Here is a 141512-nt window from a genome sequence, read left to right as displayed (position 1 = left end):
CATGGTCATGAAATGTTAGTAAAGACGGGAGAAAAAGTGGGTTAAAAATGTGAAGTTAGATGGGAAGATTATGAATGATTGCTGGTCCGTAGAAGGAAAATGATTATAGTATATATGAACTGTATGAAAGGTGTGTGTGTTAATAATGTCAGTGCACGACGTGATTTGCACCTCCCAATAATAGTACAACAATACAACAAAACATGGGGGGCACAATGTGATTATGACAAGTCAATTCAACTTGGGAGAAAATTTATTGGAAAAAGTGCATATAATTCCCTTAAACTATCGTTCAATTGTCAATGTACCCTCTAAATTACTAATTGTATCAATATTCTCCCTAAACTATCAAAAAATGTCAATGTTCTCCCTAAAACTAACAAAAAGACAAAAATGACCCTAATTTTTTTTAATGAGACAAAAATGTCCTCATAAATTCAAAAAATTAAAATTAAAACTAAAAAACTAAAAAAACTAAAAAAAAACGAAAAAAAAATTAAAAAAAGAACAAAATTTTTAATTTTTTTTTAAAAAAGCAAACAAAAAATAACTGTAATTTATTAATATTTTTTTTTAAAAAAATAAAACAAATGAAAAAAAAAAACTGAAAATTATTTTTAAAAAATAAAAAATAAAAAACAGTTTTAATTTTTTATTTTTTTTGGGAATAAATTTTTGTTATTTTATATTTTTTTTAGTTATTATTTTATTTTAATAATTTTATGAAGGGCATTTTTGTTATTAGGGGGACATTGACATTTTTTGGTAATTTAAAGGGGGACATTGACACAATTGGTAGTTTGGGGGGTACATTGACAGTGAGGTGGTAGTTTGAGAGAATTATGTGTACTTTTCCCAAATTTATTTCTCTAAATTGATTTTTCTAAGGAAAAAAAAATGAATAAAACCCATGTTATTTGAAGTTACGGGATAATTTTCATGAAGTGATTTAATTAAAAAATCGAGATAATTAGCTTCATGTGAGAGATTGTTTGGGCCAGCTTGTTCAATCGGTTGTTCAAATAGTTTGAATAGGTAGGACTCGAAAAGTTCAAACAATTAGCGAGAGCAAGTGAGGTCTGAACAACATCTCACATATACAATGGACAACCTTATTGCACTTAATTCTAATCCAAAAGACTGCATATTTCACGACCTAATAAGATTTGTCATAACAACATTATTCTATTTTATTTTATTATTTTGATTTGTAACTATCAATCTTAACTGAATTCAGATGGAGGATTTAATAATCTCCTGCTGTCTTCAACGAGATGGCAGTTTGGGTTAATAAAATGAGCAACCCCAGCGAAAAGCACTTGAAAAAAAGGTCGTGTCGTGTGAGCGTCCTCTTGGGAGCTGTCCAAATTTGAAAAGAAAAGTGCGGCCAGTGGTCCATCTCATTCCCAACATCAGGTTCCACAGGAGGGAACACTCACCCAACTATTTATTTCCTTCGTTTTATTTGTCCTTTTTTTTTTTTTTTATTCATTTTTTAATTAATTAAACCCCTTTCTACGTCTATAATTTTTCCACCACCTATGGAAGTCTAACCAAAGTAACCTAATCTTAACTATTTTGTATGAGGTTCCTGAAAAGGCATAATCCCGTAACAATAGTGAAAAAGGTTATTATTATTATTATTATTATTATTCGGTTGGAAAAATGACAAAATTAGCTGCCCAACTCTTAACCCCATTTCTAAATGTTGCATTAAGTAAGGTTAATAAACATTAGCACATTTTGGTTTGATCTCTCGTTCATATTTTGAATTTTCAAATAAAAAATTTTTGTTCCGTCTCGAGTACGTTTAGACATCATGATTTGATTTTTATTATTATTATTTTTTTTGTCAAGTTTCTAAAAAGCAAACCATTATTAATGGCATATTGGGGAAAATGAAAAATATGGGTATATTTTGAGTTATTTGTTAATATTTTTATTTTAAAAATAACAAAATAAATTAAAATTTTAATATGAGATAAGATTATAGGAGAGTAGAAGGGAGGGATCAGTGTAGTTTGAGTGGTTTATAATGGTGAAAGAAGAAGCGGCAAATTGACACATGGACGATTGATGGGGACGGCAAAGCTCTTATTATTATTATTGTCCTTTGTCTTTCTCTTCGGAGGATGAGGATGGACGCAGCTTAAGTGCACTTACTTGACATTCGGACCTACACTTGTGACGTGTGAATGACAGTATGGTCACCGTCACAACTCTTCAATTTTTCTACATAGTCATAATTGAAATGTAATCCGGTATAAAGGGTCAATTATAACGACTCATTTCTTTTTGGACTTGTTGTTTGAATAAATTTTCTTGCTAAATTTGATTGGAAGAATTTATTTTAGTCCAGTATATTGAATTTACGTGTATATATATATATATATATATATATATATGTGGGAATTTCATGTTCGGTTAAAAATGTACGTGATGATTAGTTTTATGCATTTCCTTCGACCTAATTTTTTTTTTTTTTTTTAAAAAAAGTTATGATTTTTTTTTTTAATACCTATACCTTTTGTTATTTTATTCCTATAATGTACAAAGTACCTTTTTGTTTTTCTAGAATATTGCTACATGCTTAATTTTTACAATATTCTTATTTTATTGGGTTGATGTGATAGTACAAATCAAACTTTAAATAAGCTTTTATTTAAAGAATAATTATAAATACTTTACTCTTATATAACTCTCATTCAGTCATTGGATTTCTTCATTTTTTTAATAAAGGTTAGTCAATGAGTGATAAACACTCTCATATCAGTTCAATAGTATGTGCAAAGTGGGATGATAGCTAATTATGTAGTATTACTCTTATTTTAAAAGGAAACAAATTCAAGAGCTGATGGGATATTGTCACATCAATACAATAGAATAAAAGTAAGATGAGAATTGAGTATTTAGAATGACTCGGAGTTTATATATGCAAACATTTTAAGTGCATATATTGGCTATCAATCATGGATCTGACGTCTAATTGTATTTCAAAATTTTCCCAAATATTGGTTTGTACAATGGAGATGATCCTTTTCCTGCCTTTAAGCCCTTTGATCAGGTGAATACGAAAAAAAAAAATAAAAAATAAAATTAGGTTTTTTTTTTTTTTTGAATATTAGGTAAACTACTTAGCACCTTCTAGTTGCATTTCACTGGAATTTTTATCTTTATTTTTTATTTTTTATCTTTTTATTTATTATCAGAGTTAAGTTCATGATAGATTTATTTATTTTTAAAAAAAATGACTGGGCTACGTCCTCAAAAAAGTAGTAGTGCATTAGCATAGACGTTACCCAATTGGGCTGAGCTGGGCCAATAAGGGGGAAAAGGAAAGGAACCTCCGTCCAGCCCGTTGGGTTGGCCTTCCAACGAAATACATTTCATATTTTCAATTATACAGACCCGTCTGTATTTTTATCAAATTTGGTTACAATTTACAATATTTGAGTGACTGTAAGCCAAATTCTAGAACATACTCCAACCCATATATGTTTGAATGAGCCAAACCATATATAGTCCGAGTTCTAGTTTGGTTGCAACAATCAAAATCCGACAAGAACTGGTTTTTTTTTTCTTACTAGCTTGCTTAAATCACGTCAAACATTTCAAGCCAAGCAAACCTTGAGAGACTGAAACCAAACAGAAATTTTCCACGTTTGTTTGGGGTCTCCCAGGTCGAATGCAGACAACCCCCACCTAACAAATTGAAAGGACGGTGGCGATTTCAGGCACATATTTGACAACTCCTTTGCTCGTGGGATCGCCGGTGGTTGGAACAAATATTGTGGGGTCTGAAAATCAATGGGTGCTCTTAAAATCACATGTGGCACGAGGTGTTGCTGCCAGGTCTTGCTGAAACATCTTGGGGACATGAGATAACAACCATTGAGGGAGGAGGCAGTGGGCATTGACTTGTTGGCATCCCATGAGAATGTTACAAAAATGAGATATCCTTTCGTGTCTGTGAGTACCCTATAGCACAAGCAAAATCCTGTGAAAAAAACATTGGATGTACTGAGAGTGCCCTGTAGCAGAAGTAACCTGCCGTGAAGAATCACCAACTTTTGGGGGACCTTTGTACTTTGGAGGAGGTGCGATGGGTATCTATCTATTTATCTAACCAATCAACTCTTCCTCATGTCTACCCCTGCTGTAGTTACTCTTAACTTTGTAACCTAATACAAAATTAATCGGTTAGGGTTGATCAGATTTGATCTGTTTAATTAAATGGACCAAATTACGGTTGACCTAGATAGTCTTTATATTTACGCATCGACACAACCTGCAAAAATTATACACAAACTCAGTGCGAAATCAGTAGATTAGGATTGAATGATATGACTTGTTAATTTAGATGGGTTGGATTAGAGTCTATCATATAATCATATACCCATGTCTCGACACGATCTAAACCTGACACAAAACGTCACCCCTACTTTTTTCAGGTTTTTTTTGTAGTCAATGTAATGAACATTATACAATTTATATTTACACAATTAAATGGATATTGTGTGTTAGAATATATTAATTAAATGATTAAATTTACCATTTTTTATAGTCTTAAACTTTTGGGATAAGTGGTGATTTAACATGGTGTTAGACAAAAATCTTCAGTTCAAAGTTTGTCTCGGTCATTTACCTCTCATTTCAATTAAATAATTTTTAAAAAAATGTAAATAATTGATGCACAAGATGTCTCTAAATCATCTCATTTTGGCCAATTCAACTACTCTGTTTTTCCCAATCTCCTTTCCTTTATTTTGTTTTTCCATGTAAAAAGTTTGGTTAATACTTTCTCTCCATGTGCCTTTATTTTAATTGCTTCTCATCTCTAGTGAAAACATTGATAAATTTACAATAGACCACTTTTTTTTTTGAATGGGGAGGTGTTCTTGGTATTAGAATAAAGCAATTCTCCCAAGCTCAATTAAATTGGGCTTTTAGATGCGAGCTGGTACGGCAATCTATCCGGACCCAACTTAGCAAGACTGAATGCCAATATGGATCAACCCAATTGATCTCTGTATGGGCCTAAGCTAGGGCCTAGGCCCAATACCTAATGGGTCTACTAGTATTTGGAAGAGAGCGCACGTTTAGATGTGGAATAATAATTGTTTTTAGTTCGTTTGGTATTTCCTCAAATTCTTATTATTGTTTTCAAATTAAATGGTTGGAATTTTGGCATTGAAACATTTATCACTTATAAAATATTGGAAAAATATGATAAATGATAATATTGTAAATGTTGAGTTGGTAAAAACGATAAAATGCTGACAATTTAATTTAAAAACAATGACTAAAATTTGAAGAAATGTATATAATAAAATACATATTATGGCACTTAATAAAGGTTGTATAGGTTTGTCCTTTGCTTCAATAATTAAAGCTACGCGTTTAAGGTGCAGGTTTACTAATTAGTAATTACTAGCCTCGTAATTATAAAGGCATGAGTTTATCAATAGTCTTATAAATAAAAATTATATGCCTTAAAAAGAGTTAACAGCCCACCATTCGGCCCATTGGCCTAATGTCTTGGGTTTGTTCACAGTGTGGGCTCCTCAATATATAGAAAAAAGGGGCCTTGTCGGCCAAAAAGTAACAAAAAATAACACCCCCAATTACACCATTTACACACTCAATCAAACGGTTACCACTCACCAACATAAATGAAACTTGATTCATGCACTACACCATCACAACAAGTGTACAACAACCTCTTACATGAAGGTAGGTCCTAGTGTGTAGGACCCACTCTCATGTGAGAAGTTATTATGCACTTGTTGTGTTGAAGTTGTAAATTTAATATTTTCCTAACATAAATATAGAAACGCAATCTATCCTTTAACAACAAAGATTAAACCTTTCACAGGTTTTGCCTATAAACAGTGTTAAGTGAGATTTTTTTTTTTTTTTTTTTTTTTTTTTTTTATTTTTTTATGGCTACGTGTGTTTTTATGTAAAACCCTTTTTTTAAAAAAAAAAAAAAAAAAAAAGTTTTCTCTATTTTCGGTGTTTAGTACGACTCAAAATCTTAGTCAAACCAAAAAATGTTTTTGATTGACTACAAAAACCTCTTTCTAGGTTGTGTAAAATGGTTTTTTTTTTTTTTTTTTTTTTTTTTACTTCCGCAAGCAAATTTTTTCGAGTTTAAACTTTTCCTTTTCAGAATACAGTACTACTCGACCTCCTTCTCGCAATACATTCTCCACTGCTGCTAGATCCCGACGCTGATGCTGGAGGTCCCCGAACATCGAGGTTCACTTTCGTTGTTGATTTTCCAACAACGGCCAACCCTAGTTGAAAAATAAAAACAACCAAATATAATTGTTAGGATCAAAAATATTCTTGCATGCTCATTTGCAGCCAATTTGAGTAGGCAATTGCAAGAAAGTTACGATAACACTCATGTGTGTGTCCAAGCAAGTTTCCAATTGTCTAACACCTGTCCAGATGAGTAGACTCCGTCAGATCTCTTTCACCATGATTTTCGGTGCATATATAGAATGAAAAGTGATCAAACTATGTATATATGTTCATACGAAACTTAAAACCGTCTTTAATTAAGAGCTTAATTAAGAACTTAAAGAACTATGGGCTACAAAAATACCCCCAGCCAGCTGTTAAGGTGCCGGGCACACGACCCAATGACAAGATGATGTCACCTCTTCGGCTCTTCCCCACAGGATGTTCTGTGTTGTAGAGGAACAAAGTCCCAGTGAGCCTGTGTCGTGCCTTCGTTGAAATTTCCGCATTTCATTCTATTGGTAAGCAAGGTGGCAGTTAAAGCAGGCCGCCTCAAATCGCAGTATGCAAATTCGGGTGTAACATCTTCGATCAGAGACGCAGCTGCGATGGCAATATATTAGCATGACAGTCTTTCTCTGCATATACCTAAGCAATAGCAGCACATAGCCCAGCCCATATGCATCGAAAGTAGCGACATGATGATGATGATGATCAGGGTATTTGAGCTTGTGCAGCCTGAGCCGTGAGATCTCTATGAAATATTGCCACCAGATCCGGGCACAATGATCTTTTCCATCACATTCACTATCAACTATCAGTCTATATCATCCAAGTCTAGCTTGCCCATCAATATAATGAGTGATGACATTGATAGTGAGTTACAAGTTCTGTTTAAAAAACTATATGGTGTATATATATATTTTTAGGAGTGATCAAGACATTTTGTTAGTCGGTTAGACTTTTAGATTTTTCTAATTAAATGCACATTTTTATCATCCAACAAGTAAGAAGAAAGAGAGCAATCATCTCCTCGCAAGATACCAATGTTTTGTTGAGAATTATTTCATAAAAATCTAAATTTATTTCTAATTTGAATGTATAAAAATTTAAGTTTGTCTTAAATTTGAATATTTAAATTTTTCTCTATTTCTTTTTATTACTCTTTGTCCCACATTAAAAAGCTATGAGTATTTTTTTGTGCTTTATAAGCATTTATCAAGCTCTTATACTAAATAAGATTTTAAGTATACATGTGTTAGTTGTGCTAGTTGTGTCATCCAGTGCGAAGCACTGATCGTCGCACGCACGTGTGTCGCTTAATTAGTTGCTTTAGACGCACTTAACATATTAATTACGTGTGTATTTTTCTTGATGTGTACAACTCATTTTCTAACAGTAATATTTTTAAATACGCAAACTGTTTCCTAAATTGTCAGAAACTATATTTTCTAACTGTGTTTTCAACAGTTAGAAATTGTATTAAAACTGCTGTAAACTGATTCTGAGTTTTTTAAATAAAAACTATATTTTTCCAGCAGATTTCGTACTTCTTTTTTCTTCTCTTCTTTTTCATTTTTTCTGCTGTTACAGAATTTCTTAATTCATAGTAGTGTTCAAAATTTGAGATCTGCACACTATATTTGGGTAGTATTGTATCCAAATGACAGAATTGTTGTATTCTCTTTTGCAAAACTTATTGTTTAAGTGGAAGACAATATTTGTCTAAGAGACAGATTTACATTTGCCTTACTATCAAGTGTTCTTTCTATACAGTTTTTATTTTTCTTCTTTCTTCAAATTTATGTAGTTCCACACATGCATCTTTATATTTTTCTAACATGTTTGTCATCCATGAAAAGGTGACATTTTTCTTTTGTTAACAATGATTAATTTAAGGGTGCGTTAGATGTTAGAATTGATACATCACCATTATTGAATAATTGTGAGAATTGGGATAAAAATATAGTTTTTAACACTATTCATAGCATATATTTGTAGTTTGCTTATAGATAAGAATCTTAAAAAAAAAAATTCTTGTTGGGCCAACCTAGCTAGCTGATCGACCACCCAAATCAAACAAAAAGAGAACTGAGAACACGTAGAAGATGAAAATGCATTTCTATTTTAACAATGCTACACTTCACACGAAAACTATACCACAAACATGTATATTACGTTGACGTGACATTTCTTCAAATAATCCATGCCAAATCATCTTGGTATGATTATAGAGTAATGGAGGTGTGAAAAAATAGCATTGTATGATTATGCATGGTTTTAGATCATCATCATCATCATCATCATGAGGGTTGATAACTTGATCCAAGAGATACAACTACAACTCTCTCATGCCACAGGAGTATAGTTTGATTCTGGTGTAACTGTCGTTTGAAAAAATAGCATCTCTCTCTTTTTTTCATTAGTAAAAGATGAAGAAGATGCATTTTTGCTTTCTTTTAATTAGGCAGTAAAAGATGAAGCATTCAGACTTTTTATTTATATATATATTTTTTTAAGAATAAAAAGATCAATTTCATTCAAATTAAACTAAAATACAACTTAGTCCAGAGAAAGGGACATAAGAAAATTCTGTTCAAAAACACAAAACCCCAAATATTACATCAGTATATTAATATTGAGTTCCAGATTTGACAAATATTGAAATTCTTCTAAGACTTTTTGAATTTTCTTTTTCCTGAAATTTTGTAATGAACTTTTTAAATAACCACCTTTAAAACTTGTTCTTCTATTTTTTTATCGACCTTTATGTCTAAGCTTATTTCTAACATGCCACAAATTATAGGCAATAGAACTGACTAATCTTGCACACCACATCAACCATGACTTCGACTTCGACTTCGACTTCGACTTCGAACTTGTACACCCCATCCCAATCACATCCCAAGCATTCAGACTTGAGGGGAAAAAAAAAATTCAAAGGTAACTCTTTAGTCAAAAATTATTGCTGAGTTTTAACGCCAAATTAGAGAGTAATAAGTAGTTAAAGTGAAAATACGCGTAGATATTTATTATTATTATTTTTTCTCCTGTTTTGACACTTGCACCTAGGATGAATAGGTAGACGTACTGGTAGAGCGAAAGACAAGTAGCATCTCGGGGCAATAATTTTCATATATATCCACGTCATTTCATGTTGGTCTCATAGGAAGACAGTCACTTAAACGGCCGTACGAAGCTCCACTAGGCATGAGCCATAAGATCTACTCGAGTGGCCATCGTTCCATGCATATACACCCCAGAAATGATTTGTCATTATCTTCCAACTTTTTAACATGACCTTGAAGAAAATTCAAAAAAATATATAATAAATAAATCGAAATTAAGCAAGACAATTATGGAACCAAACCCTAGCCAGGATTGGACCAATTTTTCCAAAAGCCTGCTTGATAACTGTCAGTCGGAGATTGGTCTTCTTTTTCTTTTCTTTTTTCCTATTTGAAAGTTGAAAAGACATTGCAGTCCATACAAACCAAACCCTAGCCTGCGTTCTTTATTTATTATTTTCTCTGAAATATTTTTACTTGCTTTGCTTAAAGCTTTTCAGTAGCTGTAGCATGAGAGAGGACATGGCCGGTTACCCGTCGCAGCAAAAATATGGCAAAATGACAGATCGAAGAACCTAAGCCAAAAGAGGAATATTGGTCAACTCCCCAATACCAAACCCTAAATTCGAGAAAACCCAGTACCCCTTCTTGTATGAATTTAGCCAAAGAGACACATGAGATGGTAGAGCCCAGGAAAAGACAGAGAGATCGATGGCTTTCTGAAAGACTCAAGACTGGCTTTGCATGGATCGATCAAAGAAACCTCACGCATGTTCTCAAAGACTGAAGACTGGTTTTTTTGCATGGATCAAGGAAACCTTTAGCATGGAAACATGCAGGCTGTGCTCTTGAGGCAGAGACCATTTGCACGTCAAAAATCGGAAAAAATCAGTGAGGAAGTCGCACCTCTCTCGCTCTTGCTTGATTTTGATAGCGACGAACGGACATGTTCATTTATGAAACATCTATTGTCTAGTACAGTTCCATTAAATGCTATGGCTTTTCTTCTGCCGCGGCCGACTCTCTCTTTTCAGTACCGGAGAAGTGTTCCAGCAACTTGGGGTTTCACATGTGTTTGATAAGCCCCACGCCGAACTAGTGACACGTATAGTAAAAAAAGAGAGATTTTGAATATAAATTCACAGCCTTCTGATTATTATTATTATTATTATTTTCTTTTTCGATAAGTATAGCTTTTGAAATTTGGCAGTTTCTGGATACGATGCAACTTTTTTGTCTCATACCATACTTTGTCTAAAAATCCATTTTTCTTCCCGGAACTTCTACTTTACACGAATGTCATTTAAACTCCAAGTCAATTAGGGTTGGCAATTTTTGATACGACCCGCAAACCCGACACGAAAAAAAACCAAGTTTAAGTTTGTTATAATCGGGTTCGGGTCATAATCAAGTTGACCCTATTATGACTCGATTATAATCGTGTTTGGCGGGTCAACCCGCGGGTTGCCCCGCCAACACGATTATAACCCGATTAAAAAAAAAATTGAAGGTAAAAAAAAAAAATAAATAAAAAAATGAAGGTTGAAACATGTGAAAAACAGTGAAATTGATGCCGTGTCGGGTCGGGTGTCGAGTAAACGGGTGACACGTTTTTTAGTCGGGTTTGTCAGGTCGTGCTCGGGGTTGCCCGATTATTAATCGGGTCGGGTTCGGGATGACACGATTATATAATCGGGTCAGTCGGGTTGACCCGAACCCGACCCGTGAACCCGAATTGCCAACCCTAAAGTCAATTGACTATATTTGATAATGTGTTTTGGAGAATAATTTTTGTTTTGCTTCTTTTTTTTTTTTTTTTTTCTTTTTTTTTTTTTTTTTTTATATATAAACCTTGTGATGTGATATAGGTTCGTTTATTTTAGTGTAAAATATGTTTTTTTTTTTTTTTTATATTAGGTCCAATAAAAAATAATAGTCAAATTAAAAATATTTTCAATTTAATAAAAAAAAGCTTTATTACTTTCGAAAAATGTTTTTTTTTTTTAAACTTCGTAAATTATTTTTCAAGTTTAAACTTTATCTTTTAAACAGCCGAACTATATATCGCTAAAACTTCACTGAGCCTCTATTGGATCACTGTTGAACCTCTGTCGAACCTCTACCGTCGCTTGTTTAAAATAATTTTTTTGACTGAAAACATTATACTTCAAAATAAACATAGCAATAAAATGTGAACAATATTTTGTGTTCTTACGAGTGTTTTATGTGTGGATTGTTAGATAGTGTTTTTGTTTTGAGAAAATAAAACAAAAAATTAAAATGCATTAACAAACAACTCAAATATATAAAATACTCAAAATCGTTTTCACTTTTATTTCAAATCATTCATATTGTGTTATAATATAAATTTAATTCTTCATATTAGCTAAAATTTTTAAGATAAGTAATGATTTAACATGGTAGTCAAAATAACCAAATAGTCAAAATGTTATTATTGCTCTTTAGCAAAACAAAAAAGAAAAAAAAAACTTTCCCTTCTGGCTAGCTACATTGGCTAAGGAATTCGCTAGTTGATACAGTGCTTACTGCTTAACAAATTTGTTAAGTACTATAGCTCAACAATGCATTAAAAAGAAAAAAAAAAAAAACTAATAAACAAATAAATATAATCTAATCCTTTCTCCTTTTTGGCAATAGTGAAAATAAATAAATAAATAATATTTTAAATGAAATAGTAAAAGTGAATAGTCAAAATGTTAAACCAAATGTGTAGACAAAATAAAAAAAATGTAAAATCCCGGTCCCATATTAGGAAGATGATTAGTAGCTCACATAAAGTGAGTGATTTATAAAGATAATCATGAGTATTAAGTCCCACATTGTTTAGTTTTTAGGTGAAATTGTGCTTTATAAGAAATTCTAAAAAAAACTCTAAATTAACTAGTTCTTTTGGGGTAATAGCGCAGATATGACTATCGTTTTTTTCTGGGTCGTTATAAAAAATGTTTTTATGTTTTAGGAGGGCTTTAATTTGTGTGTAGATTGTTTGATAGTGTTTTTGTTGTGAGAAAAAAAAAATGAACTTACAAACCAAAAATTAAAACAAAAAAAAAAAAAAAAAAAAAACTCAAAATCGTTTTCACAAAAATAGAACTTTAAAAACTATATTTTTAAACTTTTATTGACAATCTATTTGGACATAGTAAAAATTGGAGTTGAATTTTTTTATTTTTTTATTTTTTTTTGTAAAATACAAAATTGCAACACTTTGAATAAGTTTTCCAAATCCACTTCATTTTCCTTCATGTGATATAAAAATTACAAAATATGGCCGTTTTACTCGGAATGAATATGCTTGTAAACTGGTTTGCATCATACAACAATTATATATGTTATTTGTAACGTAGTTAATTGACATTAATGTTTTTTTTTTTTTTTTTTATATAATAAGTAACATATATTGTTTTATCCTTAATTACTTTATAAAAAAGATCTTTAATTAGTATAATGTTTTGGGATGATTTAAATATTTCACCCAGTTAGTGAATTTTTTACTGCTTCTTGAATCAGCCAACGATCGATTAACTACTTCATTTGCATGATCCCCAAACAAATACATAATTATAAACGTAAGTGATATCAAGAAAAATCCCCTTTTCCCTTTTCCCATATTTGAATAAAAGAAAAAAGAAAAAAAAAGGTGATATCAACAAAACAGGTTGTGTTGTGCGAGTCATGTGTTATTACGCTACAACTTCAAAGCCTACAATTCAATATTCATATCCGAAAAGTGACCGCCTTCTCTTTCCGAAAGAAGAAATAGCAATAAAATAAAAATAGGTTCTTTTAAGGCAAAACAGAAAAACACTAGCAATTTGGATAAGGTTTGAAGTTTGAACACATCCTATCAGCTTCAACGTCGTTGTCCACTGTGCATAAGAATAGATCAATTCAGCCACAGATATGAGTGTATCAATACATGAGTAATGTTTTTTTTTCTTTTTTTTGTCACAATTTTCGTATAATTTTTTTGTATAAATTTAACAATTGTTTTTAAGATCAATTCTTCGGTTCTCTTTCTTATAATGCTGATTGTTGAGTAATGACTTCATGAAAAACTTGAATATATTTTTTAATATTACGGTTTTTGAGGTATTGGGTCCTTTTACTTAATTGGGTGGCTTTTTCCTATGTTTTCTTAGCATCCAAATAGAAATGTTATGAAATTCTAATTTGAGAGTACATTTTCGTATTCATAAATATGACAATTAGAAAAAAAAATTTAAAAATATTACCATTAGAAAAAGATAAACATTCAAAAAAAGAATAAAGAAATTTGAAAAAAAAAATTATTTAGTGGATAGTTAAAATGATGATGCTGTTGGATATGCTATAAAAAATTTGATGGTTAAAATAGAAAAAATTAATTTTTAACTATTTTGACTAATAAAATTTGATGAGATTACTAAAAATGTTTTTAAAAACTACTGAAAAATATGATAGAAAGGCAAATTTGTCTTCGAAACAAACTCAAGAGTTTAGTTATCAAAATTAAAACCTCATGTCCTAATTTGTAACATATCCAAACTCCTATCATTTACGATCCTCTGCTGTTTATTTTCCATGTTTCTGAATGCCATGTTAATCATGCATGAGCGGGATTGTTTTCCCCCCCTTCAAAACGTAGCTTGGCTTCTGTCAAAAAAAAAAAAAAAAAACTTAGCTTGGCTAGAATATAGGCAAAACAAACAAGGAATTGTCGTAGCTCAACTTTAGCCATCTCCAATCCCCTGAAACACTCAAATGAATGGGTCAAAAAAATTCTTCTCTAAAAGCACGGGAAACAAGCAATAATTTTAACCTTAAAATCACGGTTATCTAAACCCTATATCCCATACCAAATGAAATATATATATATATCTTTGTTTTATTTGGACATCTCTGGAGCAGTGTAGCAGATATATCAGTCCCACCCCCCTGTCCCTGTGCATGAAGCCAGGAAAATCGCTCTCCCTTCTCTTGCTCTCCAAAATGTAACGCCGCCAAAGCAACACGGATTTGTCTGGTAACGAGGACAGGCATTAAATGAATAGCTATAATGAATATCTCTTGTTCCAACTTTCAGTACTTCAGAGATTTTTTTCCCCAGAAAAGTGTAAAACAATTCTGCAAAGCTTCCCCGGCCATTTACATACACCAGTCACGGCCCTGCCCCTCCATCCCCACCGTCCGATCCATGTACTAAAAATCACCCCCACTGCTATAACAGTACTCCTTGGCCTCTCTACTTCTCATCGTTCCACTTAAGCTACTTCTCTACTTCTCCCTCCTTCCACAACCCACCAAACATGGCAACGCCTTTGAACCCGAACGCCCAGGCCTTCCGGCCTGAAAAGAATACATTAGCCATAACGACCTTCGGCCTCTTTCACCCACACCCACAGCCGCAACCACTACCGCTTCTGCCTTTGCCGCCTCTATCACAGGCGTGGCCAGCGGTGCCAGCTGCCTTCCGCGACGTCCCAAATTACAGGTATCCCCCGGCCGGATCTTATGGGGAATATTTCTACGATTCTCGCTCACAGCCTGAGCCGGTCTTTTACGGGTTGTCGAATTCTGAACAGGCAGAAATGGGGTTTCAGAAGTTGAAGGGTGTTGAGGTGTATGAAACTTTTGGCTGTGGGGAAAGGGTGGAGAGGGGACCGAGGTGCCAGGTGCGGAGACCGAGGATCTCATATAGAAAGCCTACTACTGTGAATTGCCGGGAAAAAGTATGGATCCCAAAGAAAGATGGGAAGAGTGGTGGTGTTCGTCATACTGTTCATGAAATCACGCTCTCTGGATCCAATATTGTCGTGAACAAGAATATTCCCAACGAGTTTCAGAGGGGAAAGTCGTGGAAGAAGAATAGTGATCGTGCTCGTATCATTCCCTTCCCTGCTACTGTTGATGAATTCATTCGCTCTAAAAAAACTACTGTCATGATCAAGAACATCCCCAACCAGTTTAAGTGGGCTCTCTCTCTCTCTCTCTCTCTCTCTCTCTCTCTCTCTCTCTCTCATATATATATATATATATTGTCCATCTGTCTATATCCTTTTATCTTTAAGCTTGAGGCAAACGCTTTTCCCTTTGATATTTTGGCTACATTTTTTGTTTGTCCGGCGATAGATTCTTGACTCTAGGGGTATATGGCCGTCTGATCCTCTTATGGCTTCACGGCTCACGCACCTCAACTTCTGTCTCCATGATGATGTTTGTATAACCAGTCTTTCCCAAGAGAAAGAAGTAGAGGCATTTCTGCCCGAGTATTCTGCAACTTTTTGTCTCAAGCAACTGAAAAAGCATGAAACAGGGAAGTCATTGTTTGGTCGTACTTTTGTCTGGTTTTTCTGTCCTTAATCCCATTCGGTAACAATACCCGTCGGAAATATTCGTGTCTCCGAAAAGTGTCGATGTAGCCTCACCTTTCCATTTGTGACCCCTTTCAAGGGCATGAACATACATGGATGTATGGGTTCCCTTTTGCACTAATGTGTTGTGTATATGCATATCTTGCTCTTCTTTTATGGCTAGCTTGATTAATATTTTTATCGTGTAACATTTTTTCAGAAGAGATGATCTGCTGGCTATACTCGACAAGCATTGTCGGGTCGAGAACACGAAGGCAGGAGCGCATTCGTACAAGTCTGCATACGACTTTGTGTACTTGCCTATGGATTTCAGGTTTCATTTGCCTTACATCTTTCCTATATATTCGCCACAATCTGCGTTTTGGTTTTAATTTTATTTTTGGGGTAAACTTTTTTGCAGGAAGTTTTGGTATCAAGGGAAGATGACAAATCTTGGGTACGCGTTCGTGAATTTTACAAATTCTATGGCTGCATTCAGGTTTTTCAGTTCATTCCAAAAACATGTTTGGGCGGTTATTGAGAACAAGAAAACGTGTGAAGTCACTCTCGCAGAGCTTCAGGTTAATTTGCTATTAAACCCTTTTGAACATCGTTCATTGTCCATTGGTTGTATGTTTTGCTGATCCTTTTTTTCCTTCTATTTGTTGGGCTTTGAGATATGCAGGGGAAAGAAGCGTTGATTGAGAGTTTCAAAAACAGGCTCTTCTGGTGTCAATCATATTCTTTCCTTCCTGCGGTTTTTGAAGCTCCGAGGGACGGTTTGAACTTCTCCAGGTTCACAACGGTTGGCATACGTATGCCTCGCGCACCTCCGAAGCGATCCAGAAAATCTTCTTGAAACAACCAAACGGCACCTTACTCTCTCTCTCTCTCTCTCTCTCTCACTCTGTGGCCTTGCTTTTCATTGAAGTTGGATCTGGGAAGTTGTACATAATGATTAGCTTTTGGTTTCTCTAGGAATTGGTGTTCGGAAACCCCTTGTTGGCTAGGGGACTGTGTGGGTTTAGGTAAGGGCTAATGTAGCTTAGAACTACAGCGTAGTTGGTGAAGTCGATCTGTAACCTGTGTTTTCATTCTCTCCCCGGTGGCCTTATTGGGTGGTCCGTTCTACAATCTGGGGTGAATTGAAAACATTGGTTTTTTTTTTTTCCTATCTTTTCTTGTTATTTTTCTATATCGGAGATATTGAAATAGCTTCGGCTTCCTCTTCCTGGGTTTGCATTCTCTCCCTCGAGTGGAGCAGGGCTTGTTAATGACGGCATGGAGCTGTAATAGAGCGGGATTTAAGATTTTAAGACTGGTTTATTTGAGTCCAAACTTTATTAGTTGAATTCGAATGTGTGTTCAATCTCTACTAGTTTAAAATTTGGGCGAACTAGCTTGAGTTTCTTGAGAATTTCATTATAGCTGAGCGGGGTATTTGACAAGCTCGGTATGGTTCACTAAAGTTCGACTATTAAATTTTGTAATCTTTGTTTAAAGCGGAGTTTATTAACAATTTTTATACATTTACAAAATAATTACATAATTATAGTTTATAAGTAACAAATTGATTATATGATGTTATATCCAACTAGAGAGTAAGAAATATGGTATATGTATAATGTGAATAAATAGTTAGTCTAATATATTCTATATAACTAACTATAGTATAAATATAATATATGACTCTTGTCAAACATGTGGGATGTGTTATATGCATGTTTATAGACTTTAGGATGAAGTAATATACTTTATATAGAAGTATGAAGTAATATACAGTTAATTATATTTATTTGGTATATGAACTAACTAGTTACTGGGCTGACCAAATAGGACCAAGAAAAATGGGTAGACATAACCATTTAAAAAGAAAAGCAAAACAAACGGAATTTGATTCTTGCACAACAGGTTGTGCACAACTTACTTACATGGGTGTGACTCATCCACTTAAATGGGTTTCACTCATGTGAGTGGTTGTGGCACCAAGCTTTTTTCAAAACAAAATTCATTAGGGCGGGTCACACCAGCTATCGTCGTGGACAATAGTCAGGGTAAGAGGTCCATGGGTCAAACTGGGCGGTCATATTTGCAATTTTGCTTTGACCGTAACTTAACGGTGTAGAATGTTGAAGATATTTATAAAGTTTGATTTAGTCTCTCATTAATTGGATGAGATTGCTTTGAGATGGCTAGTGCTGCGACAAGCAAATATATTTCAAGGATTTTCTTATCTAAGTATTGAGCGCTCTGACAAAAAGCTTTTCAATTTTTATTTATTTATTTATTTATTTATTTATTTTTTTTTTTTTAAGTTTTCTTCAATTTAGGAAACAAAATTATTTATTTACTTTCTTATTCGAAAACATTGCATAATAATTTTTCTTATCTTTTTATATTATTAAAATATTGTTTCTTTACAAAATAAATTTTTTCATCTACCTTTTAATTTTTACAAAATTTCAGCACATTTCAAATGAAAGGCAACGAGAAGAGAAATAGTTTGTGTTAAAATAATAGATATCAAAGCTAAAATTGTTACCCAATATATTTTGTAGCTTTGTATTATACACTATGTTTACGAAAGGCATAGGTAATATAATGCATGTAATTTTTTTTTTTTGTGATTTTTTTTTTTTTTTTTAGACTTTTCCTATATTTAAGTCAGTTTTAAGAAAGTTGTTGAGAGTAATCTAAAGAGTTTATTGCATCCATTAGGGTTGTCTCATTGCGCTTATTGTTGGGTTGACTGGGGCTTGTTGAGGAGATTATGGGTTGGAGAATCTTTTAGTGAGACCATAGGCTTATTGTTGGGTAGTCTCGATCTATGGCTGCCATTGGGGAATATTATTGACTTAATTGCAGATTTTATGGCCTTAATTGCGAGTTTGAAGATGATGCTCTTAATTAATTCTGTTAGTATTGTTTGGCACAAAATTTCAACCCAGTTTGGCGATGAAGGTTCTGCTAGTATCATATGATCTTCAAAGACCCAGTCCATTTATCTCTCTTCAGAATTTAAATCAAATGAAAGCCCATGTTTTGGGAGTGTAATTCTTGCGATAATAACAATCTTTAAAGCCACTGCAGCTTTATTGGGGGTTCGATCATCCCTCTCATTAAAGCTATCTTCATTTATCTTGAAAGGAGATTCACCTATATTGTTACTCTAACTCTACAAAATCCTGCAATTACACAAAATTGGAGAATTTCGTCCACCATCTCCCAAATCCTTTCCATCATCCAATTCATCCCGCCAACAACTAGCTGGTCAGCTACTCATGTCAACCGAAGTGCAAACCTCTGTACTTATCATGTGGCAAACTGGATCGCAACTAAATTTTCTTCTAGCTGCATTCCCAATCAATCTCTTTTCTCTGGTTTCTTTCCTACCTGTTTTGGAAAAGAATCATCTTCTTCTTTTTTTAGTTCCTTAATGTCTTTTGGTTTGTTTTCTTATGTTTAAAAAAAAAAAAAAAAAAAAAAAAAAAAAAAAAAAAAAAAAAAAAAAAAAAACCTTTAAAGCCCCATACAAATTGAGCAAGCATCATGGAATACAAATATTACGAATATATATATATATATACACACACACACACATATATTTTCCGGGTCACATGTATATACTTAACAAGCTTTTTATCACATGTGAGTTCGTCACCACGTTGATTAATGATTACATTTCCCATACAACTCCCACATCTGTGCATGAAAGTCATGCGCATTTTTAGTCCGCTCTACCATGGATAACAAAAGATGAAGAACTCAACATTTTATGTCCTCAAAGGCTTGTTTCCTAGAGTGGTCAAAGAACAGACCATAGGGTTTTCCCCGGGCATAAGATGGAGCTCACTTGGCCCATGGCTTGGCCATTGATGTTGTTATTATAGAATGGTGGTTTATTGTTTCTCATTAGAGGTGGACTACTTTGTAAAAAACAAAGGATCTACCTGCTAATAACAATAATAGAACTCTGTTCAAAAGTAAAGACAAGTCCCGCAAATATAGACTTTGCTTTAGTCAAAAGTAGCGTTTCGTTCCAAAAAGTAAATTAGAGATTTCTTTTTTGTTTCTCTCTCTTCCAGTCCTGTATAAAAGAGCAACCAACTCTTTTGTAAGGAGCTTTGTGTATAGTGGGCACTTTGGTCTCTATTGTTGCATGGTCATGGGGTGACCCTTTGAGTTGGTTGATATGGAGTGAGAGACGAGAGCTGAAATATTCCATTGGGTTGGCACCAGTGGCTGTGGCTGGGCTACTTAACATGGCTTGAGCTCTTTGCTTCTTATAGATATTATTATTAACCACGTCAAAAAGTAGATATTTCAGATGTGTTCTGAAAATGCTGATCGCCGGAAAAAATGAAAATGTCGAAATTCATCGTCAACTGTTCTGATGATATGACCACTCTAAAGTTCATCATTGTGACCAAAATCAAAACCAATTAGGCAGAAACAGATCCTCTCCATTTCATTTTAAATGGAGCGGAGCTAGTTAGCTCATTTTAGAGGGATAAAATTGTCATTTTATTTTTTGGACCATTTTACCCTCTTGAAATCACTAACCGGATCCTTCTCCCGATTTGGCCTTCAGCACATCCATGGAAAGCATCACAATAATAAAGTTAAATGGATTGAGATGCTGTGCAATACCTAAAGTTGTGCACATTGTACAATAGCTCTAATTAAGGTCGTTCATTTAAAATGAACGGACTAGATTCCATCACGTCATTAAAAAAAAATAATTTTTAAAACTCTTTCCAGCACCCACAGCCACCTTCACCAATGGCCAGACTCACTGTCACCCTCACCACCGCACCACCACTACAGTCTCCCACCACCACCAGCACTGGGGTGGCAGACTACTCCCAGTGACAGTGAGGGTTGCAGCAGCAGTTGAAAGGAACAGATTTTAGCTTTTCAATGAAATGGTAAAATCTAGGTTAAATAATCTTATATGGTAGAAACTGAAGACAATAATCCGTTGGAAACTCATTTAATATAGAAGATGCTTTCAACTACCAAACAGCAAAAGTAAAATGAATGATGAATAGGAAATACTGGCACCTACTTAATTTGCACATATGTGGCAAAGACCAAGATTCTGGGAATGAATTGACAGCGACGGTGGAAAATTTCACTTGGAGTGTAATAAATAATACAAGGAGGAACCTTTCTAGTAACTCCGGTGCAGAATTAGGTGGTTCATATTAAAGAAAGTGAAGGATGGACTAAACTGCACATCATTGATGATATCATTGAGGCTCTGACAAAAACAATTCAAAAGTTGGCATAAAACTTTCCCTAATCCATAACAGTAACTCATGCGAAGCAAATCAGCAACAAAAGTATTCTAGTTAACTCAACTGATAAAAGGGTTATACAGGATAAGAATCAGCTCAAGCTCTTCATGGGCATGAGCATAGCATAGCCTAGAATCAGCTGAAGTATAACGTTGGTGGCATTCAGGAAAGACAGAAAGGAAGAGATATATTCACACAAAAACGCACCAGAGAGTGACAACTGACAAAAGAACAGTTGCAGAGAAAGAGGCAAATTCCCAGTCAAATGACAAACCACAGCATCTCTCTTACACGTTACTCACAAACAACTTGACTGAGCGGGAAAAAAAAATGTTTCACCCACTAACAAAACTAGCCTATTGTATGCGAAAATGCACTTCTCAAAGCAATGACTATGGAACAATTTCAGATCCAAAAGTTTCAAGACAAACAAAACTTTACGGTCTGTCTCCATTTTCATGAAACTATTCCTCAAGCAAGGAAGCATAAGTAATTGAAGGGTTTTGTGTGAAGGAAAAGTGCTATACCCAACCACAGAAGAAGCGAGGATGGGAATCTTGTACTGATTAGCCAGAAGACCGATCTATTTCATTGAAGGAAGAAGGGGAGTCACAGGCAGGAAAAGATTAAAAAGCAGAAGGCCAAAGAGCAAAAGCTACTCATCAATTGCTTGTGAAATGTGGATGAGCACAGGCAGGTTATACACTTCCCATATCTTCACAACAAGTTTTCTGATAAGTATATCTTAACCACAAGTTAAGATATCATATCGGCCAGAAAGCAATTTCATTAAATTCAAAAAAAGGAAATGTATCCAAGGAGCAAATATTTCTATTTTGTAGGTGTGACAAGAATGGAGATGTTGAAGAGTGAGACAAACAGAATGAATCAAATGGATTAAAAAGGCTTCCGTAAGGGTATTGTGATTGACGTATGCATTTCAAACAAAACTAAGTGATTCACGAGATTGCATCAATCCTACTCATGGACTCGCGCATTAAACATTAGCACTTTAAGAACATACATACATACATAATAAGCATGATTGAAGTCAAAGAACTGTGTTGAACAGGAAAAACAACAACATCAAAGGGGTGGAACTATAATTGACTGCACTTGCCGGAACCAACATATTCCCCCGATTAGTGATAATACCAAGAATTCAGAATTTGACACAAATTAAAAAAGTCATCATCTGCATTTCAAATTTATAGCATTCCAAATAGTTCAAAAATATCAAGCCTGACCAGGATTCATACAACTTTGGCCAGTATCTCGACCAGAATCTTACAAATGTCCGGATTTTCATAGTTCGACTCCCACTAAGACAACTTTAACTTTTCATGGTGAACTAACATTAAGCAGCCAAAATTGATGCACAAAACTAAATTACTTGTCAACAAGACATGAAGATAATGCATGGTATGCACTGCCAAGAATCTCAATTCCAGGAAGAAACAATATGATACGAAAATAGGGGGTGGGGGGCGCAGAAAATGCACATCAAAAGATCAGTTCATCAACTACAGAAACTGAATCTGATCAACTTGAAGCAATTAAGTTTGTACTGCAAGTTGATTCATATACAAAACCCAGACAACAGTTCATCAATAACAAAAAGGAGAAGCAAAACTTATTTACTTAACGGGGGGCTTTCTTCTTTCCAGCAATAGCAACTCTCTTACCCTTCAAGGTCCTGCAATTGTTCTTCGTTTGCTGTCCTCTACAAGGCAACCCTTGAATGTGCCGTATCCCTCTATAGCACTGAATCTCTTTCAATCTCCTTATAGCCAGCGCATTGAATCGCCTCTGAAACATCCGCAATCATATCTGTTAAAGGGAAATCTGTTTACTCGTCTATATATAGGGAGAACAAGGGTAAGTTACCAGGTCGCCTTCAATCATGTATTTGGTGACTTCTTCACGGAGTGTGATGAGCTCTTCCTCAGATAAGTCCTTGGTAATTTTGTTCTCCATGTTGAGGTCACAAAGGATTTTTCGGGCTCTGGTACGGCCAATCCCATGAACGTACTGGAGAGAGTACTCAACCCTCTTGTTGTTTGGGACCTCCACTCCTCCAACACGAACAGATTTGATGCTTAGACCACGAACCTACAGAGAATAGATGAGACTAAATTCACACCAACACGCAAAACCATAACTCCAATCTTAATCACTCAAAACTATAATTGGAAACCAATACAAAAATTTAACAAATTTAAATGATATATTTTTCACCTTTCAGATCCAAAAATTGCATAGACAGATGAGAGGCATACAAAACCAAAACATCAACCACAATCCTCTTTGCGCCCCCCCCCCCCCCACACCTTCCCAAAAAAAAAAAAAAAAAAAAAATCCATTTTTAGAAATTCGAATATTTGGGACCTAAGGAAACCAAAACCACCAGTAGGTAAGCCCTGAAATTGCATATTCATAACCTTACACCGGAAACAATAGAAAGCAAGGAATTCAATGCCGCATTTTCTTCTTATTCCTCAAATTTTTCTTGACAAAGAAACCAAAAAGTCTAAATAAAGCAACATGGCAGACCCTAAAAAGCTCCATATAATACCGAAGAACGTGCTAATTTGAAAACTTAAGTGGAAAAAACAATGAAAATCTAAACAGAAAATGAGGTTCATATTCACAGTAGCAGTGTAATATTCAAATTTCGAGATTTTCATTTCACTTCCAACAAATTCTCCACAAGGCAAGCGCAAAAGTAAACCCAAAGCCCCAAAGAACAGAATACAGTAGCGAAGGTGAACTCTACCCACCTTAGGAGGGCTTGCAATTGGGAAGGAGAGGCTGTTAAAGAGAGAATTTGGGTTTCTTCCGTTGCAGATTACGGAGAGCGAGGGCGCCAGAGGCATTGCCAGCGTTTGTGCCATTTTCTTCGTCTCTCAACGACTAGACTACACACCACTGCGTCAGTGCGAGTGTGGATGAAGAAGAAGAAGAAGACCAGTGGGTGCTTATCCTTTCTGCAATAATGGATTACCGGAGTTGAATTCGGCCAAGGGCCCAAGGCTTTCACAACCCAACCTAAACTAAAGTTGGAAAATTTTATGGGCCAGGCCTACCTTTGAATCAATCTAGATCATCTAGATTTTTTAAGATAATTTCATAACAGAATTCTTAAAAAGTATTAATTATTATTTTTTAGATAATTTGATGATAAAATTATTAATTATACATTAAATAAATTTGTAAAAGTAATAAATGTTGAAATAATAGAATTTGACTGAATCTCCCTAAGACGAAGGACATCGGATTTTGCTTAAGGAAAAATCAAATTGATTGACTTCAACCACAATCGGTTTTAAAGCAATCAACTCATGAAGAACAAGTTTAGAATGAACTTACTTAGACTTCGCAAAATGAAAAAGAAAGTATGATTAAGGTCATCTAGAGTAAGGGGACCATTAATTCATAGTGATTATGTTGTATACTTCTAAGAGTTTGATTATGACATCGGATCTAAAGATAATTCAAAATCGTTTTCACAAGCTATGAGTAAAGATAATTCCGCATTCAGGTTCAATGCCATAAGAGATGAAATTCATGGCTAAAAATTAAGTCTGTCATCCCGTTAACTTACCAAAAAGAAATTGTAGTCATAGGTTGTAAATGGGTTTACAAAACCAAAATGACTGCTTTTAGTAATGTTGAACGATATAAACTTAGACTTGTAGCCAAGGCGACTCAAAGGTTTTACTAAAAAAGATTGTATTGGTTATCATGAAACCTTATTCCCGATGGCTAGGCTTGCTGGACGCGTTGCAAATAAATATTCCTCTGTTTCACATAAAGAAGTATTTATTTTCCAAAGTTTTGGAATCTATTTGCATCTTTGTTTTGAGTTTTCAATGCCTGGTGTATTTAGAATACAAACCCAAATTGAATGCCACAAACGTGTTCAGTTTCATTGCCATTGTTGAGTTATCCTATTAGGTAGAATGTACTACTGATCGAGTACAGATTGAATGCCAAGATTATGTGTTTTCGTGGCATATTTGTTTTGTTTTTACTAATTCTATAGAATGGAACAAATGTGTCTCGATTTCACCGGCACCTTCATTTTGAGCTTTCCAACTATGTAGAATGTCTACAGCATAAGACTGCAATCGATGTGAGTATTCAATATTATTTGAAAATTATGGTTACTATAATAGTTATGGTTGTACATGTTATTTTGATTAAATATAGTGAAATAATGACTCTTGTTTTGCGTTAATGCTGGTGCAGGTTGGAAGCTCGCAGAAAGTAGAACACATTAACATTGAATCAAAACAAAGTCGGAAATCTGCCGCTCCGGATGAATGTGGCAGTAGTAACAAAATATATTTGTTGTGTTTTTTGTGGTAGAATAGGTGTGACAACTTTTGGGACATTTTTATGTAACATCCATGTGGGGCTATGAAACAATTTTTTTTTGTGACATCTTTTTGTCAAGGGTTACCATTTGAACAATAACTTATCTTGTAAAGGTTTTATATGAGTTAAAGTGTTGACCATTTGAACACTATATTGAATGTATCAACGGTATAAACGTTTGTTGAATCTTTTAATGAACATGCCCTATTGCCCTAAACAAGTTGTTGTCTTCAACATTTCATTACATATTTCAACTGAAAATATTACAACATTCAAAGTATGTCATTACACAAAAAGTTTAAGTTATGCACCAAGTGCAATAAAAAGAACCAACAATGACAACATCAAAGTTAAGATTAACCATTTCTCTCTTGCCCAATATTTGTCTGATTCCTTTTCTAGGTACTCGACCCTTTTCGTGTATATGTCACCTTCCTTCTCCAGCTGCATCTCCAGTTGCTTAATTCTTTCCATATATTTGGCATTTTCGTTCTTTATGATCTCAACTCTTTCTATGAGTGTCTCATTTACATTGTCGAGGTTGTTAAGTTTTAACATAGGTAAGACCCCTACAACCCTATTAGAAGTTGAAGGGTCGATCGACCGGAAAAAAGGGCAAGCTGAAATTCTCTGCATCAAGGGAAAAAATTTAGAAATTTATTATATCAGTAACAGTTCTTACAATTCCAACAATATGAACGTTTTCCCTTACGGGAAAAAAACTTATTGTTTGTGGATTGAATGGGGTTGCACCCGATACGATCTTTACCGCACGTACCAAAAAAGGCATTTAATCCTCTGTTATTTATGCATACCTCAAGGATTTCTCAGTATATGTTAATACCATATGAAACTTATTGTAAATCAAGTAAACAATATGGACTGATTTTTTTACCTTTTTTTTGTACTTAATATTTATAATTAATATAGGAGGATAATTGGGTAGTACAATTACAAGAAAGTCATATGGGCGACATGTGTGGCATTTTCTATCCATTTGAACGTCAGTTGCTAATGGAGGATTAACTTATAACATATGATAATTAGAGAGATTTAAGTGTCACTTTCTAAAGTTTCGTGGTTTTGAGCCAAAGGGGTGGCAGTTTGGGGTTAAGTCTATTTTTCCCTAAACATAAAAAGTTCAAAACTTTAACGTTCGCAACATGTACCTGTCATCCCCTTACCCCCCTCTCTACAGGAAAAAAGAGTTGAAAAGAAATGGAAATTAACCTCTTCATGTCTAGGGACCCAGTTGTTGGCCCTCAAATCAAGAACATCACGAACCATGGACCTTAATCGTGGTAGAAGTTGGGGGTCTGCTGCCAGCTCCTTCAACCTGCAGAAATACACATCATTGATTCGCCGAGATTTTGGGCTCTCATCCAACGTCTCGCCAACGGTGTTAAAAAATTGACATACTGCCTCCACATTCTCCTCTAGTACTTGGCATGTTCTGGGTCCTAAGAGCTCCTATAAATTGCACGAGAATGCTTTTAGGCAGATTCTAATTGTAGAAAGAAACAGGCAGTAACAAGTGGATGAATGCAAAAAAAAAAAAAAAAAACCTGAACAATATGGTGGACAATCTTTTCAGGCACCATCCTCTGCTTCAAAAGCTCCCCAATAAGACGTATGTTTCCTAGAGTTCGAAGCTTAACCATCTGTTCTTTATCCCTGCGTTCCATTTCTTGCTCAGGGGCAGTCATCTGCCTGATTTCTGCCCTCAAGATGTCAGCACCTTCAAACGCCTCCTGGCAAATATTCAAGAGCACTCGCTTAAAAGTTAAACCTTTCCCATCATGCTCCTCTGATGGGAATGGAGGAAGCTCCTCACTAAGGTCAGAGCATAAAACAGCGTACAAAGGACAAAATATGGGCTCCAGCACAGCCTTATCATATATAAGCGAGACTACACCCTGCAATGTAAATGAGACCTTCAAAATTCACTACAACCAAGAAAATGACATTTGAGAATGAGAGCAATTTAGACACATAAGAAATTCAAACCTTTAAAATATGTGGGGTTGTGATTCCAGAGTTAATCAGCTGACCCTTGAGAAGATCAAAGTTGTTCCCGGTCAATTTGTTCAGGATACTGCAAAACGAACAAACAAATCAATTATATATATAAATCAGGTTTAATTCCTTGTCATAGTTTTAGGATTATGTATCAGAAGTTGTAAAAGCATATGACTTCTGCTATGGTGATCGAGGAGCAATTACCCCAACACTGTCTTTAAGACACGTCGTTCCTCTCTAGAGAGGCTCTGTCTTCGAGCACGCCATGGCACTTCAGCCTTGAACAGGGCAGGAGCAGGTCCCATCTGATTAGCGCAAGAGATCATATATAATGATGCCAAGAGAAAAGCCTTCATTTCAACAACTCCAAAAAACAATATTACAATATTTGAGCAAAGATCAGACCAAATAATAGACCTCAATTCAATGCTACCAATAGACCATGCTCCCTGAAATATGTATAAAAATAAATAAAAATAAAAAATACGATCTGGTGAATGCAGAAGTGACCGTACGAATAATCTCCGACGTTACTATTGGTAAAGTTCCTATGCATCTTATTTCATCAAAAGATAGTACCATAAATCTAAAGCATTAAAGCAGTTATTAAGCAAAGTAAGACAAGACGATATCTTGAACATGATCATAGATTCATAATAGATGTTGATCATACCGTCTGATCCGCCTGCATCACTCGAAGCTCCAAAAACCTTCCCTATAGAGTATAGAGTGAGAGAGTGGAAGAGAGAAAATTGTCGCCGTCGGACTGACAGAAAATGCAGACACAGAGAGAGAGAGAGAGCTTTTGCGTTTGCTTTTCAAATCACAAGTCACAAGGCAATACTCGATACTCCCTTTCAGATGTAATGTAAAAGTAACACAAAAAGAGCTTTTGGCTTTTTGGTTTCCAAACGTTAAGAAAAAAAAATAAAACAAGGAAAAAAAAACTATTGTGTTCAAATACAGAATACGCTGGAATCCCTTTTATCTTAAAAGAATACGTTGGAGTAAACGCGCGGTTTCAATTTCTTGGTATAATAATGAGAAATGTTTGGTTCTACATTCTCATCTCACTCATATTCCATCCTTGTATACTTAGACCAATAATATAAGAGATAGTAGAGAGAGTATAGTGGGACCCTATTTTTTTAACAATATTATTGGTCCACGTAGACAAAAGTGAGATAAGAGTGGGATGAGAGTGTACAATCAAACATTTCTCTTTCTAAATCTAACGATTTAATCTGTGTTCAATTTTTCATTTTAGTCATTCCAACCAAAACCATTTTAAAATTGCTAACGTGGCATTAATGCCCTTTAATGCCACATAAGCATTTTTGCTGCATTAATTTTTTTTTAAAAAAAAAAAAACTCATTTTTATTTTAGTAAAAAAAGATAATTTTCTTTTTTTAGAGACAAAACCTCACCAGTATGGCGCACAATCACTCTCAACACCACTGCCACCTCCCAACGAATGAGGTGGCCACCCCCTCCCTTGCTTGAAAAATTAATGTAAAATAAATATTGACATGACATTAACAGTCACTAATGCCACATCATTAGTTTTAAATGATTTTGGACCAAATGACTTAAATGAAAAATTTGAAAAATGTTGACACCCTTCTTTGGTTGGTTACCAATTTGTTTTTGTTTTTAGCACAAATTCATATGTAAATTTAGAATTTAGTCACATGAAAAAAAATTTAAAGTTTTTTTTTTCCTATAAAATTCACACTTGGTATGAATCCTAAGAACTCAAAACATCCATAACTATATTGATTTTTAAAATTTAATATCATGATCCAAGTTTGAGTTCGGTTCCAAATATCCATAACACAAAACATCTCACTTCTTCTCACTATTTAAAGAGACCCAATATATATACATTTTTTGTACATCTCATTTTTTAATTAACTATTTGATATGTAGGACTCATATGTAGGTTCTGCAGATTCAACGATTGAAAATGAAATGTACATAAGATGTAAAAAGATCAATTTTCTACATCTATTGTATATATAATGTACATCTCTTTTTTAAATTAACTATTTGATATGTAGGATCCACATATATGTCCTACAAATTTAATGGTTGATTTACAAGAAATGAATAAGAAATGTAAAAAGATCATTATATAATAAATATTCATTAAACATCACTAAAGAATGCTACAATTGGTTTTTTTAATATAAAAAACTACTGTAGCATTTTATTCAAAATGAAGAATGGTATAACCGCTTGAAAAAAAAAAAAAAAAAAAAGGGCAAAGAACTGGATGCATAAGCATTTTAGGGTGTTGTTAGTTATAATTTAAAGAAAAGAACAGTTTAAATAACTAGATGGTAATGCTATAAGGATCTGGCTTGTGTAAGTACAACACATCTACAGTAAGAAATAGGTTGTATGGGTCATTCACTGTTTACTATCAAGGCGTTATTAATGGCATGCACCCTCTCTTTTTTCTTTTTTCTTTATTCTTTTTGTAAAATAAGATTGCCTTGCATGTTAAGAAGTGAGCACTTGAGAGTATGTGTAACACCCCTCTCTAAACAGTAAACAGGGTACAAGAAAGTTATAAGTTGAACCTTATTTAAGCTACTTAATCATTGGCCGGACAAACTAGCCTTTCCCCAATAGACAAAAATTAGAGACAAACTAATTTGTAACTAATTCTTGTAAACTAGTATAATAAAGTGACATGTGTCTTAAAACATGTGTTTCTTACATGCTTTCTTATTAATACTATTAAAAAAACATGTGAGAATAACAAAATATTAAAAAAAATATGTAATTCTCACATAAGGAACACCATGACAAATTATTAGATTAATTTGTAAGAATTAATTGCAAATTAGTTTGTAACTAATTTATGTTCTCCATGTGCAGCCTCATCCAAGAAGTAGCATTGTCCAGAAAGAAAAGTGAAATCAGTCACCTTTTCGTCAAGATTACACCTTATTTGCGGAATACTGCACCCCATGTCCAATTGAAGAACATAGTTGCCCTACCGATTTCAATCCCACCGCTATTAAAGTTTATGCGGAAAAAAAATCCATACTGCCAATGCGTACACATTTTGGAAAAACCGAAAACTTAATTCACTTGAGAAAATCATCAAGGACATGAAAAATCGTATAGCATTAAACTGAAAGAACTAAAGTTGCGAAAGAGCAACAAATAAAACACCCTTCAAACTGAGGTATATGCCAAAACCTAAGGAATGTAGAAGAGAAGGATCCCAATAGTTAAGCCTTCTTCTTTCCTGGAATTGCAACTGCCTTACCCTTCCAGGTCCGGGCATTGGTGTGAGTGCGCTGTCCTCTGCATGGTAGCCCCTGACTATGCCTTATCCCTCTATAGCTCTGAATCTCCATCAATCTTGCTATGTCCTTTGTAACTTGATTGTGCTGAAAAAACAAGATCAAATTTTTGTGAATAACGTAATAATTTTAACGTTTATTGTTTGACATCATTGCATTCAAAACTAGAGCAACACTAAACCAAATCCTTGGTTTCTCATAAACCTAAACTTATTCACTATCAAACCTAAACAAACTGCATATAAGTCTCAACTATTTCAAAATTGAGTCCATTTGAGAGAGAGAGAGAGAGAGAGAGTTACCAAGTCATGCCCAGTCATATACCTAGAGAGCTCCTCACGGAGAGAGTAGACCTCTCTTCCTGTTAAGTCCCTGGCGAGTTTGTTCGCAATGCTGAGCTCAGCGAGAATTTGGCGCGCTCTGGAGCGGCCAATTCCATGAATGTGCTGAAGAGCGATATTCAGGCGCTTGCTGTCTGGAATCTCCCCTACTCCTCCTCCAATATTAATGCACTGGACACGTACACCACGAAGCTGCATAAAACAGAAGACGCCAACACAACACTCAAAACCGTAATCTTCAACTTGAATGGGAAGCAAATGTATGAAAAGAAAACCTTTACAATTTCTGAATCTTAAAATTTTAAGTTGATTGGAACCCTGGAAATCTAAAGCCTTAAGCTGCCTAAGCTTAAACTACATAGACCATAAAATAGACAGAAACCATATGGCAATAACATGAAAACCAAATCTTATCATGGTGAATCTATTAGTCTGTTAGATATCAGATTGAACTCTATTGTTTGGAATAAAATTAACAAAGAAGTGATACGATCCTATCTTATTGTTTGGAATATGAAAGAAATGACTTCAATTTGCTTATTTTCCAAAAATATCCTTAGGTAACTGATTAAAGATTTTTATACAATGATATGATAATTACTACTTGTTGAGACAACTTCCATCCAACTTGAAAAATTCTTCCACTTTATTGGCCATCATCTTCTATTTTTTATGGAATGAATTCACTAGCAAATTGCTGCCTCTAAAAACAAAAATAAAACTCGTGTGGTGCAGCTGAGTTTTTGTCCTCCACACATTTCATTCCAATAAAAGAAGACATATATGGTTTACCTTAAGAAAATCATTTGTGCTTGTGGTTAAAGTACTTAAACACACAGAGAGAAAAGGAAAACAAACTCCTATGTAATTGTCACCCCAGCTGAACTAACCCAACCTAAGCTTTGGTCATCTCCAAGACCTCGAATTGGCCTGCTTGGCTGCCTCCATCACTTTCCTCTCATCCAACCTCATGGATTTCTTTTCCAAATTGGCCACTCCAATGGCCTCCAATTCGAAGCCCTTCTCTCAAACCTAACCATCCCCAAACTTCAATGGACTTGGCAGACCCATATAAGACAGGGACATTAAACTATGTAAATTATATATATATATATGAGATTACTCCGGAATCAACAACAAACAAGGGAAAAAAAAAAAAGACCCTTAAACCCTGTTTGGTAGCCGAGAAAATGTCGGAGAAAGAAATGACTACGCGAGTCCGATAACTATGTTAGACACCTATTTCTCATGGTGAAATTCCTCGGCAAGCTAACAAAGAATAAGAATTTTTTTTTTGTAAGTAAAGAATAAGAATTTGAATATAACAAACAAAGCGAACCAAATAGCGCCACAGACAAGTAGAAACCAGACGCACAAAAACCCTAGCGACCCATTCTGTTTGCAAGCATTTCAGATTAACAAGACTTAAGAGAAGAGAGAACATAGTCCAAAAATGCATAAACCCAAAACCCTAACTCTTTTTTTTTCAATCACAAATGCGATGCAGACAATAACAAGACAAAATCAAGTGACAATGGCGCAAATTTAAGGCGGATTATGGAAACTTACTGATAAATTTTGGAGTAGTCGAAGACCAATCTCCGAAACAGTTCCTACTGATCCACGTAAACCAAGCATGATCCTTGGCTCAGCAACAGAGGGAACTCAATCGGCAAACCCCTTTGCTATGCCTACTGGTGTTTAAAGAATCCCGTGAGGTGACCTCTATGCTAAATGAGCCACCTTGGGCCTGGACTGGGTTTAACTCCGAAGTATTGAAATTGTGGACGAATATAAAAGCCAATATATATATATAATAATAATAAAATTAAAATTTTTTTTAAAAAAAAAAAAAAAAAAAAAAAGAAGAAGAAGAAGAACAAGAAGAAGAAGAAGAGGAGGAGGAGAGAAAGAAAGAAAAAAAAGGAGTTAGAGTCTGTTTAAGTTTACGATTTTAAAATGGGTAGTGATTGGCATGGGACGTTTTACCGTCCCTTGCCTGCCCTCTACTTTTAATTAAAAAGCAATTTTTTTTTTTATCAAAAAGTGATGTCTGATGTCATTAGACATCACTTTTTGATTAAAAAAAATTACTTTTTTATTCAAAAAGCCGGTTGGGGGATGGTAAAACGTCCCCTGCCAATCACTACCCTTTTAAAATATGTGAATTAAAAACATGATTTTTAAAAATGTAGTTATACTTTTGAAAAAATATAAGATTAGTCTTTAAGATTGTACGTTTTTAAAAAAGTAAATACTTTCCTGTAACTTACAAAGGTATATTTTTTGCGTTTTCAAATCATAATTTTTTAAAAATATAATTATAAATGATTTTTTTTTTTGCAATTTAATTTAAAATTATACCTTTTGTCTACGGAAATAAAATGTCAAACCCACCATTAGCTCGATTTTTTTGAGTAATACAAACAAACTACCGTAATGCAAACAATAGGAACAATATCTCTAAAGCGGTGGGCAGGCTATATGGTCGAGTAAAACATATGATAGAGTTGAATAAAGTTTTCCCAGAGAAAGTCATGAGAAAGCTTAGATTTGACAACATGTTGAACCAATTGATCATGAAGTGTATTAGCCTAGTGTCATATTCTATCATTGTTAATGGACAACCAGATGGGCACATTATTCCTACTAGAGGAATTAGACAATATTGGGATCATTTATTCCTTTATCTCTTTATTCTATGTGCGGAGGCCCTCACCGGTCTGCTTCACATGGTAGAAAATAAGGGAGAGCTCATAAATGTTTCTATTACTAGCTATGAAAGTCCAAGATAATTATCCATTTGTTTTTTTGCTAACGATAGCATTTTGCTTTGCAAGACAAGTTATGTGGATTTAATGGTGCAGGTTGCAGCGGAGATAATTAACCATTTGTTTTTTGCTAACGATAGCCTTATGCTTTGCAAGACAAATTATGTGGAATGGTGCAGGTTGCAGCAGATATCAAACGCTTACGAGAAAGCTTCATGCCATATACTTAATTAACAAAGCGAAAAGTATGCATGCATCTTTTTTAGCAAGAACACTAGTCAGGAGGTAAGACAACAAATCCTAGCTCTTACTAGAGTGCAATCTACCCAAAGCTATGAGAAATATTTGGGTCTATCAGTGGTGATTGGGAGATCAAGAGTCCAGACTTTTTGAGCCATTAAAGATGCGATTTGGAACATGCCAAATCACTGGACTGGCGTTGTTGGCAAAACGATATATAAGGACACCAGGTGGTGGAGTATCCCTTTGATCCATGAAATTTTTCACCTGGATTAAGTCATATCTGTATGTCAGATGACAATTAGCTCATGATACAATCAAAAAGACAGGCTGATATGGAGAGGTACTTCTAATGGTGAATTTCTTGGTATTTACTCTTTCGGGTTTTGTTCATTTATTAATTTATTGTGAAATTCATGATAGTTAAAATCTCTTGAAATTTATTGAATATTAGGACGTAGATTTGTTTTACACAACATGGTTATATATCACTTGATTTATTTTAAGAATATACATGCAGAAGATCGATCACTAGCTAGGATTAATCTAGAGGAGGGAATTTATTATAAGTTTGAAATCCAGAAAGCTGACAGCTCCATCCCCATCTCCATCCATGGAAGCAACAAGATTCTGGCAATCCTCCAGAGTCAACCCACAACCCAGATTCCACATCACCTCAAACAGCTCCTCCCCGTTCAGAGCATCATCCCCATCAACAGTACTGAGAGTTTCGGTTGCCGCTTTAAGGAAAACGGCGCGCGGAGGAACCAAGTTCCATATCCTTGGTGTTCATCTCCAAGAACTCCTCTATGCTCAGCAACCCATCTTTGTTAGTGTCTCCCTCAAGCATCATAGACCTTACCTCCTCTTCGCTCGGGTTGTACCCGAGCGAAGCCATGATGCCGCCGAGCTCAGCCGCCGTTATTGCCCCATCATTGTCAGCATCGAAAGCTTTAAACGCTTTCGCTAGTCTGGAAACATGGCTCAGCGTCTCTGTTTCCGCAGATATAGACCCGGCTTGAGCCATGGATCGAAGCTTAGAGATTTTGCAGAACTTGTCTTGCTATAAATACTGCATAAAAGATCGATGGAGGCCCGGCCATCATTCTGTTGTGTCGACATATATAAAGTTGAAAAAAGTAAAGATTCTTATGCAGTATGATAAGTTGATTGTTCGTTGTTATCCTCGATCATATTTTATTGGTACACAGATTATATATGCTGATTGCAACCGTTGATGTTACGTGATATTTGATTCCCGAGCTCGGATCAACCGCTGATGCATGTATATATCAAGCAGGCATGCGACACAGTACCTCGTGGATGCATGAACCGTAGTAGAATATGAGCCATAATCCATATGGGTGTGTCCAAGTTCTCCTGCTATCACATTATAGGTCTTGCTTCACATCTCTCCACCCCCCCCCCCCCCCCTCCCCCCCCCCCCCCCCTCTTTTCTCTTATTATTATTATTATTATTGTTATCAGATAATGACTAAAATAAAATTAAGGATATATATATTTCCTTCCGATTTCAATTTTGACAATTAGCTTCTTCAGTTTTACTTATGTTTTTAATCGATTTTTCTGTTTACCTTTTGTTCATTAACAATCTGTTTGTCATGTGGACAATTTACCACGTCACACTTACCAACATGACACCATGTGGCAAAAACTGCCACATCATGCACAAAAGGAGTTGTGGTGGAACTAGGATGGACTGGTGAGGGTGGTTTAACCACCACTCCCCGTGTGAGAGGGTGGCTGATCATAAGTGATGGTGGATTTTTAGGATAGATATTTTTGGAGGTGGTCCACCACCTCTACCACTTTTCTTAGTTTTTATTTTATTTTATTTATTTATTTATTTTGTAGTGACCCTTTTTGTCATGTGGTGTAACATGATAAGTTCCCATGTAGAGATGAATTGGGGGGGGGGCTGGTATAAGCCATGGCCCAATAGCTTGCTAGCCTTTAGTAACAAAATTTTTTAGCCCTCGACAAATAGTTTTTGACTTCGTTTTTGTTCCTATGTGACAAACTAACCGTTAATTATTTAAATGGAATGTTGATGGAAAGATGGCAAGAAAACCCAAAAATTATTTTTATTTTTCATGAAAATAATCCATTATTTTCCATATTTCATCTAATGAGTTGACCACAAAATATCCCTTTCAAAAAAAGAAAGAAAAGAAAAGAGTTGGTAAATTGTCTTAAGAGGCATTTAATATATAGAAGAGAAAATATCAATCTGGGTTGGGCTAGTGCATGAAATGCCCATTAAGACCAGCCTGCTAAGATGAGGCCCATCAATCAAATACATATTTTAGCAGGCTGGTCTTAATGGGGACAATTTTCAAGTTTCAAGGCCTGAAGTTGATGTGGGATGCAGAAACATCAATTCCAATCCTGCATGAGCTCAAGAAGCTTGATTTCTTTTCTTTTTTTTCAGCTCGATTTTTGGGTAAGTAGGATCGAAAGCAAATTCTTGTGTATTGTTGTTGAATTTGGATTTGGATCCTCTAGCAATTTTTGCTTCTTTATATCTATAAAAGTAACAAAAAAAAATTGTAGATGGTTGTCAAAGAGAGCCTAATCCTCGAAGGTTCTGTTCGGGTGAACTTCTATTCGGATAGATTTTCCTACGCAGGCAAGATAATACCCTTTCAAAAACCTCTGTCAAAAGAAAACAAATATCTCTAATTATAGTGATCTCGATCGTTGAATTTTTTTCCCTAAGTTTCTTTTAGCAAGAAACGGGGACGTAATAGTGAAAGATAACACTTTTCTAACATGAAGTAAAAAAAAAATTATATATATATATATATATATATATATATATATATATATATATATATATATATATATATATATTATCAAAATTAAGCAAGAAAAAAGATTAAAGAACAAAATCCCAAAATGAAATGCACCTCATACTTCGGTGTAGTGAAAAAAATTTACGGGCATCATCATCGTTTAGTCATTCCTGGCCTATATTACTAAATTCTTTTTGGGACAAGTTTGGATTGATGCTTCCAGTTGCAGTGCCCAAATGATCAATAAATCCTCTTATTTTCGGTTATAATTTAATCCAAGCCTCAATATAAAACAAAGAAAGTAAAGCATGAGAATATTAATTAAATAATTAAATTAATAATTAGATGTAATCAAATAAGGCCTTGTTTATTTCTTTCTTTTCTTTTCTTTTTTTCCTCTTTCTACTTTCTAGCAGCATTTTAATTTCTTAGGAATTTATAACCCATCTAATTGGAAGACTCAAATATAATCTGTAGCAGATCTTGAACAGATTTACTACCATTTGAGTAGATTTCATTCAATAGTGAGTCCAAGCTTTTCTTTAGAAAGAGTACGCGCGTATATTTAGAGACACATGATCGACTATGAGATAATTGTTAGTCCCAAATAAAGCTGTAATTAAACAAATCATGATCGACTAGCTATAGGTTATATATAGTACGATCGAAATTTGTCAATTATTTATGCTCATTTGTTTACTACATCTATTTAATTATGTTAATTTGTTTATAGTTTATTTTTGTCAATTATATATGCTCATGTCATAAGATAATTAAATGTGTATGTCTCTAAATGATACAAGCTTATCTTCCCCTAAAATCGACCCGCGTCTTATATTGGGATTGAATTTTCATCCAGCTAGCTAGCCAAAATAAACTAGTGAAGATCCTAAAACGGGACCAAAATGAATTACATTTCAAAACATTTTGTGAGCTGCTTGATCAATGCTTTGGTGAGTACTGTTACTCACCGAATGTGAAAGCAAAAAAAAAATAAAAAAAAAAATCTCTAGTATCCCTGCCATCTGAAAAAAAAATAAAGAAATTATTGAAAATGAATATTTTAAATATTTTAATAAAATAGTGAAAGTAAATATAACTAAAATAGAGGGCCGAATATAAATGTTATGAAAAAGTCAATAGCTAGAAGGAAAAAAAAAAAAAAAAACTAAAATAGAGAGTAGATTTGTTTAGCCGCAGGATGTTAGTCGAATCGATCTGTTTGGGTCCAATATATTCCAGCCCTATGTGACGTCCCAGTGCTCTTAAAATAATTACATATCCAAATAAAATAAATTTAAAAGGGGGGGGGGGGTAAAGAAATATAATAAAGATTAGGTAAAAAAAAATTAATAGTATATGGGTTAGGAAAATGAAAACAGCAAAACAGTCCGTCCTTGTCGTTTGCGCCGTGAACCGGGAAGGTGGGAAACAACGTAATATGATTAATTCGCTTGGTTGGCAGCTAAATTCACAAGGAATCATAGATATTCCAAACTTTATGGTTCCTGTGAAATGGGAATTAATTAATTAATTAATTAATTAATTAAGAATGGGATAAAAAAGGGGATCAAGATAAGGGCCACGTTGCTGCGCGCGGGGAAACTGAAGCTCCATGCCTATAATCCTATATGACCTTTCCAGGCACCAGAGAACAAGGGCCAAGGGGCCAAGGGGTCAAGGGGACAAGGATTTATTGTTGCTCTTTGGCTCACCGTGAAAGCACGGGACGCGGCGGTGGGTAAAGAATTAAAAGAGCCTTTCGGTCTATCTGGTCCCTATCAAGCATATATAAAAGTCTCTCTCTCTCTCTCTCTCTCTCTCTCTCTCTCTCTCTCTTGAACGTGACCATGTGAGCATCGTATATATGCGAGCGGATGGCAATTGATCGAGATCAGGACTTTTGGGTTACCCATCATAATTAAATCCATCGATTTCTTTCGGAATTATCTAACAATATTGTACGTGCATAGATGAATTGTCTATTTGTGCAAGATATTTATTGGTTTAATTAGATCGATAAGGTTGAATATCAATTCATGTCGTCGGTAAACTGTACGTTCTCAACTTCTCATCATCACGTCTTGACTCTGAAAATTAACTTCAATTTTTTTATTTATTTTTTTAACAAATAGTATGTACTATCATATATTATTCAAAAAAACTCTAGGACAAGGACAAAAATAAGAGGTTGAAGACCCCCAACACCCTAAACCACCAGATAATTCTGGCTTGAACAGCAACTTAAACAATACATAATCATTACAGGGACAACAATGAGCAACTCTTTACATTTAAGCACAATCAACAAATAAAATATGACAGATCTAACACCTAAGCCAACAAATAGTCCAGTAACTTTTAAGCATCACAGAGGCAAACTATGAACAGACAACATAAAACACCCTAAAACAAAAGCCAAAACCGGGCTAGCGTCAGGTGGCGCCGCTACTGGAGACCTCCTCTACAGCAGAAATCCGTCGGAAGACATCAAATCCATAGAAAAACCCCTAACCGCGCCCTGGAAGACAAGTCGTGACCCACGCGTGCCGGTCCAGGGAGTGACCTCCTTGGCGCGTGTAGGCCACACGTCGAGCATATGAAGAACCGGCATGGCCGTGGCTGGAGACTGCTGGATCGGAAGAAGCCGACAACCACCGTGGAGAGGCGCGTGTTTTGAAAAAACCAGCCAAAGTGAGCAGATCTGACTCCAAATAAAGAAACCCAAACAAAAAAAAATTAGATCAAAAACTCCGCCAAAAAACACACCAAAAAGTCACTCCCCAACCCAAATCCCGTGAAGTCTTCTGCCAGGGAACATCAACCATTATCGGATCTAACCCAGAGGAACAAAAACTCCAAAACTCTAATGGTTGGAGGACACAAAAACTCCACTGACTCTAGCCAAGGAGGAGCAAAAAATCTCCCCTACCCTAGAAGGACGAGAGGGGAAACACCACTGGGGAGGTAAGCGTGGAACCTCCCCCCCCCCACACCCCCCCGGCGCGAACACCCAGCAAAACTGCTTTTGCTCTCTAGGTCCGGCTCTTCAACTTTTATTTGATTGTACAAGAGAAACATGAAATTAAGAACAAACTTGACAAAGAAAATTAAGGGTACATTTTGACAGTTTTCTACACTGATACGATGATTATTTGGGAATAAGAATTATCAAATTTCTTAACATATTCTTACTTATAAAAATAACACAGAAATAGTATAACTTTCCTCTTAATCAGCGCGGCCCCAACTATATCTCCGGTCGTGACCACATTTGGCACGTCGAGAGTGGTTGCACCATCTCTAAAACCCTTTAGATTTTTGGTTAGAGGTTGTCTGCCACCCATGAAAATATCAACTAGAATAAAAATGACATAATTTTTCAAAATATTATTTTTAAAGCTATTTCATTCCTGGGTGTTTTCTTGCGTGTATAACCTTCCCTAGTTAATTAAAAAGATGATTTGATCGGGGGCATCATTTTCAAACCTTTATATAAAACCCACCCAAGTTTATACTGAAGTTAGCCGTCTCCATATACTATATATATGATAAATAAATTTGTCTTACACACCAGGAGTGGTTGCACCGTCTCCAAAGCCCCTTAGAGTTTTGGTTGGAGGTTGTCTACCGCCCATGAAAAAATCAACTAAAATAAAAATGACAAATGATTTTTCAAAAATATAAATCTTTTTTTTTTTTTTTTTAAAGCTATTTCATTCCCGTGTGTTTTATTGCGTATATAACTTTCCCTAGCCTAATTAAATAGATTATTTGATGGGGGCATCATTTTCAAACTTTTATTATAAAACTCAGGTTTATACTGAAGTTAGCCGTATCCATATACTAGATATATGATAAGCAAATTTGTCTTATAATTTTTCACATATTATCTTTTTCTTTTATAGATAAATTTTTGTATAATCTTCTAAAAATCATAGGTTAATTTTGTTAAGAATCACATCTTAATATGAGTTGACCTTGAGCATATATGCAGTTTTAAATCTCATGTCGACTTGATTCATTTTCAGTCATGGGATAATTAGGAATTAGGAGTTTCTTCTTGTCTTTGGGAAACTTCTAACTATGATTTGCAATAGCTTACGAAAACCATTAGAAAAAGAATAATAATTTACTAATTAATGATTATATAGAGTCCATGGAGTTGAGTCAGTTTACAAGCATTAATTATTTTCTCAAGAATATCCAATTCCGATACCTTCTTGTATTGCATGCCGCCATGCGCACAGAATTTTATGTTGTCTTGACTCACTGATCGAATTAATTAGGAAACCTGTATGTGTCATAACTGTAAGCTTTCAGCAATAAGGGATGACGACTCATGAAATTAAGTTAATTTGATTTTTAATATTTGCACACATTCTCCAGTTAAATCCTTCTTAATTACAGTGATGTATCGATCTTTATCTTTGTTTTATTTTTTCTTATCTTCCATCTAATCAATTAGATTCCCATCATCCCATGTATGTGGCTTCACATAGACAAAAAAGATACTCAAAAGTATTGATGCCAAACCCACGTACGGAATAGTCTATAGATATATTCTCAACGTACATGAGACACCAAATGATAAATTCTACATAGATAGGGTATAACAACCCTATATACTTAAGCTTAATTCCCTGGGTTAAAAGGAAAATTAGAGGCCTAAAAATCTATTCAAGCAATTCAATTTGCTCATTTTTTTCCTGGCCTTATCAAGAAAACTTCAAAAGAAAAAGAAGAAGAAAATGCAAGGGAATTGCAGTACGTGTATGTACGCAAGCTAGCTAGCTCACCTCAAGTCCTCAGTACTTCTGAACATCTAAAATACTAGCAATGAATTCTTGACATCATAATTCATCTTCTCCAAATTCGGCAGCGCTGCGAACTGAATCATTGGCGGGGGTCCACATGCCAACGCCAGAGCATCGTCCGATCCTTCTGGGATGTGCTCCCGTAGAATATTCTCAGTGATGACTCCCACACTGTATTGCCACCCTTCCCTTACAGATTCTTGCACCACATACCACACCTTCAACTTGTCATGCTTCTTAGCCCAATCATCGAGCTCTTCTCTAAGCAAAATATCGTTTTCGGTGCGATTTGCGTACACCACAAACATCTCTGTCTCATCCTCCGGGTCCTTCAAAATGGCTTGAACCACTTGATATATGGGCGTGATCCCAGTCCCACCGGCCAGCATGGCTAACCTTTTGGCAAACTTGGGTTTGCCATGAACTAAAAAGTTGCCACGTCCAGTATATTCTACGTGACCTAATGGACCCTTCACGTCTAGAACCGAACCTATTGGAAGTGAGTCTAAGTGCTGTGACATAAGCCCGCCGTTAGGAAACCTCGGATGCAAATTTTTGAAGTAAATCTTAATCACTAGATCCATGTACCCAACTTCGTCAATGGAGCTCGTTGGAGTGTAAGCCCGCATGCACAACTTGCCGTCTATGGTAACGCACAAAAATATATGCTTCCCTACTGGCAAACCCAAGATCTGATCATCGGACGGCAATGCGAATCGGAATAGCCGCACGTCATGGGATATTGATTTTTTTTCTACGAGCTTGGCCGGGATTTTCGCCCCTGGGATGAGAGCGACACTTCTTAGTGGCGCGATTTCTTTGATGGGATCAAGTAATTGGGATGTGTTCGACGCGCCATGCACTGTGCTGTTGGGTGAAGAGGTGGTCGAGTCGGAAGCATAACCTACCGTGATCAGCTCGCCGATTCGATAGTCCTCGAGCATTTTCTTGGCCTTGTCGGAGTGTATGGCGTCGAACTCTTCGGTGCAGTCAGTGCCTGCGTTAATGAGAATGCTGTCGGCGCCACCTGGATGGTCATTGAGGAACCGTGTGCAATCGTAGATGTGGCCGTGGACGATGATCCAAGCTGAGTCGGCCGAGTTGTGCTTTTTGACCTCGGACATTGAGAACATCTTTGAAGACGTGTTCATGAAAGGGGATGAGATACTCTTCTTGATGGATTGGTTTGCGTCGGATGATGTCTCGAGGTTCTTTTCCCTTGCCATCCATCCGCCAGATTGGTTTCCTGGTACCGTTGGGTGCTCAAACACGATTCCAATCTCCCCCTTGTGCGCCTTGCACACATTTGTTTTCACCCGGAACCAGCAGTTGTTCATCATTCCCTGCACACAATTTTAACAAGCTTAAATTAGTGTACCATGCACAACAAATTTCAAAAAAATTGAGATAATTGTATCATTGGTCATTAGGGTTGGCTTAAATTACAAATCACTCTTTGTGATACAAAAAGTTTATGGAGGATCCCCGTAATAAACTATAATTACGAATCACTCTCTAAACCAATTTTTCTCTATCAAATTAACAAATTCCGTTAGTTTGTCACGTCATACCTCATGGGAAATCGGCACGTGGCCATCTCAGGCTCTGGGGTGGCCACGTGTCACCCCCCAGACATGGCCGACCACTCCCGGCAACCACTCATTTGCTATTTTCCTTTTTTTTTTAAAAAAATTAAGTTTTATTTATATTTTTTTTATTGTAATGGACACGTGTCGTTCTTATTGAGTATGACGTAACAAACTAGCGGAATCTATTAATTTGGTGGTCGAAGATGAATTTAGGGAGTAATTCGTAATTATAGTTTACCACAAAAACTATTCATAAACTTTTTGTATCATATAGAATTATTTATAATTTAAACTAATTTCAAAGATCAGTGATGCAATTATTTTTTATAAATTGTCTACGTACTCAAATGATTAGTTGTAGCTGTAATTAATCAGGAAATTTTGTATTTTATGATGTCGACCATGATTACACCAGCATTTAGGTTGATTTGATAGCATGTTCACCCGAGGGACATAAAGGAATCATGTCGTATTGAAATCAACAAAAATGAACGAACCCAACAAATAGCATATGTACGGAAGTCTGAAATTTTTTAGGCCCCGCGTGCTTTCAATATTAATGCGGTGAGAGTGAGAGATGCAATGGGAAGGAACCAATGGTAACAACGGGACAAACACTTACCAAACCCGGTGGACCTCAGGCCAAGCAAAAACAAGTGGACAGCAAATTAACAAGTATAAGAAACTGATTGGCTGAAAAGCATATATACCATGACATTCCAAATGAGCTTCTCGGGCTGGGTGCTGAGGGACTCATCCCAGGCTCGAACAGCAATCTCCCTGGCTACAAGCAGGTCCAGAACCTCCACCTCCAGTGACCAGAAGCACCAGCACCAGTATTTGCCGTACTTGTTGGGCTTCTCCGGGTGGTCTAACTCGCACACACGCCAGTTCTCTCCACCGTCCACGGTTACCTCAACACGTGTCACTTTCCTCCCACCTCCTACATATACAACAAGAGAGAATTATTTCCGCTCTACTTTTTTTAGGGAAGAGTTTTGGATAGGTGGCTGCTGGAAAGGACATCAGAACACGAAGTTCCAATCAAATTAGAGTTACCCACGTGATTTTAAAAATCCGAAATTATTGCAAATGAGAACAAACTGATAATATATACACTGGCCATGCATGTCATTGTCTTCATCCCATTTTTCAGTCATTTAAGAAACTTGCAAGTTCCAATGAACTTGATGTAAGCCAAGCCTCCAAACAAAAACGTACAGCTTTCTTCTCGAACACAAAAAGAGAACAATATTTTGTGAATTTGTCGATAACACTCTAGATCGATGGAACCCACGTGAACAAAATCAAGATGCACACACGCCGATCAAGCCCAGCTTTGAGTTCCACCCTCGTATATATTTATTATATAACTCCAATTTTAGGAATGAACAAAGAGTACGTTAAAAATATTAATGTAACTCACCGGAATATGCATAGCCCCTCAAAGTGTATGGCCTCTGCGTTGTCCACGAGTTTATCGGCAAGATCTCCTCGTGTAATGGCGTCGTTATCACAGAGTTTACGTTCAGGTCATTGATGATATACTCAGGCTTGTACCACCAAGCTGCACAACACCCCCCAAATTTATTTCAACTCAATATATATATGTAGTGCATAATTTTATTTTATTTTATTTTTTTAAAAAAAAAAGTTAGATGGTTAATTATGAACATAAACTCGTGCAAATAAAAGTAACTTCAAGCAAAAAGAAAGAAAAAAGCATATATTTTTTTCTGGGTGCAAGAGTAAAGAAAACAGTGTGATTTTTCGAACAGAAGTTGAAAAGGCACGGCATGATCACATGCCAAAAGTAGGTACCTTCGGCGTTTGCTAGCTCGGCGTCAACGTGCGAGGGAAGTACTCTATTGTCGTTATAGTGGTAGTAATTATTGGATTCCTGGGTTGTCACTATGATCCGCTTCAGCCATTTCACCATTCGCCCGCCGATGAACCCCGGTATGATCATCCGCACCGGGAACCCATGGTCCGGCGACAGACGTTCACCGTTTTGCATGTACCCCAAGATGATGTCACGCGACGGGTCCATCGCGATCTCGTACTTGATACTGGTCCCGTACTTAGACCCACCGCCACCTGGCAAATCCTCAGCGCCCTCAAAACACACGTTGAGGGCCCCACGTTTACGGCTGAAGATCCCGCACCGCTTGAGCACATCGCGCAGCAGTACGCCGCGCCACACCGAGGTGGAGACCCCTGCGGCCCCCCAGTTGAACCCGATGGTTTGCTTCACCATGTTCTGCTCTTTGCGTCTGTTACCGGCGCAGACCAGCGTGACTGGGAACTCGCGGCTCCGGAACTCGGTCACGAGCCGGTCCATGGTGAACCTGGCGGGTCCGTTGACGAGCCCGCAGACTTCAACGGTCCAGTCCTCCCACCTGCCTTTGGGAACCGGACCGTGGTTACGCACGTAATGGAGCGGGACCGGCGTGATGAACCCGTGGTGCATGAGCCGGGTTAGGGGCGCCTCCGAGTTGAAGGGGTGCTTCCCTGTGAGGCGGACCATGGTAGCGTTGCGCTCGATCCATTTATCGGCGGTGGCTTCATCTCGCGAGTCCAGGATCGACGGCTCCAATTCGCCGTTCCCTTCCTGTATGAGCTCTCTATAATCGTTCTCATTTTCGTCCTCACTCGACGAATCTTCCACCGTCTCGGCCCGTTTCTTTGGACTCGACGGTATTTGACGGCAACGCTCCGGCGAGTCGGACCGGTGACTGCTGGGAACGGGTTTGAAGTTGCGACCGAGGCCATTCGCGGCGAGTTCTGGATGAGTGAACCGACGGTTCTCCACTGAGGCCGCCATTGAAGTCAAACAGGGAGAAAACTAGTGTACTACTTTTCAATTAAACACTTTACGGGCGCTATCACTTTCTGAGTGAATTGCACTGAAAAAGCGAGGCGTTACTTAACGGAGATATATATCGGCCTCGTGAGGGAGGAGAAGTGTCAAAGAGAATACAAGGGCCCACCCAATGAGACGATTACGTCATAGGCCCAGCTAAGAGATCTACCACTCATTTCATCCATTTTTGTGCTTTTAACTTACAAAAAAAAAGAATTAAAATATATATATATATATTGTGCTTCAAATTTATTATATAAACAAATTTTGTTACCGCCAATTCGTCAAGCTTTTACTTTACGTGACATGTCTGAACCTATTTCCAATTGTTAGAGTTAAAATAGTTACCTAAAAAGCATAAATTTATACTTTAATCACTAATTTTCTTAAAATCACTCCAACAATAATCTCTATTCCACACTTCATTTTCTTTAAATAATATTTCTTAATATTTTTTTATTGTTTTATTTTCTTTATCTCCCTCCTCCCTCTCTCTCTCTCCGGTCACTCCTCCTCACCGGTGGGTTCACCAGAATTCCACACCCAATCAACTTCCGTCCAAAACACTCTCCGGTTACTCCTCCTCACAGGTGGGTTCACTAGAATTCCACACCCAATTAACTTCCGGCCAAAACAACAACAAACACCGATTATCTCCAGAATTTATCAAACCCAAATTCACAAATCCAACAAGAGATTCACACACACACACACACGGCCAGAAGTTCACAACACAGCCAACACACACACAACCGAAATTAATAACGTCACCACAGAGAACACACCAAATCGGCCAACTAAGGAAGAATCCACAGAAAATTTCCTTTCGCCGGAAATCACCCTTCAACTGTTGGACGACGACCCACGACCCGCAAGGAAATCAGCGCCTCTGCTCGACGGAAATCGATGCCTCTGCTTTCCAGAAAAAATCGACGCCTCTCCTCGATCGACCCACCTTTCTCAAATCTCCTTCTCTCTGATTCTTCTCCTTCCTTCTTCGTCGAACCCTAAGCGGGGAAGTGGGGGACATGCAGGATTGAAAGAGAGGGATTGCAGATGAGAAGTGAGCGAGCAAGAGAGAGGTTGAAGTAGGGAGATGGAGAGAGAAATACAAAATATATTATAAAATAAAATAACCGATAAACAGTGAATAGCCAGTAGTGGCTATTCACTGTTGATGAAGTTAAGAAAAAAAGTCAAGATGACTACTCTGTTGGATGAAGAGAAAGAGGCAAAAATAGTCAAATTTGACTTTTTGGTTAAAAAGAGCTTCTGCTGGAGATGGCCTAAGTAAGCAAAATCTGCTAAACCGGAAAATAGCAGAGAGACAAGACAGTGTTTTTTTTTTTTTTTTTTTTTTTTTTTGACTTTTGAGGTAAAATTTTTTTAGCGTTTTTCGAGTGTTTGAATGTTCCTTAAAAAAACATGCATGATAGGATAACATGTAAATGTAAAATGTGTTTTGGAGGTGTACGTCTTTTTTGTTTTTAGTTTGAAAATATTTTGATGTGACCTGGTAAAAGTTATTTTTGCATTTTGTTGAGCGTTTTATATATGTTTTTGATTGTTAGCCGCTACTATTTCTCTTTAAGAACAAAAAATACAACAATTTTATCAAACGTAACCTTAATTTTGTTTTGATACATTTGGATCTTTGATATTTGATATTTTATACTTACCATCAAACAAAGTTAATTCTAGTTGTTTATTTTGACCATGTTGCATGTTGATCATGATTTTTGTACATAACTAACTAAATCTTAGTTACAATTAACTATCTTACCAGAAAGATAAAATAGATTAGCCGCATTATCTATTGAGAATAATATATTAACAAAACTTGAATATAAAAATATTCTAATAATTATTTTTAAAATAAAATTTAATATATAAAGTAATTTTTTATGATATTAATATTTTAAATTTAAAAATACCTCATTTTAACAAGAAGTTTAAACCTTTGCTTTGGTGGTTGAAGGTAGTCGTCGTTTCTCTTAAATGGGTTACTCCATTCGATAGAGAAAGAGAGTTTCTCTTGAATGGGATTGCTTTAATTTGATTGTGTGTAGATGGGTTGTTGGTTATTTGTGAGAAATATATATAAACACGGTAGTCCAACCAAAAATGCTGGCAGATGACACTTTGATGCCTAAATTAAGACTTAGTAGGGTGATCTATGAGATGGTAGGAAGCAAGAGAATGAGAGGAAAAGAGAATTAACACATACCTCAAACTAGGGTTTGTCACATTTTTTTATAGGACTGTTGTAGATAAGGAAAGTAAGTTTGATATGACAAGCGCCAAAGGTCAAGAGTGTAGCATGGAATGAGGTAGATTTTTGTAACACTCAGCATAAAAGAATTGCGAATATAAGTAATTAATGAAAATGTAATAATTAAGAGGAATACTAGAGCTTCTTCTAGTGTTCTTCTGGTATCCATCTGAAAGAATATAAATGTAATAAAAAGATTACATATATGTCCTTCTGGATGACATTGATGCAATTTTTAAATTTTTTTATTACATTTAAAGGACATAAATGTAATAAAGAAAATTATATATATGTCCTTCTAGATGACATAGATGCAATTTTTTAATTTTTTTTATTACATTTATATCCTTCCAGATGGACACCACAAAAACACTAGAAGGAATTCTAGCATTCCTCAATAATTAAATTTAAGTAATATTTACTCTGGTAATATTTTAATTAATTATTTTAATTAATAAAAGTGTTAGTTATTTAATTTAAGGTTAGTGGCTAGTAGTTAGAACTAGTAATAAATAATGTTTTGAAGTGATTTAAAAAATAATACAATAATTTGTTTTTTTTAAAAAAAAAAATATATAAAAAAATAAATAAATAAAATATAGAAGAAGAAGAAGAGGAGAGGTTATCACCTGGGTTCCTGTTGAAAAAATAGGTATTGACTTTGTTTAAAATGCAACTCTCTCCATTGAAGATAAGTGGTAGAATTTTTATTTTTATTTTTTAAAAAAAATTATAGATAGGAGACTTTCATAGCATTCATAATTACAAGAAACTATATTATAACTCTACTTTCAAAGAGAGAGTTGGCTTCTTTGAATATTTTCACCAGGGGAGGGAGGTTTTACGCCTCCCTCCTCCCGATGGTGGTTACCTCCTAGCCTTTTTAGGATTATGAAATTTTTTTGTCCCTTCCTGGTGTGAACCAGTGGAGGTTAGGCCTCTCTCAACTATTAGGGCTGTGGAGTTTTGTTCCCTCAGGTAGATCCGGTGGTGATTGATCTTCCCCAAGCCCTCTTAGGGCTATGGTGGTTTATGTTTATTGCTTTTCCTTTTCTTTTATTTTGTTCAGGCAAGAAGTTTCAAGACGACTAGTAGGGGAGAGGCTTATCTAATCTGTATCGCCGGCGAAATGCATGCCGGACTTTCACCTTCATTTTTATTTTTGATGCCAAATCTACGCATGTTCGTTGAATTCTGAGAGACGCGCCAATTTTCGGCGAAGACAGTTCCTGCTGCCAACTGGAGTAGAGTTTTTCTGTTTGTTTGTGTTTTTTACTTTGTTTCTCCGGTCACAGTATGCTTTTGTATTGTTCAAATTTTACTGGAATATCTGTTGGCTTGTAGCTAGATCAACCATCTTTTCATTTTAGAGTGTGCGTTATTGTAAGGAGAGGCTTAAATGTTGTTTCTTATAGGGTTTGTGTTTCTGTCTAGGCAGCTGTTTTTTAAGTCAGATCCTTCTACTTAAAGTGTAGGGGGTTTTGTCCCCCTGATCTCAAAATGTATGCTTTCGGGCCTTTTCAACATTAATGATAACGCATGCTATTTGTTCAACAAAAAAAAAATAACTCTACTTTCAAAGCTATCTTTTAGCTTTACTGTGTAACTTTCAAAGCTACATAAATGTTTACTTCATGTATAAAAAATAAAAAATGTTAGTAGCAAAGCTTTAACAAAAGAAGATGGTGTGTCTTGCATTTATTATAGATAAACTTTATGTCAATAGAAAAATGAAAGATAAAGCACGTGCCTCTCTTCATTTAATTCATCCCCATGTTTTGTATGTAAAATGCACCTCATTTGTCTATGTTATGCCGTTTTAAGATAGGGGTACTGAACTAGCAAACATCTCAAACTGAGGTATCCACGCTTCCAAACATCTCACTTAAGGGTACTCCGTTAGGATTTGCTGTTAAATCATGAGTATCCAAAATGCCCCTTTTTTTTTAGGAAAAAAAAATGCTAGGATTTAGGTCTTGGTCAAAATTTAACGGAATTTGCAAAAATACCCATGCCTGAATCTTTGAAAAAATTTATATTCCTTTTTAAAAAAAAATGGGGATATTTTGAAAATCTTGGTAGGGTTTAACAGCAAATCCTAACGGAATATCATTAAGTGAGACATTTGAAAACGTGAATACCCTAGTTTGAGACGTTTGTTAGTTTAATACCCTTATCTCAAAACGGCGTATAATTCATTACTAAAAGAAGGATTGAGAATGTAGAATCTTATTCAGTAATTTGCAATACACGAGTACATCAATTTATATTGGTTTACATGAGTGTAGAAAAGGAAAAATAATATCCTAATTAACATGAGTCAAATATAGACAAATGATCTCCTCCAATGATCTTTCCTTATAGAGTGTATCTGTCTAAGATGGAAATTCTTCTATTATGCTGCAGCATGCTTGGAGAATCCTTAAGGCCGGGTGCTAGCTGTCCATGATCAATGGACTGATTGCATGGAGCTTTACTATTCTGTCTTCCTTTGGTAGCACATATATTAGCATGATCTGCTGCATGATTGGGGGCTGCACAGTTAATGGTATTCGGCAGATTATTTCCATTGTTGGAGACTGTAGAATTTTCACATTGTGATCTTGTGACAGTTTTGTCCTTAGTGGAATCTGCTGTCATTGCCTTCTTGGGAGCTAGTGATTTGGGAGCCAGTGATGGTGCCACGCATGCTGCCCTTGGCATGCATGCTGCCACATTGACAGCTGCTTGGGTGGCTTCATGTATAGTTGATTGTGTTGCCATATGGGCTGCTTGCACAGTAGGTTTAACAATTACCTTTTGTTAAGTTACCCCTTTATATTTTGTATCATTAATATATAATAAAACAAAATCAATATACCTATCTACCTTGAACTTTGCTAAACGAAATATTGAAGTCGTATTCTTAATGAGAATAGTATTCTCTGAATCTGAAATCAAACTTCTTTCTTTTTTGTCAAATTAAAATTACGTACGTAGTATATACATAAAGTTGAAGGAAGAACATTGGCTTATTTACATTAGTGTTATTGAATAATGTTTTCAATTTGTTGTACTAATGGAAATTAGTTTGATACCAGTTCTCATGCAACCCACAAGAAAAATAATTAAAAATCAAATTTAAGACACAAGATTTAACGTGATTCAACCAAAATGCCTATATTTATATTTAATTTCACTATCAATATATAGATTATAAACTCTTTAACTCTTCTTGCACCAACAAAAGATTCTATTGTGCTAGAAATTAGGCCTATTAATTATTCTAATCACATATATAACTCCCTATATGTGAGGACCCCTTTTACTTACGTTTCAAGCCAGCCAAAAATTTTTAAAACTATATATACTTATTTATAGGGCCCTATATGCTTCTTAAACAAGCTAGAGAAATAATAAAATTGATACTTTCCCTTACAATAAATCATTTACAAAGTATTCATTATTCAACATTTCCTAACAGCAATATTGAAGAACCCTAGATGCCATGATATGAAAAATATTTTTTTTTTGAAATAGGATTAAGATCTTTAAGGTATCATCAACCACTTAATATATATTAGAATTCTTAAAATATTAAATTTTATTTTTAAATTAGATTGTTCAAGTTTTGTTATCTCAATATTTGTCACTTTTGAGATACAATTATAAATTAAGAAAAAAAATCAATGATTTTCTAATAATTAATGGCAAACACTTAAATAAAAAAACCTAAATCAGTGTTAGAATATTTGTGTTTCATGTTTGTTGCAATATTCCTACGGATAGTCTTCTTAAGATACAATAATAAAAAAAAAAAATTATCCCATAAATATGTTGTGTAAGTGAGTGAAAAGTTAATTTTGGAGTTAAAAAGTCTCACTAAATTAACTTACGTAAATATCATATTAATGTAAATTTTATTGAAAAATATATTTTTAGACATCTTTACTAGAATATGTGAAAATTTCTTGACAACTGATTATTTTTATCCATCGATCAACCGAACAATTTTATTTTATTATTTTTTTTTTTTTTAAAAAAAAAAAAAGAGTTTTTGGTCTATTCATATGCACAAAAAGGCACTTAACACACATGGATTGCATAAGACATTTAAGCGGTGGTAATTATATTCATTGCCTATATAAAGCCTTGAGAAATGAGAGGCTTTTGAAGCTAGTATAGGAAGTCCAATAAAGGATAGCCAAATTTATTTAAAGTTAAAGAGAAAAGGTGTGACGAAGGGGAAGAGTTCAGAGATTAAAGGAAGGAAGAACATCTTCGGTAAAAAAATTTCTACAAGAAATATTCTATCTCTATTTCCTCTTTTAATTTATGAGTTATCAATTTGGTTATCATTAATATTATTCTAGATAATGAATATGGGGACATGCTCCTATCCTATCATAAGAAATAATTGATATTCAGTAATATATATGTATTTTCAAAATACTAGGAAGAAATTTATTATTAATTTTTTTTTTGGTATGAATTCTTATGAAATTTCCTTCTGCATTAGTAAAACATAAAGAATATGACTGATCATCTCAACCCATATTTATAAAGGTTATAGAACTAGCTACTTGTAGATCTTCATATATATATATATATATATATATATGAAGAAAAAAGATGGAAATAGATGAGAAGAATTCATATGCCTATATTCTTGCATTGGTAAGTGACATTTGTTAGTTTTTGCTGATCTTCTTCATTCATTTTATGGAAAACTTCACTTATAATCTCTAAACTTTTACCCATTTTGAGAGAATTACCTAAATTTTTAAACGTCTCAATTTAGGTATTCATTTTTTAAAAAGTTTCAATATCAGTTATTCGTTAGAATTTTTTGTTAAATCCTATCAAAATTCACAAACCGTACTCGGTCTGAACACCACTAATGTCTATCATTAGATTGCCAATTAATAACATGTTAATCCCTCCGTCCCAAATTGCTTGTCCATCTTAGAAAATTCAACTTTTCAAAAGTGACATCATTTCATATATATATTGTCTTTGAAATACTCTAAGAAATTAAGAATATAACAATTTAAACTCAAATAGCTAGAACAAATATATAGAATATTAAAGAATATTGATTTTTCAAATAAAATAAATTAAGGTGACGAGTTCATGCGTAGTGTGTTCCGGCCCGAACAAGCAAATTAAAAAAATAGTAATTAACCTAGCTAGGTTTGCTTAAATGGGTTTGGAAAGTTTTAGTTAAAATTTTAAACTTGATATATATATATATATATATATATATATATATATATATATATAATTCAATCAGCAACATATCTTTAGAATAGTAGTTTCATGTAAATTCTAGGTTTTAATTCTATAACGACTCTTATCCATCATTTTCCCTTATAATTAATTTCTCTTATCCCTTGTCATTTTAAAATTCATTTGTTACAAAATTATTTAAATAATGTCATGTGTTTTTAGTATTTTCAATATATGGCTATGAATATGATGAATTATAGAGGTATTAAAATTGTTTCAGAATTTGGACAAGTTTGGGGAAAACTTTTCAAATCTAGATGGATTTGGAACATGGTTGTGGTATATATATATATACATATGGGTTTAAAGAGCTAGGGAAGGCTTCTTCAGTCATAAATGTGATTCGTTAACACATCACCGTCACTTTAGAAGCCATTGTTACCAGCATTAGACTAATTAACTATTAGAAAAAATTATACTTAACTCTTTCAAACTTTCTTCACTTTTATAATTAATCTCCCAAAATTTTACAATTTTCAATTTAGAGTATCAAACTTTGAAAAAAATTTAAACTCGTTTTTTCCGTTAGGATTTTCTTATATTCCTTTAAAATTTATGTTTGACATGAAGACCTAATCAACCAAATTATTAAAAGAATATGCAAAGAATTAAAAATATGAATTTTGATAATTTTGTTATTATTAATAATACATATAGCTTCTTTTTTTCTAATATAATACATATAGCTTGACACAGCTATAATGTCGCGCCATAAGCATTTTAAAATTCAATCAAATTGAATTATTTTTATATAAGTATATATAAAGCTTCTAATATATATATATATATATATATATATATATATATATATATATATATATATATATATATTCCAGAACATTTTGGTTTTATATATGGTAAATATATATATTTTTTTAAAAAAAAAAATGTACCGACATTTATTTTACTATATAGCACACCTATTTTATTAATTATGGACTTCTTTTTTTTTTTTTTTTTTTTTAAGTATTGTTGGGTTTCCAAATTGCACGAGATTCTTATTCCATTTCTCATCACAAAAAAAGAAAAAGAAAAAAACAGTCACTTGCACAACTACCACAACCAAAATCACCGTCCACCCACATTCGGTCATACATTCGTCCACTAAAATCATTATCCCACTCGTACGATCATATATTCGTCCACTAGGTAGAATCATTATCCCACTCACACGATGATCAATTGGCACCTGTCAAATTGTACTAAAATGTTAGACCATTTGTCAATCAAACATCATTATGTTCTTGGATTTCTAATCTATATACGTACGTGTGATCATTACAGAAAACCTAGAAGATAACATAAATTATTTGGGAAAAAGTTAGAGTTTATATATATATATATATATGTTCGAGTTAGGCTTGCATTCAGGTAAAAATCTTCCAATTCAAAACAAGCGTCCTCCCTTTTCCTTTTTCATTTCTTTTTTCTTTTTTTAATGAATTAAAGCGTTATAATCCAAACTCAAAGTTTACAACTCTCCAGTAAACACTAAATTCACATCCTAAGTTCCTAACAAGGGACAAAACCCCTAAGAAGGATAACAAACACTTATGTTCACAAAACAACAAGCAACAAAACCTCAAACACTCAAATAAACCCCACAATCATAGAAACAACCGAAAAGACCACCCTAACATAAAGGGTAGAGCAACACAAACTGCAGAAACCAACCACTCCAAACCAAGCTAGCAACCCAGCCAAAGACAGTACAGCACCAAGCTCGGCCATCAATGAGGAGGGAATTTAGCAAGAAGTCTCACCTTAACTTCCCATCTGATTCTAGAGAGAATCTCTTCCTCAGTCTTAGGAGTCCTTCCATGTAGCAGGAAATTCCGTTGCATCCATAGGTTGTAAACCGTAGCAGCAAAACACAATTTCTGGGCTATAGAGTACAACCATTTTCCCTTCATAGTCATAGAACTACATCTCACAATCTGTTTGTACAGTTTTCGGTATGGTGTGAATCTGCACGTTCTTCTGATGTTTTTTACGCTTATCAATAATTCTGCAAAACAACAAAAACTAAGGGACCCTTCCGAGGGCCCTCTCCAATGCCTAAATTAGCTTATGTGAGAAAATAATACTCTATGCAAAAAATATTGAATCTCAGTTCAGACTTGAAGTATGTGCTTATTTATAGGCAAAGAGGTGAAGTTAAACCTGGATTAAAATTCATGCTCCTTGTTGATCTAAAACTGCTGTCAGAGTTCTAATCGGGATTTATAACTACTGTCAGAGTTCTAATTGGACTTTGATCATTTATTAGACTTCTAATTTGATATCTTATTAGACTTCTGATTTAATATCCTATTTGACTACTGATCTGATTGAACCCTGAGTCCTATCCCGATTCTATTGGGAATAGGACTACTCATTAAACTATACTTGGATCGGGTTGAGTAGAAATTATCCCCAACAGTTACCCCCAAATTCCCTTATCCAAAGCTTGCTTGAATAATGAGAAATCTATGTCTAAGGAAACTCGAGCTTTGTCTCCTTCTGAAAACCTGCTAACCTGGAAAACTTGAGGGTCAAATCTTACCCCCCATTACCTTCTTGTTTTTCCTTAGGGGTTTCTCCCAATCTCTTGGAATGGCTAACTCCTGAAAACCTGCAAAACCCGAGGGTAAATCCGACCCCCTGGCTCTCTTTATTTATTTCTCTTAGCAAAGACTAATCCGAGATGCTTTCTTGTTGCTCTCGGCAATGACTGATCCAAGAGGCTTTGCTTCTTGCTCTCAGTAAGGACCAATCCGAGAGGCTTTGCTTCTTGCTCTCGGCAAGGACTGATCTGAGAGGCTTTCTTCTTGCTGTCGGCAAGGACTGATCCGAGAGGCTTTCTTCTTGCTCTCGGCAATGATTGATCCGAGAGGCTTTACCTACAAAAGAAGCGACATCAACGGGTTCCGGTCCCTAGACTAGGAACACTCTGATGTTTAAGTTAGCTCTATTCTTTTATTCTGAAAATACTTATTTCCAAAATCTGGGGAATTTTCTGTCTTTTATTATAACTAGTCTGAGTTAAAAATAAAAGTCTAGTTCTTTGTAAACATAAATGCTAAAAAATAAAAGTCTAGCCTGAAATTTTCAAGAGTCCTTTCTACATGATTACAGGCAGATTTTGTTGTTGCCTCAGCTCTCTCCACCGTGGGCTTCTGCTTCCTCGGTCCTCTATTCTTTCTATGTCATCCCGACGATCATTCTCCTAATCTTTTTCGTCTAGCTGAGGACGATCTCGGGGATAATAATCTCGTGGCCGCTGATCTTGGGGCTGATAGTCCCGATGATTTTGGGGCTTGTTATTTCCTAACTGGTTTCGTTGCTCTCCTAAAAATCGAACCAGCTTGCCATTCTTTATGAATTCTTCTAATAACAACCTTAGGGTTACGCACTCCTCGGTGTAATGGCATGCTTGTTTATGAAAATCACAATACTTGCTTGCATTCCTGTAAGGAGGATTACCTGGTATCTTTTGTGGTTCCCAAAACGCCGAATCTCTTTTGATCTCCATAAGAACTTTTGATATCTCGACATTAAGAGGTGTAAAGTTGTAATCTTTGAACTTCTTTACCAGCCTCTACTCTTCCGTATCAGCTTTTCTGAACTCTTTCATTTTCTTTTCTGGGGTTGTCTCTTGGAGTAGCCTTGAACTAGCCATAGCTTTCAGCGTCTCTTCCTGATTGATGAATTCTTCTACCTTATCCATTAGGCCCTGCAAGGTTCTCGGTTGCTTCAGGACCAACTTCTTCATCAAAGGCTCATCGGGTGAAATTCCCTAATAAATAGCAGCAAAGATCATATCCTCGGTCGGATCTTCGACTGTAACCTTCTCTCAGTTGAACCGGGCCATAAACTCGTTAAGACTCTAGTTGCTTTGCTGGTGCAACGATAGCAAATATCCCGAAGGCTTCTTCTTTGTCCGGAAAGCTAGAAACTCCGTTAGGAATATATTAGACAACTCCTTGAACTGATCAACAGAATTCAGGGGCAGCTTTCTGAACTAGTCCCGGGCATTCCCCGAAAGAGTAAGGGGGAAGGCTCGGCACGTTACTTCATTGGGTGTCCCATGAAGGTCTAGATAAGCTCAAAAATTCTCTAGGTGATCTAGAGGATCCCCGTCTCCAGCATAACTTAGAATTTGAGGTACTTTGAACTTCTCGAGTAGCAGATAGTCTGCTACTTGTCTGGTGAAGGGTGAGTCTGTACCCATTAAGAGCTTCTCCACCACTATAGATCTACTTTTGTCCGTCCTTTCCATCTCCATGTACGTGCACCTTCTCTCCAGCTCGGCTAAAACTCTGCTCAGATCTCCATTAGGGTCGGGCCTTCTATTCCTTAATTCCCGGGGATTGACTTCCCGAAAATTATCTTCTTGGTGATTGTCCTCCCGACGATCCTCCTCTCCACGACCGTGGCCATTGGTATGGCTGTTGCGCTCTTATTCTTCATGCCCGTCTCCACTCTCCTCGGGATTGGACTGTCCCAACCTGTTGTGAAGCAATTCTGCATTCTGCAATGTTAAGGATGCAATTTGACCTTTCAATGCTGCTATGTGGTTTTGGTCTCCACCAGGTGGTGGAGGCTGTGGATTATTCTGAATAACTAGGTCCAGTGGGGCTTTGGGCTCTCGGTTGATCTGGCTTCCGAAATGTGTGTTCATCACCATGCTGGATCTTCTTTTTCTTTTATGAGGAATGAATAATCGTTTCCCACAGGCTGCGCGAAACTGTTTGTACAGTTTTCGGTATGGTGTGAATCTGTACGTTCTTCTAATGTTCTTCACACTTCTCAATAATTCTGCAAAACAACAAAATCTAAGGGACCCTTCCGGGGGTCCTCTCCGATGCATAAATTAGCTTCTGTGAGAAAATAATACTCTGTGCAAAAAATATTGAGTCTTAGTTCATACCTAGGGTATGGGCTTATTTATAGGCAAAGAAGTGGAGTCAAACCTGGATTAGAATTTATGCTCCTTGTCGATCTAGAACTGCTCTCAGAATTCTAATCGGGCTTTAGAACTACTGTCAGAGTTCTAGTTGGATTTTGATCATTTATTAGACTTCTAATTTGATATCTTATTAGACTTCTGATCTGATATCTTATTTGACTTTTGATCTGATTGGACCCTAATTCCTATCCCGATTTTACCAGGAATAGGACTACTCGTCAAACTATACTTGGATCGGGTTGAGTAGAAATTAACCCCAACACAATTAGCTCCCAATCAATTGGAGGATCCACCACCTTACAATCAGCCATGATAGATCTCCAAACCTGCCTACGTACTAAAACTACACTCAAAAAATAGATGAGCCAAACTTTCATGTTTGAACCGACAGAAAAGATAGAGACTATCATCATTGTATTCCCAACTACACATCTTTTCTCTAGTAGTAATAGAGTCTTGAAAAGCTAGCCAAAGGAAAAAAGCATGTTTAGGAATGGCTGCTGTAAACCAGACGACATCATGCCACTCCACAATCAATTTTTTTACCCTTAACTCCTCCAAGGTTTCTCCACAAGAAAAGACTCCACCTTTAATTCCCCAAACCGGCCGATCCACTTCTCCAAGAATCTCCTCAGGTAACCTGCTTTGAATCTCCACAAGAACTGCATATCTTGCAGTTGGCCAAAACCAGGAACCATCTCTAATAATAGAGGACACTTTTGGGCCAACGGACTGCCCTGCATCATACATAGGTCTATGCCCAAACTAGTCAAACAAACATCCAAGAGGGTGCCAGTTATCATACCAAAGAAAAATGTTATGACCATCACCTACTTCAAACTTAATAAATTTCTTAGCAAGACCCCTTAGTTGTAGGATTTTTTTTCCAGCTCCAAGGGCAATGCTGGGGGATGGAAACCTGCCAAAAACTCTTCCCTTTCAACCAATTTTCTTGGATCCAAGCAACCCACAGAGAACCTGACCAAGAAAAAAAAATTCATATATGATTGAGCATGGAAACCTGATTCCAAATAGCCAATCTTTTAATCCCTAATCCCCCTTCTTTCTTAGGCAAACAAATAGTTTCCCAAGCCACCTTAGCTCTAACCCTCTCATCCTTCCCAAGAAAATAAGAGTGTCCTCTCCTATTAGTAGAGTGTCCACTAGAGAAATTAGAATCTGCTAGTAAAATAAAAGGTTAGAGGGGTTTGTTGTATTGAATCCGACAAGATGACTTCGATGCTAAAGTCAGTTGATATGTATGAAGAGAAAATTTTAGCAGTCTTGTTAAGACAAAAATAGGCGGACCTGAGTGAGTGGCCTTGCTTTTTTTATATAGGCCATCGTCTTTGCATTTTCTTTTTAGGGTTTTAGGGATTATCGCCAATAAGTTGTTATTGACGTAGAGAATTCCTCCCATGGCGTGACAGGCGGCTAGCTGAGTTGACGGAGTGAGGAATCCGTTGTTGGGCAATGCATCGTGGCAAGGTTGCACTCGGATTCTTGATCGGTATTTTGGCTGTGGGCCGGTGGGCTTTCTAAGCTCTTCATGAGTGGTTCTCCAATTCCCTTAAGCAATTGGGTTGATAATCGTTCATGGGAATTTTGTATGTAGGGCCAACGGTAACTAGGTTTTCTAGTAGTCCCGCGATTCCCTTTGAGCGATTGGGCTGATAGTTGCTTATGAGAATTTTGTTTGTAGGGCCGTCGATGATCAAACCCTCCAGTAGTTTTCAAATTCTTTTAACCTTGAGCGATTGGTCTAATAGTTGCTCATTAGAATTTTGTTTGCTAGGCCATTGGTAACCAGACCCTCCAGTAGTCTCTCAATTCTCTTTAGAGATCGGGCTGATAGTAGTTTATGAAAATTTGGTCTATAGGGCCAGTAATCAAGCCCTCCACCTTCCAATTTCGCAATCCCTACAGTATATTTTTGTGAAAAAAAAAATCCAATAATTTTTTGCCAAACTTATTAGCACTATTTCCAGTCAATTGTGAGCGGGAGCGTCCCACAAGGCCACAACACAAAAGAGCATAAGAGTCAAAACAAAAGGGCTAATAAAAAAGTAGATTAGGATCCTCTATAATTATTTATCCGAATTTAAGAGAATTCGTGTAGATGATTGTGAGATACTATTTATGAAACTTACCTCACCAAATAAAAATTGGATTGTCCAATCACTTATCTTGTCAGGTGAATTCTATAAGTAACCTCTTACAATTACCTATCCAAATTCTTTCAAATTCAAATAAATAATTTTAAAAAATTCTGATCGAGAAAAGCTGGCAGCAGAAATAGATATTATTAACTCTGAAGGATTCCCATTATTTGCGTTATCGAGAGAATTAGGTAGGATTAGAAAAAGTAGAAGCGGACAAGCAACGGTAAAGAGAAAAGGAGGGGGGCCGGGGTTGAGCAATTCAAGGGGATGGACCATGAAGGGGGTGATTCGGTGAAGCAACCAAACCTGTGAAGTGGCGCATGGGAACAAAAACTCGGGGGTTAGTCCAAAAGTGGAAAGGGTCGCAGAGAACAACTGGGGGGCGGCTAATAGCCAATAGGGGACGGGACGCAAAAGCATTGGCCCTTGGGTGATGCTTGGAGCCACCCTTGATCGATGATGCTGTCGGGGGATTCAGGGCCACCTCTGAGACATTCTTCTTACTTCCACTCCACTTATAAACCAGGCGGACCAAAAATCCCTTCCTTATTTACTCTATTTTTCGTCGGTTTAAATTTGTAATTTTAAAATATTTAATCTTTAAAATAAAAAAAAAAGTTCATCCTTTAAAATTTTATATTTTTTTAAAAAAATCCACTTGTCTGCAATTTAAAAAAATAAATTTTATTTTATGTGATTTGGTTGAAAATTGTCTTTTTGTTTACGCAATCAAAATAAACCATAAATATATATTCTCAAATAAAATAAATATAATATTTTTTAGGTCTATAATTAAACATAGGTTCAATTTTTCTTTTCTTTTCTTTTCTTTCGAAAATATATATATATATATATATATATAGATGGATTCTCTTTTATATATATATATGTACCACAAAAACCACATTTTGATTCCCCGTGGCGTAATTGGTACAGATTCTTGAAGGCCACCAAGTATGAGTATCTAACTCCGATTGGTTTGAGAGACGAAATATATAGATATAGATATAGTTTATTATGGGATAAGTTTAAGAGGCTTAATTTTTCGCATTTTCATAGTTCATGAGATTTTGGCCAATGTATTGACGTATTGATTAAGTAATTGATATTATATTAAAGTTGACACCATGTTAATTACATGTTTGAATTTCAAAAGAGCCGGCCTATGAAAAAAGCTTTCTAGTATTTGAGTGAAGCCACCACAAAAATGTAGGAGACTATTAGATCCAGAGTGAAAACCGTCGTAGAGAGGTTGCTGCGAACGTCAGCACAAAAGCATGCTGAATTATTATGATCGATCTTGATGTGGCCTAATCTAGGGTTATGAGCACTAGATTGGGTCAATCTAGTATAGGATAAGTTTAAGGAGCTTAACGTTCTAAGTTCTATAAACTCTGAAACTTTTGGCATGTTGATTTGGTACCTAATGTTAGGATATCGTATATGTTATATAACATTAAAGAAAATCTTAAGTCTCATATTAGAGAATTTTTTTTTTTTAAAATAAAAAAAAAAAATCAATTAATTTGATTAACACATATAATATATATTTTCTTTTAGAGGTTCGGTGTCTAGAAGACTCGTTTTCCAAGAATTGGTCCAAGAACTTTATTCTAGATTTAAATCCCGTCGATTCTCCCTTCTTTCTCTTGTTCTTTTTGAAGTCCACCCATGCCGTTGTCTGCTCTACCATCCCTAATTTTTGAGTAATGCTAGTAGTCATTATTTTGTTACTGTTGTATTTCTTAAAAAATGACGTGACTTTTAAAGTCACTATTGAGCTTGTGATTAATCACACTATTGAATTTTGATCAAGTAGTATTGATTTTAAAAGCCGCATCATTAATTCTTGAAGGGATACAAAAATAACAAAAGACTAACTTCTATAATTTTTCCTAATTTTCTATACATCGAACTCTTTAGGTCAAACAAATATATTTATTTATTTATGATCAAGGAACCCGATTCTAATTTCTGTGTGCGTCCACGGTACGAAACTCTAGAAATAATTGAGGGGTTTTTTAATATTTTATTTTTTAAAAAAGAAAAAAAGAAAAAAAATTCATTGGTGGACCACTTACCCAAATAATAGATTACTCCTATGTTATGAATAAAGTAATAAACACACGCACGTGTATATAATGACTGACCCAAGCATAAACAGAGGGAGAGGATAGTTGGTATTGACAATATGGCCTTCTCCCTCTTTTGAAATTTTTATTTATTATAATATATAAATAGCTAAATTTATATATTTGGACTAAAACAATTAAGCTTGGCCCTGCTCAGAAAAAAGGCTTGCCCCTTGGCCCTATTATAACAAAAATTATTTTATACTCAAACCGTAAAAGACCCAAATTTATCCTGAGCAACAACCCAAATCTATCATATAAAAAAAAAAAAAACAAAAAAAAAAAAAGGGCATGAGCAATAGTCTCTATGAGCAACATAAAAGAGTTTTTAGCGTAGCAAGGGCAGCAACGTAGAAGTTGAAGCAACAGGATTACTGCAAAACGTCAGGTTCCATTTTGATGGATACTAATTTTATTTGTCTTTTGTTAAGAAACGATTATTAATTTGTTTATTTTCTTTTTTATTTTTGTTTATATTGAATGGATACTAATTTTATTTTGATATATTAATTTAATTTTCAATCTTAATATATTTTCCATTCATATTTTGGCCCTTTTTGAAAAAAGAAAAAAAAAATTGGTTTCATGTCCCTGAATTCAAAGATTGGTTAAGACTATTACATCAGTATTATAAAATAAAAATATAATTTCTATTATACTTTTATATATATATGGAAAGAGAGAGAATGCAGTACTCCTCTCTTTTGCCCTCTTATTCCCCTCTCGGCTCCTCTTATTGGCACATAGGATGACTAATTTAATAAGGAGACAAATTTATTTTTTAAAGAGGTAGTAAGATGCATGAATCATGATTGCACTTTTGACGAGCAATTTCTTGAATGTACTCCACAAGTCTCGAATCCCTTTTCTGCATTGCTCCAAATATGTCTAAGTCTTTGCTTTAACTATGCCATGTATTTCATTCCTATATACCTTTCCTTCTCTTCTCTCTTCTTTCAAAGAGGAGGGTATATATATATATATCCACTCTAATCTATCATAGGTGAAAAGAGGTGAAAGGAAAAAGCATCATATACTCTATGTATGGATGAGGATCTATCTACAATAATTAGTTGTCTAAATTGTTAGGAATTTAGCCAGGTAATGTGAAAGTCTGAAGGAGCCCATGTGAGACCCATCTGCTAAAGTAGATAGCCGGACATCCCAAAATTTATTTCGACAATTGAGTTCTACATGAGCTTTCTCACAATAATTGCTCAAATTGCCAACAATTTAAGCAGATCATTGCGATGAATCCTCCTTTTGCTGCGCATTACGTACATACTTGACCCTAACCCATTACAACTAATCAGTTCAGGCTAGCCCACTTAGTTATTTGGCCCATATTATACTCTGCACCCTGCAGGAATGGGCTTGGGCTTTCTTAGATTAGAAGCCCAAGTTAATTTAGACATGATATGTTTGGGCCTGAAAGCAGCATTCTTTTGGCAATGATATTTTGATTATTTCCTAAGAACCCCTATATAATATACCCAGTAAGGGAGAGAAGATGACTGAGTCTCTATTTCGTTACTAACAAACTTGTGTTCTTGAGAACTTCACAGATCGATGGGAAAGGAAGAGAAAAACAATAAGGAAGCTGCGAACAAGATTCCCACCCAGAACGGAGTTATAATCTCTGTCTACGTCGAATCACCTAAAACGCAATCGCCGCAAAGAAGTACTGTAGCCGACGTTAAGAAAACCAAGCCAAAAAAATCTGTTTCCAAGAAGCATCAAGCCGCAAGAAAGCGCGGCTACGATCGCAGGGCTCACCTCCTCGCCTACGCTAGAGACCTGAGAAATGCGGGTCCCCAAGAGGTTCAGCGACCCAGAAACAATACGAGGTCCATGCCCAAGGTAATCGAGTTCTTCCAATATAATACAGCAAAATGCGCGTACATGCATGCATGCACTTATCAGATTGTAATGCCTTGAGCAGAAAAAATGGAAATGGTTGATGAAACCAGCGAGTTTCTGCATTCAGTCGCACCAGACGCTCGAGCGCACCAGTAGCCGATGGAGATATGAGCGCATGCCAATAGAAAAGAAGACAGAAAAAGTAGATCGATCGGTCGGTTCCACAAGCAAGAGAAAGCCCCGGCCCACCAGGAGAAGCAATTCTGATCACTTCTTCGTAAATTCATAACACATTGAATTTCATTTACTTTTTACCCTTTTTCCATTTCTGTTTTTATTTTTTATTTATTTTTTTTATATTGCAGAGTAAATTAAGGTGTATGCTGAAAGAATTATCATGTAAAAAGGATGACGTTGGTAAGGATCCTAAGGTGATGATTGTGATCAAGAGTACGTCGCCCTCCGATCTACGTTGATTATGTACGTGTTTGGTGGCATTATGATTCTAGCAGATTAAGATGTGTGTTCCAGATGAAGATATATGCATACTTGAATTCTGGGTCTTTCGTCTTCGATCCACCTTTTGTGTTACGTTTGTTGCGGACAATTATGAAACATCCGTTATTTTCTCCGATGTGTAGGATTACAAGAAAAATGATTTGGAATATTACAACTTTTACTAATTAAAGAGGTATTTACTAACTTAAATGGTAGTCCATACTTGGTTAAATAATTAAGAGAAAAATTCTCTTTATTATTTAACCAATTATGGACTAATATGCTTTCTTTTCTTTTTTTTTCTTTTTTAAATAATTTCACCAATTATAAACTATCATATCGGTTTATAAATGATTTGGATTATAATCATCAATATCAAACGTCAGCTAAATAAGGTCTACTCCCAAGCTATATTCCGGGATTATTGCATCTTTTGTAATTGATTATTGTTTTAAGATGTGTTATTTGTACACAAACTCATATTTGGTGTGAGATAAAAACCAATGTGAGTGTACAAATATTATTGCTGGCCTATCCATTTTATTTGTCTCCCTAATCTTCAGGGGGGGTCTGAGGAATGCTTGTCAAGGTCATAAGAAATTAACCGGCCGATCAGACGGCCAAAATGAGAAGAAAAAAAATCTGTTGGATCGTCGCTAGACAATTGCTGAACACTGGTTCTATAAGCTTTCACTAGAGAAAGTGAGTAAATGGAGGTAGTGAAGTAGAGAGGTGAGATACATTGCTAAACACGCACCATGTCATCAACAATGCAAATCAAAGCACATTTTTACTACTGCAACGTACAGTGCAACTTGAACCAAATATAACGATAATCGTGGAAACAAGGAGGAGACATCAAATATAAACATAAAACATTTGAGGTGAAGTTTTTGAACCATTATCACCCTATCAAATGGCCAAATAAATGATACCAAATCCATGCAACCTACAAGGGTACAAAGTAAAAAATGTTTTTCTTTTCTAGACTACGAAATATCCAGAGGCAATGCGCCCCCACAAACCCCCTAACAATGTAGTGAAACCACTGCTACTAATCCAAATGGTGAGGTCAACTGCTTCGCTGTGTCAGTGATATGATGACAATTTACCAAACCATAGTCCCATAACACATCATGAATATACAGAAACACAACCATAGATAGAAGAGCTGAATCTCAGTCCTTCCCCACTTCTCTATTATTTTGTCACAGAAGGGTTGTTCTTCTATGCCTCCATTGCCTCCTTGAACGTCCAGGTCCAACCAGTAAACCTTGTCCATATGAAGCAACAGGACGAAAACCAAAACCACTACGCCTCCCAAAATCAACATTGAACAAGTCACGGTGACTACCACGTGAGTAAATGCCACGATTCTGTCCACGATTAAATGATGCAAGACGGAAGAGAGCACCATCTAAGGAGTCATCCAAATCAGAATCGTAATCACTGTAACTACCACTAAAGTTAGGTTCTATCACATAATCCCCCAGCACCACAGCCCCAGGTGTCGATGATATAATTGTGCTGATCACATCATTTTGCTCCCTCTCACGCTCAAAACTCTTCCATTTTTCTTCAAGAATAGGATCCACTGCCCGTGGGCATGCCAATGGGTGCTTTGTCCTAACATGCTTTCTGAGTGCCTTATAACTTCCAACAAAAGAACAATCATCCAGCATGCAGGTTCTCTTCTTTGCATTCAGATACTTTCTTGCCGGCTCAACCACAGTCCAACCCTTCACCTGCCCACGACAGAGAGGGCATAACAGCTCTGGCACTTCCATCTTTTCATTCTGATGCTGCAGACCAGAACTTAAACTAGAGTTTTCCATTACCTCAGTCCAATGTTGAGAGCTTTGTATTGGGGTTACTTTTGTGTAGGCTTTCTTATATTGCTCAAGACAATTGGAATACCTATGGCCAGTGGCACACATATAAGCCCGGCAACCTTTGTCATAAGAGGAACAGAGGAGGAGAACAGCATTGTGAGGGTACTCCAAACAAACTGAGCAGGTTGCGTCTTTCCAATGTTTCTTCTCTGATGCTCTTGAACCCCTCTTCTTTAAGAGAACATTTTTGAAAACATTTCGAGAGCAAGATGAAAATGCATATGGGGTAGCCTGGTGACGGCGGGAGTTAGTCTTACGTCGCAACTTGCTAAACTTAGCCATTTGCAAATTAAACCTGAGATTCATTCGCAAGTGGGATAGAGAGAGATCAGATACTCACAAAAATAAAAAGCTAATATATTATGCTAAAATATGTGCAGTACATTTGCAGACATCATTAAAAACAACATTTTACTTCTAACGGCATCTAAATGATGTATTCATTATATTAGACAACTTAACACGAAGGCATTTTAAGATAACCGCAAATTAATTGATTATTATACTGTACCACAATAAAATCTTGAGGTGATAAATTATGCATAACATAGTTACAACTAATGAGACGGTAATGACCTCACTTGTAGCAAACAAGCTAACTTCAGCACCTACTAGGCTACTTTAAGGACATTTCATATACACAACTTTGTCAACAAGAACAACCAAACCAGCCCCCAAAAAGAAACCCAACAAGCCCGCAAGGACCTAAAACCCTCAAACCCAAAACCCACAAAGAGCACTCAAAGCTATCCTTGTTTCCTAGGATTTATAACTAGAAGACTTTCGACATCTGACACAACAAGTGGAGTCCATCTCATATAGCTAATAAGAAATTTTAACTTTTAAAAGATAAAAGATCATAAAATAAAATGATAGAAAAAGATTATATAACAGAAAAGCTAATGACATCCAACAAGAAACATTTTACAGAATTTCGCGCAGCTCAATCTGTTGCTTGTTCTAATGCACGACGACTTCCTGAAGCTCAATCCGTTGCCTGTTAGTTACTAATGCTCAATGGCTTTTGCACTAGCGCAGCTCAGTTCGTAGCCTTAATAACATCTAACCACACTAAAGGGTTTATTAAGGAAAAAGATAAGAGTATTTTGGGACCATAAAAGGTATACAGTCAGATTTTAGGGGGGAAAAAACAATCGGATTTGTCAAACCCTAATAAACAACATCAGGGATATGCCCATAAGCAAATTTCCTTGGAACAAAAACATCCTGGTTGTTAAAATGAAAAGTGGGTCAATTACAATCAGATAGGTGCAATTTTCAAGTTGTCACTGACATAAAAATTTAGATGCTTCAGGGTCACAGCTGGACATAACTAACCATTTCTTCTCTGTACGCATTGTTCCTCATCAGCCATAATAATATATTGCATGTCACTGATAATCAGCATTATTATACCGGTTGGACGAACATGGGCCCAATCACAATAAAAATTTAAGGTGTTCCATTATATGTTGTAGCAGAAGCTAACCTCATCACCTACTAGGTTACTTGAAATACATTGAGAAGGCGGGGTTGTTCACCTATGTCGACTAGTTTCAGTACTATCCTTGTTTCCTAGGATTTGGAACTAGAAGACTTTTGACCACCGACCCAACAAGAAAAGTCCATTTAAACAAAGCTAATTAAGACAATTAAACTTTTAAAAGATAAAAATATTAGAAAGTAAAATAACAGACGAGGAAAAAAATAAAAAAGAAGAAGAAGAAGCTAATGACATCCAATAAGAATCACATTACAGAATTTACTAAGGCAGAGAGTATTGTTGGATTATAAAAGGTAAATAATCAGATTCCCCACCCTAAACAATACCAGAGGTATGCTCCATCAAGCAAATTACCTCAGCACAAAACCACCCTTGTTTTTTTCTTCTTTTTTATTTTTATTTTTTGGGTAAGTAATAGAAAAACATCCTTATCAATAAAAGGAAAAGTGGGTCAGTTTCAACCAGATAGGTGAAATTTATAAGTTGTCACTCATATAGAAATTTAAATGCTTTAGGGTCACATGGTCAGCACCCTTACCTTGCCAAAAACCCCCACTCCACCCTAACCCTCCCCAATCCATGTACTGGATAGCAATTAATAAATCATAAAACTGCCCACAGGGCACAGGTCCCTGATCCCTTAGTGAGGTTCCACCAACAGAGCCCATCAATCAAGTGGCTGTGGTTTAAAATGCATTATTTACCTGCATAGCAACTGCTCCGAAGACTAGGAAACATGATCAAACTAAATTACAAAATAAAAAACCAATTAGCAAAAACTTGGCCATAAATAAAACAAGTGCAGCACAAACTTACTGAAGGAATATAAGACACAGCCAGACACAACTAACTATTTCATCCATGTAGGCATTGTTTCTCATGAACCATAAATAGAATAGTGCATGCCATAGATAATCAAGATTATCGGTGAAAAATACAAGGACATCACATTCCCAGGGGTGCAACTCTTACTGATTACTGAAAGTTAGTGCAAGAAAAATAACATCTTGAAGGAATGTGTATACTGGATTTTAACAGATATTTGGGTTAGGGTTTAGCCTTCGCCAGGGGCGGACGCATGTTCAGCGTTTGTCCCCCCAAAAGTTTTTTAAACCCCTGTTATTAGGGGGTTTCAATAAGGATCATCCCTCCAATAGTTAATATTTGTCCCCCTTGACTTGTCTTTTCTTCTCTTTTGGAGTGAATTGTTCTGTCTTTCGTCTTCTCTCTCAGCACTTTGCAGGCCTACCACCTAAGAATTACTTTTGGGAGTCTGCTAATGTTTTTTCTCCCCTGCCACGTCTTTTCTCCTACCTTCTCTTCTATTCTTCTATTCCCATAACTCATAAGATATTACTCATAGGTTATTGGGTATATGCAAAACCTAGGGAAACTCAAAAAAAAATATTAAAAAAAAAAAGAAAAAGAAAAAGAAGATAGACTTAGTTTTATAAAAAGAATGAAAAAAAACAAATACAAAAAATGTTCTTTAACTTCATAATTTTGAACCTAATTTCCGTGATTTTTTTTAATAAGAAAAGTAGTAATTTGCAAACAAGTAGTGCGCAAACTCACTATCATTTCATGATTATTAATTTTCACACTTATTATCTTATTTTATTTTTAATCTAACATGCATTAATGGGATTGGGATGAAATTATACATGGCTCATGTACAAAAATACCATTATTTTTTCAAGGATAGGGGGATCAAGTCGATCAAATTACCATTTGTCTTAAAAACTAAAAGGTGATAAAAAAATACCATCAATTTTCAAGGATTAGAGAAAATTCGCGTTAAATTATCAATTATTCTAAAAGTTTAAAGCTATAAAAAATAATAAATTTAATCATTTAGCTAATATTTTAACACAAGTTTGATAAGAAAGTTCAATCCTTCGTCATTACCGTAGCTACGTCCACGTAAATTCGTCCCCCCACATAACAAATCCTAGTTCCGCCCCTGGCCTAAGCCAAGAAATAGGGAGAAGGATGGGAAGAGACAAGAGAGTTACAGGAAAAGGAAAAATATTCTTTAAAAAGAAAAATAAAGAAAAGAGATTTCGTCATCTTAATCACATACCAAATTCAATCCACCAGGAGTATTTGCTAACAACACCTGGTTAGCAGATTTAACAATGGCCATACTCAAAATGGTACGACAAGTCATATAATTTTGTCAAAATTCTAGATGTGGCCTGGCTAATTTTTTTTAGTTTCTCATTGTTATTGTAGTTTTTTAAAGCCAATATAGCAATCAAGAAAAATTTGATGCAGTATATATAGTTTAATGCTCCTTATAATTTTGTTCTTTAATTGTTTCAGGTTGCGCCAAGAATCATGTCAGGCAACAACTTTTTCAACTAAGCGCAACAATATATCTCTTCTTTGGTTTTCCTATCCTTCCTCTGCCCCCATTGTCTTCTACGTCTCTATTGTACAACAAACACTGCTCATTGTCATAATTAATAGGTGTTCTCTGTAAGACTGTAAACCACCTAGCTATCAACCGCTTTGTACGAAAAGAAGTGAAATAATCTGAGTTCGCATCAAGTCCATAAAAGCATCATTGACTTGGCAGTCATATTCCTCTATATTCCAATAACTAACATGCCAAGAAAATTTCCTCTAGCCAAAAGAAAGAAAAGGTTGTTCCCCTCGCAATATAATTTCAGCTTTTTGTTATAATTGGAAAACAAACTTAAGAGATAAATAAAAATATATGATTGTTTATAAGTTTATGCAAGAAGCTTAGAATAACCCAAAGCATGATAGTAATAATAACAGACAACGTTATAAGATTAAGGCTACCTAATAATGATCTTGACATCTTTAGAATGTCAAAACATAATATAACCCAGAGAGAGCAAGAGAAACAAATAAAAAAACAGAAGGACTTCAACAGTCAACATTTTACAAGGCTGGAAATACCAATTGGAACATTATTTCAACTGATTATTAGAATAAAACAATCCATTTCGGAATGAAATATATAATCTCTTAAGGCCCCCAGTTGTAATGGCAGAAGGACCCCATAAGCAATAGACATACTTGAAGACACCTATAGGAGCTTCTAAGACTCGAATGGTACAATATTCGAACAATTACACAAAAGTAACATAATATGTGATAGTTTCCAATTAAAAAGAACAGAAAAATCACGTCTGAACTCTTTTGCATCCAAAATTAACATCACCCCCCCCCCCCCCCCCCCCCAAAAAAAAAATAATAATAATAATTTAATCTGGGCCAAATTTCAAGGTGTATCATAGATCCTTAGGATGAAAAATCCACACTTCCAACAACGACCCAGAAAAATGGTTACTTTATCACGGTACATCAAATCAACAACCATTTTACCAGCCAAACGATTTTATTAAGCTGATGAAAGTAGTACCCAAAGAAAAGTTGCTTTGCCAACTTCTACATATGGCAAGCTCCAAGCCAAAATGTGATTTTTTTCTTACCAGATTAATATCTATCAATTTGAGTCAGCAAAACCCAAAATTTCAAAAGAAGCACACAACCATTACAAAGTCTTCCTAAAAGTAAAAAAGACCTAAAATATTATCAGCAAGATCATTGTCCGAAATCTTCAACAAGCCTAAAATATACCCACAGCACTGCTTGCTTTTGATTCCTAAATTAAACCCAATTTAACCGAGGAAAAAACCTGACCTTCATAAATAATGCAAGTAATGAATGAATCAGTCTAACCATTAAACCCTAGAAACACATACAGACAATTCTGAACAAATAATCATAAAAAGAAAGAAAAATAGAATACTCGAAACGGAAGCTTCAGATCGGAAGTGGTTGTACCTGGATGCCTCCGAGACTTGTGCGGCTCGTGGATCCGAACGAGTGAGAGGGAGAGACTGGTGTTTCAGTGTGTTGCGTGCCTAGAAATGGAAGGAGGAGGATGCGAAGAGTCACGCGATCTCCTCGCTCACGTTCGCCCAATAGCTACCGCTTGAGTTGCGTGCGCTCCTTCTTAATATTGAATATTCATTTATTTTCGGCTCGTGCTGTCATGGTACCTTTACACATGGACGGATTACGGGGGTGCGTCTTACATTTTAGGTCGGTTTGAATTTACAACTTCAAAACGTATCATTTAAAAATATTAATTTGGTTTATGTTAAATTTGAATATTATTTTAATTTATTGTATGAATTACGAAATTTGACTTTGCGAGATAAAATTAAAAAAAAAAAATTAAAAAAATTGAATAAAATATAATTTTTTTTAAAAAAAAAATAGAATATTATTCAATTTTTTATTCGAACCAAACACAAATACTCAAAGGGCACAATGGTAATTCTACAGACTTGATTGGAGAAAAATATTTCGACCCAATTTGAAATAAAACTTTATATTGTGCTAAATACATTATTATTATTTTCTAATTTAAATATGTTATTTTTATTATATTTATTAGTGGCTCATTTTAGGAATAGATGATTTACTCTCTTTTGATTATTGAATATGGTAAAGTTCTTGCTAACTTGTTTACCATGAAAATAAAAATAGATTAGTGAGTGAAATTACAGAACGTTTCATGGAAATAAAAGCTAAGCCCAAATGTTTTGATTTGCACAAATTTTTTTCTTTTTTTTCTTTTTATTTTTGTTGGCTTGTGCGACGGTTCACTTTCTAATCACATGCTGACATCTTTTTGTTTTTAGCTCTTATGACCTCTGTCTCCAAGGGATAGTTCAATCGACTGGAGACCACGCTTCATGAAGCGGAGGTCACTAATTCGAATCTCCATTCTCCCTCTTGTGTGGACATGTCAAAAACAAAAAATTAAAAAAAAAAAAAAAAAAAAAAAAAAAAAAAAAAATACTCTTATGGCCTCTGCCAAATTCTATACTTACGATCGACCAACAAATTGACTCTACCATATTTGTATTTGTGTTTGTGTTATATTATAAAAGGAATGAGCTTCCTTTCTTCTGGCCTAAAATAAAATAAAAAGGGATACCAACAAAATATTCTCGTTCAAGTGGTAGAATCTATTTCTAGACGAGCATATCCCATCTCTCACAATTGACATACACAATATTGGATATTCGCGTGGGGCAACAAATCAAGAACTAATTTTCAATTACAACAGGTGTTATGTCATTTTGTCAATTAAGAGATATATACAAATTTTGTATGTTTTCCGAATATTACAACAATCACTCCTCGCACCCTACGCCCCTAAAATATTTTAATCCCTAAAATTTTTTAATTCTAGAAAAGAAGAAAGACTAGCAACATCTTTCATCAAAGAAATCTATTTTCTTTTTCCGACGCTAAAATAATTTAAGACCTGCATCCTCTGCATCCTCTGTATGCTTGCTTTTTTGCCGTTATAGATCCATTTGTAGACCTAACCAGCGTTTGGAAATTGATTTAAGCCACCTAACCAGACTCGGGTGTCTCCTGTCTACAGCACAAGAAATATTTGGTGGCTGCAACATCGAGTCCAGAACACTTCACCAACTTGAGGATGCAACATGAAAAAAATGCTTGCACGTCTAGAGACGGAAGGCACTGCGGTCAAAAGCAAAGATAATGCATCAGTGATTTCAACTTTTTTTTTAGATGAATCAAAATGTTTGAACTTGCCCAGAATGTGAAAATTATATGCAAGTTCAGGGACAGAAATATGGGAAAAACTATGAGTAAACGATCTTAGACAGGTTTTTGTTTTTTAACAGCTTAACAAAGTCCAATCCAACTAACAATGACAAGACAATTTAAAACCTCCTGCCCAGCTAAGACTGTCATGTCTGATATGTATTCAAAAGTGTCTAAACATAAAAGATTAAAAGATAATTTCAAGTATCTTGGGCTTCTCATGTCTTCCTGGAATTATCCAGGTTCCAACAGCATGCATAAGGTACCGTTCATTCTCAATTTTACATCTACACTGCCATGGAGTGTCAGGTAGAAAGAGCAGCTACACAAAGATATGAAATAAATATAACTTTTACCTCATTCTCTTCATGGATTTAGCCAAGAAAAGTATTTCAACGCCCCGAGCCTGAGCCTGAGGATGTGGAAAGTGGCCTCTTTACAAATGGATGGTCCAAGAGTCGAGCAGCAGTAGGACGATCACGGGCCTTTGCTTGAAGGCACTGCAGGACAAAATCCCTTGCATCTCTTGAGAGAGAATCAGCAACAGGAGGTGGTTCACCCTTTCCAATTTTAAACAACGCTGCCATCTGCCAAGTCACAGAAGAGGATAATTTTAACCCAACACCAACGGTTGTGCAACGATAAATTGCATTTAAACAGGTGTAGAATGTCTTGCAGGTTCCACTCAAGGGTTTTACAAAAATTATATAAAAGAAAATAAAACTACATATATAACAAAAATTGACCTTTTGTATTGAATGTGTTAAATACCATAAAATTTTCTCGAAAGTATCCAAAACAAGTATTATTACAAAAGTAGAAGAGAACGTTACGCTTTACAATCTATAAACGGCATCAGCATCACCATAACAATAAACATCAAGCAGAAGAAAAAGAAGAAGAGCATGACACGCACCCCTTCCAAACCCGAATATGGAATCTGACTTGTCAACATCTCCAATACAGTGCATCCAAGGCTCCATATATCAGCTGGAAGCCCATATCCTTGGTTCTTCCCATTAACAACCTGAACATGCACAGCTTGATAATCAGAAACACTTGATAGAATTCACTGGACGTGAAGTACTCCATATAATCAATATGCTGTCTCCAACAACAAATAGGAATTTTTTTAACACAGTACCATCTTGTAAGTTCAATTCCTGCAAAGGCAAAGAAATATCCAATCTATATATGTATACACCCAGAGAAAAGCATTACACCATCTAATTACTATATGAAAATATTCTGGCTCAAGGAGAAAAAAACAGACATCAACGCAAAATCTCTGATACTTTGACAAATATCCAGCAGTATAAACCCAACATCACCCGTCAATGTCCGTCAACTTATAGTCATTAGCTAGACTTCAACATATAGATAATGAATAATTAAGGGGAAAGTTAGTTCAGCTGCAATGCAACCTAAAAACTGATCAAACTAATCATCCAAGAGGCCTCATGAAATCAGAGTTAACTTAACAAAGCCCTGTGAAAATACTCGTAATCAGCCGGAGGAATCAGACTCTGCCATTTGCTAAATCCAGATACACATATGTTAGATAATAAGTCGTCTTTTATCATAGCCATGGACTTGCATCCATCAATAAGTCAATATCTTCATTAAATACCTCCAAAATCTCTAAGTATCTATGAATTACAGTACAAATCAGATATACGACACAATTTAGGGGATGCTAACTGCCAAATGCTTAAAGATGCTCTATTAATCATAAGTTGAATGAATTCTATAGGAAAGTGGCAAGTAAATATTAACCAACAAAACCATATACATAAGTCGAGTTAACAACAACAAATACAAAGGCCAAACCTAGGTGGGATGGGAAAATGATAAAGTAGAGATGACATAGAGATCATACTTTAAACCGAGAGTTAAGACTTCTAATGAAAATATAGAATATCAATATTAAATAACATCGAAAGCTCCATGCATGTGCACTGACAAGAGAGATCAAAGCCCCAGCAATTTGTCAGATGACTTAGAAAACTTTAAATGCATGTAATTTTTAAAACAATATTCCACATCTTCCTTGTATCTAGAATCTTATAAATTGCTTATACTCAATATTTTGTCATCTAGAACTACAGGCCAAATATCTCACAGCCCAATTGGATGAAGAAAGCCTTTCACTTTCACCCAGAGCTGACCCCAATTTAGTTGGCACTAAAGGTTATGTAGTTCCTTTCCAGAAACAATTTTCATACCAAATCCCAGAGCGTTCAATATAATCTGAGATTCAAAAATCCACAACACAAAAGGTAAGTCACAAGCCAAGCTGTTAGGTCAGTAGCCAGGTCAAATGTATAAGATTCATAACGGTTATAGACCAAAGAGCAGCAATTTAGATTCAATTAGGATGAAGACTGGGTTATCAAATGCAAACACAGAACCAGTGGGAAAAAAAAATCCCTCATGATTGTGCCTCAGTTTGATACACGTTATTTTAAAGCGCACTTTGGAATTCCTACATTTTTATTTTTATTTTATAACTAATCGAAATTATTATTAAAGGCGTAAGGTGCCCCCAGGTAGACAAGAAGTATACAAGAGAAAAAACCTAGCTAACAAGAATGAGAAAAAAAGAACAAGAAAATCATGATAACTGAGCACCAAGGGAGAAATAAATGTAGTTGTCCAAAGAAAAAGAGTAAAGAAGAAAAATGACTCAAGTTTCTCCAACGTTCTCTCGCGGTCCTCAAAATTTATATCATTCATTTCCTACATTTTATTATTTCTACAGCTATTTCAGTGTTCAATCCAAATGTTAGTTACTGATATGCCCATTCTTTTAAACTTTGAACTGGTGAACTGGCAACTAAATTCGATTCTCCAAAGTTAGGGAAGGAAAAGAATATATAGTCATCCAAAGAAGTTTTTCCCATACAAAGTGCCAAAGCCAATGCCTCCACCAACTGCAATCACCACCTATGCTGGTAAGTGTTCAAACTATACATACATCATAGAAAATAGCAGTCCATGACTTATACACAAGTCCTTAACAAATACAAGAGCAAAATTATAAGTGCATCAGCAATAACTGTTAACAGAGCCGACACGCACTCAAATAAGTTAATATTTAAACCCATGTTTTCTCCAACGTTTGAAGCTGGCCATAAAGTAAATTAATAATTATATTCAAAAAAATATATATCATTAACTTTTAAAAAAAGGGTAGTAAAGGCAAACCTCAGGGGCCATCCAGAATGCAGTTCCCTTGCAAGATAAAAGATCATTCAATTTCGTAGCCTGAAAAAGGGCACAACCATAAACGTTAGGGAAAGAAATAGGCAATCATTTTGGAGTTATTTAAAATGGGGGAAAAATCATAATAGAGGAAGGGAAGAAAAACCTTCGCCAATCCAAAATCTGCAAGCTTCACAGATCCATTTACATCCACCAATATATTTGCACATTTGATATCCCTTCAATACAGGAAATAAAGAGATAAGACTTCGAAGATTAATTACAAATAGTACGTAATTGCAGTCTGTCTATCTGTACATAGTAAAACTACCCATTGTTTCTGCATTCTTAAGTCAAGGATTTACAATTGCAAGACAATGATTGAGGGAAAAATATAAGTTTCAAAACGGCACATTAAACTAGTAAATGGCACAGTGAGAAAAGCAGAAAGAAAAATTAAGAAAGCCCCGAGACAAGAATTATCATACACGTAATTTATCAAAGTTCACATGGTCAATGCTTAGAAAAACTTTGCAATCCAGATCCCAACATTGACTAATATAATGTTTGTTATATAATACAAAGTAGCCATTCAGAAATTTTCTAGTTCTTGCTGCTGAAAAGAAAGAGAGGAAGAAAAAAAAAAGGAAAATGCTTAATCTGCTTCTTTTTTTTTTTTTTTGCTCTAGAGAAGGCATAAAAAATTGTGGTTTCAATAGACATGGTTTACAAAGACACAACCGAGTGCGAAAAGACATAAAGTAGAGCCAACAGAAATTTTCATGAAGTAAATCAATCACTGAATTCAAAGGACCTCAGAAGCAAGTACCAGAGGCTAAAGGAAAAACAAGCTTAAAGATCAAAGAAATCTTGAATTGAGGTTTGAATTTAATGAGGCATAATTCAAGACCTCCATTAAAATTGAGGGTTGATTGTATTATAAATTTCTAGATTTTCTGAACATGGATTTTAGTGATGGCCCATAGGTCTTCTTATTTAAATTGTTTCTATTTCAGGTCTTTTACAATTTTTTGTTTGGTTTTAGGTCTTCTTATATTAGGAAACCTAGATTTGGAGTGGTAGAAGTCTGGTTGAAAATTTTAAAGGATATTATACTTTCTTTTGATGATGTGATTCCAACTAAATTCTTCAAGGTGACACACATAAAAGGCCTTTGTCAGATAAGCAATCAATTAACTGAGTAGGTACAGCATGAAGCGCTGACATCCTGCTAATGACATAGCATTTCCCTCTCCCTTCTCACACACAAAAAAAAATGGGAAATCCTTTTGGTATGAGGAAGGGGCATATGACTTATGACACGGCTCACTAAAGGCAAGGATAAGTAAAGACAATATAAGAAATACATATTCCGAGCAATAACTACTTCATTATCATTTGAGAGCAAGATAACCAAATAACTTGAGTATCACATAAATAAATGACAAAAGAGAATATTTGTAATAACCTGTGAACCACATTTCTGTCATGAAGATACTTCAAACCATGCAGAATCTGTCTTGTATATGAGGAGACTTGAGAATCTAGAAGATGATACCTCTGATAGAGCTTTAAAAGGGAGCCTTGTGATACTAGCTCTAGAAAGATAAATAGTTTTGATTCATCCTGCAAAAACCATGAGCAGAACATAATATATGCTTTATTAATCAGAAAATTTATTTAAACAGGAAACTATACCAAAGCATAGTCCTTTAACCAAAGTGCTTGGAGATGCAATGTATCACCCCTATACAATAAGAATCCTGATATTTGTGAATACAAACACAAAGACAATAGAGTGAACAGGCACCATAGCTGTCATGGTAACAACCTGGGAACTAAATGTCTTACTACACAGCTATAAGTGCATGCAAAGTCACTATATCACATGTACATATTTACCAGTATTTGTATTGGTATGTGAATAAGAAAGAGAGGGTGAAATTATGTGGTAATTGTTGAAGAAGGAAACCTAGCTGATTTTGTTCCAATTCTGCCATTATTCTCTGATCTTATTGTCATTACTATTGTAATCTATATTAATTATAATTCCTTGGACGGTGGCGTTTTTGTCCCCATTGTCGATTAGCTTTGGCGATTTCATTGTTTGTTTTTCCTTTTATATACTTCCAGTGTACTTAGGGACGCCTTATGCTTTCAATAAGACTAAATTTACTTATCAAATATATATATATATATATAATTCCTTAATAAATTGTATGATTTTTCTATTTAAACGCGTGAAGATGTCATATGGCACATGCATAAGGAATAAGACAGCTTCTTCTTCTTCTTCTTCCTCTCTTCTCTTCTCTTCTTTCCTCTTTTATTTCTTCTTCTTCTCTTCAACTTGGTATCAAAGCATTCAGCTACAAGAAGAAGAAGAAGAAAGGGGGGATTGGGGAGAAACACTCCCTGTATGGAGGCTAACGGGCTCAGTGTGATTATTCTGGTAGTTGTGTATGGCGGCAGTGGAGGAGAGACAAAACGACAAGTCCTTTCGTACAAAAGGAAAAACAGGTTAAGTAGTCCAAAAAAAATGACAAGTCGTCCAGTCGAACAGCAGGTATACCCAAAATGACAAGTCCTTTAGAGTGGGGAAAAAAAAAAAAAAAAGAAGAAGAAGAAAAAAGAAAAAGAAAAAGAAAGAAGAAGAAGAAGAAGAAGAAAAAACAGAGATGGAGTCTCTTATGAACGTGCAGATAGGAACCACTGACTGCTGGGCACAAGTGTCACACCAAGAAGTGCGTAACAAGTCATTGGACGAAGTTGCCTCCATATCATGACATGAATACGAGCAATTTAAACTATGAATAATGATTTTGACGAGCATAATTGCTTTCTATGGTTGAGACACAAGCATATCATCCTGATATTTCAAGCTCACGGAAAATCCAGAAAGTCACCCGCTTTCCACCGTAGCCGACAACATTCGACTTAAAGCCTCCATCACCGACACAAACAGTAAAGGATTCTTCGTGAGCTCGAGATATCAGGAGGATATGCTTGTGTCTCATTTACTATTTGCAGATGATACCTTGATCTTTTGTGAGCCTAATGTTGAACAATTTCAAGATTTGAGATGCTTGTTGCTTTTGTTTTAAAGCGGTTTTTCGGGGCTGAAAATCAACTTGTCTAAGCCCGAGATTGTTCCTGTAGGTGAGGTAGGGAATGTGGAGGAGTTTGCTAGCATTCTTGGGTGAGGTGTGGCTTCACGTCCTATAAAGTATTTGGGTCTTACTTTGGGTGCTAAGTATAAGGATTCCAATATGTAGACTAGCATTATTGAGAAGATGGAAAATAGATTAGCGGGGTGGAAGAGATTGTATTTATCAAAGGGTGGGAGGTTAACTTTGATCAAGAGTACTCTTTCGAATTTGCCAACATACTTTTTGTCCCTCTTCCCTATTCCAATGGGAGTGGCTCATCGTTTGGAAAAACTTAAGAGGGATTTCCTGTGGGGAGGTATTGGAGATGAGTTTAAATTTCATCCGGTTAATAGGTCTAAAGATTTGTTCTTCGAAGGTTTCGAGGGGGTTAGGCGTGAGAAATATGGATTCAGTTTAATAGAACTTTTCTGAGTAAGTGGCTATGGTGGTTTGCAATGGAAGGGATACTCTTTGGAGAAAGGTGGTGATAAATATGGTAGAATGAGGGGTGGTTGGTGTTCTAAGGAAGTTGGGGGTTGTTTTGGAGTGAGAGTGTGGAAATGTATTCGGAGGGGTTGGGATGTTTTATAGCTCATATGAGTTTTGAGATGATTCTAGAGTCTTGTTTTGGCATGATGTGTGGTGTGGGAAATTTCCTTTAAAGCTTCTTTTTCCATAACTGTTTACTATTGCGTGCGGTAAGGATACATGGGTGGCGGAGAAAATGCAGAGACAATATGGTAATATTCTGTGGAATATATTGTTTACTCGACCTATACAAGATTGGGAGGTGGAAGTGATGTCTAGATTTTTTGAGTTGTTGCATTCTATTAAAGTAAGGTATGAAGGAGAGGATAAAATTTGTTGGATTCCATCAAGAAGGAAATCATTTGAAGTGAAGTCTTACTATAAGATTTTATCCAGTCCTATACACTCTTCTTTTCCTTGAAAGAGTATTTTGAAAGTTAAGGTTCCTTTGATAGTGGCTTTCTTTGTATGGACAGCGACTTTAAGGAAAAGTCTAACTTTGGATAATTTACACAAGATGAATATTATTGTGATGGAGTGGTGCTATATGTGTAAGAATCGTGGAAAGTCCATTGATCATTTGTTCCTTCATTGTAGGGTTACTACAGAATTGTCGAGTACGATTTTACAGTTGTTTGGTGTTATGTGGGTTATGCCTTAATCAGTGATAGAGATGTTGGGGAGTTGAAGGAGTCAAAGGGGCAACCGGTTGTTGGTGTCGATTTAGATAATGGCTCCATTGTGTTTATTGTGGTGTATATGGAAGAAACAGAATGCACACAGTTTTGAAGATTGTGAGACTGGTTTGATTAATTTGAAGAAGATGGTGATACAAATCTTGTTTACGTGGAAAGTGACGCTACAATCTATGTTTGACTGTTCTTATTCTGATTATTTAGATTTGTGTGCTTCTTTCTCTTTGAATTAGAGGTATCATGTATACATCCTATTTACTTTGGGTTGCATCCCTTCTGCGCTTTTTTTGCAATATACTTTACTTATAAAAATAAAAAATAAAAAATGCACAATGTAATGAACTGTAATGGCAATTTTGTAATTGTGGTCTAGACTCTGGACACAAAAACAACATGAAAAAAAAAAAAAAAAAAAAAAAAAAAAAAAAAAAAAGAAAAAAGTACCTTATCTGTGCCATAATATTGAACTATGTTCTCATGTTCAAACTGACTTAAAAGAGCAATCTCCTGTAAAACAAAGCACTGGATGAGAATAAAATCAAGGCAGAAATAGAAAAATGGAACAGGATAAGCTTTCCAGTCCCAAAATATTATCAAGCTTGTACAGAATATCAGTATTCAAAACCAAAATATTACCCTAGAATAAAGTATAAGCCTGTCTCACCTGCTCAAGTTGATAAACACTTTGCCTTCCCTGACTTCCTTGATCAAGCAGTGAAACTTCCTTTACAGCAAAAAAGACTCCATTACTGCAGAGGGGGGCAGGAAAATTAACAATAAACAACATGTACAAATAACACCTCAGGACACAAAAACAAAAAAAAAAAAACAAAACAAAAAACTGAAGTTCTTTATTTATTTATGCTAATATAAGATACTAGCATCAGCTAAAAAATTGTACAGCACAGACAAGAAATATTCAATTTCTTACAGAAGTACAAAATTTTTATTGGAAATAAAATATTATCAAAGAATAGAAGATACAGCTGAAGTAGAAGGTGCCCATCTAATTTGGTGCCGAATGGATTGTTAAATGTTTTGAGAAAAGTGTATTTTTGTTTTTGAAAATACACAAGTGTTTTTGAAAAGTTTAACAAACATATCCCTAAAGTTCTAGACTCGACTGAATTACTAAAAGACCCTTAATTTGCAAGAGTTTCAAAAAATTACAACTTTGCCCCTCATTACAACACTGACCATAAATCAAGAAATAAAATCCGAAATTAAAAATTGTTTTTAACCCTAAACTCATGATGAATTGACTTTCAAAACCATATAAGACTGAACCCAATATGATGTTGCAAGTAAACACAAAATAAATCTTGGAATCTATGAAGTTGCAAAGTAACAGCCCATCAATCTTCTATGGTTGCATCGGCATGTCTATTTCTAATAACCAAATTGTGGGGAGCGAAGGAGGGGAGACAATTATAAGGCAACTGTCTAAAACTTTGACCACAACCTTATGAGAACCTAACAAGGAAACAAGCCTAAAACCTCCTTATCAACCACTTAGTCTTCCATAAGAACAACAACATGTAGCCAATAGACCTTGGGAGGTAGTAAGAAAGTAGAATATTTTGTGGCAGGCATTAGGTTCAAATCATCCCCTATAACTTGAGAGATCGTCGTCATAAGATGGTCATAGTCATAATCGACACGGAAAAAGCCTCAAGTCAATCATTAATTAGGAAGATCCAACATTTAAAAATTATATCTAGAATGACCGGAAAAGTGGAAACAAGACCTGGACCGGCAACAAGAAAAATAAAAAGCCTCAAGTCAATCATTAATTAGGAAGATCCAACATTTAAAAATTATATCTAGAATGACCGGAAAAGTGGAAACAAGACCTGGACCGGCAACAAGAAAAATAAATGCATAGCCAAATGATGATGAGGATTATCACAGAAAACCTACTAAATCTAAGAAACAATCTGCTTTTTCATCACTTTTAGGTATCTGATCCAAGCATTCTGAGAGCATCAGCAAAATATGAATGACACGGTAGCAAACTAAGGTCTATCCTTTTTCTTTTTCCATCACTAAAAAATTTGAAACAGTGTGGCCTTCCCTTTTAAGTATTTCCACCTAGGGGATTATGCATCAATTCCAATCTACACTACCTTATCAATGCCAAACAACATCTATATCTAGATCTTTCTCCGAATCAACAACTTCATCTATTGTGATGTAAAGTTAAATCCAATTTTACTTGTAGCACAAATTGCCATTGCATATGGAACAAGAACGGGAACATGATATGTTGTGTTAAATTATCACTTATTTCAAAAGCTTAATAATAGTAAAATGTGTACTTAATTATTTAAATTAATTCTTTAACAAGTCACTTGTCCAGAAATGTGGCACGAATTTGGTAGACTTATGCTTAACTAAAAGCTAGAATGTGATAAGGCAGTGTTCAATAAGGATTCTGTAGTTGTAGCCACTTTCTATCCCAATGTTGCAGCTTATAAGGTTACAGTTAACTATAATGCATACTGGATTAAATGATTAAATTCATGGAATCACACAAGACAATCTAACATTAGATATTAAATTCACTCTTTCTTGCATAATATAATTAGCATTCGGAAACTTACGCAGCGATTCCTTCATACACTGATCCAAACGACCCGCGTCCCAGAATGATTCCCTTTTCCCAAGACGTGGTATCAGGCCTGACTCTCCCATTTGGAGAAACCGTGGTACTGCTAGACGAATCGTCGTCATTCGACGTAGTAAACGAACACTCGGATAGCTCAGCTATCTCCCTAACCTTCACCACATTCTCCTCCCCCACCACCTCTCTCTTCACCTTCGCCACCTCAACCTCTACCTCTTCTTCTTCCTCTTCTTCTTCCTCTTCTTTATCCTCTTCCGCTTCTTCATCGGAAGAAGATCTATATCCACTCATCAAACGACCTCTCTCATCATCCGGCGCAAAGTCCTTCATAAGGTCCCAAGTCGAGCACCCATCATCGATTACCAGAAGCCTCATCGCCGGCGGCGGCTTCAGCACCGGCGATGGCCGAATGCCTTTGATTCCATTCCCTCCTCCTCCAACACCAACACCAACACCATCACCGCCACCACAACCACCGGTCACACAGCACCCGCTCGGCTCGGCTTGATCAGACCTAGTCAACTCAGTTCCATCCCCGATTCTCACACCATCCGCAATTCTCTCACTCAATTCAACTACAGCTTCGCTTTCCCCCGTGTCTTCCGCTTCTTCTATTATCGGACCGCTCAACCCTTGCAATCTCGACCTCGGTAGAATATCCGACGACGATCGGATCTTCCGGGCCGCCCACTCCGCCTCGGGGATCGCGAAGTCCTCGGGCCCGGAGAACCCCAACCGCTGGCATATCACTTCGAACTCGCCATCGATTCCTTCGATTCTGAAGCTCGTGCGGTCCGATAGGTCGAGGGATTTAGTGTGGAGGGAAGACGACAACGTAGAGTCTTCGAGGGAGGAAGACGAAGAAAGGGCGTCGTATTCAATGTGCTTGACCGCATTACGGCGCTCGAGCTTCGGCTTCGTCGGCCTCTTCCCCCGATCCATGCTCCTGCTTTGCTTGCTACGGCTGAGAAATCGAGGTAGGTGATGCATAGAGAGCTAAACCCATCGAAGATTCACCGCCAGGGTTTCTTTTGGTAAGAAGAGCAACGAAAAGTGCAGAGAAGTTCTGCTGTGCGTTATCTCTCTTCTTTATCTTTGGACCGAACAAAAAAAAAAAAAGGTAATTGTATACTTTTTCTGTAACTTTACCGAGAAAATTTTGAGAGAAAATGCTTAAAAAGGAGCTGGTTTGAGCTTTTGGGGGAAACAGAGAAGGGGGCTGACCCAAGAGCACAAATAGTTGAACAGAGAGAGACTGGTAAACGCCGTCGAAATGGAGAGAGAAAACGCGGTGCCACGTAGACCGTAAAGTGGATGACTGGATCAGTGAAATAGGATTGGATGATTTTTCTTTTTTTATTTCCTTTTCTTTAGGGTTTGTCTGAATATCCAAAAACAAAAAAGAAATTAGGATTGGAGATATTTTTTGGTTTTTGGAGTTTACCCCGACGCCCACGTAACGCATGACCTTCAAAATCTTTTGTGGTTTTCTGAACGTTTTTGTTTTATTGTACTAAAATTTGGGTTTGGCTCTCTCTAATTTTGGAGTGATTAAAATCTTGTCCAAATCTGACAATTATAATATGTGATTACAACCCAAGCTGTTTTTTTTTTTAGGTTTCTAAAATATATATATATATATATATATATATATATATATACACATATTCATATATCATAAAGAATTATGGTGTTAAAAAATGCCAAATTTTTCAAAAATTAAAAAATTGTAGTTGTCGAATATTGTGTCAGTGTCAAGATTTTATGTGATTTATTTAGTAAATAAAGGTATAAAGAAATGGGATCACGACGGTCACTTAATAACCAAAAAAAAAAATTTAAAAAAAAAAAAAACCTTTGCATTTCTATTAGGACTAGTAATTATGATACAATCTGACACGAACACGAACAAGTTTGGGTCTCATAAACGGGTTTACCGTTTATTTCGATCTGTCTGATCGTCTCACGGGTCACGTCAACCAGACACTATTATGTTTTTTTTTTTTTTGCTTTCTTTCTTTTAAGAAAATGGGATTAATTATGAGACTTGGCAGTAATCATAAAGAATGGCCAACAACTGGCTTGAGACTTTGAGAATTTACGGTTGTTCATCCAAGAAAAATACTGATTTGGTGTGGTGCATTAGACAATAAAAATCCTCAACCTATTTCTATTTGAAATTTCGCTTCTTGTATGATAGCAAGTATGTAATTACAACTACTACTTTATCATCACATATATATCAAAAGTTTTATGAATTTATTTTATACAGCTGCTAATAATAGGAACTAGCATATTCCATATTCCAAGGAATTTATGGTTCAAATTAAAATTGAACATTTAAAAAAAAAAAAAAAAAAAAAAAGTTATACATCTCTTAACATAAAATATGTTATTTATCAAAAATTAAATGTCTCGTATCACAAATCAAATTCTACATGTCGTTTGGAAAAAATTAAGAGCAAAAAGTCAGAATATAGAATTTTTAAATAAAAATTAAAAACTATTATTATTTCATTTAAATACCAAAAATAAATCACTTTTAAGCTAAACGAGTCAAACATGTCGTATTGGATTGTTTCGACCCAATACAACTCATTATTTTAAACATGTTTTACGGGTCGTGTCGGGTGACCTGTTAAAATTACCTTGCCGTGTCGTGTATAGGGCTCCGACCTGTTAATGTAAACGAGTCGTGTTTAGGTCTATCTAAAATGGATCGCGAGTCCCCATGGGTCATAAACGGGTCGACCCGTTTTGCCGGCCCTAATTTATATTGTCGGTTATTTGACTTCTAAACCTCTAGTAGTTTCCTAATTCTCTTAACCTTGAGCGACTGGTCTAATAGTTACTCATGGGAATTTTGTTTGTTGAGCCATCGATAACTAGACCCTCCAATAGTCTTCCAATTCTCTTTAAAAATTGGGCTTGTAGTGGTTCATGAAAATTTTGTTTGTAGAGCCAGTAATCAGGCCCTCCACCTTCCAATTTCGAAATCTCTACAATATATTTTTGTGAAAAAAAGAAAAAAATAAATAAAATCCAAATTTTTTTACCAAACTTATTAGCACTATTTCCAGCCGATTGTGAGGGGGAACGTCCCACAAGGCCACTACACAAAAGAGCTTAATAGTCAAAACAAAAAAGGTTAGTAAAAAAGTGGATTAAGATTCTCTATTATTATTTATTCAAATTTAAAAGAATTCGTATAGATAATTGTGAGATACCACTTATAAAATTTACCTCACCAAATAAAAATTGAGTTGTCCAACCACTTATCCGGTCAGGTAGATCTTATAAGTAGTCTTTAACAATTACCTATTTGAATTCTCTCAAATTTAAATAAATAATTTTAAAAAATTTTGATCCATAAACTTTAGCAGCAGAAATATATATATATATATATATATATATATATATATATATATAGCAGCAGAAATAGATATACTATTAACTCTGAAAGATTCCCATTACTTGCGTTATCGAGGGAATTAGGTAGGATCAGAAAAAGTAGAAGCGGACAACTGGACAGGCAACGGTAAAGATAAAAGGAGGGGGGGAACGGGGTTGACCGGTTGAGCGAGTCAAGGGGACGGACCATGAAGGGCGTGAAGCAACACCTGTGAAGTGGCGCATGGGAAAAAAAAACTCGGTGCTAAAGAGAGGGGTTAGTCCAAAAGTGGAAAGGGTCGCAGAAAAACAACTGGGGGGGGCGGCTAATGGTCTTCTTCGCCGAGCACGGGAACGGATTACAGTAGTGCTGAATACTGTTTTTTTATTATTATTATTTTTTCACTTTTTCATATTTTTCAATACTAATTAATATCAAAATATTCATATTTTTTTACTTTTTATATTATATCAATAATTTTTATTATTATTATTTAAATAAAAAATTATTACAATAAATTTTTTTTTTTATACAAATTATTTATACTTTATATCAAATCTTTGCATTTTATTAATTTTAAAATTAACAATTCATTACGTATCTTTGTCAAGTAAGCTCTGGGGAGTTGGGAATGCTTGGAGCCACCCATGACGGACGATGCTTTCGGGATTTGGTCCATCTCCTCTCTGTCTCGACAAAATCATCCTAAATCTTCAATAACGTCCACAGATTCAGGGCAGGGCAACCTCTGAGACCTTCTAGTTCTTCCACTGTTCTACAGTACCAACGTACAAATTATTGTAGAGCATAATGGGAATGTCCAGTCAATTACCAATTATAGTAGAGCGTAAAGAGATTGTCCGGTGAAGGATCAATAATGTCCGTTATGAATCTAGTATAAAATGAGTAGTTTAACATATTGCATCTTATTTAAGTCTCATTTTACCATGCTATAGAGATATGGTACATTGGCACTTCAAAACACAACTCTTAATTACTTTTGTCTATGTACCAATTTTTACTTTTATTTTATTTTATTTTTTAAACAAAAAACCTTAAAATTAGTTAGGGGACTACCTTGTAACATGAAGTAGCAAAATATCATAGCTCTTACTGATATGAAAGTATAAATTAGCTATTGTATCAATTATGAGATATGAATATATGATTCCTTATCAACTAAAAACCATTTTATTTATTTTTATTTCCCAATTAAAATAAAGAGATATTTCTCAATTAAAATTAACACGTGTTCCTATATATAATTTTTTTTTTTTAAAAAAAAAAAAAAAAAAAAAAAAACTAACAAACTAAAAAAAAAAAGAAAAAAAATTATTATTATTTTTTTTAAAAAAAATAAAAAACATTTTCAAAAAAAATAAGGGTGGCCAAACCACCCACATGGCCTTTAGAGTTGTTCGGCCACCCTCAGATAGCAAGATGGGAAATGAGGGTGGTTTGGTCACTCTCAAACCGGTAAGGAGTGACTTCAGCCACCATTTTTTTCTTTCAATTTTTAAAGTTTTTTAATTTTTTAAAAGTTTATATTATTTGTAGTTATTTATTTTTTTTATTTTTAATTATGCATAGGGACACATGTCGATTTTTTAAAACCGACGTAGATTTTCTCGTTAATTTTTAGACTGAGATAGTATCTCCGTCTTTAGTCATAAATAATGTACCATCTACAATATAAAATACACCGCAAAATACAAATGGACAAAAACTAAAATTGTTATGGAGATTATCACATCAGTCTAGTAAAATATAAATATGATAATGGTATAATATATATCAATATTACTCAATCTATAATAATAGTTTAATGGGGAAAGAAAAAAAAAAAAACACAAATAAGAATTCGGATGAAAATAGGGTTAACAAAATGGAAAATGACTGTAACAAAATTAGAAATCTGTGAGTTTATTGGATCAAACTGAGCCAATGCCAGCCTGGAGTTTTCAACCATTAGCAGAATTTGGAGGCGTGTGAAATGTGAATGCGAGCTGTTCTTTTTTGTTTTTTCCGAGCCACTGTAGAGTGTAGATTTTAAAAGCCAGCTGGATTTCAACCCATTTCCGCGCGGCAAACTGTGCAATGCTTGGGCCTACTTCAGGCAGCCCAATCTGACGGCCCACTGCTAATTGGACGTAAGGATCTAAAAGTCAATTCAGCTAGAAAAGTCAATTCATCTAGATACTTCGAGAAGCTCAGAAGTTTGGGTTCATTCATCAACCCGAACGCACACACCTAGAGAATAGTCTTTCTTTTGCTAGTAGGCGACATCTGCTCGTGTAACACCCTCGTGTTTAGACGTAGGAATTTGACTAAGGTTTTGAGCTTAAACTTATGAATTATGTCATTAGGCGTAGTAAGCTTAATAAAGATTAAATCATACCCTCTAAAAGAGATAATGAAAAATACTTAATTTCATGAATTAATGATTAATTTAAAACATATGTCATATAGAACAATATGAAATAAAACTTTGTGATTTTAATGTAACATGACTTATTTTAATTATGTGTATTAACTATTTTCAAATTATGTTTAACTATAGATGATCCTTATTAATTAAGTGGTCTTGAAATCACAAACCACTCCATGTATAGGACCACATAGGTAAAAAGAAAATTGACTTTTACATGGAATGAACTAGTTAATAGGAGCAATCTTTCTTCATTTTGAATAACAAGACTCATTTTTTACTTCCCCAAAATAAGGGAAATTGTTTCTTACCCCCCAATTCCCACCTACACGTCCAAGCCCTCCCATTTCACTCCATCCCCTCTATCATTTTTCCTCACCTCTCAACTTCTCCAAGAGCTCATCTCACCCCTCCATTAGAGAAGCCTTTAAGCTCTAATGTGATTTTTGCCTTAACCTTGTAAGTAACTCATCATCTCCTCTTTCAAGCTACCGTTTATGTTATGCTTTAACTTGTTTGTTATATTTTATTTGGGTATTTAAGACCATGTGTTAGTATGCTTCAACCTAGATGAGATATTTTGCCTACGTTGTATAAATATTTGTTTAAACCTCATAAAAGCATGTGTTGTACCCAAACCTATGTACCTTATGTTTTATTTTTCTTAAATCACATATACATTATCTTAGATGACCAAGAGTTTTGTAAAAGACCAAATGTATGAGCTCATGAACACCATCTTACTATAAAGAAGACTTCATAATGACCCTTTAGTAATATTCTTCATGAAAATGACATAAGATTCATACCAAATGTCCATAGTTGTAAAATGATGTGAAAAATGGTTTTAAAAATGAGTAATGAATTTGGATTTTAGATTGGGTCATAATCTTTTATAACCAAAAAAGTCGTATAGTATGGTTTTTTTTAGTGATAAATTATTTCTAAACATTAACACTTATAGTGATATTAAAACTACTTTAGGAAAATATGATATTTCTCATATGTGACAAAAAAAAAAAAGGTTTGAATTAAATCTGTAAAATTTATTTCCATGCATGTTTGGGTGGGTGTTGATCCAAAATTTATTAAGTGAATAGCCTTAGGTGTTTTGGGCCAATGGCCCAAGTAGGTTAAGTGAGGAAGCACTAGTTTAGACCCATTTAGTGAGTTTTGGGCATTCGTGTTTAACCTAGTTAGGAGGATGTCCAAATGAGTCATTCTTGACCCAAGCCCCATAAAAATAAAATAAATAATAATAATAATAATTTATTTTTTTTAAAAAAAAGTTAATTAATTTTAATTTATTATTTATTTATTTATTATTAAAATTATTTTTAAAAAAATTATTTTAATAGGGGGAAGGGTCAGGAAGGTTGTGTAAGAGATGACACACTCCTAATTAGGGTATTTGAGTAGCTAGCTCTGGGCTAACCCAGATGAACTTTATTGTTCAGGTTTTAGCAAATCCTCGCATACCTTACCGCAGAAGCGAGGTAAGTGATACTCCTTACCCCTTCTAAATGTATTTCAATTCTAAAGATTCTCAATTCTTTTTACTATACATGTTATGGTGGATTATTTTAAAAGTTTAATTACCCTGCAAAGTAATGTTTTATTATCTTAAATATTTTAATGACATGTATTTGTTATAGAATTTATCTTAATTTGTTAGTGTTTTATATATGTTCTTTTTTTTTTCAACATCATATGATTTAAAAAGCTCATTGCATTATAATGATTTAGAACTAAGTTGTCACTCAAAAGTGAGTATATATGCTCCGGATAAAAAATGATGATTTCAAACGAGGGGAGCTTCTACTTTAGTGATTTTTCCCAAATGAATAAAAGTTTTCATTTATAAAAAGTTTATATTTTATGAAACTTTCCCAATAAATAAAGTTTTACGGGACGAAGTAGTACCCCTTTTCACGTGCTAAGTTAAATGATTATTGAAAGTTTAAGGAAGTAAAGAATGAGCATGTGTAAAGTGAAACCAAATTACGTAAATGGAGGTTTTAAGATACTTGGTCTTAAGAAAATAAGCACAGTACCGGCCTAGATGGAGTGCACCACATTGAAGTACAGTTTTGGAAAAGTGTGGCCACCACTAATGTCATGCTGAGTGCACCCAGAAGTTAATCAGCTGACGAGGGCACCCCGAGGCCACGGGTGATGGTCGATCCTCGAAGGTTGGATCGCACAACCCCACGCATACGGGGCGTAATAGTATGCAAGGCCATAAATGACAAGAGAAAATAAAAATGTTTTGAGGATAGATAAATTGAGTTTAACTCAAGTAATTACTTTATGTTATATGCTTAAGTCTCACCTTCAAATTTTAATGTTACTTTATTTCAAAAAGTCTCAACCTCAACCGTTTAAACTTAGTTGGGAATATTACTTACTAAGCATTTCACTCACCTCTTACTTTCTCCCATTTTTAGGTTTTGAGACAGATGGGTAGGTGGCCGGATGCTTAGGCTTTTGGGGGGTCATCATATCACCCACTATGTTACTTTATTGCATTTCTATTTTGTTAAACTATGTGTTATGTTAGTAAGTGCATCGCACACAGACAAAAAAAAAATAAAAATAGATCACTTAACTTGCTAAGTCGTGTTATTATGTTTATTTATTATTATTATTATTTTTTTTTTTTTTATGTTAAGAACTTGTGCTTCTGCAAAAATTTTATTTTCTCATGGTATGCATAGTAGTATTTTACAAGTGTTATGGCGTCCTAATATGTAACCTTGCGCCTCTAAAGCTTTAAGGCTAACGAGTTAGGCTCTTTTGAGTCTTGGCGTTACAGCTCTCCTCTGTCATTTTCAGTTTGCAAGTTTATTGGACTGGTATGTTCATTCTGCCTAAGCAAATTATTAAGGACATGATTCAAAAATTCAACAGATTTTTTTGGAATGGGGACTTTTGCAAAAGCTAAAGTTGCTTGGGGGGAGATTTGAATGAAGGTGGTTTGGGCTTGAAGTGTTTGGAAGTGTGGAATAGGTTTTCTATGATGAGGCACATCTGAGACCTATATGCTCGGTCTGGTTCCATTTGGGTTGCATTGGTTCAGAAATATTTGTTGAAAGGAACGAGTTTTTGGAGTGTGAGAACTCCAAAAAATGCTTCTTGGTATTGGAGGAAGATTTTAAACCTGCGTAGTATTGCCCGAGATTTCCTCAAAATCGAAATTGGTGATGGAAAGACCATCCACTGATGGCTAAACAATTGGCATCCCCTTGGGCCTTTATTTGAGAAATTTGGCTTTCGGATTATATATGATTCTCATAGTAGAATGGATGCTAAACTGAATTCAATGCTTAGAAATGGTGAATGGTGTTGGAAGCCAACTAGGTTTGATGAGTTGGTTGTCATCCAAAGTAGACTTTCAGAGGTTCGATTAGGTGTTGCTGATAAACCAATATGGACTATATATAGATTGGAAGGGGATTTTTATAAGTTCTAATACTTGGAATTAGGGGTGTAAACGAGTTGAGCTACTCGTGAGCTTACTCAAGATCGGCTCGAATAAACTCAACTCGTGCTCGAATCGATTATTAAATGAGCTACTCGTGAACACGAAAATCAAACTCGATTATTAAACGATGCAAACTCGTATAAACTCAGCTCGACTCGACTAAAGCTCGTGAACCCGCTTGTATAAGGATCGACTCATTTATATATATATATTAATGAATAATATATTATGTGTATTATGTAAGCATAAATTAAGTAACAAATAACAATAGTTAGTAGTCAATATATATTAATTGGTCATATGTATATAAAATAGTAGAAGTGAATAATATCAATAATTAATTGTTAGTCATATGATATAATGACAATCCAGATACTTAATCAAATTATTCATGTAATATAATATGATTATAATTTATAGGACTATATGATCATATAATAATATAACATTGTATCATACTACTATATGACATGTAAATATAAAATATGCAATCACTTTATTATATGTTATGAGTATTATCATTAAATATTTAATAATCATTACATACGGATTGTTAGATCATGTTAATATGTTAAATATACTATCATATGATAATAATTAGATCATATGATCATATAATATTAGTATTATTAGTAGGTAGTTATGAATTATGATAAATTTGATAATTATGATTTATGACTCATAACTTTATAATGATCATACTTAATTACTTATTATAGACTCATAGATAATCTCATAAAATCAAGTGATATGATATGATTCATAATTCATAATCATAAATATATATACATATTAGTAACATACATAATTATAGCTACATGGTGTTATATATGATATAGTATACAAATTTATACTAATATAATGGTTTAGTATTTAGATACTTAGTTAGATACACTCATACACTTAATAAGTATGCTTTATGATTTTAAGTATTTAATAATTATCAGTAATATTTAGATGCAATGACTATGTATATAGATTACATATGTAAATTACGGTAAGTATGAATTCACATTATTCATATGATATAATGACACTTATGAAACTTAATCATGTTTGTTAGGGATAAAATTAACCCTAGAGACACGTGGATTCAGAAACCTCTCGGAGTTAAGTCTCGGACACTTGTTCCGACCCAGCAAAGAAAAGATCGTCTAGGTATAAAGACGTTTCGGTCTTAACATTCCAGGTTACCGTATATAAAATATCCCGAGATCTCCTAGTCTGATCGGAGCGAACAGATCTCGGATATTTTCGTCTCGGAGTAATAACGCCTCGGGGTGATATCGAGTCGGTGTGATATCAAGTCGGTGCGACAACGTCTCGGAGTAACAACATCTCGGCCTTATACAACCCTGTTATGGTGCGGCGATATCCCGAGATCTCCAAGTCGAAGCGAACATATCTCGAGTATCATCACCTCGGAGGTTGGCTGAAGTGTACCGCAGTCGTCTTAGAATGCAATAAGGATAGAATCCCAGAAGATCAGGGATAAACCACAATTCCATAATTAATGGGATAAGGTAGTTATTGATACGAAATCAAGCTTAAAGAGGTACAAACACAATCAACTTCAGACTCTACAATCTCATTCGAATTCCCTGAAGATATGGTTAAAGTTCAACCAAGCTAGGACTTAAACTCCTAATCCAACTAGGTGTCAAGAATTCTGGTAAGACCGCAAGTCTGGCCTATAAATAAGATCGTCGCACCAGGTATGAGACTACGAATTCTCTGAGCTCTTGAGATTGAAAACACTCTTCAGAAAATTGATTTGAACTGAATTAGGCATCGGAGTGGGCGTAGTCGGCACCCCCGACGAGTCTTTGTTCTTTTGCAGGATCGAAGTTGTAGATCAGGATCAGGATCAGCAGCGAATCACCAGGCGACACGTCACCATACCGGAAACTGTACCAACAGTTTGGCGCCGTCTGTGGGAACGATAAGTTGTTCTTACGAAAAACAAATCCGTGATGGTGACTACGAGACGTTCCAAGTTGGTTCAAAACGATGCACGAGAAGAGGTGCCGCCTACCAGCCGAGACGATGTTCGTGGAGAAGCAGAATTTGCTGGACCAAAGGCCAGAATAACCCAACTGAGTCAACAGTTGGCCCAGGCACAAAAGAATGTGGAGGATTTGCTGGCTCAGAATGCTCTGCTCCTAGCTACTCAGACTCCGCCGCCATTCAATCATGATGCAGTCGAAGGGACAAACCTTGGTGGCAACCCCGAAGGGTCAGGAGAGAAAGCCGGGCCGCGGAACGAAGACCATGGAGAGCCCGCTAATCCGGTTCCACCAACAGAATCATAAAGGAGGTTGCAGAAGATGGTTCAAGACCTGGGCGCAAAATATGATGCACTGTCGAAAACAATTGATCAGAAGCGTGATGGGAAGGAGTCTATCGTTGACAACCTTTTTCAGCACAAGGAGTCAATATTCACCGAAGAAGTATCAAACTTCGACCTGCCCGGAAGATTCAAGGTACCTGACATCCCTATTTTTTCAGGCAGTGAAGATCCGATGGAGCACTTGGACAATTTCCGATCCCATGTCTCCCTACACAAGACACCAGATGCTGTGGCATGCCGAGCTTTTCCTCTCACCTTGTCAGGAAAGGCCCGAGACTAGCTCAGGAATCTCCCACCGAGGTCGATTGATTGTTTCGACGCCCTTGGAAGGAAATTCCTGGCCCAGTTCGCGTCCGGGAGAGCTAGAAGAAAACCCCGAGGATACCTACTCTTTGTACGGCAGGGGCCAAACGAGTATCTAAAAGACTATCTATGGAGATTCAACCAGGAAAAGCTAGACACAGAGAGTGCACCAGATGATTTCATCTACGGAGCAATCTTCCAAGGCTTGAAGAAAGATAGACCTCTGATGGCAGAACTGGCGTTGAAACCACCGAAAGAGCTTCATACCTTTATGGTAAAGATGGACAGGTACATCAATCAGGAAGAAACGCTCCGAGCCCTTCTCGATAACTCCCAGCAACAGCAACAGCCATCCACCGAGAAGCCCAAGAAAAAGAAGAATCCTGAACCCATACAGGACGCTGGTCCCGGAGAATACAATAAGGCGAAGAAGAATTTCGGAGATTACAAGTGGACACCATTGAACGCCTCTCTCACCGAGGTGCTGATGGAACTCAAAAAAGATCCGAATTACCAGAGACCGAGACCCATTCCAGGAGATCCGCCCCCACGCTTGGCGCACAAATACTGTGCCTTCCATGATTCATATGGTCATCTGACCGAGCAGTGTGTATCATTGAGGCAATTGATTGAGAAATTCATCGAGAATGGGAAACTAGTCCGATTTCTTGTCAATGAGAGGAATCATTAGGAGCGAGACCATTATCCGCGGCCAAGGAGGGAGGAGGATCGGAATGAAATGAAGAATTATCAACCGAGACAAGAAGAAAGAAAAGGAAGAAGCCAAGAGCCAGCACCTCGACCTCGGAGGGATGAAGGAAGGGAGAGAAGTAGGAGCAGACCTCGAGTGGCGCAGTAAGGTAATCTCCCTATCATCCACACCATCTCGGGGGGATTTGGAGGAGGAGGAGAGTCCAACTCGGCTCGGAAGGCATATGCCAGGCAGCTGGACGATTTTGAAGTATATTCGGTCCAGAAGCCCCCAAAGTCTCGGAAATATAACCCTCTGGTCATAGGGTTTTCTGATGATGATTATGCTGGGGTCTCGCTTCCACACACAAACGCCCTTGTGGTCACCTTGACCATAGCGAATTATCAGACTCGGCGGATCCTCGTTAACACAAGAAGCTCAGCTGATATTCTGTTCAAATCGGCTTTTGATTACATGGGTGTTCCACGAGAAAAGCTGGTCCCGGTCTCATGCCAGTTACAGGGTTTTGCTAGAGAAAAGGTGCTGCCTCTCGGTTCTATTGATCTACCTGTGACGGCAGGGACTTATCCGAGGCAAAAAGTCATTATGATAAAGTTCCTAATAGTTGACAAAGTCTCGGCCTACAATGCCATCATAGGACGGACAGCTCTCAACGACTTCAAAGCTGTGACTTCAACATCGCATCTCAGCATGAAGTTTCCAACAGAAGAAGGAGTTGGAGAGGTGAAGGGAGACCAGAGGGAAGCTAGGCGATGCTACAATCTGTCCTTAAAAGACACCCCGATGCAGCACAGCCTGGGGGAGAAAACTAAGGAAGATGAAAAATAGCAATCACCGTTGGGGGAGCCTGTGGAAGCCTTGGAGGAGTTCGAAATAGGTGACTCAGGAAAGAAAGTTCATATAGGCTCACAACTCCCTCAACTTATGAAGGAAGATCTGGTGGCGTTCTTGAGGCGCAACAATGATGTATTTGCCTGGAGCCATGAAGATATGCCGGGGATTGATCCCTCGGTTATTGTCCGTAAGCTAAATGTGGACCCAAATCATCGTCCTGTGAAACAGAGAAGGAGGGCTTTTGCCGCTGAACAAAACATCGCTATTGCGAAAGAGGTAGAGAAGTTGCTGAAAGCTGGATTCATCCGAGAGGTGGATTATCCCAAGTGGCTGGCCAATGTGGTGCTAGTAAAGAAGTCTAATGGCAAGTGGAGGATGTGCGTAGATTTCACTGACTTGAATAAAGCATGTCCGAATGATAGCTTTCCTCTGCCTCGGATAGATTTATTGGTTGATTCGACGGCCGGACACGAACTCTTAAGCTTTATGGATGCCTTCTCGGGATACAATCAGATCCACATGGAAGAAGCAGACCAAGAAAAAATTGCTTTCATCACAGACCGAGGACTTTACTGCTATAAGATGATGCCCTTCGGTCTGAAGAATGCTGGAGCCACGTATCAGCGACTTGTGAATCGGATGTTTCAAAATCAAATTGGCTGAAACGTTGAAGTATACGTAGATGACCTACTGGTTAAAAGTATCTGGGCAAACAGACACATAGAAGACCTTCGAGAGACTTTTCAGACTCTAAGAAAATACAACATGAAGCTCAACCCCACGAAGTGTGCCTTCGGAGTTTCTTCAGGCAAGTTTTTGAGGTTCATGGTGTCACAGAGGGGCATTGAAGCTAATCTAGAGAAGGTCAGGGCCGTCCTTGAAATGGAAGCCCCGAGAACAACAAAGCAACTCCAACGGCTGACAGGAAGGATAGCGGCTCTGAATCGATTCATATCACGGTCAACAGATAAATGCCTTCCTTTCTTTAAGATTTTACGAAAAGCATTTATGTGGAGTGAGGAGTGTGAGGAGGCTTTCAGGAAGTTGAAGGAATACCTAGCCAACCCACCACTGTTGAGCCGCCCAACCGAAGGGGAGATACTTTATCTCTATCTGGCAGTATCTCCCTCAGCGGTAAGCTCGGCGCTAGTCCGAGAAGATTCAGGAGTTCAGAAACCAGTTTACTTTACAAGTAAAGCATTGCATGGCGCGGAAGAAAGGTATCCTCGGATCGAGAAGTTGGCATTCGCTTTGATTATTTCAGCCAGAAGATTGAGGCCATACTTTCAGGCTCACGCTATCAGAGTTCTAACCGAGTATCCGATGAAGAAGGTGTTGCAAAAACCTGACCTCTCGGGAAGATTAGTCAACTAGGAGATGGAACTCGGACAATTTGATATCGAGTTTCATCCTCGGACGGCTATCAAAGGACAGATTCTGGCAGATTTCCTGGTAGAATTCTGCAACATTCCTGAAGCAAAATAACTTCCTAAGGAGTCAACCTGGGTTGTTTTTGTAGATGGCTCTTCCACACAGGGCAGAAGCGGAGTAGGAGTCCTCCTCAGGAATCCCGAAGGACAAGAGTTCGGTTTTGCTGTAAAACTGGACTTCGTTACGACGAACAATGAAGCTGAGTACGAAGCGGTGATAGCGGGTTTGGCTTTATCCCGAGAGATGGGGGCAACTAATGTCGAAATCCGGAGTGACTCTCAGGTGGTCGTAGGCCAAGTCCAAGGACAATTCGAAGCACAAGAAGACCGAATGGCCAGGTATTTGGAAGAGGTACGGCGATTCCAATCCTATTTCGAAAGGTTCGTCATCACAAAGATACCTCGGGAGGAAAACATTCGAGCCGATAAGTTCTCGAAGATTGCATCGGGAACAAAAGAGGAGATTGAAGCATCAAGGAGGCAAATTATTGTTCTGACCGAGCCGTCGATAGCCCCGAGGACCAAGGTTATGGAAGCAGATTCAGCACCAGATGAACCAGAATGGGCAAGGGACATTATCCAGTTCCTCAGAAATGGGTTGCTGCCCGAAGACAAGGTCGCGGCTCGGAGGGTGAAGATACAAGCAGCACGGTTTTGTCTTCTCGGGGAGATACTGTACAAAAGAAGATATTCCGAACCCCTGCTCAAATGCCTCTCCAAGGCCGAGTCGAATTATGTTCTTAGGGAAATCCATAAAGGTGTGTGCGGAGACCACTCAGGAGGAAGGATGCTGGCGCAAAAAAACCATCCGAGCAGGCTACTATTGGCCTAAGATCAAAAAAGGTTCGGCTCTTCTCATCAAAACCTGTGACAAGTGCCAGAGGTTCTCAAGAATAATGAAAGCAAGTCCCGAGAAGCTCACCCCCCTCACTTCTCCGTGGCCATTTGCGAAATGGGAGGTGGATATAGTTGGCCCAATGTCGGTAGGGAAAGGTGGACGGAAGTTCTTGGTTGTAGCTGTAGACTATTTTACTAAATGGGCGGAAGCAGAAGCATTAGCAGCTATAATCACAGCGAATATCATAACTTTCCTCTGGAAGTCGGTGGTATGCCGGTTTGGGATTCCTCATGCTTTCGTCACGGATAATGGGAAGCAGTTTGACTGTGAACCATTTCGGAAGTGGTGTTCGGAGCTCCGTATCCGAAACCATTATGCTTCGATACTATACCCAAAGGCAAACGGTCAGGTAGAGGCGACGAATAAGACCCTAGTAAAGACTCTGAAGAAAAAGCTTGATAAGAAGAAAGGAGCATGGGTTGAATATGTTCCAGAGGTGCTGTGGTCGTACCGAACCACAAGAAGAACTCCAACAGGTGAGACACCATTCTCACTTACGTATGGAACCGAGGCGGTGATATCAGTCGAAGTAGGATCTCCAAGCTTCCGTGTAGCTCACTACAATCCAGGACTTAACGACAAAAAAGCTAAGGTACACCTGGATCTTTTGCAGGAGAAAAGAGACGACGCTCACGTCACATGGGCAGCATATCAGAACCGAACAGCTCGGTACTTTAACAAACAGGTGGTACCCAGAAAGTTCCAGCTCGGAGATTGGGTACTCAGGAAGGTGAGCTTAATGACGAAAGATCCAGCGGAAGGCAAAATGAGACCCGGATGGGAAGGTCCCTATAAGGTAGTAGGATGCCATCAGAAGGGAGCTTATCGCTTAATGACCGAGACAGGGAAGATACTCTCGAGATCATGGAATGCCGAGCACCTGAAGAAATATTTTATGTAATTTATTGCTTTTTCCAAACAATTTCATATTCAATAAAGAATGTTTACTTCCAGTACATATTAACAATTGCAGAAATCCGAGAATCAATCTGAGTTATACTTAAAAAAGAATCCACTTGCATCATTTCCTCGAACAACCCGAGAAGGTCATGGAAAGGATGCAGTAGAAAGAAATCCCTCGATTAGGGGTTACGGGAAGACTGAGAATATCCGAAGCTTCTCGGTTAGTCTAACACCGAGAACAAGAAAGAACAGAGAGTCTCCTAGATTCGATCAATCTATGAGCAGCTGTCCAGGATAGCATGGAAGCACTTCTTCATCAAACTTCCCCAAAGATGATCAAGCTACATCAGCGTCCATCTGACTCCCCACCTCGAACGACTCGAAAGAGTTATGGTGGGGATGTTCGGGAAAGAAATCCGCCCAAATCCTTTCATCGAACAGCCTGAAAGGATCAGGGAAATGATACAAAGGGTTTAAATCTCCCGGTTGGAGGTTTCCAAAGGATGAGGACTAGAATCCGCCCGGATCATTTCCTCGAACAACCTGCAAGGGTCATGGAAAGAATACAAAGGGTTGAAACCCCTCGATTGGGGGTTTCCAAAGGATAAGGCTAAGGATACCCAAAGAAGAATCCACCCGGATCCTTTCCTCGAATAGCCCGAAAGGGTCAGGGAAATGATACAAAGGGTTGAAACCTCCCGGCTAGAGGTTTTCGAAAGATAAGATGATGGATATCCCGATTAGAATCCGCCCGAATCCTTTCCTCGAACAACCCGAAAGGGTCATGGAAAGGATTCAATGGGAAGAAACCCCTCGGTTGGGGGTTTCCGAAGGGATAAGATTAAGAACTGGTTCAAATCCTTTCCTCGGATGACCCGAAAGGGTTATGGAAAGGATACCACGACAAAGTTAGAAGATCTAAAGGAAAAGAGCATTCAAGATAGTCTATTCCTCAGATGACTTGAAGAGACTACAGAAAGAATATCAAAGTAAAAGGTTCCTCCGAATTCTATGATTATTCAAGATCAAAGAAGAGAGAATCAAAAGGTAAGAGTTTTTCATTCAAAAGATTTCATTTCATATTTGAAGTCCTTTACAGGTTGATAAAAAGAAAAAGAAAGATTCAGGCCAGAGGACAGCTTCTAGCTTGCAGGATCGTCAAGAGGATCCTCTCGAGGATCTGGCGCGTCATCACCCCAACTCGGAACATCGGGCATAAAGTCCTTACCGAACTCTTCCATCTCTAAGATGGCTTCTTCAGGAAAACCAACAAGCAGCGGCCCAACTGTCTCGGGATCGAATTTATACTGGGGATTCGTTACCAAAGTTCGAAAATTTTCGAAACCCCAATTGCACCCCCGAGCCCAACTCTGGTCCCGAAGGAATGGTACATAGCTCAATTGTTTCAGATAACGCTTGAGCTTTGCCCGATCCGTGTCATATCTGGCCCTGAGCCTAATTAAGAGGCTCTCCGAATGGTCCTGCGCCTTAACAGCTTTATTTCTCTCGGCCTCAAGACGTTCAACTGCAGCCTTCAGTTTATCCTTTTCGGCTTCGGCATTCAGAGCGTTTTTGTACGCTTCGGAGCATTCGTTCTGCACGGCCGACAAACGAATGGACAACTGGTCTGTACGGTCCAGCTCGGTAGAAAGGCTTGCAACATAACGTGTGTACCGCTCATTGGCCTCCAGTACTTCTTTCTTCAAAAGAGCATTGGCAGAACGCATCTCGGATATAGTCGAATCCCGAGATGCGAGTTTCTCGTCCTTAGATTGAAGAAGGGCCTTCAGTGCCGCAACTTCGTTCTCCAAGCCCGAGATGCGAGCTTGCACTTCGGGGGCAGGAACAGGAGGGGGCGCCGGACGATTTTCGTACTTCTGCCAAAGAGCTGTCATCTTCACAAGAAGCTATAAAGAGAAAAGTAAGCAAATTCAGAATCAAGAACCGAAAATTGGATAGAATGAAAAGGCCTGGTTTCAGAAACTTACCTGATAATGAGAGATAAGAATGCCTTGAGCAATCTTCTCGGGAGAAGACACCCCTGCATTTCGCAGATACCCCTCGGGAATTAGGTTCTTTATGGCCTCCATTGGATGACCCAGAAGGCCTCTGCCCAAAACTTCAAAACCGGCTGAGACCCTAGAAGAGGAGCTAGGACCCACAGGAGGTACAGCCCCTGTAGTTGGAGCCGTTTCGGACTCATCAGATCTTAATCTGGAAGGGCTGGCCTCAACATGAGACCCGCTCCTAGTAGAAGACTCGGGAAGCACACCTGGCTCAGGAATGATGTTCTCGGAGTCGATCCGAGACCCTTCAAGCACTCCGAGATGGGGAGTTATTTCGGGTTGATTTGCACCATGTACTTCAGAAGCGGCGCCCGGCATATCCTGACCAATTGCTTCCCGAGAAGTTCTAGGCTCTTCGATATTTTCAACCTCAGGTGTTCCAGTATGAGTTTCAGGTTGTACAGGTGTAGAACATGGTGCTTGGGGGGTGGCATGCCCCGTTTCACAGTTTTCCTCGGGAGGTGGTGGAGTTTCTGGACGTTCCGAGGAAGGAGTCCGGGGAGTACCTTCGGCCTCAAACTCCTCGATAAAAGGCTCATCTCGGGGGGTGCCAACTTCTTCATCCCTCTCTTCAAGAGATTCACCACCTGAAGCAGCGGGCTCTTGACGCACCTCCTCGGCATCAGAAGGTCTTATAACCGCCTTGCCCCACATCCGCTCGGCCTCCAAGATCTTTTCAGCAATTCGGTCCTGGGTTGTGAACTTCCGCTTTCTGGCCGGATGTTTTACCCTGCGCGTGGCTTGTATGTCTCGGGCCTCAGGAACCGTTTCATCTCCTTCTCCAGATCTCTCTGGTTCCGGGGCAATCACTGTAGAAGTTCCGAGAGGAGGTTCCTCAAAAGAAGTTTCTGCACCTTGTTCACCTTGATACGATGCCTCGGAGCCGGACTCATCCCTTAAAACAAAGGAAGGAGCAGCACTAGCTTCTGGTGTAGGGGAAACTTATTGAACGAAACCCCGAAAACTTGCAGATCCCTCTTCAACGTTTACTCCAGATGACGGTACCGAAGGGGGAGTTCTCCTTGCACCCAAGGCAGCTAGAGGAATGTTCTGTTTCTTCCGCAAAGGGACATCTTCGGGAACTTCTTCGGTACTTTTAAATGGCATCTTCTTAGTAACAGGCCTCGGAGATGGAGGGGCATCATTCCTCTTCTTAATAGCCCATCTCTTGGTAATAAGCTGTTTGTCTCTCGGGATGTCGTATCCGAGAAATTGCCTTAAGTTCTCCTCGGTGACAAGATTGTCAAAATCAACTTCCTCAAATTTGTCAGCCTTGACCCTAACTGCGGACCACCCACTTATCTTCTTGACATCCTCCTGGTCGGATACGCTGAGTGAAGGGGGGTCGCTTCGGTCAGGTCGTAGCAATTGCCAGGTCCGAGGCATCCTACGGTTCTCGGGCAGAAGAGTACCTTCAGGGCATTCCCACTCCCCAGAAACTCTGAAAAATTGTATTTCTCAGAATTTGTTGTTTGTTAGCCCACTCTTGAGCTTGATGAAGACAGGCGGGTGACGAACACACAGTTCAATCATCCCCTCTGAAGTTTGCCTCGGTCTGTAGATGTTGAAAAATTGCAGGATATCCATCTACTTCTTCAGCACGAGCCTCCAAAGGATGTATGAAGCGAACAAAAACCTCCAGGCATTAGGCATGATCTGACTGGGTGCAACCATCAGAAAAAGGACGAAATCCCGAGCGATCTCCGGAAATGGCAACCGGAGTCCAGCAAGAAACATCCTTTCAAACAAGGTGATGTCGCCGCCATCAATAAGCCGAGCTTCAGGTGCTTGATAGAACATCCTCACTGTTGGAGGAATTTCGTAGTTCAGACGAAGAACACCCTCATGCTTCGCAAAAAAGGCGGTTTCCACCCTACTCTCCAGTGGAGAGAGATCCACGAAGCCATCGGACCTTTTTGTCCGAGCCCGAGAGGTAGCAGGAACAGTCGAAGCAGCCTTCTTAGGAGCCATAGAAAAAAGAAGAAAAGAAGAAACAGAGGATACAGAGAAAGAAAAGAGTTTAAGAAAAAGGCAACAATGGAGGATCGAGAGAGAGAACAAGTAAATGACGAGGAATGAACAGTGAAAGTGTTCAAAACTTTAAATACCCCCTCCCCTACTTGTCCAAAATATCAAAAGGCGCCATCATTTCAAGATCTCCGAAGATTGAAAAGGCGAGCGTTCCGTACTCAAGAATTAAATGCGCTACCTCGATAGTACCGTTTCATGATGACAAAGGACGGCGGTTCAGAGCTGACGTCGTCATTGGAAAAAGAAGCGGCAAGGTTTAAATATTTGAACTATTGAAAAGACGCGCCCTTCACAGTAGCAGGTATAGGTTGGCAGGTTTAAATAATTCTCTTATTTCCATTTATTTCTGAAATTAGAGAATTATGGGGGTAACTGTTAAGGATAAAATTAACCCTAGAGACACGTGGATTCAGAAACCTCTCGGAGTTAAGTCTCAGACACTCGTTCTGACCCAGCAAAGAAAAGATCGTCTAGGTATAAAGACGTTTCGGTCTTAACATTCCAGGTTACGGTATATAAAACATCCCGAGATCTTCTAGTCTGATCGGAGCGAACAGATCTCGAATATTTTCGTCTCGGAGTAATACCGCCTCGGGGTGATATCGATTCAGTGTGATATCAAGTCGATGCGACAACGTCTCGGAGTAACAACATCTCGGCCTTATACAACCTTGTTATGGTGTGGCGATATCCCGAGATCTCCAAGTCGGAGTGAACATATCTCGGGTATCATCACCTCGGAGGTTGGCTGAAGTGTACCGCAGTCGTCTTAGAATGCAATAAGGATAGAATCCCAGAAGATCAGGGATAAACCACAATTCCATAATTAATGAGATAAGGTAGTTATTGATACGGAATCAAGCTTAAAGAGGTACAAACGCAATCAACTTCGGACTCTACAATCTCATTCGAATTCCCTGAAAATATGGTTAAAGTTCAACCAAGCTAGGACTCAAACTCCTAATCCAACTAGGCGTCAAGAATTCTGGTAAAACCGCAAGTCTGGCCTATAAATAAGACCGTCGCACCAGGTATGAGACTACGAATTCTCTGAGCTCTTGAGATTTAAAACACTCTTCAGAAAATTGATTTGAACTGACTTAGGCATCGGAGTGGGCGTAGTCGGCACCCCCGACGAGTCTTTGTTCTTTTGCAGGATCGAAGTTGTAGATCAGGATCAGGATCAGCAGCGAATCACCAGACGACACGTCACCATACCGGAAACTGTACCAACAATGTTATTCATATATAATAATAATGTGATCATACAATCCCAAATTAAGTTATTAGGATTGGAATTACTTATATATTAATTATAATTACAATTCACAAGTTATGAATTATTATTTTAATTTAGATCATATGATTTAACATTGTGCTATATAACTGTTAGATATGATCTAATTAGTATTATCAATTGACTTTAAAAAAAAAAAAAGAAAAAAAAGTATTATCATTATATATATATATAACGAATTAATAGTCAATATAAAAACTAACTAACTTATATTAAGTTAAAACATTAACAATTTCTTACAATAATTTTATTTTATTTCTTTAGTTGTAATTGTATTCAGATTTTAGATTCATTGGCAATTGCTTAATGCAAAATCCTAATACGTGCAATTTGCACATTATTTGAAATTTCATGATTTATTTATTTATTTATTTTTATTTTTATTTTTTTTTTTATGCTAAAGTCAATAATTTTGAATTGTGAAATGGGCCGAGCTCGAGCCGAGTACTCGAGCTCGGGATTGACCAAAATGGTCGAGCTCGAGCTCGAGCTCGGACAACATAGTTTCCTACGCGAGTCGGTCTCGCACATGATTTTTCAGCTCGTGTGGAGCTCGAGCTCTACTGTTACTTAAACGAGCCAATCCCGGACATGCAATACCCGCTCAGGATCGACTCGTTTACACCCCTACTTGGAATCATTTGAGATTGAAAAAGCAGATAGTAGATTGGTAGCCCCTTATATGGTTTCCTCATGCTATTCCAAGGCAGGCTTTCTTGCTTTGGTTGGCTGTTCGTAATAAGTTCACAAACGGAGATTGCCTCCTGACTTGGGGTTATCAAGGTGACACTCACTGTTGCTCCTGTAGGCATGGAACTGAAAATAGAGATCATCTATATTTCAAGTGCAGCTTTAGTCATCGGATTTGGAAGACTTGTATGAAAAATGTGCAATGTTTTGAACCCTTTTATTGACTGGCAAAATGTGTTAGAAAAAGGTAGCAGGAAGTGGAAATCGAAGAAAATGATGAGTGTTATTTGTAGGCTGGTTTTGAGTTCCACCGTATACAATATATGGAGAGCTATAAATGAGATTAAGCACCATGGTAGACCAAAAACAGAGGAGCAGATTCTTCGAAGTATTTTTTGGGAGGTTCGGTCCAGAATTTCAAGCAAATGCAATTTCAAGAAGAATGATGAGAATGTAAACATTTGCCATATTTGAAATATTGATTTGTTTTTACTGGTTTGACACTAGTGTGTTGTTTGCTTGCTGTTTGTAGCCACAGAGTTTTGTTCTGCTATTGTGATGTTGTTTCTGTGTGTTTGGTGGACCGTTATTTGTACTTTTGATGTTTGTTTGAAATAATATTGCTCACTTATTAAAAAAAAAAATTATATTTCATTTGTCATTGCTATAGCATTTATTTGAAACAACATTTAAATGATTTATCTTTCATATATCTTTCTCTTAGCATTTAATTTAAATAATATTTAAATAGTATAGAGAAATGATAATGGAAGCTATTGTGGAGTGCATTTATATATGAAGCAAAAACTAGTTTAGTTCTCTCAATTGATGAAAAGTTTAAAGAAACTTGCTGTTAGTGCTCTCAATTTCATTTATTGAAATAAATATGATCTATTTCAAATAAAATGTCAGGGTTTAAAATTGATGCATCTAATGGTGTATATGAAGTCAATGTTGACACAACTTTTAAAAATTTAAATAATGTGAAATCATTTAAATTATGACCATAAAATTTATAGTATCCATTTCATCTGAAATTGAGAGGATCCTATTCCAAGTTTTTAGTACTTCTATCCCAGATTCTGAAATAGTCAATTAAAAGTTATTTTTTATTTTTTAGCCCGTAATATTTTTTTCTATATTCGATTATTCATTATTTCTTAATATCATTTAAATATTGCTTTTAGATTATTTATTTTATTCCATTTTTTAGACATATACTTGCTCTTTACTTTCTTTCTTTTTTAAGGAGGGATATAAAAAAATTATTTTTTATTTTTATTCTTTTAAAAAAAAGTATATGCATTAATCTACAGTACTTCACTATATTTGGGTAAGCACTATATATGAAATACAAAATGCATTTAGTTTAGATAACCAAATTGAAATATTTTTTAGAGGTTTGATTAGTCATTTTACATGAAAATTCAAAATGCATGGTTCGTTGTGGATACTCCTAATGTATGTGCCTATGTAGATTCGATTTACTTGACCATGATCTTGCGTTAATGAAATCAACTTTTATTTATTCAGACGAGTAATTCAAAAACTAAATCATTTTTTCTTATGTTTTAGAAATCAAAATTTGTTTACTAAAAAATGTTATTCAAAGGTTAAAGCACAGTTACCTTATATTTTTCTAATACATAATCAATTTTTTTCAAATGTGACTATAGTAAGTGTCGATGTAGCATGTCAGATAGTCTGGCTAGCCTTGAGACTCATGTAAAACAAGTAAAAAATGTCACTGAATAAGTATAATGACACAAGGAACGGCTAGATATGTGTTATAACTTCAAAATGACTAGTTAAATTGTAATTAGAGCTCCACAATATCATTTATAGAACTCAATTTCACCTAGCAATTAACCAATGTGAGACTTAACACCCATAAAACTCTTTTATAATCCACTCACCATATGTGGATAAATAATCTTTTAAATGTTAGACTATAATGTTACATAAGCCTCTTTTAAAGAGAGGCTAATTAATATGGTCCTTGCATGCTTGTTATATGGCAAGCTCATAGCCTCGTGGTTATTTTTCATGTAGGGAGTGCTTTAGTGGGCCTATTGTTATTATTTTATATCCACACTAGTAAGCAAGGGTGTACAAACGGTTATAATCGACGATTATTGGCTAAAACTGCTAACTGCCTAGGTGGTTATTGCATTTTACTAACCGCAACTACCAACCATTTAGGCGGATGCGGTTAATTTTATAATCGTCGGTTAACGGTTATTGAGTAGATAACATACAGTTGTATAACCGCTTTTCAATTTGGGTTTTGAACCCGTTTTGGGTCGAATTTGGCTACTTTTTGATTGGTTTTAGTGTATATATTAAATCAAAAATCCAAAACAATAAGAAAAAAGTACCAAATCCAAAAAACATAACAAAAATACACTCATCAACAGATTCTTGAATGATTATGGTTATATAAGTGAATAAATAATATACTTCCAACATCCAGTAACATAGTGAACATTATATACCAGTGGCTATAATGCATATCACAAAGTTTAAAATCAACCCAACAATTATATTAAAAAACCAACACCCACTCAGTTGGAGCTCAAATATGCAGAAAAATGAAACCCTAAAACTGAAACTCCCAATCAGTCATCCACAACCGAAACCATAAAATGAAAAACCCTAAAACAAACAATTTAAAATCACATAAACCAAAATTACATAAACCCTAAAAAAGTCGAGACAAATGCAGTAATGGAAAGCGAATCGAAAATGCTAACAAAACTATGAAAAAAAACAAATGTAGACAATGAAAGAGAACGGCGGAGACGAGCTGAGCGGAGAGGAATGACGCTGGAGAGTTGAGACTTGAGAGGAAAGGCTAGAGGCCAAGAGGTGCGAGCGGCGGCAACATGAGGAAATAAAGTATGAAATGAAACCCTAAAGGCTAAAAGATGTTTATAAACATCTTGTTTTAATGTTTTATGTCCAAAAAAACGTCGTTTTGTGATTCAGCAATGCTCAAAACGACGCCCCTCTTGCAGGTTTTTAAATTTTTTGTTTTTATTTTTAATATATATATATATAAGCGGTTAGCGGTTATTAACCGCTTTTCTCAAACCATATAATCGCTAATCGCCTCCGCATAGGCGGTTAGTGGTTATTTATCACCACTTTTGAGAGTGGTTATGTAGTTATAAGGTTAACGATTTCAAATCAGTTATAACCATTCTGTTTGTACACCCCTACTAGTAAGCACCATATTTTACAAACAACTAAAGATATCCTAATGGGTACAAGACTAAATTTCACATGTATAAAAGAGAAGCAGATTAAAAATGGAATATGACTACTTCATATTGTATAATCCATACACTGATAAATCTCAAATTAATTATGAAAAACCGAATCATCATGAATACTTGCATCCTAAATGATAGGTTTTCTTACAAACTAAGTTAGAATAACTTTCTTAAACCTAATTTATAAAATTATCACGTGTCTTTTAAACACGTGATAAGTATTATTAAAAAAGTACGTGTCTCTCATATATTAAGGAACACGTGACAATCTTATAAACTATGTTGGTAGAAGTTCATTTAATTTAGTTTGAATGAAAACTTTCTCCCATCCTAAATACCTCAACATTTCCTCAATTGGTATTAAACTATATTAGTGTCTTAGTGGCTAAGTTAAGTTATCTCAATGATTCTTTTAGGGTGTGATTAAGATTGCGATTTCGTAGACAAAAAGTGCAATTTTAAACCAAATCGCAAAAAATAACCGTTTGAAAATTACGTCTTTAAAATTTTGTGAATAAAACTACTTTTTCAAATCGCAGGCAAGGGAACGCAGAATTTTAAAGGTTAACCTGTGATTTTAAAGACTAAACTGCGATTTTGCCAACCGCTTAACTGCGTTTTTAAAAACAATTTTTTTAAATTGCACATTTTAAAATTGCTATTTTTAAATTGTACTTTTTGAAATCACAAACCCAAACGAATCCTTAGTCTTAACTAATAAAAAATATCCATCTCTAAGGTAAAAAAAAAAATGATGAAGATGTAGCAGTTGTTTAAAAATGATGACCAAAATCACAATCATTGATAGATATTATTTGTTTGAGTAAAGTTACATACTCAACTTTTATTAAATTTTTGTCTCATTTGACTGATGGACACCACCACATTAGCGGGATGAGAGTTGGATATTTAAAATTGCTATATTTGCTTTGGCCAAAATCATTGTCAAATGGGATTATTCAGTCATTTATGAGTTATAGTTCATTTGGTAAACTGATAGGGTGTTTAGAGGAAAAAATAAAAGAAAGGGAATAACAAACAAATGTTTGGATGAAAACAGGGTTAAAAATAATAGAAATTAATGGGTTTGGTTAAAAAGCCTAAGCGCAAATGAGTGCTTTTATTATATACTTTGCATCAATATAATGTATATCAATTTTACAACTCCTAAATACTTAAGGATTGGCATGGAAGTTTGGAGGGGGTTTATCTAAACTTTATTATTCGAAATTTATCAAATTCGAACAGAAAATGGGAGCTAAAGGGCCACTGCTTGGATTAGGATCCTATACAATTTTAAAAAAATTTAAAATTATCAAATTATGTGAATTCAAGCCGTTTTTTACATCGAATGATGTGAAAAATGCTATATATTAAAGATATGATATCTTATCGATACAAAAAAAAAAAAAAAAAAAAAAAAAAAAAAAAAAAAATCATTTCAATTTATTTATTATTATTTTTTTTTTCACTTTTGAATAAACGCTTCTTATTTACTAAACAAAACAACAGTTTTTTACTCAAAGCTTTTATACGACATAAAGTGTAAGAACTTGATAAAAATATACTTAATTCTCATTGTTAACATGTCATATTTTTAATATGTAGCATTTTTCATGTTGTTCGATACATAAAACAACATAAATTCACATAATTTGAGAATTTCAATTTTTTTAAAAAATTTGTTGGGGCTCCTGATCCCCAGGACTCAAGTGCCTCATGTATCCCGAGATGTAGAGCCCACATGTTCGGTGATTAGATCCTCTACAATTATATATATATATATATATAAATTCTCAAATTATGTAATTTTGAACGTTTATAGATATCCAAACGCTTGAAAAATGCCATATATTAAAAATTTGGCATATTATAGTTGAGAATTGAGTATATTTTTATAAGGTTATTACTCTTTATGTTGTAAAAAAGTTTGAGCAAAAAACAATATTTTGATTTTATAAAAAAGAAACATGTATATAAAAGTGAAAATAAAGTATTTTAAGAAAAAAATTCTTTATGACTGCCTCGAAAATATGTTACATTTTTATTATGTGGTATTTTTCAAGCATTTCGATGCCTACAAATAGCTAAAATTGCGTAAATTGAAAAGAAAATTTAAGAGATTCCAATCCTTGAAGTTTCTAAAGTTCGATAGATAATGTTAAATGGTTTTGGATGCACCATTTATAGGGCATAGTTATAGTTCCACAAAATGACGAGCAAATATATATATATATATATATATATATATATTTGACATGTTCACATAAGAGGAGGAAGAAGGATTTGAACTAGTAATATACGCTTTATGAGCTATGATTCCCAGCTAATTGAGCTACCTCTTGGGACGTAAATGACGACGAGCAAATAATGATCAAATCGATAGAATTCACAAATGGAAATAAAAATTATAAACTAACGATCAAATTAAATCAAGTTTAGATATTTTATCAATTGATATTATTTTATTATAATGCAAGCAAGAAAGTGTAACAAGTATATTAGATAAGTGAGCTTCAACCTTAGTAGCTTAGTGGACTGAGCTTAGTTTACCTTTAGTAATAATGTGCATGAATTGTGTGTATACAATGGCTATTAACCTAATTGTAGAGGACATCGGTTTAGTGATTTGTTTATTGTAATAAATTGGAGGTTGAACACATCGAATGCTTTGAAGACCGAATATTTCAACGAATCAATTTCATTTTGTAATTTATGTTCATCAATTTACATTTATTTGTACTTCCAATTTACTGTTCTTCCATTTTATTTCATCAAATCACCATTCCTTCTTTTGTTCCGTTTGTTTCGACGTAAAATGGTTTCCGTCGTAAAATGGTTTTAGGGAAGTTATTTTTCTGGAAAATATTTTTTGCCGAAAGCATTTTTCGGTGTTTGGCGCGTACAGAAAATCACAAATATTTTTCATATTTTCATTCAATCATTTTAACCTATAAAAATTAATTTTTATTCAAAACATATAAAATAATATAAAAATCATCGATGACGAGATTCGGTCACTGATCGACAAGATTCTGACCATTTTTATCTGATTCCGGCTAATATAGCCAGAATTCGAGATAAAAGGCCGGAATTCGGATAGTTTCGTCGGAATCTGGGATAGTCGGATTCCGGAGAAAGTGGCCGGATCTGGCCAGATTGGTCGCCGGAATCTGGACTGACTGGATTCCGGCGAAGGTGGCCGGATTCCGTCGCCAGATTCCGGCGACATTAACCGGATGTTGTCGGATTCTGATACCGGCAATATTTCGATGGTGGTCGGCTGCTTGAACGTGAAGGTCGACTGTGTTGTTTAAAATAGATCGACCGCGTCTGGCGTCTTCGGAAAACGATTTACGCTTTTAAAAAGCGTAAATCATTTTCCGAAATTTACTAAGCATTTTTGGTCAAACAGAAATTATTTTCCGGTTGACTATTATTTTCGCTCCTACCAAACACCGAAAAATACCGAAATCATTTTCCAAAAATCATTTTACACCGAAACAAACGGAGCATTCAATTCATCGTAATCTTCCATTTTCATTTACAATTTCCTAAATCAGAACCCTAGATTTCCATAAACAGATTTAGATCTGTTACAATTGGCCCAGCCCACTAAGCTAATAACGCCACAGCCCACTTATATAATATATTCGTTACAGAAAGCAATCATATTTATCAAGTTTTACATGGTGAATGCTCCCCACATCTGACATGGATACAAAGAGACTACCTTGGACTCCGTTTTGAAAACGTTGTGAGTGCCACCCATCTCACACCCCTATATTTTTTATTTTTTATGCCTCATCAAATCGACGGAATTCATAAAAGAGAAATAGTAGATATTTCAATTTTTTTTTCTCAAAAGTTAATTTTTGAATAATATATTACAATCTCATACATATTTTTCAAAATGATAAATTGCATGAAATTGTGACATGTCATTTGAAAACTAACTTTTAAAAGAAAAAAAATTTGAGATGTCTAGCATTTTCTTTTGCAAAATGATTAGAGTACTAACAACAGAAATTCAATTATTTTTTTAAAAAAATTGAAGAAGTAAAATTACTTTTTGTTTTCCTAAAAAAAACATTTTACAATAAATTCACTTATATTTTCCTATATCAATTAAATACTTTTTCTTCTTCTTATTTTTATACTTTTTGTTATTTTTATCAATATATAATTCATTGGGTAGGAGAAATATAGAAAACTGATGAGAATGATTTTTTTTTGTAATTTTTTTCCCATATTTAAATAAGAGAATCACATATAAAATATCTGCTCCTAGTACTATGAGAAAACCGAGCATCAATATTCCTCACAAAATTCGACTTCAATTTGGACTCAAATATATTTTTGATAGTTCCACAAAATGACGAGCAAATAATGACGGTGAAATAAATAAGGAATATATGAAATTAATAACAAACACATCTATATAAGGAATATATATATATATATATATATATATATATATATATATATATATATATATATATATATATAAACGGTGGATAATATTTTTTTGAATACCAGAGAGAGTTCAAATAGAGATAAATAAACATATAAAAACCATAACACGCAGCAGAGTTTATGTAAGGAGTTGGTCTTTCAGGAAATAATATTGGAGGAACTATATGTAAAAAAATAAGACAAAAGATTTTTAATAGAATTATTAAAGGAAAAAGTATACATATCCTTTTAAACTACCACTCAATTGACACTGTGGCCCCCTAACTACCAACTGTGTCAATATCCCTCCTAATTACCAAACAATGTTAATGTGCTCCACAATGACAAAATATCATTCATAAAATTATATAAAACAAAAAATAAAAATAAAAAAAATAAAAACCAAGGTTTTTTAATTTTTTTTTTTAAAAAAATTTTAATTTTTCAGATTTTGTTTTACATAATTTTCAGTTTAGGTCACCCTCTTGGATTTTCATTTTTCATTTTTTTTAATTTAATTATTATTATTTTAAATCTTAAAAAAATCGCTTATTATTATTATTATTAGTTTTTTTTTTTCAAATTTATAAGGACATTTTTGTCTTATTGAAACTTTTTAAGAGTTATTTTTGTCTTTTTGTTAGTTTTAAAAAGACATCGACACAATTGGTAGAATGGGATGCCCATTGACAAGTCAATAAAGTGGTAAATTGAGGAGAAAATAATGTGAGAATTACTGAATTATATATAGATTTTTAATTACCATATGAACAAAAAAATTAATAAAATTACTAAAATAACATGTTCTTCTCAAATATATATATATATAGATGACAATTTTACAAACGGAATGAAAAGAGACTATTCTGAAACAGTTTGGAGGAAATTATTTTATTTTGTTATTTACATAATAAAACGAAAGATATATTATTTCAAACGGCCTCTGTGCTCTAGATAAGTAATCAACAACTTGTTTTCCAAGCAAAAAGGGAGAGAGAGAGAGAGAGAGAGAGAGAGAGGCGGGGTCGTGTTGCACGCACATTGGCACACACGTATGTAAATTGGTAATCCATGTGGGCCCCCAAGGCCCTAGACCATTCCTAAGGGTCTTGCAGACCATAGAGAACGTAGACCATATATAAAAACAACATATTTTATTTCAAGAGAGTAGAGTCGAGTAGAATTGGTGTGCAATAGGGATTTTTGGGAAGGTCCGGTCCAAAGAAGAAGGGGAAAGAAAGAAAGAAAGAAAGAAAGAGCACAAAATATATAAAAAGACACCAAGAAAAATATAAATACAAAATTTTCTCGTTTAGAGGAAGAGAGGCTGTTCTTCATACGTTTCATTCCCCGGTAGCCAAAACTAACAGAAATTACACCCTCCCCCATTCTCTCTCTCTCTCTCTCTCGCTCACTGGCCATCTCACATCGCGCAGAAGGAAACCCTATTTCGCTGTTCCCAGACTCAGAGACCCCATTTTTGTTCCGATTTTCTCTTTGCCTCTTTCGCTGCCTTTTCCTCTTTTTCACAGTCCGGAAACTCCTTTTTGGTTTGGTTTGTCTTTGTGAAACGCATTGTTTCTGGTTGAGAATAGACTGAGGCGGTTATTGAAACGGTTACGTTTTTTGGGCATAATCATCAACCCGCAGAGGGCTAGGGTTAGTTCTCTCTATGTTTCGCTCTCTTCGTGAGTGCCTCTCTTTTTCTCTCTGAAATTCCCTATATTTCGCTTGGATAATTTTATGCTGTTCAAACCCTAGGTTTTGGAAGTGATAGATACAGTTTCTAGGGTTTTTAATTTTTGCACATTTGCTTGGCCTTCACTGTGCAATCCTATTTTGCGTTAGGGTTTCTTCTCTGTTTGATGGGAGTGAGCTCCTGTTTGGGAATCCTGGGCCTTCTTCTTGTTCTTCCATTGGCACGTTAGTTCTATTTTTGTGATTCATTTGATGTTTTTCGTGGAGATGAGGGTCTTCTGAGCGTGTTACAGTCGTCTGCCAATCCATCTTTAATTAAAGATGGAGGCATAGACAGGCTTTTTCTTCACTGCTATTGCCTTTGCTCTCGTGCCCTTGGTTCGCTCCTGTGTGAACATTTGCTTCTTTTGATTGAGAAATAGAGGCTACAAAGCATAGGTTTTGATAAAGGACTGACTGCGTACGATATAGGTGAGTGTGGTTGGGGTGGTTACTTCCTTAGCTGGCGGTGATTGTGAATTGGAGTTGGTGGCTTGGGGCGGGAAGAAACTAGGGTCAGGGATAGAACTTAGTAACTTTGTATATAAGGTTAACGGTTTTCGTCCTCTGGGTTCACCCTTCTGTGAGAATTTTCTTGTTTTGATTGACATATAGAGGACATACCTAGTGGTGAAAGGATTGAAGAATCCATCAAGGTCATTGAGATATTGGTGTATTTGGAGAACTGACTGGCTTAATTGGTGGTTATTGTGAAGCAAGCTTGGTTATTTAGGGGAAGGAAATTTTGGGTTAGCGTTACAACTTTGTAATTCTGTCTAGAAAAATTGCGGGAAAGGGTGGAGCTGGTGAAGGTCAGAAGTGTTTTCCTTGTTACTTCTGATGATGTTCAGTGCTCCTTATGGAAAGAAGTGAACCCACATTATTTCCAGAATGGTTGAGAAGTACTGGAAGTGTTACTGGGGGTGGCAGTTCAGCCCACCATTCTGCAACAACTGCTTCTCACTCAGGTACCTTTCAACTTGTTTAGTCCTACATACTATTATGTACTTTATATGTATATGTATACGTTTATTTCAACCAATACATGAATATATGTATGTTGGTATGTGTATTTATGTTTAGTTTTAGGCATGCGGTATGCTGGTGCTTAGGTCATTTTTATTGTTAAAAAGAAGAAAAAAAAAATCCTTTGAAGTCTCATGCATGTTTAATAACTGTGCTATCACTGCTGTAGATGGTCTTTCATTGGCTCATCACACAAGAAATAGGACTTCTAAGAGCACAAGTGAGTTTGATGCCCCACGTTCTGCTTTTCTGGAGCGGACATCTTCATCAAATTCAAGGAGGAGTTCTAGTTCTAGTAATGGTTCTGCAAAGCATCCGTACAGTAGTTTTAATAGAAGTCACCGTGACAAGGAACGTGAGAAGGAAAAGGAGAGGTCAAGCTTTGGGGACCATTGGGATCGTGACTGTTCTGACCCTCTAGGAAGCATCTTTCCCAGTAGGGTAGAGAAGGACAAGTTGTGGCGTTCTCAATCAATGATTTCCAGGAAACAGGGTGAATCATTGCCCCGAAGAGTTGTTGTGGACTCTAAACTCTGCAGCAATAGCAATCACAGTGGCAATGGTGTGCTTTCTGGGGGTGGTATTGGTAGTAGTATTCATAAGGCAGTGTTCGAGAAAGATTTTCCCTCACTTGGAGCTGAAGAAAGGCAAGGAGTGCCTGATATAGGAAGAGTTTCGTCTCCTGGTTTGAGCACAGCTGTTCAGAGCTTACCTGTAAGTAGTACAGCTTTGATTGGTGGGGAGGGATGGACATCGGCGCTGGCTGAGGTGCCTACCATTATTGGCAGCAGTAGCAGAGGATCCTTATCTGTTCAACAGACTGTTGCTGCAACCTCCGGGTCTGGGGCTCCAAGTGCAACAGCTGGTCTTAATATGGCTGAGGCATTGGCTCAGGCACCATCACGAGATTCTACTGCTCCCCAGGTAATTGAACAAGTTGCCTAAGCCACTTTAGTGACATAATTAATTCCTTTGGCTGATTTAAGAAAACATTTTTCTTGTATTTGTAGTTATCTGTTAAGACACAAAGACGTGAGGAATTGGCTATTAAGCAATCGAGGCAATTAATACCCGTTACACCTTCAATGCCTAAAGCTTCGGTAAGAGGATTGTCCTTGATATTTGTGGAAGCTGGTTTCATTGTAGCAAAATACTGTGGACTTAAATCTTTGTTCATCTTTAAATTTGAATGTTGTTTGCTTATTAGATTGCTGTCCCTTTTACCTATCTTTTTGTTCAATATTGTATGCTATATGACAAAGTCAGTGATAAAAGCCTCGGTAGGAGCTTCTAATGTTCTGAAAAATGCAGATGTTTTTCTCTTGTAACCATGATGTTAAGGCATATTCCAATAAGATACACATTGTCTAATATTTTGACATTGTAGGTTAGATTATTGGTTAAGTGATTAAAATTCATCAGCTTTTATTAACTTGACATTTGGGAGAAGTGATAATTTATTAGAGTATCAAAGCAATAGTTTGAAGTTTGAACCTTGATTTCACTTTACCTGCCATTTAAAATTAAAAACTCCATATGTTGGGCCTTACTCATTGAAGGAGAGGGCCTCCTCATTGTTAGAATTCACCATTTTCTATTAGCCTAGGCTTTTGGGAGAAGTAGTAATTTATCATTATCCTCTAATGTTCTAGTAGTTGATATAATTCAAGTAGTTGCTGGAGTTGGCTTTGGTTAATTTGAGTGTTTCCTCTTGTTTTTGTCATTGTTGCTGTTATTTTTGTTTTAAGAAAAGCTATGAAGCATTTTTGCTGTCACCTTATTGAAATCAAACTTCTTGCACTCATATGATGGAAAAAGGCATATTGAAGGATCAAGTGTGTGTCTCTGTTTGTCCTTGTTCTCAAATCCTGTTCTTTTTTTTTTTTCGTTCTTTTTTGATTAATTGAAGTTCAGCAAGTATGTGTGTGTATATATATATATTATTGCTCTTACATCCATATATGTGTTTTTGTTATATTCCTGTTATGTAATTCTCGTTTTCCCTTTCTATTTGGAAGCAAAAAATAATGTATATGGTTAGCCAAATAGCAAATTGCATGTATAAAATTTACACATGGTTGTCAATTATTGCTAAAAAAAATTAACTGGTGCAAGTTCTTTATCTGTTTTTATGGCTATGGCCTCGATTTCTGTAATTGGCTTCTTTTTAGTAAACATTTGTTCTTTTGGGCTATTAAGGCTTGGAAGGATTATGTATGACTGCCCTTTTTGATAGGGAGCTTATTTTACATCCCTGCTGGCTCCCAATGCCCAGCGTACACATGAAAATTGAAGAAAACAATATGACATAGGTCGAAGTGTTTGCACATTCTGGTAGCAAAGTGTGTAGAAGTTCATTCTGGCTATTCGTGCATAACTGATGGGGGAAATTTAAAAAATTTTGTACATTTTTCTTGTTATTATGCTTTACCTTTTTCAGTGTTATCTTTAAAACTAAGACTGGTGTAACATAATAAATTTTTGATAAAGTAACATAATACATTCATAATATTCATTCATTTTTTTCATATTTTAATTTATTTGTTAAATTTGACAGTCATTGTAAGTTATGCATGGGGAATGTTGTGGTGACTTCATTACATAATGTAACTTGACATAAGAAGGATAGAAGAGGAAGACCAGAAAGCCATGAGCTAGGGCTCTTTTTAGAACTCCATCTCTGTTTTATCTATTATTATTATGTAATAAGAAGTGAAAATGACACAGACGCTTCCCAACAAGAAAGCAAAGTTTCCACTGATTATTGTTGTTGTTATTATTATTGTTCTAAATTTTAGATTTATAGGCAATTAACTGCATAAAGTTACCTACTTTATCCAGGCTATTCATTATCCCAAATGCTTTACCTGTTTTATTTGTTGGGTCATTTGTTTAAAATATACTTATTGATATGATTTCCAGTACTCTTTTTTTGGTAAGGTTATCAGCATATCATTAATTCACATTTGATCCTCTCCATTTGTTGTTTTTTTTATATTTTATTTTATTATGGAAAAGTATCATCTGTACACAAGCTATTGGTAATTTTCTTTAATGTCGAAGGTGTAAAGTCTTTTTCTTCTCGACTTCATTGAGAAGTAGATATTGGGAACCTCAGAGGCAACATATTCATGAGATGCCTGGGTGAAGGAACTAGTAGAAATCAGATCTCTCTCTCTCTCTCTCTCTCTCTCTCTCTGTGATACTAGAAATCAGATTTCTAATTGTGTGAAAGTAGTAGTTACTAAGAAAGCTTTTGTACTTTTGGAAATGTTGTTGTGCTAAAACCTTTATGATACTGGAAACAACTACATTAAAAAAATTTAAACCGAATTTGATTAAAAATAAGTTCATTCTCTAGGCTCTCCTCTATCTATCTATATAGGCTCTCCTAGTTGTGGGATTACCCAAAAGAAATTGCTGGCGTTTACTTCTTTGTTTTGTTTTTTTTTTTCCCTGGGATACTGTTTCCCTCATGCCTCTTAGATTCCTAGAGCTGTGGTGGTAGCAAACTATCCTAGATGAAGCTTTTTGGGGTGATGAGGTCGTATGGTTGTTGGCTATTCTCATGAAGTCTGTCAGTTCGACCTACATGGATTCAAAAGACATATTTTCTACCTATAAAAAAAGGAAGAAATACTTCCATACCATTTCGAGTTGAAATATTTTGCAGGTGCTAGTGGAGGTTGGATGTTATGGAATACTTTACTGCAATGACTTTGATTTAGCGCTTTATAAGTGGTATTCCACCGTTCTGACTCCTTCCCCCCACCCCGGATCTCTCCCTCTCTCTAATGTCCCATTGTCTTTTAAGGTGAATAGTGGTGCCTAATCTGAAAGAATAGGTGTGGTACTCTACCTATTATATGTCGAGTAGCGGTGTCCATTCTTCACTTGAACAATGTTAATTCCCCCCCCCGGGATGGATGCACCAGTTGGTCTGGTTGCCTTGCAATGGTTACAAAATTAAAGGGTGACTTGCTGTAAATTTATGATGATTTGTGTTTGAAGTGGTTGTGTTATTTTGTGAATAAATACAATACGCTGGGACTGGGGTGGGGCCTTGACAATGTAGTACTTATTTAGATAAAAAGAGAAATATCTTACTAGTGTTTTAAATTGCGTTAACCTTATTGTGATTGTGATATGATGTATTTAAGTGTTGCTCACTAGTGGACTTAATCATTTATCTGTTAAAAGCAGTTCTTCTCAAGGGTTGCTTAAAAGAAACCTTATTTATGGTTTACTGGAATTAGAAGCAAATATTATAGATTCTTTTGATCTTCTTTTGCATGTGTACCCTTTTTTTGTTAATAAATCTAATTTTTGTTTTAGTAAAGTTAATCATAAGTATTTGTGTATAGTCCCTCTCTCTCTCTCTCTCTCTCTCTCTCTCTCTCTCTGGTGGGTAGGTGCTTGCAGGGTGAGGGTGTTGGCTGGAGTACTTTGTGTTTTATATATTTGATAATTTTCTTTTATTTTATTTTTTTTGATAAGAAAATAAAGGCAATCAATTTTAGTTAGCAAATTTTCTTTTAATTAGATGAACATGTTAGGTTGATGCCAAACAAGTTGCATTATTGGGATAGATCTATATGTAAGTCCTTGATGCTGAGATTAGGAGCTTGTACTGATTCACTTTAAGCTAATTGTTAGAATACACACCTTTTAATTAGAGTATGACTAATCTAATGGCAGACTCGAGTGGCATTTGCGTAGTACAAGATAGATCGGATATGGACGACAAACATTTTTCCCTGAACTCATTTTTTTCTGCTTCCTTGGAGGATTATAGAACTTTTCATTCAAAGGGGTACAAAACTTGGACAGTTGTGCTGTAAATATGCCAGATGTGTAATTGTTGTGGAATATTTATTGGGATATTTGTTTTTCCAGTTACCAAATTGAGCTTTTTTGTTTTTGTTTGCATGCTTGTGCAGATTCTTGGTTCAAAATTCTTGAAAACTGTGAACTGTTGTGATTTAGATTGTGATTGATGGTCTAAGATTGAATAGAATAGGCTAGTTTGCAGTTCACGTTCGGAGTTAGCTGTTGTTATCTATCCAAGACACATACATGTACATTAAGATTCTGATTAGGTTATCTGCTAATTTCTTTTTCAGGTCCTTAATTCTGCTGATAAATCAAAGCCCAAAACAGCAGTCAGAGCTAATGAGGTGAATGTGGCTGCCAAGAGCGGGCAGCTCCAGCCCTCTTCCTTACAACATGCTAATCAATCTCTTCGTGGTGGACACGCTAAGTCTGATGCTTCAAAGACATCCCATGGGAAGTTTCTGGTTCTCAAACCAACATGGGAAAATGGTGTTTCCCCTACTCCAAAGGATGTTGCTAGTCCAACAAGCATCGCCACGAGCAAAGCACCAGATAGCCAGCTCACTGTTACTCCATCTGTTGCATCCACATCTACTCCTTTGAGGAGCCCCAAGAACCTAAAGAATATCCCCGTGGAGCGAAAGGTAGCTTTGAATCTGAAATCAGGACCAACTTTGGAAAGGAGACCTTCCTTGTCTCAAGTACAGAGCCGGAATGATTTCTTCAATCTCATAAAGAAGAAAACTTCAATGAACAGTACCTCTACAGTTCTCCCAGGTCCAGGCCCTGTTGTTTCATCTCCCACCATGGAAAAATCTGATGAAGTAACTAGCGAAGTACTCAGTGCTTCTGAAAGTCCTCGTGCTACTGAAAATGGTGATGGAATGACTAGCAATGGTGATACTTGTGAAGAGGTTCAGAGGTTTTCTGTTGTTGGGGAGGGCAACATGAGTTGCACTGCAACAGTTTATCCGGATGAGGAAGAGGCTGCTTTCCTACGTTCCCTTGGCTGGGAGGAAAATTCTGGTGAGGATGAAGGTCTCACAGAGGAGGAGATCAATGCTTTTTTTCAAGAGGTAAAAAACTGTGCCTTGTAGTGCTTTTACTGATATGACCTCAGGGCCGGGATCAGTCTAATTCTAGATTTCTTTACTAAGAACCCTCTGTATTGAATTTGTCAGGTGGTGGAACTGAATCTGTCCCCTAATTTGACTAAATATGTCCAATCAAATAATTATATGGAATTGTTTCTTCTTCCTATTTTCATCTTCTGGTTTCTTTTGGAGTGGAGGGGGATTAGTTTTTTTTATGTACTTCTGTACGTTGGATGGATATATAAAGCTAGGGTTTGAATGGTTAGTGACCATGTTAATGCCACCGGCTGATTTAACTGAGAAGAGTTAAAAAGCTATTTTAAGAAGTTTGTTATTACTTATCTAAAAAAAAAAAAAAAATTATTATGACTTTGCAAAAGCAGTTTCACTTAATTTATGCATACTTATTTTCTTTTTCTTTTTTTGTGCAGTGCCTGAAACTGAGGCCAGCCTTAAAAGTATGCCGAGGTATGCAGCCAATGCTCTCAAAGCTGTCTGAATCAAATGCTAATGGTTTGGCTGGAGCATCCTCTGAGTTGAGTTCACCTGACTCTGGCTCGGAAGCTTGAGTTACTTTTGCTTGCCTAAGATCCAAGAAGTTCCCATTTTTGGTGGCAGATGGTTTCTTGTTTTCTTTTGTTTTGAAAAAAAAAAGGTGATAAGTTGGGTCTGAAGGAAGAGGTTGGGTTTTGGTTGGAAGTCTGCATTTTGCATAATGCAATAAGTTGAAGGTGCTCCAATCCTGCCTGCCTTAAGCGGGGAATTTTCTGTTTTCTTTTTTTTCTTTTTTTCTTTTTAGGTTTTCAAGGTTGGTTGGGATAGGTAGGGTAAGGGGATATTTTGTCTCCAATGGAGGATACTAGGGGAATCGCATCTTTTGGGGGTATTTTGGTTCTTTTCTTCCTTTTTCCTCCTAATAGGGTTCAATTCTACAAGATAAAAGCTAATGTTGTTTTTGGTCAATTTTACGGGAAACAAAAAAAAAAAAAAGAAATGGAAAAGTTTAAATTTTAGTTTAACTCATGATGATATATACATATATATTGTATGTATGTACAGAAATATTCTTGGGCAAAGCATGTTATCATGTAGATAGCTTTAACTACACGAATAAGAAGAAAATAGAAGAATTTAGTTCAGAAATTAATTTCTGGAGGTAGCAGCATATAAAGTGAAATCCATTGACGAGTACTGAGGAGGTGTCATTGCATAATCGAGCAGAACCCAGACAAGAAACGAGAGGGCTCTCCTGCGTTATGGCATGTTATGCCCAAAACTGAAGTACTCTGCATTCGTAAGGTTGATTCAATACTGCTCCAGCTTTAGAAAAAGAGCATAAAGGACATGAAAATTAAGAGTAAATATAAGATAATGTGAAGAGTAATGTTTGGTTTCATTTTCTTGCACAAGATATGTGCAAATTCACAATTGAATATGTGGGACAACATATGTTCTACATGTTTAATAGTAAATTTGCAAAAGAGACGTGCAAAAGAAATACGTCTTTAATTTGAATGACAATGTTTTGACATAGGATCGGCAGAGCATGTGATTTTCACATTCATATGTATTTTAGAGAATGTACGTAAAAATTACGCGTTTTAAGGATAAATGTCAATTTAATAAATTGGGTTGAAGTCAATTTTCTTTGACAATTTTTTTTTAGGAGGGAAAATAGGAGTAATGCTATAAGGACTCATGTCCTCCTTAATAGTATTACTTTGAAAATTATAATAGTAATCATTCTCAAATAAATATTCCGAAGTTATTATTACTTTCTTTTTACCGTTGACGTGAGGAAGTATGTATTTATTTTTTGTAAGTGGGTATTCTTAATTTGGTCCAATGCCGCCTAAAAGACATCAAATTTAAGTGACCCCAACACTTGATGTCCCTGTTGTAGTAGATTCTTTGGGATTGAAGTGACAAGCATTCTTAGGAAATATAGATCGTTGGTATGATGCATTAGCAAAATAAGAGTGCAAATTGATCATACGAAAAGACTCCCTTTGAGTTGAGGCGGGCTCTGCTTTCTCAGTCATGCGAGAAGGCTCTCTCTCTCTCTCTCTCTCTCTCTGGTCTCATAGCCAGCCAGTTGTTTGATTTTGGACTTTCAGTCCACCTTGGACAAACTTGTAATGGGCTTAATGCCCAGACTCATGCTGCTTTCTCTGGGTGTTGTATGACCGTTTGGGGCCCATTCCTCAGCATTTTCTTATCCTTTTGTAATTGAGTAATACTTTAGTTTGATTATTATACAAATGGAATGACGTAACTGTAAAAATCAACTCTTTTTTTTACAAATGTTGATTTTCACTGTCACATTATTCCAGATGTATAATAGTCATATAACAATATACTAAATAACATTACTCCCATGTTGAAGGATTTATTTAAATAACATAATCTACCCCTCGGCCTTCATTGAAATTGATCATTCCATCTCATCATCCCTTTCAATTATACGCCTCTATATCTTTTGACCAAATCTGGTTTACTAGGAATTTTGTGATTCATACTGACGTTGTTCCTAATGGCATTCAGCTTTCTAAATCCATAACTAAATCCAGCAAGATCTACCTCAAAGCATGCCTCTCTGTTATCCCTAAACCCTTTCCAACCCCAACCCCACCCCCCCGCGACATCATTAAAATCAAGTTTGATACTGCCATTAGGGACTTCTTTTCTGCATTGGCTGCTACTAGCTCTAATTCTTATGGGTCTATTCTCTTTGCCCATGCCACAAGTGGGCCTCCCTGTGAACCTAGTGTTGTTGAGGCTTTAGCAGCCCACCTAGCTGTCAAACTTGCCATTGATCATGACCGCCAAAACATTTTATTAGGAGACTCCCTCACAGTTGTTCTTAGCCTCCAGCATAGTTATCTTACTTCATATTGGAAAATTGCCACAATTATCTCTTACACTTTTGGTCTCCTCAGCTCCATCCGCAATTTAGTTAATTACCAAGATAGGTAGGAGCTCGGACATTTGCGCTCACAACTCAGCTCCTTGGGCCGCTATCACCTGATCTTTTGGCAACATTCTCAACATCGTGTTTTCCTTTTATAATCTTTCATCAGGAAAGAGCCCCCTTCGTGATGGAATATAATCATTTCTATTTTAAATAAAATAGATACTATCAATTTCATGATTTTGATCTAAAATTGGTACATCTAATAGTGTACATAGTGAGATTTAAAGTTTTTCTATTCGTTTACCATATCCTCTTTTTTTCACCTTGTATTTAAAAAATCACCCCAAGCAGAAAGAGAAGCGGCTATTTCTCCGGCTCATGTCACGCTCTAGCAACCTTTTTTTTAAAAACAAAAAACAAAAAAAAAAAACAAAAAACATTGAATCAATTGTTGGATTTTTTAAAAAAAAAAATCAAACAACAATTCACCTAATTTTAAGATGTAATGAACAAGTACGACTTTTCCCCCTTTTTTCGGGGCGTAAGACTTTTCAATTATAGAAAAAGATCACCTAATTGAGATACAATAACTGAATATACCACTTAAGTTTCACCTTGATACTTCTCAATGCTGCATTAATGGCATCAAGCATTGGATGGAGAGGATCCTTGTTCCCTATAGCGAGAAAGCTTGAACATTCCAGTCATGTATTAGAACTCCCTGACTTGAGAGAGCAAGCGCACAGAAAGGGGACCAAAGATAGGGGTTACTCAAAACACAAATAGCTTCAGCTGTGGGTAAATAAGTGCTGCAACCAAAACCCAACCAAACCCTTGAAAAATTTGGGGTTTCTTGCATGGTCGAACTTGAGACACGGCCCTTAAAAGAGTTCAACAGAACAGTATGAAATTCTCAACTAAAAAAGATATCAACCATCACAAATTCAAGAGTATCCTTGGGTTTACTTTCATGCTCAAGATTGTTACAACATAACCATTTACATAAAGACTATTTTCTATCTCATTGATTCAACAAGTAAAATGGTACATGTACAAATGGCTATCCCACTCGTAATTTCAAGCAGCAAATGGAAAGCATAGCTTCACTTTAGTTTACTCTGGGTGAGCAGTCCAATAAATCAGCCCACTGCAGGAAACAAAATTTCAGTTAGTCAAAATACTAGTAGCTCAATATCCAAAACAATAAGGATGAGTTTTTTTTTTGGATAAGTAACAATACGGATGATGTTGTTTGTTTAATACTCCAAACAATACCAAGATGTACAGTTCCTGCATCTTCTTCTTTTGTATTCAATAAAGTATGTATTCAGCCAAAAAAAAAAACACTAATGATGTAATAATATATCTTCAGGATTGAAATTAGTGTGGATGTGTCTGTACATGTGACTGGGTCCCATTTGTGTGTGTGTGTGTGTGAGAGAGAGAGAGAGAGATTTAGTCATCATGGATCCATAAGGGGCAGCAAAACACTTGACAGTTGCCATGAATATGCTCGGATATAGCAATTAGGTTGCACGTTTATCTGATATTTAGGACGGAAATAAAGTCAATTAAACAAAAAGAAATTCTTTAACAAGATCCAAATGAATCCTTCCCAATCGAACTAGCCAGCAAACCTGATAGCTGAAACAATATTCTTGAGAGGCTTTCAAAACAAGTTAAAGAGATGGAGAAACACCGCTATGTTTGGTAAACTTTTTGGAAACTCTTTTTTCTCTTTCAAACAATGAAAAAAAAACATTTTTTTAAAAAAGAATTACAACAAAATTTCAGATGCGGCCCCCACCACTAATACTTATCAAAACAACAAAACACTTTTTAGAAAACTTCCCCCATCTTCTTAAAGGAATAACTTGAATACACGTATTTTTTCAAGCGAGAAGACTTGGGGCTTGTTACTTATAATTTTTTCAAGCGAGAAGGCTGACTTGTTACTTATAATTTTTTTTATTACTATTTTTAAAAAAAATAGAGGGATGGCCACACATACACCCCTAATGAAAGAGAGGGGATGGCCGCAACAAGACAGATCAACAAAAGAGATGGGGTGGCTGTTAATTTTTTTTTTTAAAAAAAAAAAAATAGAGAGGTGACCGCACAACCGCCCCTAATGAAAGAGAGGGAGTGGCCGCACAACAAGACAGATTAACGGAGTGGAGGGGTTGGCCGCATGGCCACCCTTGATTTTTTTGCTTTTTTGGTTTTGTTTCTTTTATGTTTTGAAAAAACTTCTAACATTTTTTCTTTTTCTTTTTAGAAACACTTGGGGCTTGTTTCCTAAACCTTTCCTTTTTCCTTTCTACCCAATAAAGTCAAAACATTAATAAACAACTTTCCTAAGTTCCTAACAAAACACTCACAAAAAATTCAAAATTCATTTCACCTTTATGTTATATCAAAACACTTTTTCAACCAAAACACAAAAACACCCTTAAAAAGGGTTATCAAACACCACCTAAAAAGTTTACCAAACCATTTTATTTGTTATTCTCCATAAACAACACTTTTCAAATCTGACCCCTAACCAAAAACACTTCACAAATTTCACATTTTCAAAAACTCATTCTAAAACACAAAACTCAAAACACTTTTCAAAAACTTTACCAAACAAATAAATGATTTTTTAGTTCAATGGTACTTATATCTTCAGCTGAAAAACGGGAGTGATATGGAAACAAGTTCTTGAAGCCATGCTGTCAAATTTTACAACTAGGAGACAAGTGCCATGAATAAACCAATCTTAACCTGAAAGATCTCTTTTACCTGACCAACACGAACACACACTGCAAGACACCTGCAGTTCCCGTCCACACTGAAGGGCCAGTTGTTACAAGTGAATCCTGTATCAATAGACCCACTGATGCCGCTAGAGATACAAAGGACACGACATAAGCGAAGAAAAGCCAAAGCTTCAATCTGTTGCAGCAGCGGAAAGGATTAGCACCCATCAACCCAGTCAAAGCAAAAAGAAGAGCATGCAAGTTCATAAGCCAGACTTAGGGGTGCATGTGATGGAACAGATACCAGCACCATAATGAAGAAGTCAAGGCATTGAAATTATCAACAAATCTAAGGGAGAGAGAGAGAGAGAGAGAGAGAGAGAGAGAGAGAGACTTTTGGTCAAGTTTCATATGATCTATAAGCATAAAAATCTTAAAGATGTTTACACTATGTCCCAACAGAGGAAGGGTCATCAAGTATTCAGATCATTTTTGCTCATTGATTAATTTACCCAAGTCGACACATTGTCCGATGTGGGAGAATAAAAGAGAAAATATTAAAATGTCATACTTTGATGAAAATATCACATCATACTCTATTTTAATTCCCATATCTTTCTTTTTTTCCTTTTTTCCTTTTTTTCTTTTTAATTTAACAATTGTGTAACATAAATTTGCCACAAAATTAACATCTGATACATAGGGCTTATAAACGTCCCTCAAATCGATGCAAGATAATAAACAATCTAAAACCAATGTTAGAACGATGAAATAAAAGTAGGTTGCAACACTAATGACAACTGGATGGCAAATTCACATAATTAGCATCAGTAGAGCTTCAAGTTACACAAGCCAAGCTTACCTCAACTCAAGCTATAATAACCAACAAATTTTTGGAGCATGTTGTGGTTTTTAGTAAAAATCATTAACACAGAAGTTCAATGGACAAAAATATGCTCAAAGCAAGTATTCTGATGCCCATATATTACACTCAGATCTTAAATGGTAAAATTACTTTACAATTTATTTTAAATATAGATCAATTAAAAGTAAATTTTTAGATAATATATATTAACATTCATATATATTATCAATGACAGTAGAAAACAGGCTAAGTTCACAAATCCAGTACATGTCGACCGACAAAAAGTACATAGGTTGTGCTTGAGCCAATCATGAACCTTAGAAGTAACTGTAGCATCAACTCACGCTGATTGAAGCCAGCTCAACTGATTGAGAGAACTAAACTTTACAACCTAGGTTTATTAAAAGGGAAGAAAAATATAAATGGGGAGGGGGATGAGAGAGAGAGAGAGAGAGAGAGAGAGAGAGAGAGTGGGGAGAGGGAAGACCCTTTCAATGTGCCAATTTAAGGAAACCCAACACGAATTTAGAATCTTTGGGGAAACTCCAAAAAGTGTCCCGGATGAATTCTTTAAGAATTTGGATATCTTCATTAGATTGAATATATAAATCTACCACACTAAAGTAGATGCAACAATAACTTGAGACAACATTAAAAAAATCCCCAACTTGTACAAGCTCACAAAAATCATTAGTTCTCTACCATCCCCTAGGGCCCAAAGATTAGATGCCATGCGTCCTAAGGAACAAACTAATACACATGCATTAAACAATTGTCAACCGACAAGACCACTACCAATGATCAATTTGTGATAGTATAAGCATGAGCAAAGAAAACACAATGAGGAGCAGTCTGGAAAGACAAGGAGAACATGCCACCCCAATTTGGTCAAAATAAGAAATGAAATGAAATGCTAGAACTGCAGTAGAACTCTTTTTTTTTTTTTTTTGGTTATGCATGTGTGATGGTTGGGGGAGGGCTTTAGATGGAGCTAGAAATGAGACGGTTTTGAGACAGGCAAGCCCATCGTAACCCCAACTGAGGCAGGGGAGACCCATCCCTAATCCATGACAGGTTTTTAATGGGATCCAGACCCATCCCAAATGGAGAATGACAAATACTAACCATTGCTCTAAACCGCCCATCGAAACTATAAATGTTTTAGAAATAACATACGTAGAAGACCCCAAAACATCTTTTTTGTGGGGGAGGGGGAAGGGACATTGAGAAGTTAAGATGCAGCACATACAAAATACATACTCAAAACATAAAACGTATAGGGTACAGCTTTTTCAAGATTTTTTTTTAAAAAAAAAATCTTGACCTTTATTTTGATGAGCTGGACCTGCTTGCATGGCCTTGCTGATGAGACTTTGCCACCTCATTACATCACATGACTGATTTACCTCCCATGTGAACTCGTGTTTGGAATTCAAACATTTGACAGAAAGCTTCAATGGCAATCAAAAAGTAATGTGCAATATATTAAACGATTGTTAGGAAGATAGAAGGAGAGTGGGTTTGGGGAACAGTGGTGCCATGGAATAACAGAAACGTTATGAACGGGAAATGACCAAAGAGTTAGGAATGGCTCTTATATTTTGTCACTTTTTTTAACATTAAAAGAAATGAATCATTATAGTTTTAGTATATAGAAATAGAATATACAACCAGGGCAGATTCAGGAACTCAAGACCTCCCTCGGACCCCATCCTGAACCAGATTAGGTCTTGATCCCTTAATTCCACCCCATCATAAACCTTATAAACAATTTGCCCAAGGTAGCCAATTAGAATTAGGCTGGATCAGGAAACACATTTGATTCACCATCCTTGGCTTGGGATGTTAAAATCTTTAAAATGAGCTACACATGTGGCCTTTCTACACAACTATGTTCTTCAAAATCTAGATAAGTAAAAAAAGACGATTGTTCAATAATGTACAAAATCAGTTAAACTCAGTCCTATAGTTTGATGCTTCCCTATGGCAATTCCAGCAAAGGAAGAAGTGATTGAGATGTTCAAATTAAAACCAATCTACTAGGGCGCTATTGAATTAAGTGCGATAAAGCTTAATCAATGGAAGGGAAGAGAACAACTCTTAACCCCACAGAACTGTGATTTTTTTTTTCTTGACTTAAACAAGAGTTTTTGGTTACCATACAACATGGCATATTGTTATCCAAGTAAATGGACCCATGTAAATACACCCACTTGTGTACTTGTTCTTTTAATGATTAATGAAATCTTATTTAGAAAAAAAGAAAGCAAATGGATCCATGTAAATATCCCTTTACAAGGTTGGACAATAGCTGAAAAGAGCATTTCGAAAACAAAACAACCTATACTCAACAAATTTATGAAGGATCGTTTTGTGTCAAATATAATCCCCCAACATAAAAATTATACCTCCAGCTGTTTCTCAGGTACATTAACAATTTTGCAAAAGAGATATTCAAATTTAATCAAGTTAAGGTGAAGTCAGAATCTGACTAAAGAAGTTCTTTAATGGTAGGCAAATATCAATCATAGATCTGATAACCAGAAACTACATTTTCCATAAATCTTGACAACTCCTTTTTTTTTTTTTAATTGATAAGTTACACGCACCCGGTGAGACTTTAACCCATGACCTCACCCTCCACCTTGCTACAAAGGGAGGAAGTACGATTTGAGCTAAAGCTCATTGGAATAAATCTTGACAACTCTTTTTTTTTTTTGGATGAATTAAAAACTTTATAAACCAAACACCAAAGAATCCCACCAAAAGGTACAAGCTAAACTCAGGGCAAAGGGAACAAACAACCCACAAGCCTACCACAATCTAACAAACTATACAACAGGCAAATACACGCCCAAAAGCCAGCAGGCCTCAATCAAAACCACTCAAAGAATACAACATTAAAACAACAGAAAGCAAACTACTAGCAGCTGAAACAAAAATGACTATACACCCAACAGAGCCAAAATATACACTGCAGGACAACTACAGAATCTTGACAACTCTTTACTCAAACTAGTGTAGAAAAAGCAAGGACTATGAATTCTCAAGCTAGTAGTCAACCTCACCTTTCAGGAGAGAGGAAGTTATGGTGAGTGAAAGATCATTTTAGTACATTGGGAAAGTTTGTTGTACCATATTGGAAACTTAACAACGATAATTTCATAAAAGAAACAAGATAAATTATGAATGTTTCTTTTTGATAAGTAATAATGAAACTTTATTAAAAAAGCGTAAGACGTCCCTATGTACACAGACAGTATACAATAGAGCTCTTACAAACTTAGAACCCAAAAACAGCAAAACGACTTGTCAAACTCTCCCGGCCAGAAAGCACCCACAACACCCAAAACTCACATGAAACCCAAATCCCCAAAAAAAGTTGAAGCCCTCGTCAAACACCCAAACCTGCCACAAAAGCATCACAACCCAACAAACCCACCAAAAACCCCGAACAACCCCCCCCCCCAAAAAAATACCCACGTGTAACACCCAAAACCCGAGTCGATGGAAGCCGAAATAAAAAGCAAATCCAAAATACAAAGGAAAAGCCAAAGTTACAAGGAAAAAAAAAAAACTGCAATGGCGCATGGTGCCATGTGCATCGGAGCGGCTTGGAATCTGCTAGAGAAGACAACGGAGAGGCGCGTGCACGGTGAAAAGGTTCCAAACATCGAAGATCTAACTCCCAAGCATCAAAAACTCCCTCAGCCACGTGCGCTAGAATGGCGGGTGGAGGCCACCCACAACTACCCTGACGGCAGGGTAGAGCCGGAACATGACGAAGAGTTCCCCGGTGAGGCATGTGCACGGGGAGGAGGTCCCAAAAACCAATCAGCCACGTGTGCGCAGCGGCCATCCACAGAATCAACATCGATGGTTAAGACCGAAACAAGCCGGCGAGGCCTCGGTTGGGGTACGTGTGCGCAGAAGATGACTCAACCACTGTAGATCTACTCCCAAGATGTAGAGAAACCCAAAACTAAAAGACCAACAATACGAAGAAAAAACACTAGAGGACCTAGACTGGATGGGAACCGGATGAGGAGGAGGCTCCTCCCTCCCTCCTCACTAGTCGTTATCAAAGAAGAGACCTAAGGGTTTTTTGTTGAGAGGGAGACGAGAGAGAGAATGTTTCTGTAGTAACATACATTTGCACATTTTTCTCTAAAACACAGCTTTCACCCTCCCCAACCCAAACTCCTTTCAAATTCGTTCTTGAATTTACTGACTTGTACACTATGTTTTCCCACTCAATTCCAAACTTAAGAATTACTCTAATATTATTTCATCATCCTGGCTGAATGTGAACATTATATCAATATGTGACATGTTTTAAGCGAACAAAAAGTATACCACTATTTTATAGAAGAAATATAGCTTTAGCATCAAGATTGGGAAGTTTGTCTTCCAAAATACATATTCATGCTGACATAAAGAAATCAATCAGCTTATAGTCTAAGCTGGTATTAAATGGGTGCTACTTTTGTATAGACCCGGTGTACTAAGACTGCAGTCCTTTATTTGAACTTTTTAATTCCATTAAAAGGAACATCATACTCAAATTCTCCATATAATTAATGAGGTTTGATGCACTTCCAATCTAAATTAATCAATCACTTCATTTGACAAGTTATGTTTCTCGAGTACTATGAAAGCATCTTAGAATATAGCTTTATCGTTCAGCATTTCCAAACTCATTCAAACATGAAAAAACAAGACTTCAACTAGAGAATATAATCAAGAACATGTTTATGAGATAATTTGCAATGTTGTTTAGCTCTAAGGAAGTTGGCCTACAATAGACGAATAAACTGGATCACTCAACAGTATGCATTCCAGAGCTAATACTAGTATATGGACCTAGTTAACAAATAAAAGCTCCACACGCATCATAAGCCTGCACCTACTCCTAAACTCCAATTTGCAAAATTTCATTATATAAGGTACATCTGGGTACCATATAAGGATGTCCATGTACGTGTTCATGCACATGCTCATAAAAACAACTCAACAATGGGGGTCCAACAAACCGCACCACTTATAATGCTTTCACATTGCCTCCCTAACCACATCCCTCCTGCTTTCTTTGTGCTTCACATTGGTTACCCAACAATTGATACATTTATCGGGAAAATGATGGAGTTCACACTCACACCTTTAAAATATCCATAGGACAAATGCTTGAGCAATCCAGATCCTATGCCTCCTCTTATTCCTCCTGCTTTCAACCTTCATAATCCCTTTAAAAACTAAGCCGCACACAACTAAAAGCTTCAAGTCACTCTCACCATGCACAAATAAAACTTTTTGTCTTCACCACTCCATTTCTAGATATCAGCATTATAGTATTTAACCAAGATAACAAATTCGCCATCAATTAGTAAAATATGGACACTAATTTGAATCCAAAGGCACATAAATTGTTCGTGTTCAATCTTCCTTGCACATCAACACACAAAACCAACGTTGATTTTTTTAAAATTTATGATTAATTTTTGTGCATATAGCCAGTACCACAGCATTAAGTACCCAGATTCTGAAAGACCCGTAACGTAATGATTTTTCTCTTTTTTTGTGATTATTCCTAGCACTGTTAGCCATTTTAGACATTAAATCTGATGGAAACGTGGAGGACTCTAGACGTGGGTGTTGGACAGCTGCAGTTCATGGCCACGTGAAGGACTATCTAGACATGGGTAGTGTTGTGCTGCAGTTATTCATGGGTAGTTATTTAGTGCACGGGTAGTTTAATATGTTAGTGGGTAGTTTAACATGTTAGTGGGTAGTTTTATTCTCAGTTACGTAGCTCTAGTATAAGATGAGTTCTAGAATGTGGAGAATAGATTATTGAATATTGTATTGACATTTGTCATTTGTGGTTTGTATCCAACCCTAAGTGGATTCATTTGTGGTCTCTCCTACCCGAAAGGAGTTCATTATCTATCAAATATCTTTAATTCTGTTCAAATTATCGTGGGTTCCTAACAACTTGGTATCAGAGCCAGGTTCAACATTCAAAGCATGGCTACCAACAAGGATCGCATTGAGAAATTGGAATTAGAAATTCAGGATTTGAAAGAAGTAATGCAGAAGATGAATGCAGAATCACAGTCCAGCTTTGCGGAGCTTAAGGAACTCTTCTTCAAGGGTTTTGAACATGGTGAATCATCTGCAGACAAAGGAAACGGAAATCATTCTTCCGGGCACTCGAATAGTTCTAAAGGATCGAGTAATTTCACTAAGTTGGAGTTTCCTCGGTACTCGGGAGACAACCCCAACGTGTGGCTGAACCGGGTAGTTCAGTACTTCAATTATAAGCAGATACCGGAGGAGCAAAAGGTATCCCTGGCAGCCTTTCATCTCGAAAGTGAAGCCAATCAATGGTGGCAATGGGTTCAAAAGTTGTACAAGGAAGAACAAGTACCCATCACATGGGACGCCTTCGAACGGGAGTTGCTGATTCGATTCGGTCCTACCGAAGTCGAAGATTATGACGAGGCACTTTCAAGAATCCAACAAGAAGGGACATTGCGGGATTATCAACAAGAATTTGAGCGTTTGGCAAACCGAGTGGATGGGTGGCCACAAAAGGCACTCGTGGGAACATTCCTTGGAGGGCTGCAACAGGATATTGTATCTGCTGTGCGAATGTTCAAACCGAAGACCCTCCGTGACGCCATTGAGCTAGCACGCATGAGAGATGATAATCTCTCTAGAGACCGGAAGATTGCAAGCGGTGAAGGGCCAACTATGTCGACAAATTCAGCCGGGTACTCAACACATACTACACGCCCATATTCATCGGGTGCTGCCAAGAAACTGTCATGGGAAGAGATGCAGAAAAGAAGGGAGAAAGGCCTGTGTTTCGGTTGCAATGAAAAATTCACACCGGGACATCGTTGCCAAACACCTCAAGCACTCTCTATTGAGGTTTCTGCAACGGAGGAAAGGTTTGAGGAGTTCGAAAATGGGGACACAAAAATTGTGGGTGGTAAGCGCGGAACCGAAGAGGTTGAACCTCTCATCAATTTCTCCACATGAACCTTGAGGACAAGGTTCTTCTTCCAGGCGGGGCAATTGATGGAAACGTGGAGGACTCTAGACGTGGGTGTTGGACAGCTGCAGTTCATGGCCACGTGAAGGACTATCTAGACATGGGTAGTGTTGTGCTGCAGTTATTCATGGGTAGTTATTTAGTGCACGGGTAGTTTAATATGTTAGTGGGTAGTTTAACATGTTAGTGGGTAGTTTTATTCTCAGTTACGTAGCTCTAGTATAAGATGAGTTCTAGAATGTGGAGAATAGATTATTGAATATTGTATTGACATTTGTCATTTGTGGTTTGTATCCAACCCTAAGTGGATTCATTTGTGGTCTCTCCTACCCGAAAGGAGTTCATTATCTATCAAATATCTTTAATTCTGTTCAAATTATCGTGGGTTCCTAACAAAATCTCAATGTCTTTGGCCAATAACACTGCAACAATGTTATTAACAAACATCAAAGTGCTTACATTTTCGAGGGAGACAAAGTTGTGATGATTTAATAACATTATCAAGAAGCATTCAGTTTAAACTCCAAAACCGGTGAAACATTCGAACTTGGATCAAAAGATCGATCACAATTCTGGAAGCAAAGTATCAGAAAATGTAAAAATAAACAAACATATAAATAAATCACTCGGCACGAGAGAGAGAGAGAGAGAGAGATTTCCAGACCTCCACTCGCCTTCTTCGTAGGGAGAGTAGTCAATGTCTTCTTTCCTAACGCAATTGAACATTAGAGCCGCAAAAGACGCAAATATGCCTACAAAACCCATCAATCAAACACACACGAAATCGAAAACCCTAATACCACAAATATACAATGATTGGCTCAGAGACTCCGACGGACAGAGAGAGAGAGCGAGAGAGAGTACCAGGGAGGTAGTGGACGAAAGAGACCTTGACGGAGCTGCAGACGACGGCGTCGACCCAGAACCACCAACCGGCGCCGAATACGACTCCCGCGACGCCTGGCCCGAAGATTGCCCACAGCTCCGTCAAATCCATTTGTTGAAATTTTCTATTCACTGGAACAAACGTTACGAATCCGATTTCGGTGACGTGTTTGGTTTTGGCCGTTTATTTTTAAGGTTGAGCTTGCTACCGGCTACGAGAGTCCCAGCCTAATGTGAGCTGTGAATTGTGATTTGATCCAATTCCTTCCGGCCAGTATACTTTCCCTTCTTCCGATTTCTCTCCTTAATAGTGGAATAATCTTTTTTAATTTATATATAATTGATAATTTTATTGAGCGCTATTCGTAGAAAATAGTTGGTAATATTTTTATATAACTCATCGGATAATTAATAATTTTATTCATAATACTATATACTAAAAATTAATTGATCAATTTAATATCTGGATAAATTAATTTTTTTAAGTAATAAAACTGTAAAAATTTAAAACCTTCTCTATATATTTGGACAGAAATTTCCAAATTCCTAAAAGTATAATTTGTCCCTTAACATTTGAGGATTACAACTTCTTTTTTTTTTTTTAACAAATAACCGTTCTTATAAATATGAGACCCAAAGGGCATCAAATTAGGGGGCACAAAGACTTCTAAAAACAATGTCAGAGACGTGAGGTGGAGCTTTCTCCAACCATGTTGAGTCCCTGACATGAAACGCAGCTGTCATTGCTATAGCAAGGGCAGCAGAATTTGCCTCCATTTTCACATGAAGTACATGAAATGATATAAGAGAGTGCAGTTTTGATCTAATATCATAAGTGAATTGTCCAATTCTGCTCAAAGAAGAAATGGCCGAATTGATCTCAATTACTACCTGCAATGCATCTCCTTCCAATATGATTTCAATCAAACCTAATTCCTTTGCAATAAGAACAGCATGTAGAGCAGCTTATGCCTCTGCAACAAGTGGATCTGCATGAACATGAAGTGTGAGACTGCGGGCTGCCACTACCTGACCCTGAAAATCACGAGCAATAATCCCGACTCCAATTCATATATTCTTCGTGTCAATGGTAGCGTCCCAATTGATTTTATATTGACCTAGTCGTGGAGCCTTCCACTAGACAAGGGAGACAATTATAGTTGGTGTGTCACATTCCTTTTCAACCGGGGCATTGGCTCTTTTGAAGTCTCATATGGAACGTGCGCTTCCTTAACTAGCTAGTTTGGCGAGGTAAAAACCCCGCCAAATACTACAAAATTCCTTCTTAGCCAAATTTTGCGGGTTAGGACTGCCCTAAACTTGATATCCTCAAGAAGGCATCTCCTCGTCGAAGTTTCAGTAACACTTCTCAAACTGATTCCTCGTCAATGATTACATATTTTTAATAGCATATGATTGTCAAATGTTTTTCTAATAGCATTAATATAAAATAAAAAAGTCTGTTTCTCACGTGCACAAATGATAGATGTCACTTTTATAAATTAGGTTTGAGGAAAATCTTCGAACTCATATTGAAATAAATTGGTCTTAATGTTGTGGCACTGGAAATCGGCCTTTGATTTTTTTTATTTTTTTTACAAGTGTTGATTCGATTAATGATTTTTATTACCACATCATCAAATTATGCAACGGTCATAGAACAATCAAATAAATAACATTACTCACTACTGAAGTATATGTGCGTATATATATATATCGAGAAAGTGAAAGATTTTCGAAATGAATATCTTTTTTATTTTTAAGGAAATCATAACTTTCATTTATAAGAATCTTCCGCTTGCTCCGCAAGTACAATTCTCTGGATTGCAGAGGGGCAAACATCTACCTAAACTTTATCTAACAATTGAGAAAAAGCATTATTCGCCATACAATGAGCTGCCCTATTGGCATCCATGTTAACATGTTGAAAAACACAATGAAATAAACGAGAAAGATAATATTTGGTATCATAAATCAATTGGCCACACCCACTCCAGCAAGGCCCCTAATTTATCAAAGCTAAAACCTTCAAGAATTGCATGTTGGATCCTCAAGTCACAACAAAATTTTGTTGCATGCCAAGCAACCACTGTTTCGGCTATATTAGGATCCACAATATAAGGAACAACCTTGGACAAGGCTACCACAAAAGCTCATCCGTCATCTCTAATCACAACTCCAATTCCTATAGTTCTAGTGGATTTGTTTAAAGCTGCATCGCAATTGATCTTCATGTAGCCTTCAAGGGGTTTTTTCCAGCTTACACTGGTACAGTCTGACCCTTGCCGTTTTTCTATAGGAGTGACGTTCGCTTCATCAAAATCAGTTATAATAGACTTCATGGCGTCGAGCACCTACACAGGGGTCTTGAACACATTATCAAAAACAAGGGAGTTACGTCTCAACCAAAGCTGCCATGCCACTGTTAGAGTTACAATAAAGTCTTCCCCATCAAGCTGATTCAACAACGTATGAGTGAGACCCATTCCATCAGTGTCCTCAACGCCCAACTTTTGGATCCTTCTAGTGCACTCCTGCAATACTACCATAGAGGAAAGGCACTTCCACAAAATGTGAAAAATTATTTTTTATTCCCCAAGGCAAATCGGGCAGAGAGGGTCTAAAATTATTATTTTTAGAACAAATTAGCTTTTGTTGGAAGCAAATTCTTCAACATTGCCGATGCATTCAAGCTTCAAATAGTCTTCCAGACTTATCCAGCATGCCTCGCATTTGAGCATTCTCCTCGTGACTTGATTATATATTGCATTTCCAAGTGGTAGGCACTCTTCACCGAAAAAACCCCATTTTTAGTACCCTACCAAACCAACTGATCTGTGTTACCAAGAGGGCTTAAAACAATACTGCATATTTGGTCAGCCTCCCACAATTCAAAAAGAGCTCGAATAAGTGCAAAATTCCACCAGCGAGTGTCGGGGTCTATAAGTGCACCAACTCGGGTATCAAACGTCATATCCTAGTGAGGATAGTGAACCAAGAGGGGATTAGGGGATGGAAGCTATTTGTCTCGCCAAAAGCAATCCCTCACTCCAAAACCTCTCGAGTTTGGACTATGCTCCTCCAAGCATAAGAAGGTCAGCCCCCTATATGAGCCTGCAAAAAAACCCCACCTGGATAATATTTCTCTTTCAAAATTCTAGCAACCAACGAATTATGAAATTGTATCAACCGCTATCCTTGTTTTGCCAGCAAGGCCCGGTTAAAAACTTCCAAATTCCGGAACCCCATGCCTCCATGAAATTTTAAAATGCCCATTCGCCTTCAACTCATCCAGACACCCTTTTGCTCTCGTG

The 141512-nt window shown here is 36.3% G+C and overlaps 10 protein-coding genes and 1 pseudogene across 12 annotated transcripts; 3 read left to right on the top strand and 8 right to left on the bottom strand.

The window, feature by feature from the left end:
• Nucleotides 1–14419: 14419 nt before the first annotated feature.
• LOC133860944 (protein MEI2-like 3) lies at nucleotides 14420–16529 on the top strand. The gene is made up of 4 exons (XM_062296627.1): nucleotides 14420–15288; nucleotides 15891–16004; nucleotides 16092–16251; nucleotides 16356–16529. Exons 1-4 carry the CDS (start codon nucleotides 14627–14629, stop codon nucleotides 16527–16529), a joined length of 1110 nt encoding a protein of 369 aa, XP_062152611.1. The 5' UTR covers nucleotides 14420–14626.
• Nucleotides 16530–22415: 5886 nt separating this feature from the next.
• LOC133878773 (small ribosomal subunit protein uS13c) lies at nucleotides 22416–23942 on the bottom strand. Its single transcript, XM_062317338.1, has 3 exons — nucleotides 23751–23942; nucleotides 22858–23082; nucleotides 22416–22779 (listed from the first exon to the last, which is right to left on the bottom strand). The coding sequence occupies exons 1-3, from the start codon at nucleotides 23862–23864 to the stop codon at nucleotides 22612–22614; spliced, it is 507 nt and encodes a 168-aa protein (XP_062173322.1). The 5' UTR covers nucleotides 23865–23942; the 3' UTR covers nucleotides 22416–22611.
• Nucleotides 23943–25571: 1629 nt separating this feature from the next.
• On the bottom strand, nucleotides 25572–28249 carry LOC133878594 (eukaryotic translation initiation factor-like). 2 transcript variants are annotated; one of them, XM_062317269.1, is made up of 6 exons: nucleotides 28043–28249; nucleotides 27574–27674; nucleotides 27358–27445; nucleotides 26916–27101; nucleotides 26581–26820; nucleotides 25572–25980 (listed from the first exon to the last, which is right to left on the bottom strand). In XM_062317269.1, the coding sequence occupies exons 1-6, from the start codon at nucleotides 28058–28060 to the stop codon at nucleotides 25654–25656; spliced, it is 960 nt and encodes a 319-aa protein (XP_062173253.1). In that variant the 5' UTR covers nucleotides 28061–28249; the 3' UTR covers nucleotides 25572–25653. The 2 variants fall into 2 exon arrangements, with proteins under 2 accessions (XP_062173253.1, XP_062173183.1); XM_062317199.1 differs by having other exon boundaries at nucleotides 26916–27266; nucleotides 28043–28247.
• Nucleotides 28250–30444: 2195 nt separating this feature from the next.
• On the bottom strand, nucleotides 30445–32761 carry LOC133878044 (small ribosomal subunit protein uS13m). Its single transcript, XM_062316565.1, has 3 exons — nucleotides 32601–32761; nucleotides 30993–31223; nucleotides 30445–30777 (listed from the first exon to the last, which is right to left on the bottom strand). Exons 1-3 carry the CDS (start codon nucleotides 32667–32669, stop codon nucleotides 30616–30618), a joined length of 462 nt encoding a protein of 153 aa, XP_062172549.1. The 5' UTR covers nucleotides 32670–32761; the 3' UTR covers nucleotides 30445–30615.
• Nucleotides 32762–34462: 1701 nt separating this feature from the next.
• Nucleotides 34463–35138, bottom strand: LOC133854215 (probable calcium-binding protein CML29; annotated as a pseudogene).
• Nucleotides 35139–41370: 6232 nt separating this feature from the next.
• On the bottom strand, nucleotides 41371–46178 carry LOC133854205 (nitrate reductase [NAD(P)H]). Its single transcript, XM_062290295.1, has 4 exons — nucleotides 45086–46178; nucleotides 44691–44831; nucleotides 43975–44207; nucleotides 41371–43018 (listed from the first exon to the last, which is right to left on the bottom strand). The coding sequence occupies exons 1-4, from the start codon at nucleotides 46086–46088 to the stop codon at nucleotides 41684–41686; spliced, it is 2712 nt and encodes a 903-aa protein (XP_062146279.1). The 5' UTR covers nucleotides 46089–46178; the 3' UTR covers nucleotides 41371–41683.
• A 6351-nt stretch (nucleotides 46179–52529) lies between these two features.
• Nucleotides 52530–65480, top strand: LOC133877016 (uncharacterized). Its single transcript, XM_062315281.1, has 4 exons — nucleotides 52530–52662; nucleotides 64478–64772; nucleotides 64855–65049; nucleotides 65138–65480. The coding sequence occupies exons 2-4, from the start codon at nucleotides 64482–64484 to the stop codon at nucleotides 65246–65248; spliced, it is 597 nt and encodes a 198-aa protein (XP_062171265.1). The 5' UTR covers nucleotides 52530–52662; nucleotides 64478–64481; the 3' UTR covers nucleotides 65249–65480.
• A 623-nt stretch (nucleotides 65481–66103) lies between these two features.
• Nucleotides 66104–72654, bottom strand: LOC133854192 (uncharacterized). 2 transcript variants are annotated; one of them, XM_062290286.1, is made up of 3 exons: nucleotides 72489–72654; nucleotides 69371–69411; nucleotides 66104–67457 (listed from the first exon to the last, which is right to left on the bottom strand). In XM_062290286.1, the coding sequence occupies exon 3, from the start codon at nucleotides 67442–67444 to the stop codon at nucleotides 66479–66481; it is 966 nt and encodes a 321-aa protein (XP_062146270.1). In that variant the 5' UTR covers nucleotides 67445–67457; nucleotides 69371–69411; nucleotides 72489–72654; the 3' UTR covers nucleotides 66104–66478. The 2 variants fall into 2 exon arrangements, with proteins under 2 accessions (XP_062146270.1, XP_062146262.1); XM_062290278.1 differs by lacking the exon at nucleotides 69371–69411 and having other exon boundaries at nucleotides 72489–72653.
• A 1086-nt stretch (nucleotides 72655–73740) lies between these two features.
• Nucleotides 73741–85734, bottom strand: LOC133854185 (mitogen-activated protein kinase kinase kinase 1-like). The gene is made up of 9 exons (XM_062290267.1): nucleotides 84477–85734; nucleotides 82538–82622; nucleotides 82318–82380; nucleotides 78970–79127; nucleotides 77668–77740; nucleotides 77505–77564; nucleotides 75214–75324; nucleotides 74654–74884; nucleotides 73741–74210 (listed from the first exon to the last, which is right to left on the bottom strand). Exons 1-8 carry the CDS (start codon nucleotides 85487–85489, stop codon nucleotides 74690–74692), a joined length of 1758 nt encoding a protein of 585 aa, XP_062146251.1. The 5' UTR covers nucleotides 85490–85734; the 3' UTR covers nucleotides 73741–74210; nucleotides 74654–74689.
• Nucleotides 85735–116260: 30526 nt separating this feature from the next.
• Nucleotides 116261–124755, top strand: LOC133854180 (uncharacterized). Its single transcript, XM_062290256.1, has 5 exons — nucleotides 116261–117751; nucleotides 117979–118733; nucleotides 118820–118909; nucleotides 122933–123718; nucleotides 124168–124755. Exons 1-5 carry the CDS (start codon nucleotides 117643–117645, stop codon nucleotides 124303–124305), a joined length of 1878 nt encoding a protein of 625 aa, XP_062146240.1. The 5' UTR covers nucleotides 116261–117642; the 3' UTR covers nucleotides 124306–124755.
• A 2785-nt stretch (nucleotides 124756–127540) lies between these two features.
• On the bottom strand, nucleotides 127541–138513 carry LOC133854171 (uncharacterized). Its single transcript, XM_062290245.1, has 4 exons — nucleotides 138178–138513; nucleotides 137978–138065; nucleotides 129435–129587; nucleotides 127541–127797 (listed from the first exon to the last, which is right to left on the bottom strand). Exons 1-4 carry the CDS (start codon nucleotides 138308–138310, stop codon nucleotides 127764–127766), a joined length of 408 nt encoding a protein of 135 aa, XP_062146229.1. The 5' UTR covers nucleotides 138311–138513; the 3' UTR covers nucleotides 127541–127763.
• Nucleotides 138514–141512: the final 2999 nt, after the last annotated feature.

The sequence above is a fragment of the Alnus glutinosa genome, chromosome 1 (assembly GCF_958979055.1).
Source record: "Alnus glutinosa chromosome 1, dhAlnGlut1.1, whole genome shotgun sequence".
In the NCBI taxonomy this organism is placed as follows: Eukaryota; Viridiplantae; Streptophyta; class Magnoliopsida; order Fagales; family Betulaceae; genus Alnus; species Alnus glutinosa.
Note: the sequence above shows the minus strand (reverse complement) of the source record. Positions and strands in the feature narration are given on the sequence as shown.

Excerpts from the sequence above, each read along its gene's own strand:
- LOC133878773 (XM_062317338.1), bottom strand. The coding sequence starts at position 23,864 with ATGGCACAAACGCTGGCAATGCCTCTGGCGCCCTCGCTCTCCGTAATC. Across the intron at positions 23,083-23,750 it reads CAATTGCAAGCCCTCCTAAG|GTTCGTGGTCTAAGCATCAA; the intron begins GTGGGTAGAGTT and ends TATTCTCTGTAG. Across the intron at positions 22,780-22,857 it reads ACATGATTGAAGGCGACCTG|AGGCGATTCAATGCGCTGGC; the intron begins GTAACTTACCCT and ends CGGATGTTTCAG.
- LOC133854192 (XM_062290286.1), bottom strand. The coding sequence starts at position 67,444 with ATGGCTAAGTTTAGCAAGTTGCGACGTAAGACTAACTCCCGCCGTCAC.
- LOC133878044 (XM_062316565.1), bottom strand. The coding sequence starts at position 32,669 with ATGCTTGGTTTACGTGGATCAGTAGGAACTGTTTCGGAGATTGGTCTT. Across the intron at positions 31,224-32,600 it reads GACTACTCCAAAATTTATCA|CTTCGTGGTGTACGTGTCCA; the intron begins GTAAGTTTCCAT and ends TGTTTTATGCAG. Across the intron at positions 30,778-30,992 it reads ATATGACTGGGCATGACTTG|CACAATCAAGTTACAAAGGA; the intron begins GTAACTCTCTCT and ends TTGTTTTTTCAG.
- LOC133854180 (XM_062290256.1), top strand. The coding sequence starts at position 117,643 with ATGGAAAGAAGTGAACCCACATTATTTCCAGAATGGTTGAGAAGTACT. Across the intron at positions 117,752-117,978 it reads AACAACTGCTTCTCACTCAG|ATGGTCTTTCATTGGCTCAT; the intron begins GTACCTTTCAAC and ends TCACTGCTGTAG. Across the intron at positions 118,734-118,819 it reads GAGATTCTACTGCTCCCCAG|TTATCTGTTAAGACACAAAG; the intron begins GTAATTGAACAA and ends TTGTATTTGTAG.
- LOC133860944 (XM_062296627.1), top strand. The coding sequence starts at position 14,627 with ATGGCAACGCCTTTGAACCCGAACGCCCAGGCCTTCCGGCCTGAAAAG. Across the intron at positions 15,289-15,890 it reads AACATCCCCAACCAGTTTAA|AAGAGATGATCTGCTGGCTA; the intron begins GTGGGCTCTCTC and ends ACATTTTTTCAG. Across the intron at positions 16,005-16,091 it reads TACTTGCCTATGGATTTCAG|GAAGTTTTGGTATCAAGGGA; the intron begins GTTTCATTTGCC and ends ACTTTTTTGCAG.
- LOC133877016 (XM_062315281.1), top strand. The coding sequence starts at position 64,482 with ATGGGAAAGGAAGAGAAAAACAATAAGGAAGCTGCGAACAAGATTCCC. Across the intron at positions 64,773-64,854 it reads ATACGAGGTCCATGCCCAAG|AAAAAATGGAAATGGTTGAT; the intron begins GTAATCGAGTTC and ends TGCCTTGAGCAG. Across the intron at positions 65,050-65,137 it reads GCAATTCTGATCACTTCTTC|AGTAAATTAAGGTGTATGCT; the intron begins GTAAATTCATAA and ends TTTATATTGCAG.
- LOC133878594 (XM_062317199.1), bottom strand. Across the intron at positions 27,267-27,357 it reads CAACCCCACATATTTTAAAG|GGTGTAGTCTCGCTTATATA; the intron begins GTTTGAATTTCT and ends TTTACATTGCAG. Across the intron at positions 26,821-26,915 it reads TTGTCCACCATATTGTTCAG|GAGCTCTTAGGACCCAGAAC; the intron begins GTTTTTTTTTTT and ends TGCAATTTATAG.
- LOC133854185 (XM_062290267.1), bottom strand. The coding sequence starts at position 85,489 with ATGCATCACCTACCTCGATTTCTCAGCCGTAGCAAGCAAAGCAGGAGC. Across the intron at positions 82,623-84,476 it reads GTGTATGAAGGAATCGCTGC|TAATGGAGTCTTTTTTGCTG; the intron begins GTAAGTTTCCGA and ends CCCCCTCTGCAG. Across the intron at positions 79,128-82,317 it reads AATATTATGGCACAGATAAG|GATGAATCAAAACTATTTAT; the intron begins GTACTTTTTTCT and ends TGGTTTTTGCAG.
- LOC133854205 (XM_062290295.1), bottom strand. The coding sequence starts at position 46,088 with ATGGCGGCCTCAGTGGAGAACCGTCGGTTCACTCATCCAGAACTCGCC. Across the intron at positions 44,832-45,085 it reads CGAGCTAGCAAACGCCGAAG|CTTGGTGGTACAAGCCTGAG; the intron begins GTACCTACTTTT and ends GGTGTTGTGCAG. Across the intron at positions 43,019-43,974 it reads AGCTCATTTGGAATGTCATG|GGAATGATGAACAACTGCTG; the intron begins GTATATATGCTT and ends AATTGTGTGCAG.
- LOC133854171 (XM_062290245.1), bottom strand. The coding sequence starts at position 138,310 with ATGGATTTGACGGAGCTGTGGGCAATCTTCGGGCCAGGCGTCGCGGGA. Across the intron at positions 138,066-138,177 it reads TTTCGTCCACTACCTCCCTG|GCATATTTGCGTCTTTTGCG; the intron begins GTACTCTCTCTC and ends TGGGTTTTGTAG. Across the intron at positions 127,798-129,434 it reads TGTGTGTTCGTGTTGGTCAG|TGGGCTGATTTATTGGACTG; the intron begins GTAAAAGAGATC and ends TGTTTCCTGCAG.